The following is a 144,179-nucleotide window of genomic DNA, read 5'->3' on the forward strand; positions in this document are numbered from 1 at the left end:
ATTAGAATAATGGAATGCCCAGGATTCTTTAACCTGATTCCTATAAAGTGTATCTCCTGACACAAAAAGAGTTTGAGCATCCTCCCTGGGCATAGCACTACGCTCTCATTGAGCTCTATGTTTGGAAGTGCTAAAATATTCATTGGTGATAGATTGCAAACCTAAGTGAAGCTCTTTAAGGAAACTAAAAGAAAGAGTTTGACTCAAAATATAGAGCAAATTTGGCACAGACTAGGGCCTCAGCCTTACATGCAACAGGGAGTGTTTCCAATAGACAGAAGTTCAAGTCTCATCTTGCCTCATTGAGCTAATGGGAAAAGACACAGCATCACAGAGACAATATAGCTTGAGGGCTTTTGGAAAGACTGGGTAAGGAGTTCCACAAATCTTCTCCCCCTCAAATAGCAGCAATAAAACTTGCTAACAGTTTGAAAAACATTTAAAATCTCTGATAATTCTCTGGCATACAACAAATAAAGATAATCATTCAAGAAAATCTAACAAATCTGGGTAAAAACAATGGGAGTGTGTGGTTTATAAATCAGAAACTGCATCATAATCCAAATCCCCTGCTATAGAAGTTTTATTCTTGAGATGCAGGGTGGGTCATGAGAACTAGCAGCTCCAGCTCTGTGGCATAGAGATTCCACTCCAGATAGTTGCATAGGAATTTGGGGTCAGCAGCTATGTGATCCTGCCTGAGGATGTTGGCTTGTTAGAAGTAGAGTGTGGGGAAAAAAAACGTACCCAGAAGCACTGTTAAAGATAATAGAGATATTAATGGAAAACAATTAGGGAAGGCAAACATCTCTGTGATAAAGCAAGATAAATTGTCCATCCAAAGAATAGAATAAGCAAAACGAACAGAGTCTCAGAAACCTGTAGGACACAATTAAATATATAACTCATTATTATTCTAATGGTTGCTTCAGTGGTTGTAGTGTTTACCAAAGTCTACTGGGATAGACTGAACAATTTCCCCCAAATTTTCCATGTCCTAATTCCCAGAAGCTGTGAAAGTTACCTTGATTGGTAAAAGGCACTTTGCAGATGTGACTAAGTTAAGGACCTTGAGATGAGGATATAAGCCTCTACTACTGTAGTAACACAGAGCTCAAAGTAATCACAAGGTCTTTATAAAAGGAAGGTAGAAGGTCATGGTCATGTGATGACATGGAGATGTGTGACATAGTCATGTGATGACAAAGGAGAAGACAGAGAGAAACTTAGAGATGTTACACTCAGGCTTTGAAGACAAAAGGAAGGACCTATAGCCAAGGAATGCCTCTAAAATCTGGAAAAGGCAAGGCAATGGAGTCTTCCATAGAGGCTCCAGGAGGAACACTACCCTGGTGACACTTTGAGTATCGCCCAAGAAGAACATTTTGGAATTGTTAGCTCTAGAACTATGAAAAATAAAACCATGTTCATTTATACCACTAAGTTTGTGGTAATTTGTTACAGTAGAGATAGGAAACTAAGACATCATATTCAAATCAGATTGCACTGCTTCTTATATAGTAGGTATTCTTAATGGAATCATTTGTGCCCTAGGGGACAATTGACAGGATCTGGAGACATTTTTCATTGGCACAGATGGAGGAAGGCAAGGAGGGTACAGGAGGATGCTGCTGGCATCAATTGGGTAGAAGGTAGAAGGCCAAGATGCTGCTAGACAGTGCAGAGGATAGATCACAATCAATCAATCTATCAATCGCCCAAGCCAGAATGACAATTACTAAAATTAAATATTTTGATGTGTAGGGGCGCCTGGGTGGCTCAGTCGGTTAAGCGTCCAACTTCGACTCAGGTCACCATCTTGCGGTTTGTGAGTTCAAGCCCCGCGTTGGGCTCTGTGCTGACAGCTCAGAGCCTGGAGCCTGCTTCGGATTCTGTCTCTCTCTCTCTCTCTGTCTCTCTCTCTCTCTCTCTCTCTCTCTGCCCCTCCCCCGCTCATGATCTCTCTTTCTCTCTCTCTCTCTCTCTCTCTCTCTCTCTCTCTCTGTCAAAAATAAATAAATAATTTTTTTAATATATTGATATCTAGTTTAGAAGTATATAATATTTCTAATATATTTCTAATTGCTATATTTCTAATATAAAATATATAATGATAGAACACTTTTATTTTTCTACTCCCATATTCTATGCTTCTGTTGTCATGTATTTTGCTTATACAAGAGTTATTAAGTATAGAATACATTATTTGTATGTAAATAGTCAATGAGAATTTTAACAGCTTTATGGAACTATAATTCATATATCATACATATCAAAGTATACAATTCAATGAATTTTAATATGCTCAGAGTCCTGTAGCCATAACCACAATCAACTTCAAAACATTTTTATCACCCCCTCAAAAGCCCCGTAGCAGCAGACACTCACCAAGGACTTCTTACATCCTTTCATTTCAAGCTCTTGGCAGCCATGCATCTGCATTTCGTCCTATAAAATTACTTATTCTGGCCACTTTATATAAATGGAACTGTCTAATATGTGTTTTTTGTGAGTAGCTTCTTTCACTTAGCGTAACTTTTCAAGGGTCATCCATACTGTTGTAGTACTATTTCCACTTACTAGCGCCAGATAATAACCCATTGAATGGATAAACCAGATTTTTATCATCAATTATTCAGTTGCAGATACTTAAGCTTTTTTCTATTATTTGGCTATAACAGTTATATTGTTAGGAAAACTCAGGTTACAGATACTGTGTGGACATATTGTATACAAAGGAGATTTACTAGCTCATGTGATAACTCTAACATGTTGAGAAACTGCCAAACTATTTTCCAAACTGGCTGCACTATATTACACTCCTACCAACAATATACAAGGGTTCCAATGTCTCCACATCCTAACCAATAATTGGTTATATCTGTCTTTGTGATTATAGTCATTCTAGTGGGTATGAAGTCATAGGTAAGTGTGGTTTCGATTTGCATTTCCCAAATGGCTACTGATTTGAGAATCAGTATATCTTTTCTGGAGAAATGTTTACTCATAGAATTTTCCCATTTTTAAATTGAGTTATATGTCTTCTTATTATTGAGTTGTAAGAGTTCTTTCTTTATTCCGGAAACAAGTCCTTTATCAGATATGTGATTTGCAAATATTTTCTTCCATTCTGTGATTTGTGTTTTCATATTCTTCATGGTTTTCCTTTAAAACACAAAGTTATTAATTTTGATAAAGTCCAAATTATGTTTTTCTTTTGTCACTTTTGCTTTTGTTTCATACCTAAGAAATCATTGTCTGACTCAAGGTCATAAAGATTTACTCTTGGGTTTTCTTTTTAGTATTTTATAGTTTTCATTATTCAAGTTTATGATGATTTTGAGTAAATCTGTATATAATATAAGGTACAAGTCTAACTTCATTGTTTTGACATGTATATTTAGTTGCCTGAAATATCTATTTTTCCCCCTGAAGTTCATACTTGTCTTTGTAATCACCTTTCATAGAGGGAGAAGAATTCCAATCCAATGCTCCTACCCTTCTCACCTTTGATCATGGTTCTTTAAAGGAAGACAAGGGAGTGCTGGATGAAAAGTTCATTTTTTTAAATTATTTCCTTTCTTCAGCTGCCATGCAATAGCACTGCCCCTTCAAACTGCCAATCTTGAGTAAATTAAGAGAGGAAAAATGCAAATTCCCCTGTATCACTAACAAAAAGAGCAAACCAATGATTTATTCAGGTAATTTCCCCTTTCTAAGAGCCATAGGTACCAAGAAACTATCATTTCTGGCTTCTGCAGTGCTGACTTGATACTGAAGTGAAACAGCTACTCAGCCCACTTCACCTTGTATTCAGTACCATTTTCCTAAAGAGTTGATACATAAACCATACACATCAACTCTGAATCCATACTGCAGTGAGCATGCCATATTTACTGGCAAAAATGTGTACCTTGTCTAATATTTACAAGGCAGGCAGTTAAGAGACATAGGGGCAACCTGGATAATGAAAGCAGAAGAGAATTCAAAAGTTTAATAATCAAATATTAACCTCCTTAAACCAAAGTGAATCCCTTTTTATAAGCACTGTACCATCTCAACTATCTCTAACTCTGTGCCTTAGTCTGAATACCCCCAGAAAGAAGACCTTGAGACAAAAGTGCAAGTGCAGGTGATTTGCCTTTTGGGAGGAAATTTCAGGAAACACAAGTAGGGGAATAGGAGAGCCAGACAGAGAAAGGTAGGAAGCCAACAGAGGTAAGTTATTATGAAAGCTATCATTATGGATGACTAGAAAATAATCACAGTAGGAAAGTCTGGGAATAGCAGGGAATGTACGCCTCATAGCTATCACACATGGAGGTGGGGAGGGAACTGGATTTTTTGCAATACTGCCACTCATTGGGTGAAGGCCTTCCCCTCTTTAGGAATGATAATTCCCCAGCACATCTTGCCTGCAGAGTCTATGGGCAGAGCAGGCTCTGGTGGTGGGAGAAAGCCCCAGACAGACACAGGGATGCCAGTTAAGCCACCATGAAATGAAAAGGTAGGGGCAAGAGGATGCAATTAGGGAAACAACAGTGCCTTCTATGATCACATATTTGTCAACTTTCTTTTTTTTTTTTTAAGTTTATTTGTTTATTTTGAGAGAGAAAGAGAGCATGCGCAAGAGACAGTACCAGTGGGGGAGGGGCAGAGAGAGAGAGAGAGAGAGAGGGAGAGAGAGAATCCCAAGCAGGCTCTGGGCTCTCAGTGCACAAGCCTGTTGCAGGACTTGATCCCACCAACCTTGAGATGATGGCCTGAGCCAAAACCAAGAGTCAGATGCTTAGCTGACTTATTTGTCAACTTTTTAAAACAGATCTAGATCAAGGAACTAGCTAAGAAAGGTGTCCTTGAGTACTCAAATCTCCTTTCCTTGTGGAAGATGCCATAACTTCCCTCTTAAAACACATTTGCTCACTCCTAAGAGAGGTTTTGAACCTCTACAAAATTTGAATAACGAAGGGCATCTGGTTCCCTAATTCATTTTAGCTTTCAAATTAAAGGCAGCAGATGCCTCCTATTGGCAGGCATATGCTGAAAACTAAATCAACGGCAGTGGAGTGTTAAGATCTGATAGTGAAAAAGAAAAGTGAAAAATTACACAAAACATATAAAAGAGAACAATGAATGCAGATCTTTAGGATAAGGAATAAATAATCTTATACTTTTCAATACTGTTAAAGGTACATTATATTAAGTCCTAGGATCATAAATAATGATCATAATAGCAGTGTCCGGGTGACCCCATCAGTTAAGTGTCCAGCTCTTGATTTTGGCTCAGGTCATGATCTCACAGTTCATGAGTTCAAGCCCCACATCAGACTCTGTGCTGACAGGGTGGAGCCTGCTTGGGATTCTCTCTCCCTCTGTCTCTGCCCTTCCCCCCACTTGTGTGCACTCTATCTCTCCCAATCTCATAATAAATAAACTTTAAATAATGACCATAATAGGCATTGATTAACCCAATATTGAGCATGTTGATATGTCATTTGCACTGTTGAGCATGCAAAGGATTCATAATTAATATTGCCATCAGTGTCACAGCCATTATAGAGTCACCATTCTGTGGTGAGGGCAGATACTTAAAGAAATAGATATGTAAAATGGTTATGTTCAAAAAGATAGGAAGTAAAATTCATCCTGCAAAAAAATACTCAGAGAAGTTTGTTTTTAATTTTGAGGGAATAAATATGGGCAGGTTGTTCCATAAAGACTGAAAACCTGGTTATTTAGAAATATTCATTTCCCTAGACTGAGCAATTGCCAGACTTTCACTGGGACTGCCCTGCACTTTCTTCCATTTCTGCTTGCCTTCTGCGTGAAAGGTTTTAACAAACTACTATGTGGTAAACACAGGACTACAGAGGAAACGAAACTTATGGAATTAATCCTCAGAAAGGACAACTAACCATGAAGAAATGTGTATAGTAATGCTGAAAGGACACTAGGTTGTGATGCACTGCAGAGAGCTTTGGAGTCAGGAGAGCTCAGCTATCTGGTAACTCATCTTGAACAAGGAACGTTTCCTCCCTGACCCTCCTCAGTTTCTTGGGATATAAAAGGAAGGGTTTTTTTAAGGTTATTTTATTTATTTTAAGAGAGAGAGAGAGAGAGAGAGAGAGAGAGAGAGAGAGAGAGAGAGAGAGAGAGAGAGAGAGAGAGAGAGAGAGAGAGAGAGAGAGAGAGAATCCCCAGCAGGCTCCACGCTGTCAGCACACAACCCAATGAACTCGTGAACCATGAGATCATGACTTGAGTCGATATCAAGAGTTGGACACTTAACTGACTGAGCCACCCAGGATCCCCTGCAGTTTTTAATAATAACTAGCTTTAAGGGTTGGGAAATTGGATTGAAATATAAAATGTAAAGTGCCTAGCTCAGCAATTCTTGTCACAATGATAGCACAAACAGTAAATAGTTCCCTTCTTTTCATGAGAATATTCAGTCACTTGCCAGATTTGTGTTGATCCATCCACATATTTGAGGCCAAGAGTGCCTCAGTGATGGCTGCCCTGGACTAAGTTTACCTGTGTATTTTGTCAAGCAGACATTATCTGGGAGAAGCTATCAACATGAGGATTTCTACCCCACAACTCTAGACTTATTATACATATTAACCATACTCAACTCACCAAACCCGACCGTCCAAACCTTAGTAATTTGCTGGCTTCAGAAATAGGAGTAGCATTTTGCTTAGAGTTTATCTATAATTCATTTTGCTGTGTTCCAAGTGTTCTCTGTAAAGGTGCCAAGCACTCTAATGTTTCAGAACTTGGAAAAATGCACTGAGCTTCCAGAATCACTAGCAATCAGGGGCAAATATGAGGAAGGAGAGACAGATGAAGAACAGAACCCATTCCAGACCCATTCCAGATGTTTAAGGAAAGTCATTTGCTTAGAGCACACATCCTACTTGCTTAACTAGCTGTAATCAGAGCCTTGTAGAGCTTCACAGAGAAATTAGTAGTAACAAATAAATAACCTAAGAAGACTTAACAATTCCATACTAAAGACAGAACAGAATGGCATAAAATAAACAAGATGGCAAGTGAAATTGCAGGTTAATGACCTTGTACTTTATAGTATAATGAAGCACATACAGTACCAGGCTGGAATAAAATGTATTATAGGATATAAACTCATACAATAGCAGTTTATAAATAAATTATTTTACACTAGTTGCAATTAAATTGCCTTATTTTAATATGATCTTGTAATTAAGATATGAACAGCTTGCTGCCTAGTTCTTGCCTGATCAGCACCAAACACAGATATTTTTCTTAGCTACAGTCATTGTGAATAAACACCCAAACATTTTATCTGAACTTTCTTTTTTCCTCACAAACATCCACGTTCAAAAGTAGATTCTCAAAAATTTGGTAAATCTGCAAACATGGTCTATTCTGACTTCCCAGAGATTGTATCTAATTGTTTCCAATGTAAAGAAACTCTTAAGTCCTCCAATTTTCCCTTTCATGTGTCCAGTACTACTGGACTGATGGAGCTCTGGTCAGAAATGTCATAGCAACTTTGAACTTGGCTTCCCCTTCAGTCTGAATCAGGGCCACTCCCCCTGGGGCTCCTGTGTGTAGCTCCCCTACCACTTCCTAGAGGTCAATTCTCAACATCCATTCATAGGCTTGTTTATGTTGATCCTGAGCAAAGAAGCATGAGGTCTTTGATGCCCCAGATCACATGCTCTTTCTGGAATTGGGTTAGAACCCAGATACATACAAAGGAAATGAAAACTCCAACAATCCTTGCCTTTAAGAGCTTCAATTTAGCAGAGAAATAATAACATCTATACTACTTATATAAGGCATCATGACATTAGCTTTCAATAATGTTAAAAGAAACAATTTCTGGAAGATGAATGGAAGGCACAACTAATTGGCTAGAAAGTAATAGGAAAAGGTCATGATAATAGCATTTCTTTGCCCAGGAACTTGAAGGGAAAGACTCCCTTTGCCAAGGAGTTCCTGTGTGTGTCTCTTTTGACATAAATGAAAGGATGTCTTTTCAAAGTACCATTCGATGAAGAAGGAAAACCCATCACACTTGAAGAACAAAGAACTTTACACTAAGGAGAAGCAAACTAAAAATAAATAAATCCTGGATTGAGGAGAGGGAGTATGTGTGAAGAGAAATGTCAGAGGGAGAGGGGATTGCAAGAGAAAAGAGAATTTAGCACCACTGGGGTATTGTGAGTAGAAGAAGTCACTATCAAAATAGTTGAGAGAGTAGGCTGGGTGTAGTGAGATCAAAGGAAGTATGCAGAGATCAGTACATTGCTCTGTACTAACAAGTGATTAACGGGCAAATTTAAGTAAGAAAAGCCTATGTAAAGCATTAGATTCTCATGAGACCCAACAAATAAAGGCTCTCTGTCCCACTCTGGGTTCTGAATAAAAGAGTAAGGCCCAAGGGGTGCAAAATATCACCTTAGTATGATAAAACCAAAGCAGGAAGACATACCTTTAGTATAAAGACAAACAAACAAAACAAAGCATAACAATGAAGTCTGCCATTTGAATCTCAGAATTGGAAAGACCATTGGTGCACTCAGAAGCACTGGTCCAGGGCAGGCCTCCCCACTCAAGAGCAGGAGGCATGGGGGGGTGGGGGTGGAGAGAACCCCACCTACCTGCGGGTACCTAAGAAGAAAAGCAAGCAGGTCCAATACATTGTTTGCAAATTTACCAATCCAATATGTCATTCCAAAAGGGGATCATAAATCTTCATTTTTAACAAGCAGCTGCCATTCCCATCCATTCTCTTCACCCCACCCCCACCTGGGAGTGATTTTCTTGCAGCTAGTGTGTAGGCACTCTCTGAGAGCAGCACAGTATCTCATGTTGCCTACTTCCACAGCTTGATTGGGATGACCTAGCAAGCTAATGAAAGTGAACTATGTCAAGTTTTGTATAGTTCTTTATCACTACTAGTCCTATGTAATTATTCACTGCCTTGTTATTATTTTAATTTTACATTCTCAAATAAATATATATTTTTAAAAGAAATTCTTTTGCCTCTATTGGTCAAAAGTCTAAAGATCATTTTCAAAAAATCAGTTGCCTAATGATTTCTCAAGTGCACTGAAGAGCCCTTCATTAACTAGGCCCCCAAATTGCAGTTGTGAGACATAGCCATCGAACTCTTCTAATGATTTTTTACCAAGAGCTCTCCAACCCATCAGAAATGACATACAAAGGCTTTGGGACCCTGGCATTCACACAAATCTCATCCGTTTTCTTGGCTACGTGCCCATGGAAACAGTTACTTCTACTTTCCAGGTGATTCAAATTTTCTTTCAAATAAAAGACCAACAAGTAATTAAGCACTAATCTTAATTTTCCATGCTGAGCCATGACATTAAATCTACACAAGATTGGAGGATGTGGATTGAGCAAGGAGACACAGGCTTCGGTAGCTGCCCATTTTGCTCTTCAAAAGATTCACCAAGAATATTTTCTTAGTTTGCTTGTGTTTAAGATGTCTAGCTTATTTAACTAAGTATGACACTACACTTGATTTATGATTACATCCTTTAGAATCAATAGACATTTTGGGCGCCACTGTTTTATTAACAAGATATTTCTTTAAATTAGGTGACGGATTTTGGAGATGTACTTACATCTCAATTATAAATGAGATATTACTTAAAGAAAACTAAAAGAGTTATCTCTTGCCAGAGATCATCAGCCAAGTTGCTCTCTTTTGCGGGGATAGGCTTTATGAGTTAAACTATAGTCATATTCTGCTTTAGTGATCCAGGTTTTGAGCTAATGCAATCATGTTCCCCTGGTATCAGCCTGATTTATTGAATAGGGTAGCTCCCCACAGAATAGGCCCTGACTTTCAAGAAGCCCCTGAGAAAACCATCTCTAGTTTAGTCATCCCAGGAAAAACTAAAGCCTAAAGCTGGACAAAGGTCATGAAGAGTTGAATAGAAAATGGGAGCCACCTGAGTGTCCTAAACATACATAGATTTATATCATTTCAGATCAATTTCATGTTTAATAATTGACCAAATAATAATAGCAATGAAATTATAATAGGAATGCCTGGCTGATTCAGTTGGAGGAGAATGCTACTCTTGATCTCAGGGTTGTAAGTTTGGACCCCACATTGGGTGTAGAGATTACATACATACACTAACTAACTAACTTCAAAGTCTGCACAATCTTGCCCAGCCTACTTGGGGTTGGGCAGGTTGGATGTGCCTGCCTGTGGCCACACTGGTGCTATGACACTTCTTGTTTTATCAGAAAAAAAGAAAAAAGAAAAGAAAGGAAAGGAAAGGAAAGGAAAGGAAAGGAAAGGAAAGGAAAGGAAAGGAAAGGAAAGGAAAGGAAAGGAAAAGAAAAGAAAAGAAAAGAAAAGAAAAGAAAAGAAAAGAAAAGAAAAGAAAAGAAAAAAGAAAAGAAAAGAGAAAAAGAAAAGAGAATGGAAGGGAAGGGAAGGGAAGGGAAGGAAAGTAAAGATAACCATGCCTTATGGGGACATACTACATGTCAGACATGATGCTAAGTCTCATATTTCTTTCAACCCTTACAACAATCTAGTCAGATGGATTTTATTACTAACATCTTTTTTTTAAGTGAAAGTGGCTCGATATGTTAAAGCTTTTTGCCCAAAGCTACATGGCTAATGATTGACAGTTTTAGAATTAAAGCCCAGGTTGGTAAGATACTGAAGTCCACGATCTGATCTGCCATGCTATACTCACCAATACTCTTACCAACCAACACAGGTTAATGGGAAGCAGGAAACCCTGATGGCTTGATTTATTTATCTGTCACAAGCACAATGAGCCTCTATTTGTTGGTAAGATTTGAGGGGCATAAAAATTCACTGGTTAAAAAATCCATGTCTGCAATGAGCCAAAGATTCTTTTTAGTCATCAGTGAAGGCTTCTTTTAAATTCAAATTGTTTCATGTATGGAGGAATGGAAGTAGGATGAGAAATTCATCAATATTCTTTGGACTATTTTCAGGCATTCTGTGGAGCCTGAGACAATGGAAATAGGATGAAGAGCAGGATAGAGGGAGAGTCCAGATGTCATATTACTTAAGGACATGTCAAAATAATGATAGAAGGATTTATCTTTTTTTTTCCCTCTGTTTTCTAAGATCCCTTAGAAAAAAGTCAAGATTTGTCCTAATTGACCACAGGAAAAAGTATTTCTGCATTGTTAAGCCATTTGGTAACAAGTATAGTAGATCGAAAAAATTTTGTAATTGTATAGAGTGCTTTAGTGTTTATTTTCCTATCAGATCCTCACAATGGCCATGTCAAAAAATAGGATAGAGATTATTTTACCCCATTTTACAGGTGAGTAAACTATTTTTTTTTAATTTTGAGACCAAAACACTAAATGATTAGCCTAAAGTCACATGGGTGGTAATTAGCAGAGTCAACACCACCCCCCTAATCTTCAGCTCCAAATCTCCCTTCTATTACAGCTCAGAGACTGGCTGAAATAAAATGTAATGATCTAAGGATAAGTTGATGGATAAATCTGTGAACACTGATCCTAGTCTATCTTTACCATTTCCCATTCTCCCCCAAACTTTGTGAATAAGAGGCCTCTAAGAATAAGAGCAATTGCATATGCTTATGCATCTATTGGTTCTAAAAGCCATTTCACAGACATAGTTCACAGTTAATTGAGGGTGGAGAAACATCAGCTAATGGTCTGTGCTATTCTTGTGTTTTTCATGCCATTATCTTGGCAGTCATGGAACTGAGAGATCCAAACATACTCCAGCCCACCTGCTGGGAAGGTAGCAGAGTTGGGAGAACATAAAGAAGAGTATTTCAATGTTTCAACCTGTTAATAATGATAAAAAGATGTTTTAGAGTCTTTAGGTTAGAGAGGTTAGTATCCAGGTGCTAGTTTTTCTCACTATTCAGTGCAACAAGGCCAAATGTGTGCTTTCTTTATTTTGGTTTGGCTGGTTTTAGGTTTTTAATTCTTGTGCAATTTCCTTAAGCTAATTATTACCAGCACAGCTGGACCAGACAAGCACATGTACTGCTTCTATCATTACCAGTTCAGAATAAATACATTAGGCAATGATGGCACCCTATTGCTGAGAACTTTTCATATTCAGGGGTCTAGAGACTCTGAAAAATAACCCTAAATCTTCTTGTCTTTGAAAAGTCAATACTGGAGTTGAGCAGAAGATAAATTTAGCTACGGCTTATTTTTGATGAAACTGAAAGCTGAATAAAAATGTAGGCACAGAGGTTCCTGGGTGGCTAAGTCAGTTAAGCATTGGCTTCGGCTCAGGTCAGGATCTTGCAGTTTGTGAGTTCGAGCCCTGTGTCAGACTCTGTGCTGACAGCTTGGAGCCTGGAGCCTGCTTCAGATTCTATGTCTCCCTCTCTCTCTGCCCTTCCCCTGCTCACACTCTCTTTCAAAAATAAACATTAAAATTTGTTTACATACAGGTACAGACACACAGTAAGTACATTTGAGCTTTATCTGTGCTTCCAACTAGAATGTGTTACAGAAGAGACTAGAGACATGCATTCTATGGTTCCTGCCCATAATAGGTTCAAAGTCTAGTTGAAAAGATAAGACTTGGGTGTATATTTCACATGAAGAAACAGAAAGATTGTTCCTCATGAACAGGACACTCATTAGATATCAACCACCAGTTTTTAGTCATTTACAAGGGCCATGTTGTGCTTATGAGTATAAACCCTAAAGTCTGATGCACCTGGCACACAGTCCGGAAACTGCACTTCCTTGGGTATCATAGTTACTTTCACCAAAACTTCATATTATTATCAGCAAAATGGGACCACTATTAGCTACCACATACTATTTTCATGAAGTTGACTGAGCTGATACATAAAAACAACATAACAGTGTTTGATGTTTTGTAAATTCTCTTACGTGTTAGTAGTAGTAGAAATAGTAGTAATAAGCAAAACCTTACAGGAAAAAGATCAAAACTGGGTATAATTCCATGGGGCTCAGTAATGTGAATGTGAAACAGTAATGTTAAACAGCATCTCAAGGAGTACCACATCAGAGCTTAGAGGATCACTTACAGTGTTATTGCCAATCCAATAAGCTTGCCAGAAAAAGGAATGATGCCCTTGGAATCTGCCACCAAGGGGAACAGATAGAGGAAGATGTTTGAAGCAGAGGGAGGGAACAAGAGCATGAAGTAAGTTCAGAGCTAACGTGCAGGGGCTGAAGCCCTGCCACTATCTAGAATGGCAGCCACTACACCCTGGAGAGTGCGTGCTATACCAGATGACCCTGTTGCTATTCACCCTCTCCTATCATAGCCCAAAGGGAATATCTGAGATTAGAAGTTGCCTGTCTGTGGACTGGCCAGTTTCTGGCTCAAAATCAAGAATGCTTCTATTGGGAATTTGAACACAGGGAAATTCCAATCCCAAATGGTAGAACTCAGAGGTCCATGAAAGTGGAGATTACCAGCCCATGTATACCACATAGTCATAAAGAAGTCCCAGAGGCTGCAGACCAAGAGCAAGTTAATTAGTTCAGAGCAATCACATGTAAGGAAGTAAGCTGAGAGAGCAGCCACATTCTGGGGCTGTGCTGGAGGTTCTGTTGCTGACATTTCTGAGACTCAGCTCTTTCTAGATTCCCATGAAATCTCTCTTTAGTTTTTCCATGGCTCCTCCTCCAATCCTTTCATTTTAACCTATTTTCCTGTCTTTCCAAATAGATCAGAACCCCTATATTAATTGTAAAAGAAAAGATTTGAAGGAGCCAACTTCTAAGCAAAGCTTTTTTTCTAAAGTTTCACTTCATGCTTGATAATGCTTTGGGATTATCCAGGAAAACTATATGCAAAAGTATCTGCTGGAAGCTGAGCTATCCCAGCCTAAGTGGCAGGGCCCGGGCTGTGGATGGATTGGTGACTGCAGGGCGGCCCACGGCAGTGAAGCTTCTTGTAGTATCTACAACAGCTTGGGAGAGTCGCAGATAAACCAACTGGTATCTAATCTGACTAACGAAAAGCCACAGCTCCTTTCCATAGAAAGGCTTCTCTGAGGTGCAGTGCAGACCTTGAAACTGAGGGGAAATAAGCCAGGACTCTGCAGTTTCCCAAGACTTGAAAGGAGTCTTCTGTTGACTGGCCCCCTGACCATGGATGATTTGTATCATTCCTATGGGACTTATTGTGAGTAATAATATTTACCTTATATGAGTTCACATAAATTAAATGTGATAGTGCATTAAATCTCTGCACATGGGCACCCAGTAGCAAGTCTTCCTCAAGCCCATACTACCTTTACGAGAATAAGAAAAATGTGCTTTTCCTTCTGGGCAAAAAACTGGCAAGTAGAGTAAGGTCTCGAAAGAGCAGTACAAGGCAACCCTGCTTAACAGTCACTAAGTGGTGATTATTATGTTGTTGTAGTACATAATGTGTGTCCAAGTTTGCTTATTTTGGAAAAGCAGCATGGCTACATATAGCAACTTATAATTTATATAATTTTTCCTCTGCAAAGGTTCATAACCAAGTAGTTGGAGTGAAAAAAGGCTGTCATCAGATTTCAGGCTGATAGGAAAATCGATGCAGGCCAGAGGGTTGTCAATAGCACCAATTACATCTCATTGGTCATGATGGAAGTTTACATTTAATATGGATCCTTTTTTTTAACTTGATATCTGTTTATGTGTCACCATAAACACTGAATCAGAGCAGGATGACATAAAAATAAAACACATCCTGATCTTCCAGCAGCTCAGTTAGCTGCCTAGGAAGAGTTGATCTATCTATAGTACAGAGTGCATAATTCAATTGACAATAAAGAAAAAAAGAAGCTTGCATAATTTCACACACATGAAGAGTAAAGATTGCTGACAGATTTATGGATTATAACCTGCTGAAGACTCTGTGCGGGAATGTTTCACTCACTCCTCTTTGCAGACAGGCAAATTCTTTCATCTCCAGACCTTTTGGATAAATTTTCCCCAGAACTTTTTGGACATTAAATCTGTCACATAGAGACCTATGAAATCTGACTCAATGCTATAAATAGTAGCAGCTCTAAAGATGACACACACCTCTCCATGTGGCATTTTGTGTAGAGGACAGCAAGGTTGTTAGGATTGTCGTTCTCCAAGACAGAAATGGTATGGAGCATCTGTGATTCCTTCCCCTCGTAGAGGACTCCTCCTTTTAAAGCAACTAACACCAACCCAGGCAGCTGTGGCAACTGCCCAGCTGGACTGTGCTTTGCTCTCACATGTTTCAATGGTCAGGATGGGTGGATAAAAACTCAGAGCCATGTGATTCTCCAGAATTGGTTAATGAATATTACCCAAAAGACTGGGAAGCAGTGATATTTTTGTTCCCAAATTTGGCAGCTGGTGATCAAGCATTCTGAAGGTGTTAGATTTGGGAACATTTTGATCTAACACACTTCACTGTGTGAGTAAGCCAACAAAAATTCAAGGATGCTTAGCCAACTGAGCTCTCTATAGTTTATATTCCATCTGTCTGCTTCCAGAAATCAGTGCTTAGGCACCAGAACCTAATTAAGGAAAAGAGAAATGAGGTCTCCAAATGGTCAGTCACATCATTCCTAGCAATAGGCCTAGTATACAACAGGTGTATCTTAAGAGGGTCCCCCTTTCTTGCTTATCTAGGATATTCTATCCTTCTGACTGAAGAATTTCTTCATAGCATGGGGGAAGGAAGAATATTAATTCTGTCCAGAGGAGAGTTGGGCCTGAGGATTCTCAGGGTCTATTGGAGGTTGGTATTCCAGAAGCAGATGATAAGATGGAGTTTGGCATGCTGTACATCTTCTAGGGATAAACATTTGTGGAAGAGTGTTGAAGGAAGTGAGATTGGTAAGAGAGAAAAGTCTAACTGCAAACCAGGTCATAAAAGACCTTGGCTAACCCCACTGGAAGCGCTGGAATACAGTTTGCTTGTCTGAATTGTTCCTTGTTGGGTCAAAATGGCTGGGCTTTTGGTCATATCTTTAGGGGAGGTGGCTGTCTGCAGTAAGGCACATCCTGAAGAGATGACAACTATATAGTCTGTAGGCTAGAACCTGGGGCAGCCAGATCTTCTTTGAAAGAGTCCCACTCTTTCCCTGTAGTTCTCAGCAAAACAGACCTATCTTGGTTGGGTTTTAATCTCTGTAGCCTAGCCACTCTGATTTAGTACCTGGTTCTCAGCTTTCTGTTCCTCTTGCTACCAGAGGTGAGAGCCTTTACATAAGCTACCAAGGATGCCTTCCTTTCCAGTTTCCACACTTTTATTTCAATTGCTTATTAGTCTCCTTGGACTTTTCTGTCCCTTCCTTAAATCCTGGCCTATAGGCTAATTGTTACCAACTGGCCTCTATTATTTAGTGTTCTCTGATCTCATTGTTATCAGTGAGCCTGGTTCTCTCTTAACCCAACAATAGCTTCCAGACAACTAGCTCTGACCATTGTTAGTACACAGATGTCCTCCCTGAAACTTACAGCTTGTAAAGTCCATTTTAAAACTGATTACCTATTTTGGAGATAAGGAATAGGCTAGAATTATTAATAGTGTGGACTCCAGAGTCACATGGATAAGTTGGATTGTGAGCTCAGCCTATATCAGAGTAACCTTTGTGTAAATTATTTAACATATTTGAGTCTAGGATTCCTTACCTACAAAGGAGGTCTAACAGTATCTAAATTAAACCATTAATAGATAGGGTATTTAGCAAAAGGAAGAAAGGAAGGAAATATGGTAGAAAGAAAAAGAAAGAGAGAAAAATCAAATAAAACTGTTTGAAATCAAGTCATTTATACAAATGATCTGCAGTGGAAGAGACTGGAGATGTCCTTCCCAGGGCATTCCAACCAGAGCCTGTACTTATTCTTAAATTTGACTAATAATTCATATGAATTCATTTAATATGAATTAAAAGGTAGAAGATTATATTAACATGGAAGGAGCATCAGCCCTCTAGGAGTGTGTACCCAGAGGCCATCCAAGTGTCAAGCAAATTTACTGATAGTCATGGTGGAGAGAGAAGATGCCAAGTTTTCCTATGGCCATGTGGCCTAGCAGAGAACATCAGCAGATACATGCCCTTGCCCTTGCCCTGTAATTACAGACACTATTATAAGGGCAAGTGAAAACAAAAGAGTCTGCAGCAGCTTAAATCCCTAATATCAGCTACTCTGCCTGCACATATCCTTAGACCCACTAAAGAGAGACTTGGGCTAGAGCCTTCTCATTATCACTTGGCAGCTTCTTTTAGAAGAAGTATATGGTGGAATTTGGTGACCCCACTTTGTCCCTAGTAAGGTTCTCTGTCCCCAAGATCATAATTACAATAAAACTAAAAGAGCTGATTTTGTGAATATATGCGACAGCATATGGAGGGTGGCTATATAATTTATTACATAAACCAAAACACTACTGGGAGTAAAGAAGTACTAATCTTTAGTATTAATAGATGTATTAATCTTTAGTATTAATAATTCTATAGGCAATAATCTAAACTAGAACTATCCCAGGTAAATTGGCCATACATTCATCTAATTATAGACACACAGCTGATGCAGGGCATGAAATTGGGGCTTCACACTGCATGAATCCATTTAAAAAGCAGGTATGAAATCTTCATTGGTTGCCATTCTCCCTTTGGAAACCACTTATGGTGCACTGAATAATGGTCCCCAAAAACATCATGTACTAATCCCAGAATCTGTAAATATGGCTTCACATGGAAGACTTTTCAGATGTTTTAAGTTAAGGATCTTGAGATCAGAAGGTCATTCTATCTGGCTGGGCCCTAAATGCAATAGCATGTATCATTATAAGAGGTAGACAGAAGAAAATTTGATTACATATAGAAGAAGGAAATGTGAAGGTGGAGCAGAGAAAATTTAAAGATACTGGCCTTGAAGACTGAGGCAATACCAGGAGTCATCATAACTAAGAGAGACAAGGAACAGCTTCTCCACTAAAGCCTCCAGATAAAGAATGGCCCTGTGACACCTTCATTTAGACCCAGTGATACTGATTTCAGACTTTTGGACTCCAGAACTATGAGAAAATAAATCTCAGTTGTTTTAATAGTGGTAGTTTAATAGTGGTAGTTACAGCAGCCACAGGAAACAAATACACAGTTTTTTCTTTAGCAATCATTTCTTTTTTTTTTTATGACATTTATTGACAAATTGGTTTCCATACAACACCCAGTGCTCATCCCAAAAGGTGCCCTCCTCAATACCCATCACCCACCCTCTCCTCCCTCCCACCCCCCATCAACCCTCAGTTTGTTCTCAGTTTTTAACAGTCTCTTATTTTAGCAATCATTTCTTAAAACAAAAGTTTTTTTTAACTTTTAATAAGTATGTAATATAAAAGCATACCAAAAAAATAAAGTTAAAATAAAACCACTGAAAGTTTCACGTCCCAAGGAGGGGAAACCATTTGTTGAACATCATTTATACTGTCTTTCTATTCATTTAGAATAAATCCATACGTGGAAAAATAGCTATATTGAATAAATCTAATTCAACAGAATTTAATTATATTCAATTTTAATCAAAATATTTAAATTTAATTTAGCATGCCAAAGGAAATAGACGTGAAATAAAAGGAAATGTTGAGCTTCAAATAAATGCTTCTTAATAACGAGTAAGTTGAGTCTTGATTTCCAAACTCTCCAGGACTCTACAAGACTACATTTCTTAATCTCTTTCCAATGTAACCCAAGTCTAGCATCAGTTTAATGTGGGTTAAAGAGAAGGTTGGCCTTTAGCAATGCAACAGCCTTTTGGTGAGACTAAAGAAACATCAAAGATATTCTTTGTGCCAAAATATCTTCCTTGTGGCTCTGGGCTCTCTAATCTCCACCTTCAGACACTGGTTTGTAGAAAGGCCTCTGATAAAATGCAGAAGTGCAACATCAATGGTTGTATTGTGCAGCAGGGAAGGGACGAAGGGCAGTGCTTGGTAAAAACAGGACACTAAGGACTTTCATCCTTGTGACTTTTACTTGCTGCTCATTATCATTCAAGGTTTTTTTTTTTAAATTTTTTAATTACCATCATAAGAGCATAAGCAAGGGAGGGGTAGAGAGAGAGGGAGACACAGAATCCGAAGCAGGCTCCAGGCTCTGAGCTGTCAGCACAGAGCCCAACGCAAGGCTCAAACTCACAAACCATGAGATCATGATCTGAGACAAAGTCAGACGCTTAACCAACTGAGCCACCCAGGCCCCCCTCAAGTTTTTTTTTAAATCATGGTTATGTTTCCTTCCTTTGGATGTGGTATTAAGATCAAATGTGAGGCATCATTTGAAATCTTCAAAATGTATAGCCCTACGATATGGTTAGTACAATAGCCCAATCATTAAGCATTTAGGATTTGGATTCAGGAACGAAAAACAAATAGAAGGTCAAAGGAATAAGTTATATTCCTGTGGTCTTAATCTCATTTCTTAAAATTCCTGAGCCTCAGTTTCTACATCTTTAATGGAAATAGTAATAAAACTTGTCTCTTAGGGTTAGTGTGGAATTAAATAATATACCCTATAAAATTATCATAATACAGATTCAGCATAAACGCTTTATAAATGACAGCTAAGAAAATACAACAAAGCAAATTTTCATGAAAAGAATTAGGGAGAAGGCACTTCCTGGGACAGACAGGCTTGAATAGGGTTTGGCAATGGGGAGCCAGCACCACGGACAGCTCTAGAAGAGCATAATGGCACCCCAGAATGCAAATACAGAAAAAAACACTTTGTCCACGTCAGATTTTTACCTTACCCAGCTCTGCTGATCATGGTTCATATTCAATACTTGCAACGTGCAAATTCTCGGAAACACATTGAGTGGGATAGAGAAGTATGGTGGTGAGGAATACGGGCCTTGGATTCAACCACTGGCTCTGCTCTAAACAGGCTGTGTGACCATGGGCAAGTTACTTAATCTCCCTGTTTCTTCATCTGTCATATGGGAATAATGATCAACTTAATAAAAATGTGGGGAGGATTCTGTTTGTGGTGTGTGTCCCACAAGACCTGTTACTAGAAGTAGATATTTTACAAATTGGAGGTACTTTTAGGACTAATTTTACCATAACCTGCCTTTGGAGAGGCTACAGCATAGCTGGAGGGATAAAACTAATCAAAGTGAAATAAATGAGCCACAAACAGAACATGGGAAATTATTAAAAGTTAAATTTAGGGATTGCTTTGCTCAATACTTATTAACTATGTATTGTACTAGTAATTGTATATTATTATGTGCCAGCTGCTGCACAAAGTGTAGTGCATAAAGTAGCAACACTCCCTGCCTAATGGCATATACAATCCTGGGGTGCTGGTGACTCTGCAGGAGTCCATCCCACAGAGATTCCTACTTCCTTCTTCTACTCCCAAGACCAAAAATAAGCATAAAGAAAGGTTTATTTGGTGTTCACCGTCCATTTTCCCTCCTGCTCCTGGCTAATATAATCCAGCACCATTTGCAAAAATTTCTGTTAATATCTAGATATAAATTTGCAGAGTCAAAAGCTATAGCCCTGGAGTCTGATTTGCATTTATGAATATGTAGTAGGATATTCTTTTACAAAAGTGGCAGTATCTAAAACACGATACATATAGAAGAGCCATAGAGTACGTTATTTGGTGTTAGACTTGGCCTGAAAAACGAACTTTGAATCAAAAGAGAAACGGGACAAGAAAGAACACCTTCACTCACTGAGAACTACCCTGAATCAGGCCAGCTGCTTTGAAATATCAGTAATTTGAAAAACTAGTCCTTAGGGTTTGCATTATTATTCCCACTTCACAGATGAAGAGCCTGAGGTTCAGAGATATTAAGTGACTTGCCCAAAGTCACAAACCCAGTGAAGGACAAAGGCAAATTTTGAAGCCTAGTCTGTTTGACTCCCATCCCAAGGTTCATTCCACTCTATTGTGGAGCTTCAGGAGACAGACATCCTGGCACTGGCTCTGTCATCAACTCACTGTGGCCACTATACACAGAATATGCATTGTCTCTTGGGCTCTGTGTTTGTGAATAAATGGGTGGTTTGGACTAGAGGATCTCTGAACTCTCTCCATGATCTCTTCCTTATCTTCTGGCTAGGACTTGACTGAGGACAATAAAGACAGAGCTGTAGACATCAAAAGCAGTGTGTACTACTTGTAGAAGGATTTCTCTGAATGTGGTCTCATTATGAGCCTCTTACCCAAAGTACCTTTAGATGACACTCTCCTTTACCCAAGACATTGTAGATGCCCACTGTCCTGGGAATTAGGGGACAGCCTTTAAAGAAGTCTCTATCAGGGAGCCTGGGTGGCTCAGTCAGTTAAGCATGCAACAGTTGGCTTCAGCTCAGGTCATGATCTCACGGTTCATGGGTTCAAGCCCCACATTGGCCTCTGCACTGACAGCATAGAGCCTGCTTGGGATTCTCTCTCTCCCTCTCTCTCTACCCCTCCCCTGCTCATGATCTCTCTTTCCCTCTCTCTCTCTAAGTAAATAAACCTTAAAAAAGCAACTTAAAATTTTTTTAAATAATAATAGAGGTCTCTATCTAGTAGAGACAATTCTTTTTTTATTATTTAAATTCAATTTAGTTTACATACTGTGTAGTACGGGTTTCAGGAGTAGAACTCAATGTAAAGAGACTATTCTGATTGCAATTTAAGGAAGCATCCTGTGGCATTAACACAGTCACAATTAACAGTTACAAGCCTAATTAACCTAGAAAGACCATCTAACCTTGCTTAGCCTCAATTTCCTCAGCTGTAAAATGGGGAATGATACACATGCTCCTCATTTGGATCTCTTAGATGCCAAATGATTAAATTAAGATGTGAAAATACTTTGAAAAAGATAAAACGGTCTCAGTAGGCAAGTTAGATGTCTATAACTAGAAGAGATCACATAGTTAATATCAGAAAAGGAATAGATATATTTAAATTTGTATATATTAAAATTTATATAAATTTCATCATTTATATCTGCTCATATTAGTATTCTGTCTGTGTATTTTAACACAACTCTAATTTTAAGGACAGAGGCCACATTTTTCTGACAAATTCATCTATATACAACAATATGTCTCATCATGATCCCAAAACAAGTCAGAAACACTGGAGGCATTTACAAAAGCAGATGCTTATGGCACCAACAAGACCAGTTGCTTCAGAATTTCCAGGAGTGGGACCTAGAGATGTACATTTTAACTTAATTTAATTTAATTTCCCAACTGATTCACATCTAAATGACCCACAGGATTCCAGGGGCAGAGAGGGTAAGCTGAAATCTTTTGATGTTGAAGCTAACCCAGTCTGGGGTTAATTAAGGAGATGACAATGGGTAGATGGCAGCAGTAGGTGGCAGATGTGGGTGGACCATCCTTGTATTTCAGGGGATAGGGGTCAGTTTTAATTAAGGTGTTACAAAACCTTCTATTTCTTTTACTCTGTATCTATAAAATCAGGAATAGCCCAAGAGGTTGAGAGCTGACTCACTAACTAAAAAATAATACTAAATGCTCTGAGAACCTTAGACTATCCATCAAGGTATAATAAAAGTAAAGGGTTAGGAATACGGTCTCTGGAATGGATGGCTAGGACTAAATTCCAGCTCTATTAATTGTCAGCTATGTGACTAGAAAAGTTAGCTTCATTCACCTAATTCATCTGTAAAATATGGATAATAATACTTCTGTTGCATAGTTTATGTAAACACTGCATGAAATAAAGTATTCTAAATACAGCACCTGGCATCAAATGAGGGCTCAATAAATGTCAGTCACCTAGGAAAATGGACCATCTAAGTCACATATTTGGATCCCAGTCACATTTAGAAAACTTGTCAAGTAAACAATTATAATTTTTTAGGGGTTACATGTATGCACACGCACATACACACACACACATACACACACACATTTGAACTGAGAAAACATCTGGGAGTGAATGAAGGAGTCGTCAATCCTAAGGGAATCCTTACGGAATCTAAGAGAAAACAAAGACAATCCCAAGAGCCCACTGTGCCCCTGTCTCCCTTTCCTGTAACTGAACCACACATCTTGATCATGGTTGTCCAACTCTTCTCCTATCAAGAGCATGTAAATTATTCCGTATCTCTTGATTCACAATGAGGAGAATGAGAATTTACCATGTTTCAGAACTAAGTGTTTTTTTTATATATATGAAATGTATTGATAAATTGGTTTCCATACAACACCAAGTGCTCATCCCAAAAGGTGCCCTCCTCAATACCCATCACCCACCCTCTCCTCCCTCCCACCCCCCATCAACCCTCAGTTTGTTCTCAGTTTTTAACAGTCTCTTATGCTTTGGCTCTCTCCCACTCTAACCTCTTTTTTTTTCCTTCCCCTCCCCCATGGGTTCCTGTTAAGTTTCTCAGGATCCACATAAGAGTGAAACCATATGGTATCTGTCTTTCTCTGTATGGCTTATGGAACTGGAGAGTGTGATGCTAAGTGTTTTATATTATAAAAGATTACAGTATTTACTTTTTACAAGAATCACTGTCGGACAGATATTATTAGCTCCAGTGGATAGGTGAGGCACTCAAGACTGTTCAATCTCCTTCTAGATTTCAAGATCTCTTAGAAGAGCCATGTCTTACCTTCTTTGACTATGCTCTTGAAGTAAGCAAAATCCTTGAATACAGATAGTGCTTAATAAATAATTGTGCTAATGCCCAGCAAGTGCTCCCAGGAGATTTTAGCTGTGGCTTTCTAGTCCTTACATCAAGCAGCTGGGTAGCAGCTTCCTGCAGTGGATACCTTCAGTGACTATTGTATGAAACCTGCAATGTTTCTCTCCTCACGCAAACCTTCAAAAAGCTATTAGGTCCCCAGAACTTGGACAGATCTAATGTACTTGTTTCCACAGAGCAGCTAGAGCATAGCCCTAGTGAAAACCCAGTAGTAATGGATATTATTTTTTTAATGTTTATTTATTTTTGAGAGAGAGAGATCATGAGTAGGGGAGGGGCAGAAAGAGAGGGGGACAGAGGATCTGAAGTCAGGAAGCCAGCTCTATGCTGACAGCAGCGAGCCTGATGTGGGGCTCCAACTCACTAACCATGAGATCATGACCTGAACTGATGTCAGATGCTCATCCGACTGAGCCACCCAGGCACCCCAGTAATTGATATGATGATGCAACTGGTCTTTGAATTCACATGTGCTCTTCCCACTGTATATCAGATGACTCCTGTCCCCAGGTCAGAGAGATGCTTATGAATCCACTTTGGTTTAAGCTCTTATGCTACAAAAGTCCTTTTTTCCCCTCACTCATAAAGTAGGAGAAAATCACACACATATCACAGTTTCCACAAACTCTGATGACATAATTTGCCACAGACCCAAATATTCCTCAAAATTCTCAATATTATTCTCAGAGAACCTTATGCAAATAAAATCCTAGAAGTTACTTTATTGCACCTATAACTTAATTTGATATGCAAACTAAATTCTGATAGTGACTCTGAGGTTATACAGGATGAGAGTTGGAGGAAGAGTATGGGAAAAGATAAAAACTATGTATTCCTCTTTCAGTATTCTCAAAGTGTGGTCCAAGGACCATCACATTATAAACAAATGGGTTTTTTTTGATAAAGTCTAAGTGAAAAACCACTCAATTAATTATAGGATGTGATTGGCAATTACTTCCCTGCCCCCACAAGAGAAAGAAAAGATATGGCACTCTTGATTTAAAAGTTCCAACCTTCCCAAACAAGCACACAGGATTATTCACAAAGAAAATATAAAATTTGAGTTGATTAATTATACATTGCTCAAAGCCCACAAAACAATCCTCCCAGCTTACCAATGATATACTCCAGGGATCCTCAAGATAAAGCTCATGGATGTACTGAATAATATCTGTAAATCTCACTTGTGTTTAGTCTGGATAACAACCAGTGTTCTTTCTGCTGTAAATGTCAGAAAATCCATCCCAAATTAGCTTAGCCAAAAAAACAAATGTATCAATTTCCTTAACTGACAAATTAGTTTAAAGCTGGATCTAGAGGCTGAAGTGATATTAAAGGGTTTCTGTTATTTTTCACCTTGCAGGTCACCTGCCTCCAGGTGATCGCCCTCAAAATCTTCTGTTTTAGACTTTTCCTGCTTTGAGTTCAGCAGAGGAGAGATTTCTGCTTCCTTAAATCTCCAGGATAGACCAAGTAAAGTAAAGCATTCATTCCTGAACCAATCAGCGTGACTGGAAAAGGAAGTATCCCTTATCCCACACTTCCAAGTCATAAGGGGGAAGGATGTTTTCCCCTACCAAAAAAAAAAAAAAAAAAGTTCACCTGCTTTTACCAAAAGTGTGCATGGATATTATACAAAGCAACAGAATTCATCATCGTTCATAAATGTATTAGCCCCCAACTTGAGAAGAGTGTCCATGGCTTTCATCAGTCTCAATATGATAAAAAAAATCTTTGAAGTTAACAACTGATCAAAACCTATAGTTCTTTCATTACAATTAAGGTAGTTATAAGATGGAAGAAAGGAGTTCTAAACCAGGAAAGAAAAGGTATATGTTTTTGCCCCTATATCTTCCTAACAAATCCTTAGGAATTCCTTTTTCTTCATCTATGTTTACAAAAAGCAAAAATAATAGAATCAAAGAACCTACAAAACTTTCCCTTCCATAACACTCTTTACACTTGTAATTACTTTTTAAATGCCTGACTTCTTATTAGATCAGAATTGTGAAATAAAAATTAAGTGTTAGTCACATGTGTAATTTTAAATTTTCTAATAATCATATTAATAAAAATAAACAGAAGTTGAAATTACTTTTAATTATAAATACTTTTAACCAAATACATTCAAAATATTATCATTTCAAATGAATAAAAAACCATCAGTGAGTTACATTAAAAGCTTTTTTGATAGATAAATTAAATGACGTAAATTTGACCCATATAAAGTATATAATTCAATCACTTTTATTATATTTGCAGAATTATGCAGCCACAATCATAATCTAATTTTGGAACCTGAAAAGAAATCTTATACCCATTAAATTAGTAATCACTCCCTACCTCACCCTTCCAGTTCTAGACAAATTCTAATATATTTTCTACCTCAATGCATTTACCTATTACGGACATTTCACATAATGAAGGGTGAGACTAAATACACACATACATACACACACACACACACACACACACACACACAAATAGATAGGCTATATATAAATATACAGTATAAATATAGAACTCTCAGTCCAAAAAAGTCAACCTGCTACCTAAAGTAACCAGTTGAGGAAGTCAGACAATAAACACCATAACAATAGGCCCAAAATGTCTAGGACATGATTAAAAACTGATACTTTTCTAATTCTTGCTCCCATTTCCAACTTAGATCAACCAGAGAATACCAAATATTTATCCCTAATCAATTACTTAGAATGCCCTACTTCTAGTTAGCCCACCTAAGACTTCTTATATCAACAGCATCCAATCAGAGCTACCTGAAACCATCCTTTTTCTCCATTATAGTTTTCCCACTCTTCTTGCCTTTGACTCTCTGCCAAATGCAAGTGATGGTGGCTGCCTCCCTTGCCTTAGGAAACTGAATAAATAGGCTTTGCTTATTCTCATTTGGGTGGTCTTTCTTTATTTTCCATAGAATCATACAATACGTGACTTTTGTGTCTGGCTTCCTTCCTTAGTATAATTTCAAGATTCATCTATGCCGCAGTACGTATCGGTAATTCACTCCCTAGGATCGCTGAACGATATCCCACTGTATTGTTATACCACATACTGTTTATCCATTCATCAGTTCATAGACATTTAGGTTATTTCTGTTTTTTTTTACTATTATAACTAATGTTTCTATGAACATTTCTGTTCAAATTTTTGTATGGACATATTTTCATTTCTCTTGAGTATATACCAGGAGTAGAATTGCTGGGGTCATATGACAACTTCATATTCAACATTTTAAGGAACTAATAACCTATTTTCCAAAGTGGCTGCACCATTTTATATTTCCACCAGTGGTACATGAGAGTTCCAGTATCTCTACATCCTTGTAAACACTTGTTATTGCCCGTCTTCTTTATTTTAGCCATCCTAGAGGTATGAAGTTGTAGTTTCTGGATTTTGTTTGTATTTTCCTTCTGACTAATAATGTTGAGCATCTTCTCATGTGCTTTTTGGCCATTTGTATATCTTATATGGAGGTATAGCTATTCAAATCCATTGTCCATTTTCACACTGAGTTATTTGTCTTTGATTATTATTTGTATCTTCTCCCAGGCTATTGATATGTGGTACAATACTTCCTTGAGATGCTGGGAAGTGACAAGTGGTTTCCAATAAAGTTGGGAAAAAAGTACATTTTATTTCATTATATTCTATTAATTGGTAGTTGTAGGCTCAAATTATCTGGGAGAAAAAAATCTGTGTATTGAAGGAAATGCCAGAAAAATCTACATTCTAATTCCAGCTCTTCTGTTATCCAAAAGGATAAAATTTTATCAATATTAATTTCTCTGAGCCTTTTTCTCATAATGTAAACTATAGGGATTAAAGTGAATGATCTTCAAAATTCCTTCCAGATGTAAATTATGTGGGTTTGATATATAGTAGAAGAAAGTATGATACCTGAAATATAGCCACTTCATATATCAAAATCCTGATGTCAAATAATTGCTCTATAGTCATATATCATGCATATGAGTTGTGTCTCTGAGCACCATCCATCATATGCTTTCCTCATCTTCACTTCCTTTCCACCCTTTCATGCATTTATTAGTTACTGAACACTTGCTTTGTAAGTGCCAGCTCCAAAGGGAATTAAAAAAATTAACTGAATTTCTCTATATACCTTCCTTCATCACCAGAGTGATGGTGTAGTACAGGTCTTCCACTTCCTTGACTTATAATTGGGTTACTTTCCAATAAACTCATTGTAAATTAAAAATGTCCTCAGCAAAAATGTGTTTAATATGGGGTGCCTGGGTGGCTCAGCTGGTTAAGCATCCAACTTCAACTGAGGTCATGATCTCACGGTTCACGAGTTCGAGACCCAGGGTCGAGCTCTGTGCTGACAGCTCAGAGCCTGAAGGCTGCTTCGGATTCTGTGCACCCCCCCCCGTTCCTCCCCTGTGCTCGCTCTCTCTCTCTCTCTCTCTGTCAAAAATAAATAAAAATAAAAAATTCTCCTACAAAAAAATGCATTTAATACACCTAACCTACCAAATATTGTTGCTTACCCTAGCTTACCTTAACATGCTGAGAAAACTCACATTAGCCTACAGTTGAGGGAACTCATCTAACACATGCCTATATTATAATAAAAGGTTGAATACCTCATAAAATTGATTGAATACTGCATTCAAAGTCAAAGGCAGAATGGTGGTATGAGTACAGAATCGTTGTAAGTGTATCGGTTCTTAACACTTATGATTACAAGACTGACTGGTCACTGTCACTGCCCAGCATCTCAAACAAGTATTGTACCACATATCAATGGCCCAGGAGAAGGTACAAATTCAAAGTCTTAAGTGTGGTTTCTACTAAATTCATACCACTAACCAGGAAAATATCCAAATTCAAAATTAAAAGTATGATTTCTACTGCATGTGTATCACTTGAGCACCATTGTAAAGCTAAAAAAAAAATCTTAAGTTGGAGATCACCTGTATCTGTCTTTTTAGAAGTCTCAAGGCCTACACTCGTACAATTAACAAGATAAGCTATTTCCTGATCTAATGTATAGGCTCTCACATATTATGTAAATTACAGACTATTTCTTTTTTTGTATAACAACCCTTTGAGAATAGAACTTTGGATATAATAAAATAACCAAATATATATTAGAGAAGAACTCTTCTCTCCGGTGAATTTCTTCTTTCAGTATGGATTAATTTGGCTGTGCTTACTTCCCTGAAAAATTTCCTAGCCCTCAACCATATATTAAAGCTACCCATGCTAAATTGACTCCCATGATGTATTACACCTGAATGTAAAAAAAAAAAAAAAGTCATTCTTCCAACGATATACTTTATGCCACAGGTACTACAGCTTTCCCCAGCTTGTTCATTGGTTCAAGTCCATTAATAAAACAATGATCAAATAAAAAGGCCTCAGGCATAAACACAAGAGCAAAAGTCTCGATGATGGTTTGCACTCATTTCTAATATATTTTTCCAGCATGTTATGAGCTTTTTACCTTAAGCAAAAAGAAGTTGATGATTTTATAATAGAGTTTTCTTTCTAAATCCTTTTCTTTCTGCTTAAAAACTGCTGACTTTTACCACAGGCTCTCATACAACTGCTTGCCAACACATGTCTCTAAATTTAAAAGCTACTTCAATAATGCCTGGTTAATTGTATGGGCACTTGGTGGCAAGCAGAAGGCACAAATCATTAATTGCACAAAATGTAACATCTGAATGCCTACTACTCTTCTTTAAAAATCTCATTTTAAATTGTAAATAGAACTTATTTAATTCCAATCTTCTAAAAAATTACTTTATACTAATAGTGTCCTAGCTATTCAAACTATTACTATGAGTCTTCTGGTCTTACAGATACAGATTCAAATCCCATCACTATCATTTTTAAGGGTAAAAGTTTGTATGTTACTTAAATTTTTTAAGCTTCAATGCCCTTACCTTTAAAATGGACTGAAAATAGTACCTACCTCATAGGCTGTGGTGAAATTTTTGAGACATAGCTTGAGGTGCTGTACAGATGAATCTAATAAAAAACGTTACAAATGCTTGTGGAGCACTTAAGAACAGGATTGGTATGAGCCATGTTCTTGTGACACATGGCATGAATTTCTTCATGTCTCCATGTGACACATGGCATGAATGTCACTTCAGTTTTGTCAATCTAGACCTTTGGTTCTAGAAGTGATCCAAATCAAAGACAGCAGGAATCTGTATAATATGATACGATCACTTTACTGCCTAAGCCCTTCCCCAGATCACCCTCACATGTAAGCAGCCTGCATACATTCCTGGAATCCCTTCTCATATCTTCAGGCAACAGGACACTGTGTTTGCTTTCTACTCTGCCTTCCTTCATCCCTATAACTGGGTCTTCCCTGGTCTCCTCTCCTGTGTATGGTCCAATCAATTAAAGCCTATGTCCATCGACTTTAGACATTTTCCTAAATCCAAAACAATATGGCTTTAAAATTTTTTTAACGTTTATTTTTAAGAGACAGAGAGAAACAAAGCATGAGTGGGAGAAGGGCAGAGAGAGAGGGAGACACAGAATCCCAAGCAGGCTCCAGGTTCTGAGCTTTCAGCACAGAGCCTGATGCAGGGCTTGAACCCAGGAACCATGAGACCATGACCTGAGCTGAAGTCGGCTCTTAACCAACTGAGCCACCCATTTACCCCTAAAACAATATGGCTTTAAAATCCCTGATCTCACCAAAACTAAAACTGCTAGACTCCCAAATGACACTTGGGAGCCACCATATCACAAGCTTAGTCTATTTTCCACCTAGGATTACACATGCTTTCTCTGCTTCTGGAGCAATCTTTCCACCATTTTCAGAATCAATGTACAGAACTGGTTTACATGGTCCAGAGAGGAAAATGTGGATCTGGTATACGAGAGCTAGAACTATATTAAATCAGCTGCTGCTTTTGTTAGGTTACTATGGATGGATGGGTTGGATTCAGCCTTCTATTTGTTTGTACGTCTTTATTTATGAAATGTTTCTTCCTTTCTCACTGGCTGAGTAGAGGTGGGAGCCCCAGCTGCATTATTCTAAAGGAAGTGCTAACACCATTTGTTACTTAAAGAGCTTTTCTAACACATGTCTCCATTTTCCCAGGAATGTTATCCTAGTGAAATAATATAAAAAGAAATTAATAGAGATGCCCAGGTGCTATATTAAAATGTCAACTCTGACCTTTGAAGAGCAGAACAGCCAGGTGGTCATGATTAATGATTAATGGGTGAAAAAAACATATTTATAAATTACAACCTGTAGGATGAAGAGAAGGTGTGTGTTACTGGACAGGGTGTGGAAAGCAGTCAGTCCCTGTCTTCCACCCTCTTGTCTATTTCTTAATTATGCCAGTTTAGAGGCCATCGTTTGGTCATTTATTTTTAAGTTTCTGCCATATTCATTTAATTTATTTATTAATTTCGTATGTTTTTCTTAAATGTCTTAGCAGTCATATGTCCTCCAGATTTCGGAAAGAGAAAACTTAGTAATGGATCCAGAAAACTTCAGCACCTACTTCTGTTCACCTGAAAATATGTCAATATCTCTTCCCATCCAATTCCTCAAACAGGTTCAAGGGGACAGTGCAGATGGTTGTGGACATGCCAAGTACCTCTCCTCCAACACTGTACTATGGACAGGCGACATCGTAGTTTGAGGCATGTGTTTATGAGATACAAAAATGAAGTTGAAATAACCTAAGTGACCAATTACTGGTTTTTAAATATTGCAACACTAGCAGATTCCAGTATTTGAGGGAGAAGACTCCAGATTCAATTTCATTAACCACTTATCTTCACGTCTACCACACACATAATGATTTACACACACACATACACACACACATGGCTGGTTTAAATGATTACATAAATACATGCTGACGAGGATCTAGAGAAACATCATACATTGATGGATGAAATACAAATTAGTACAATTTTTAGGTGGAGAAATTTGGTGATATTATATGCTTAATCCTTATAGCCTTTGATCTAGCAATTTCTTTTCAGGTACTTACCTTACAGTTATACTACAACGTGTTAAATGTTAGAAACAATGTAGATGCCCATATTAGTGACTAAGGTAAATAAACTATGGCACATTCATACCTTGGAATGCAATACAGCTGTGAAAAATGAAAAAGCTCTGTCTATGCTGATATGGAATGATATATTGTTAACAATAACAAAAAATCTCAATGCAAATCTATGTGTATTTTAGGAAAAAATAAAGAACATGAGTGTACCCACATGTTCATACATAAAAGGATACACAAAAATTGATAATAGTGTTTATCTCTGGAGAGAAACACTGGATTGCTGGGGTTCAAGAGTGGAAAGGAGAGTTTTTATGTCATTTGATATCTTTTGAATCTTGAACCATGAAAATGTATTACCTATTCAAAAAATTTAATTATCATTAAATATTTTAAGTAAATTTAATATAAACTTGTCATTCTTTACATTCCTCACTAGAAAGATGCTTATTTCAGCAGGACCTCCAAAGATGCCTCAGGTGTAACAGAATCCCAATGAGGCCAGGAAAAGAAGAAAAGACTGAGGGAAGGAGCGCTCAGGGCATTCACCTGGTATGTTCTTAGTAGGACTCATCCTCACCACATTTTGAAATCATCGAAAGTTACTCTTAAGTCATTTTGGTAAGAACTCTCAGCAGAAAGCATTATAAAGAGGAGCTCAGATACAACAGTTGTTCTGGGTTCCTCACATCCTGCATTCCTGCGCCAGAGATGGGCTTAGCTTACATTTGCCTGTTTCCATCATTAATGAATAGAATAAGTAGTTTGTGGGGTTTGAGGTCTTGGACCTTTGTGGAAATGAGAAAGCTGAAGGCCCAATCTGTTTACCTTTGACAGTTTGATGTGAATTTGGAGATATGTCCTTCCATACTTTCTTTTCCCTTAGGGAAATTTTATTCATACCCAAAGCATCCTGGACTCAGGATATCTCAGAGGATCTGATGGGAACAAATGCAAACTTCCAGGGCTTTGGTATCAAGCAAAGGTCAGTAATAAGTCTGAGAGTCAAAAGCAAAACAAAAGAACACAAACAACCTGCATCGAAAACCAAGCAGATCTTACTGTCTCCTCTTTAATCATAAAAACTCATTTCTAAGAAGAGGTAATTAGAATAATGCTAATTTCCAAACCACTTTAAATGATACTTTAAAAAATAAAGAAGACAGTTCTTCATTTGAATTGGCCTCAATAAGCTTTAATTATGCAACGTGAGCAAGTGAGCTAATTAGAAAGTATATCCTTGTGTAGGTACATTCCCATCAATGTGCTTTCCTAAGTAGTTTTCATTTAAGAAGAGACCATTTTTTAAAATTCTACATAGGAACTTTTTCTTTGTGGATAAGGAGTGAACAAAAAGAAGTGTTAAGCAGGATAAAAAAGTGAAAGTAAATGTTGTATGGAGGCTTTAAAAAATACAAATTAAATGCTTGTGTCAATTGAGTCAATTGGCCCTACTCTGAGCTCCCAAACAGTTGAAAGATGATCTCCAGCCTGACTCCAATGGGAGATGTTTACAAGCTCTTCAATTTCCATTTAGCAGGAAGGAATTGATTTATTATTAAAGCCCTAAAAGTTGCAAAGGGCTCATACCAGACCATATTAAATTTTGGATGAATACGTATAGTATTACAAGTTCTCTCTTTTACTGTGTCTAAGTTTAAAGTCAGAGCATGTGTTGAAAGAAAAACTTTATAATCTACACCCTTGTTCTCATTTCTAACATTTGTGGTGATTTTATTATTACATTATCACAAACTCCTCACCTTAGAGATACATCTGGTTTTATTTTCAATCTAAAATACCCAACATTCTGTGTGACCCATGGTGACCCATGGTGATATTCAAATCAGCTAACGAATTACAAAATATAAAAATAATACTTGCTTCCATTTACTGAAGTATATGTTCCTCTCTGTACCTTGGACTTTACACAGATTTACTGAATCATTTCAACTGACCTATGGATATATTTATTTTATTTGTAACAATATCTTTACTTCTGCTGCTCCCCAAACTCCCAAGCCTCTAGGCCATTTTTTCAAGCCAACTGTATCCAAAACACTGAAAAATTTCCAATGGGGAAGATCCCAGGAAAATCCTAGGAATATCAGAACTTGCACTTTTCCTCCTCAATCACACTCACAAATCAACTTACATCACTATTCTTCTGAATTAGCAATACAGCATATATCTGACCAGAGAGTTCTTTCAGTCCTACAGAAGTGGGATGAGGGTCATAGTGATGACTTTTTCTGGGTACTCAACAGTAATCTGTTGGACCAGGTTACTACACTCTGCCCTGGACGCCGGCCTCATACACACAGCTGGCGCCTCTTTGAACAGTACCAAACACTTTCTAGATTATAAAACATATTTCTTGAAATGGCCCTATGCTACTTGCTAACCACATTGGCTGCCATTGCCATCACCTTTTGCTTTTGATTTTTAATCAACTTTTTACTGAGACAATAGTAGATTCATATGCATTTTGTAAGAAAAAAAACACAGATAAATCTTCTGTGCCCTTTACTCAATGTTATGGGTTGAATTTTGTCCCCCAAAAGATACACTGAAGTCCTAGTAACCAATTCCTGTGAATATGACCTTATTGGGAAAGTCATATTGGGGCACCTGGGTGGCTCAATCGATTGAACGTCTAGCTCTTGGTTTTGGTTCAGGTCATGATCTCATGGTTCTTGAGTTCGAGCCTCGCATCAGGCTCTGTGCTGATGGTTCAGAGCCTGCTTGAGATTCTTTCTCTCCCTCTCTCTGCCCCTCTCCCACTCATGTTGTCTCTGTCTCCCTCAAAATAAATGAACTTAAAAAACAAAAAACAAAAAACAAAAAAACAAGATGAGGTCATTGCAGTGGGCCCTAATCCAACATGACTGGTGTCTTCAGAAGAAAAGAGACACAGAAATAGAGACCCACAGAGGGAAGTCAATTATTTAAAAGATGAGTCAGAGATTGAAATGATGCTGCCACAAACCAAGGTGTGTCTGGAGCTACTGGAAGTTACAAAGAGCAAGGAAGTATCCTTCCCCAAAATCTCTGAGGGAAGTATGATCCTGCCACCATGATTGGAGACTTCTAGTCTCCAGAACTGTGAGAGAACAAATTTCTGTTCTTTTAAGCCACTGAGTTGATGGTACTCTGTTCCCACAAGGCTAGGAAACTATTAAACCCACATTCCTTCTAGTAACCTTTTGCAAAACTATAGGATAATATCATAACCACTCTGTTGATCTTGACACAATCTACTTTTCCTATTTATACTTGTCGCAGTTTAATTTGTATGCATTTGTGTGTTCAGTTTACACAATTTTATTATATGTATAGGTTTATGTGCCCATCATCAAGTTAAGATAATGAACTGTTGCATAACCTCAAGCATCTCTCGTGTGGCCTGTTTAGAATCACACCAACCTCCTAGGATTGTACAGGATTATACAGGATTCCATCTTTAACCATTTGGAAGCCCATAATTTGTTCTCTGGCTCTAAAATTTTGTTATTTCAAAAATGTCATATAAATGCAATTATATAGCACATAAGCTTTTAAAATTGCTGTTTGCTGTTTGTTTTTCACTCAACTTAAATCCCTGGTGATTCATCCAAGTTGTTTTATGTCTCTATCTGCAAAAACCTTGCTGAAATTTTGATAGGAATTGTATTAAACCCATACAGTAGTTTGAGGACAATTAGCACCATTACTGTGCTGAGCTTCCAATTCAGGAACATTCTATATCTCTGTTTATTTATGTGTCCTTGATTTTTCCCATCAACATTTTGTAACTTTTACCATACAGATTATGTACATATTTAAAGAATATCTAAATACTTGATTTTCTTTGAAGCCATTGTCAAAATATAAGCCCAGTTTTACATCAAAAAGAGATTCTGACACATGTCTCCAATGAGTTCTTAGATAATAAGGAATGCTTTTGAAGTTTTATCAGTGTGTTATAATGCACCTTAGCTTATTTTGATGACCAATTTGCCATCAAGCAATACATATACCTTTTGTACATTATAAGATAAGGTGAACATGTATACCAAATTAAGTTTGTTGTTATTTATTGTTGAAATTCTGGATCGTGAAAAAAATACAATCAAACTATAACACTTCAGACCCTCATTGCTAGTGAGAGTCTTGAACACAGAGCAAACGGAGGAAAAAAAGAAACCAGTGACATTTAAGAAGGCTTTTTGCCACCCCCACCCCTAACAAAAGCCTGGGTATAAGGATTCCTATATCTACTCTTTATCACCCAAAAACATTTTGATATATAGGAAAGAATTCAAAATCCTTATTAACTCATTTGGTCGTAGTTTCTGGGCATGCTGCAATATAAATCAAAATAAGAACATGATAGAAAGTAAGAGGAAGAAAGTTTAGACTGAGCTGGAAAAACTGACCAGGCTGAAAGGCTAACTCTTCTGTGTAGTTAGCATTCCCCAACAGTGTGCAAAAGGTTGGCAACCTCAGAAAAGTTTCAGACAAGTTTTGATATTTATAAACAGCTAATTCAGGGGCGCCTGGGTGGCTCAGTCAGTTAAGCGGCCGGCTTCGCCTCAGGTCATGATCTCGTAGTCCGTGAGTTCAAGCCCCACGTCGGGCTCTGTGCTGACAGCTCAGAGCCTGGAGCCTGTTTCGGATTCTGTGTCTCCCTCTCTCTGACCCTCCCCTGTTCATGCTCTGTCTCACTCTGTCTCAAAAATAAATAAATGTTAAAAAAAATTAAAAAAAAAAACAGCTAATTCAGTAGTGACATCATAGTGTTCTCATCCAGGTGGGCAGAGTACTATGGCTCTGAATAATTGCTCTCTTTGCATCAGTATGCAAAGCTATGATTAAAGATGAAGGAAAAAGTCACTTCTACCGAATAGGGTTATGACGAGGTCAGGGTGGAGGTGTCAGGGATCCAGGAACATACTTTGTTTTCAACAGGATACCAGGAATAGGGCAAAGAAAATCTAGATAGAGGGAAAAAAGCAAAGACTGAATCAATGGTGGCAAGCTCGGTTTAAAAGGTTGTGTCCTGGGGTGCCTGGGTGGCTCACTTACTTGGTTAAGTTTCCAGCTTTGGCTAGGGTCATGATCTCAGGGCTCCTGGGTTTGAGCCCCAGTTCGGTCTCTATGCTGACAGCTCAGAGCCTGCAGCCGGCTTCAGATTCTGTGTCTCCCTCTTTCTCTGCCCTGCCCACTCACACTCTCTCTCTAGATCTCACAAATAAATAACATTTAAAAAATTGAAAAAAAAAAGGTTGCCTCTTGATGGGTACTTGGGGGTTCAGACCACAAAATAGGTACAATTAATGAGAGATCTATGGCAGGCAGGTAACCCTAAGTCCTGGAGGGCTAAGACTGCTGATGATCTCCATGGCCTGGTCAGGACTGACTCAGGGATTAAATAAAACAGAGCTTGAAGGTAGAAAGCCTCTGTATTTTAGCTGTTTATCTTGACCAAATGTTTTGGGGCAGTGGGATCATAACCACAGTATCTCTCACACCCAGCTCCCCATTAATAAAAGTTCATTGAACTTCAGGCATGTTTATCCTGTGATTCAATCCTCCCAGGAATCCTAAGCAGTAAGCACTCTTATTAATTCTATTTCAAAATGAGGCCCCAGAGGCAAAGGGAAGTTATGGAATGTGTCCATGGTCAGAGAGATAAAAAGCAAAGACTGACTCTGGAGCCTAAGTAATTAACCACTAGGTTATACTGCATTCTTTTTTTTTATTTTCTGGACCACATGAGCAAAACCCAACCCACTGGTCCTAATGCAGAGATACCACTGAAACTATCCACTACATCAAATCAGATTTTTTTTTTGCCCCTGGCTTTTATAGTAGCAGATACTGTTTTCCTTTGAATACTAGAGCATTTCAGAAATATCCTATGAAGATGTAGCAGTTCCTACTATGGTGGAATTCAGTCAGAATCTCAGGAAAAAAGCAAAATCTCTTTCAAATCAACACACATATAAGAGTTTATTTTTTAATTTATCTCACAGGAGCAAAAATACCTATGGGTGAAGGCAATGTGTGTAGCAGTGGAAGTTATCAACCATTCTTTTAAAATATTTTGAGATAATTATAAATTCAGAAGCAACTGTAAGTAATGATACAGAGATTCCACGTGACCTTTTGCCAGTTTTCCCCAGTGGTTCAACCATTTTCAAAACTTACATTTGTAAAAAAAATGTTATTAAATGTATCATGCCATTGTAAAATATGGCAGCAACCAGTGGGCATTTGGGAAAACCGTAATAGTTTTATGATATGGCAATGAGCTATAATTATATTTCCTCCAATGCATTAGTCCTAGATTCGGATACTTTTATTTAATCTAACTCTGTGTTGTTTGTGAATTATATTTCAAACAAATGAGTGTGTGATAAATTATTAGCAACCTCTAGCTAATAAATCCAGCACACTCTTCACAAAAAGCTAATTTATTTAAGGATATGTATGTTTGACAAACAACTCTTGCTTGCATGATTTATCAACTTACTGAAATGGCATTACAAAAGCCAGCTAGTAGTCCTATTTTGCGTTTGGATTTTCCATTCAAGGCTGAGAGAAGGATGGCAGAAAGTATAATTCTATTTCAAGAGATAAATATTAAAAGGAAAAATTTGTATGAAGTACATGTTAAGTACATGTTAGAAATGAGTATATGTTAAGAGAATGTAGCTCAAAAAAATAGAAAAATTATTTTAAAAACGATAAAATACACAAACCATTTAAATCAGAAATCATAAAAATTATATATGGTCACTGAAGAGAGAAAAAGTATCATTAATACTAAGTATCATTAACACTATATAAACCTATTATGAAATTATAAACCTCAAAATTACTAGTTACTAATAATAAATTAATTAATAGTTACCAGGGTTGTTACCAAAAAAAGAAAAAGACGAATTGTTGCAGCCACTCATAAACAATTAAATGTATAGGCCTAGGTCTTGAAGAGTGATTTATTTATTTATTTTAATAACTATAAGTGATTTTAATGTAGAGCCAAATTTGAGAAACACTGATAGCTGATTACGTTCTTTGAGAATTTCAATGTATTCATTCATTCTGCAGCATTAACATGTAATTGTGGTAATACTAATTTATAGCAATTGATATATAGATCAATATTGCCATATCTATATCTATATATCATATATCTATATCTATATGTATCACACACACACACACACACACATATATATATATATACACATGCACATATATACACATACTATAGCATAATTCATTGTCCTATGGGTTCTATTTCCAGCGTCTATTTAATCCAGTTAAAGTGATTTAATTTTCATGCCTCCATTTCTTAATTTGTAAAATGAATGGTTAATCTAAATGACTTCTAAAATCCCTCTGGCTCTAAAACCCTAATCTAAGATTAGTGCTTAATCTTCAGGGAAGATGGCAGAAAACTATCATTTTTACCTGGGGGATTTTGCTCAGTGCCAGTTATCCATACCCCAAGAGATTTTGACATACTATGTCTCCGTCTTCACCACCAATAATACACACTAACAACAGGCAGAGAAAATAAGATTCTCGGAGTCAGAAATGATCTTTCATTTCATATCATTGGCTGCATAAGAAATTATCCTCAAACTTAATGGCTTAAAGCAACAACCATATCATAGTATCTCATGAATTTGTGAAGTGTTAAAATAGATGGTTCTTCTATACTCTATGAAGCACTGAGGTCATTCAATGATATTCTGTGAGCTACTGGACTGGTCTGGGGTCCAAATTGTTCTACTTAAATGGCTGGTGCCTTAGCTCTTTGTGAGGCAGGGCTCAGCTGGGAACTTCTAACTCTTGGGGTTTAGTCTTAGTATGGCTAAGGGCTTCTTATAGTCTTAAGGCTTCTCCAGGTCATCTCTCCAACAAGACATCAGACTTCTTACATGGTGGCTGAGGACGCCAAGATAATATATATTAAGGGACAAGAAGAATAAAGTTTCTTAAGACTTGGACCCATAAACTGACATAGTGTCAATTCCATTGTGTTCTATCAGTCAAAGCAGTCAGAGTCCACCCAAATTGGAGGGAAGGAGACATAAAATGCAACATCAAAATGGAAGAAATTCAAAGAAATTACATCAACCCTGAATCAGCGACACAGTCTACCAACCCATTCATCCAACATAGGGAGGTTATTTAATTGTACTGCATTCAGAGTTTTAATCCTAGCTCTACTACTCTCTGGTTCAGTGATTTGAGGCACGTTAATCTCTGAACCGAGCCTGAGAGTCTGGATCTGTAAAATGAGGTTAGTGATAATACTGCATACATCATAGGATAATTGTGAGAATTAAATAAGAGAATTTGTGAAGTGGAAAGTGCATAGTGTCTGGCACATAGATGATAGCCGTAATGTGATTATTAGGTTTAAGAAATTCTGCTCAATATTTCAGGATGCTACAAAGATGTTTCAGATGAGGGGTCTATGAGCAAAATTTTTACATTCAATGAAGATGAGTGCTCTAGAGTTGAGAGGAAGAAAAAATTGCTTTCTGACTTAGGTGCTCAGAGAAAGCTTCATGAAGCAAAATCCTGAAGGCTGGCGAGGGTTTGGCAAAGGGTGATGGAGGAGATGAACACATCTGTACCCTCCTTTTGAAACACATTGATTCCCACAATAATAAAGGGAAATGCTTAAGACTGGTTCACAAATTTATTTCTTCCTCTATTGTTAACAAACAAATAGAACTTTTCTATGTGCCACTTGTAGCCGTATAAGTGACTCCCAGTTTCACTCACCTTCTCTCTCATCCACATCCCTGGAATAGTCATTCCCCTTCTTAAAAGAGTCTGTTCAACAACCTGTCCTTTGTAAAGATTTCTCTGATTCTCTCAGGCCGAATGAGTTCCCTCATCCCAGGGTCCCACAGCACTTTCTGTGATTTTTCAGTCACAGATATGTGTCCATATCCCATAATATTGTAATTATTTGTCTAGGTACAGGATTTATGTGTATCTCTCTACTCTTCACCACCCCATGAATGCTTTGAGTGCACAAAGGAAGCACTAAGCACCTGCACCTGGTTTGGTAATAAGACTATACCAAAAGGGAGCCATGGAGATGAACATGTCCTATGTCCTTGCTGTTCAAGTACTGTCCTTAGACAAGAAGCCTCAGCTTCACCTGGGTACTTGTTACAAATGCAGTGTCTGAGGACCCACCCAACATCTACTGAGTCAGAATCTGCATTTCAGTAAGATCCACAGGATAACCCTGTGTACATTCATATTTGAAAAGCATTGCCCAGGCATAAGCTGCAGAGTGGATGCTGTTCATTAAAATGTACCCCATGTTTCCTGACAGAAAATAAATGAAGACATTTTTCAAACCCTTCTCCCAATTTTTGAAGTTAAATAATTAATTTAGTATAGTTTGGTTAAAATTCAGAGGTGTTTTTTTTGACATTTACACATTTTTTTTTCACTCATGGACAAATCTATGATTTGTCCCCTTGTTCTGGGGGTGACACTAACATTATTCTCAATACTTGTGAAATTTCACACATTACTCAGAGAATGGAAAAGGAAGAGAAAATTCTACTTTAAGAAAGCATGCCTTCTTTTTCGCATTTCATCTTATTTCTTTGAAACTTCTCTCCTGATTGGTTGTTCACATCCCCTGCATTACTTGGAGAAAGTGATGGCGGATGGAGTGGAGAACAGATTGATCAGGAGAAATGGATCTCTGTGGGGAAAAACATCAGCATTTTCTTAAAATGCAAAGTAAGAAAAAATATGTCCTGTAACCTGAATCTGGTCTACAGCAAAAGGTGTGGCAGAAGCAATAAATGAGAGTCAGAGACCCCTCCATCTGGGAGTCAGACGGTATTGCCCATGGATTGGGATTCAGAAAAGTGTCCTGGATTGGAGCAATAATCTGCCACCTTGGAAATGCTCCCCTGTGTCCTCGCTGGTGGCCTTTAGGAAGACAAGTCTTATTCAAAACCCAGCATGAATGACAATAATGTGATTTCCTTTCATTTATTGAGAAAATTACTATGTAACAGACATTATCCTAAATGTTTTACCTACATTAACTCATTTCACCTTCACAACAACTGTGAAAGGTTGGAATAATTATCCCCATTTTATAGAGAAGGAGATTGAGAATCACATTCACTAAGTGATTTTTCTCCAGGTTTTGTGAAAGAAATATAGTTTTTGATCATCAAAGTTTATTACTTTGATTCTTATGTCTAAAATAAATTGATGAAACTAATGTTTTAGAAGATGTGGTAATGGGCACCAGAAAAACCTTAATAGGGGTGTTGTCAAGAGACACATCAGGAACTACAATGTCCAGTGGATGTGGACTGATCTATAACAAAGTCAGTTAGATGTTAACACCAATTTCTGATAGACCACAAGATATCAATCTCCATAGGGGTTTCAATTTGTAACCAATGGCCTCCATAGTACTTAGTGGGAAACAGACCAATCAGAAAGCTTCATGGATAAACATCCCAGGATCTCACAAGCCTGTGCCAGCAGATTCTCCTATTGATGGTCCAAGTGAAATTCAGATCCTTTTGCTGAGAGCAACCCCTCAAGCAATAGATTGTGTGTACTGAGTAAGTAGGTCCACAAACCCCCATTAGATCACCACTATGGAAGCTGAGCTCTTGCTTTTATTTTGGCTTCCAGGTGAAGATGATCAGGGAATATGTGGAATGTGACAAATTCTTGTCAGTCACTCCAGGGGTGGGAGGTAGGGAGAGAAGAGGCTTTGAATCCCACTCAGAGAACCCTGTATACCTCTGAACAGATACCATTGAAATGGCCAGTACATCAGGATCCTAGTTCAAAATGGATGCCATGTTATCAGTATTACACATCCCAATTATAGTGTCATTTTTATCACTACAAGATAATGTGTCATCTTTCATGACACTCTGACATGACAATCATATTGTAATTTCCTCACCTTTGCAAATTTCTTCCTTTTCTTCTCTCTGGTTAACAGTTTTTGCTTTGTTTGCTTGTTTTATAAGTGCTACTATGTGAATTTTCATGTATGGGGTCAAGGATTTTTGTTGGTGTGACCTAAAGCATTATGCACAACACAGCTACATCACACACTCCTAAGTGTGAATGTCTGTCCTCAACTTCATTCCGTGTTGGGATTTTGCTGTGAAGGAGAGAAACAAGATAAAAAGCAACTTGAGAAATCAACAAGTTAATTTTTGTTCTGAGAATGAACAAGTAGTGAAATCTACTTTACAAGGAAAATCAGAAGGGGCTGGAAAGGGCAAATGGGGGGAGCAGTGTAACAGGGTACAGGCTCTCCCGTCAGACAGGAGTAAGCCTGAATCCTGAGTCCATCATTTGCCGGCTTTGTGACCTGGAGCAAATCAGTCTTCAAGTCTCAATTTCTTATTTGTCAGCGGGGCATACCTTACCTAACTTAAAGGGACTTTGCAGAGAGTAAAGAGAAAAAGAAGGAAATGGACTGTAGCATCTGTGTCTAGGCACTCAAAATTATAAACTGAATTTGTAAAAGTATTAAATCCCCTTCTCAGGTGGGGTTCTCTGGAAGCAGACTGTGGAATAAAGGTTTTCTTGAAGGAGGTTTATGGAGGAGTACATTTAGGGTCAACACATATAGGGAAGTGAGCTTATGAGAGTGAGTAAGTTCAACACATGGAACAGTAAGTTCCATGTTCTAGTCCCATGGAAATCTTTGGAGCTTCTTAGGTAGTTCATCAGAGTTGTCTAAGTTGAGTCAAGGGAACTAACTCAATCTGTTACCCATCATCCCTATTACTGGAGTCCTTGGGGAGAATTGTAACTTTGGGCAGGGCAGTTCCCTTCAGCAGTGTACAATTCTGGAAAGAAACACAAAAGTCAACCACAGGAGTTAACACTTCTGGCAAGTGGAGGAATCAATGTCTCTGTTCTGAAGCAGGAGTCTGTACAGAGTACTGTATTACCACTACAGACCTCCAAGTGCCAAAGACAAAATTCTGGTTCCAGACCTTTGGACTCATGTCTAAATCCAATGAGACAGCAATAGCAGTGTTTGCCTTTGCACTTCTGAACAAAACCTCGGGGCTAGCCTCTACCGTATACCCCATCACGATGCAGAATATCAGCTTTGTACATGCTAAAGTGAAAGCACTGGGTGCATAGGAATTGGATCATTTTGTCATTAATAGATGCACAGTACCTACCACAGGCCTGCACATAATAGGGGTTCGATAATTATTGAATAAGTGAATGAATGGGTATACATAATGGGCTGAATTTACCCTAAAGACAGATGCAGAAGAAGCCTGTACAAAGGAATCCCAGAGGTCTTTTCACCAAATACCAGATAGGTTCTTAGAAGTTGCTCAAGTTGCTTCAGAGTTTATTACATATGCTCTAAACAAACAAACAAACAAACAAAAAAGGCACTAAAAGGGTTATAATATAGAATAATGAAGAATCTCAGGGAAAATGTAATTTTAGCATTCAGTTCGTTTATATCCCATAATGAGTGTAGCAGCAAACATGCTTTTTACAATAGTCTTTAAAGCTCTACAGGGTTGGAGGGGAAAAAATTGTCAGAAATCCGTTTCCCCAGATGGCAGCTACCAATTTTCTAGCAATCCTAAAGGAGATACAGAGTTAGCTTCATAATATCTGTTATTAAACAATGTCAGCCAATATTACTAAGAATACATATACAAGGCACAGGGGACAGGTGGTTATCCAATGTATTTCATGGATACATTGGCCTGGCTAATGCTTTTCTCATTAGACCATAGGGTGAGATGACACCTACCTAGAGCTCGAGAGCAAATAAATATTTTATGTAGCTGAAAATTACATGTAACCTTTCCAGTGAAAACCCATTTTTCACATTTCAAATTTAACACGATTTACATGATGAAAAACACATTTATGAGAGCCAGCTAGCACTTTCATGCCTTTGATTTTGGGTAATTATTTTTACGCTGAAAGATTTTTACTGTCTTCCTATATTACTTTTGTCCATAAGCATGCCAAGTTATTCTTTTCTTTTCTCTCTCTGATTAAAAAACATAAATAGAAATTTCTCTGAAAACTATTTTCAGAGGCAACTGATCGCCCAAAGTTGATCAGGAAAGGGAGTGTTCTGTTCTTGCAGCCTGGGTAGCATACGCCAATCTGACAGAACCTGGCTCAGTGACAGGCAGGCAGAATCACACGGCTGTCTGAGTTCTATTTAAATCACCTTCCAGTGTGTTCACTGGAAACTTTCACCAAGACCACTGCTACAGTTCCAACTGGACTCCCTGCTTCTCCTCTTGGCTCTCTTTAACCCACTCGCTAAAGAGTTATACTTAATAATTAAGTATTGGGGCGCCTGGGTGGCGCGGTCGGTTAAGCGTCCGACTTCAGCCAGGTCACGATCTCGCGGTCCGTGAGTTCGAGCCCCGCGTCAGGCTCTGGGCTGATGGCTCAGAGCCTGGAGCTTCTTTCCGATTCTGTGTCTCCCTCTCTCTCTGCCCCTCCCCCGTTCATGCTCTGTCTCTCTCTGTCCCAAAAATAAATAAATGTTGAAATAATTAAGTATAAATCAGATGTTGTCACTTCTCTGCTTTAACCATTTCAGCGGCTTCCCTTGACTCTTAAAATGAAACCAAAAGCTCATGCCATATCCTAGTGGTACTCATGATCTGGCTCTAATTCCTCAACCAGGATTACTTTATGAGAGTTTTGAAAGCTAGTTAAATTGGCATTTCCTACATGGTCATGGTCTAAGAGATTTGTCCTAGAACATTACTAGCAGGTCCCCAAGCATCCCGCCTCCCATTTCCAAAGCCACTCCTCTCTCTGCTCATATGCTCCTACTCTATATTTCAATAAACTTGTTTGTTTGTTTGTTTGTTTGTTTCTAAACTTGCCTTCGGTGCTGAAACAGAAATAGAGACTATGGAACTTAGATCTCAGACTTTGGGGAAAAGTATAATTTTTCCCCTGATGATCCTTGCATTTGGTCCTTTTCTAGCTTTTAATTTAGCATCAAAGATTGATGGCCTATGCCAACGTTCTAAACCAGCCTAGCCCATTAGAGGCACATAATAGGAAGCAGAAGAAAAAACCTTTATGTTCTTAAGCAATGAGTTTGGTGTATACAAAACAGTTCATTTGCACAAGCCCCACAAGTTTTTTTTTTTTTTTTTTTTTTTTTACTCTTATGTTGTTCATCTGTAAATGTCTACTTCACTGCTGAGGCCCAGATATGTTTTGATGTTTGGTGAGTAGGTAGGACCCGTAAACTTTTTACCTCCCAAGTCCTGTGATAACCAACAGAGCAACAAATTTAGAAACCCTCCATGACTACCATGGTTACATTAGGAACTGGGAGATAAGAAAATTTATGTTAACTGTTTGAGTTCCACAGAGATTCAGGAAGGAGAAGACGCTGGCCAAAACCAGTAGGAGTGGCCACCCTAGAAGCTGTACAAAAAAGAAAAATGCAATGAGCAAAGATGAAGCCAATGACAAGAACCTCTCAGACCCCTGTGGAAGCCTCCTCCCTTCCTTATTTATTTATTCAATAAATATTCAAGAATATGGTCAGGTTTAGTGATTGATTTAGCTACAGCACACAAGGCACTCTAGTTCTGTTATGTAGATATATTTATAATTATTAATGGTATATGTTATCAGTTATTAATTAATATATGAGAACTTGAATTCTTCTCCTTCTTATACTTGTGAGAACAAGTCATGTGCCAATCAACCAAAATTTTCAGTGTTAGCATGAGGAGAGAAACTTCTCCATTTTTATCAGATTTATTGAATGGCACCATTATAGCTATATCTCACACTGACATGCAATCTATAATAATGTGAAGGAATTAAATTTATAGTTGGGTGATTAGTCCTAGCTATGAAATAAGAAGTGACAGAGATTGTGATTTCAGAAGTTTTGCAAATACATGTTGGAGGAACCTATCACCTGAAGGGAGCTATTTCTCAAATGTGTCTCCTCTGTGGTTTCAGAAGAATAAAAATTTTGAAGTTAAAAAAAAACCCTATAACTTCTCAAAAATACATATGCAGTGTCATCAAAATGAGCAATATGCAGGGCTGTGCAAGGAAGTGGGGAAAAGTTCTTACACACTTTGCCTGCAGAAGTGAGAAATAGATAACACTTTTATTTAGAGAAGAGAAATCCCAAACTCATCATCCTTATAGTTAAGTTAGTGGTTATTATAGTCTGACTTTGAGATATTTCGTTTTCAGTGAATGGTGAAAGCCACTCAGCAAAAGCTCAGAAGCTAGAGAGCTTTAGAACCATAGCCTTCAGCTCTGGGATTCATGCCAACTCCCTCTCCCTGCAGAATGTAATCCTTTCTTGGATTCACAATAGTGTGCCTACTAAAAAGGGTACCTGGGGAAGTTCTGAAGTACTTTTGGGAAAAAACATCAAAGAAATTATCAGGGCCCATTGATCCTATTCACTACAGCTACAGCACTCTTAGAACTAGGCTTCTGATTACAGTACTATTTTGCCTTCCTCGATACTTACTAAATTTGAAGACTCAGGCAACCTATTTAAACTGTTCTCATTTTCCATGTCTATCATATTGGTTTGATACATTCTCAGTAGACTACTTTTGAATTACATGAGTAAATAAGATAAAACACTCAAGGCAGAGCCACCTGTCTTAAAGAGAAATTTTAGTGGTAAACATCACACTAACATCGCCCCCACCACCATCATCATTATCACCATCATCATCATCACCATCATTACCATTATTACCACTGTAATGATCAATTGTCAAAAATAAATTCTGAGCCATTCAGTATTGATTTCATGGTGGAGGAAGTCTTGTGGCCTTGGGAAAGTAACACTAACTCTATTTCCTGAATATTTTCTATGTTATATGCTTCATGTTCTGAGTAAATAAAATGACCTCTACCACTTGGATCACATATGTTTGGACCAGGGCTTCATCATGAGCTGAGAGCACCCATACATTGGCAAGCTATGAAGATGGAAAACCACCTCTGAGATTACATGTATGAAGTTCTTCCCAACAGGAGTGCTCCAAATTAGATGGTCGCAGGCACACCAGTCAAAACCTCCCTTTTTCGGGGCACCTGGGTGGCTAAGTCAGTTAAGCTTCTGACTTCGACTCAGGTTATGATCTCACAGTTCATGAGTTCAAGCACTGCATCGGGCCTTGTGCTGGCTGACAGCTCAGAGCCTGGAGCCTGCTTCAGATTCTGTATCTTCCTGTCACTCTGCCCCTCCCCTGCTTGTGCTCTCTCTCAAAAAAAAAAAAATTAAAAAAATTAAAACAAATAAATAACCTCCCATTTTAGAATGTAAATACAGTGAAGTTAGTAATGAGCAGCATGGTCATTAAGCTTGAGTATAACACAAATGAACCTTTGAGATTGCTATGGTTCTACCCGAGGACCTGGAAATCCCAGTCTTAGTGCTGATAGTCAATGTTTTAGAAGGAAATCACCTGCTGCCCTATGGGGTGTGTGTGTGTGTGTGTGTGTGTGTGTGTGTGTGTGTGTGTCTATGTTTGTCTGTCTATCTATCTATCTATCTATCTATCTATCTATCTAGAATACCTCCCATTGGTGAGGCACAATTATATATATCTCTTCATTTAAAAGCCTAAGTGGTATTATATGTCACTCACATGTGTATGTCTCTTACTTCCTGTCTTGGCACACAACTTCAGCATCTCCTAACTTGTGTATTTCAATGAGAAGACTTGATTTTTTGTCTCTCTCCTTATATTTTCATTTTTCTATACACTTCCCTATTCTTCCATTACTGTGGCTCTCTAGAATCAATCTTAATGAAGAATATCATTACAGTGAGAAGAATTAGTTCAAAAATGATTACTTTTTACAGAATGTTTGGAAAATTTTTCTCTTCTAATCTTTGTAATTCTTTTGGGATTGTCAATCATATGATCCCTATTTTTCTAGCTTCTGGGGTAAGCACCCGACTAAGCCTATCCAATGAGTGCCACGTGCCCCTTATATGCTATATAGTGATTGGTCTGTGGTTGGGCAGTACTCATTTTCTAGGGCTGCCATAACAAAATACAACAGACTAGGTGGCTTAAACAACAGAAAATTATTGTCTCACAGTTTTGTAGGCTGGAAGTCCAAGACCAAGATGTTAGAAGGTTTTGTTTCTTCTAAGGTCTCTTGGCTTGCAGATGGCCATTTTTTGACTATGTCCTTACACAGGACACACTCTTTCCTCTGTGCATGTACATCTCTGGTATCTCCTTGTATATTCAAATTTACTCTTCTTATAAGAACAACATTCAGATATGATTAGCCCCCTGTGATGGTTAATTATATGTGTCAATTTGGCTGGGTCACAGTGCCCATATATTTGGTCAGATATTACCCTTAAGTTTTCTGTGAGGATATTTTTGAATGAGATTTACATTTAAATCTATAACTTCAAGTAAAGTAGATTGACCCTCTCTCATGTGGGTGGGCCTCAACCAATCAGTTGAAAGCCTACACAGAACAAAAGGCTGACCTTGCCCAAGCAAGAGGGAATTCAGCCAGCAGACTGCCTTCACACTTCATCTGTAACCCTGGCTCATCCTGGTTTGCCAGCATTCTGCCTTTGAACCTAAACTGCTACTCTTACTCAAGCCTGCCAGTCTTCCCCACTAGATTTTGTGCTTCCAAGAATTCATAATCACATGAGCCAACTCCTTAAGATAAGTCTTTCTGCATACACACACACACACACACACACACACACACACACACACACACAATCTTATTGGTTCCGTTTCTCTAGAGAACCCTAACACAGGCCCACGCATATGACCTCATTTAACCTTAATTACCTCTTTAACAAACTGTTATTCTGAGGTACTGAGGGTTAGGGCTTCAACATATGAATTTTGAAGGGAAACAATTCAGTCCATAAAACGAAGGCCAATCATAATCCTTTGTTTGAACTGATATGGATACTAAGGGAGAAATATTTGAATTCTTACACTGGACTGATGAGTTTTAAGGATCTTGTAAGCCCAGGTTGACTTGATGCCATCTTGCTGCCTGATAGACAGCATACTGAGCATACTGAGAAGGAAATCAGCTCAAAGGAAATCAAGCCAAGATACACATAGAGAAATCCCTGTACAACATCATACGAAAAATGGAATCTAGCTACATCTAAGGTCAAATATTGGACTTTCAAATATGAAAGCTACAGCTATACATGATCTTTCTTTGATGCTCCTAAATCTAATCAATCATATATAAAAAGTATTTCAATTATACCACTAAAACACTTCTTATATTATCTCTATTTCATCTCAGGTTAGCTCCTCTTGGTCTAGTCTCTCATTACCCCTTGAATAGACAAGTGTAACAGCCACTTGTCTCTAGTCCCTCTCTGTCCCCAAGACCTATCTTCCATACCCAACTTCTGATAACATGTCCCATTCTCATTTGGGAAACTGTCCCTTCCCCTACTCTTCCGATTTATGTGTCTCAATGGTATAAACTCCATTTCAGCAACCTGGGTGCTGTATAATCTATACCTAGTCATTTAAAGTCTCATGTTACCATGGCAAAAGTAATCGACACAGGAATGAGCATGTGACCCAATCAAACCAATCAGAGATGATAATGTTTAATTCTAGGACTTTTTCAGCACTATTAAGGGAGTAGGTACACATTTCAGTCTCAAATAAACCAGAGAAAATGTAGCCCAGGAACGACTAGCAGCCAAATGTGACCAAGAGGAAAATCCTGACTAACAATGGAGTTAACACAAAAATGATGTTAATAGTGCTGACACTGAGCAACCCTGAGGGAGAGAAACCAGACCCTGAAGATGTCTTTTAAGCCCTTATAACCAGTTATGCTTGTCCCTACTGCCAAAGAGTGTGATTCATAGGTCTGTGAAGGAGCCCTAAAGCTTAAGTTTTAAAGTGCTCAGAAAATGTCTATAAAGACCTTATATAAAGTGTCTTTTGAAAAACCATGACATAGACTCTTTTCCTCTTACTTCACTCCTGACTCAAATTTCTGACAAACTCAGCTTTTCGGCCCACCCTAAAGACTGAGCCATCCCATCTGGTTCCTTGAGCCTAGTGAATCTGACTCTGTGGCCTTGTGAGACGGAATTTCTTCATCCTTCATATTACCTTTATTTTCTGAATCCATGCTAGATGATTTCTATATTATTTCTTTTTTTTTTTAATTTTTTTTTCAACGTTTATTTATTTTTGGGACAGAGAGAGACAGAGCATGAACGGGGGAGGGGCAGAGAGAAAGGGAGACACAGAATCGGAAACAGACTCCAGGCTCTGAGCCATCAGCCCAGAGCCTGACGCGGGGCTCGAACTCCCGGACCACGAGATCGTGACCTGGCTGAAGTCGGACGCTTAACCGACTGCGCCACCCGGGCACCCCTATTATTTCTTAAATGTATCCATTGAAGATGGATTCTGCAAGAAATATATGACATGCATACAAATTTGAATCTCTCTTTATTCAGTAGTTTTATTTTAACACTAAAATTTATTATGACAATACATTTAAATAAAGTTGTGCTGATGATCTGGGTTCTTTCCTTGGTGATTCTAATAGCAAAGTATATATTCATACTCAGAAATACTCTCTTTGAATTGGTCTACAGATTACCCTGTATTTACAAGTTTGTCTTGTATATTTTACAATAGCCTTTGACCAAAGGTATGCAACCTGACACAACATTCTTAATTTCAGGAAGATAGGTAAAGTGTAAATGTCACTAAAAGAAAAAAAAAAGCAAATGTCACTAAGAAATAAAGGGAAATGCAGCTAAAAGGTGTGTATTGGAATAGCAGGTATAGGCTTGACGTTTGAAACTGAGAAGAGAGAGATCATGTTACAGATGCAACATTCTCTAAACCTAGTGAGAGCTCTCACATAACGGACAAAGTGAGGGAAGTAGAAAGAGAGTGAAGTGAGTGAGAGGCAGAGCTACTTGGGAGCAAAATCTGTATCTCACAGGTCTTTGGGGCTTCTAACATTAAGAATCCTAGGTTCAAAATTCTGAGTTTACTCACCTCCTTTTCAAAGCTTTATTCCTTTACCTCTCACCCCAAATCACAAAATAAATTTGGAATGAAGAAGTAACTTGCAGCCAGGGCAGTATCTCCCTTCCATAATTAAGCATATTCTTAACAACATTTTCTTTGATGAACCCTTTTATTTCTATGACTCGTCTTTTTCCCCAAGACCAATCCCCCAAAACTGCAAAAAGGTGGTTTTATCACACTGTATGCAAGACATTTATTCAGCCTGTGGTGAGTGAAGGTTTCTAGTCTGAGCCAACCCCATCCTCAGGCTTTGATGCTCCATACACCACTCAGCGGTGAAAAATATTTCAAACCATAATAAATTCAGATCAAGAAGAAATCATATCGTGGAAATTGAAATGATGCACACAATGGTAAAGGGTTGAATTTTATTGGAACGTCTATTCCTTCTGAATTCCCTGAGTGTATACGCTGACAAGTACATATTTTTTCCTATCCACATGAAGGGTTGTGTACACATCAATATTGGTCCTAGTACGTAGTACAAAATACATTTTTGTTGTATGTTGAATGAATGAAATGAATGCTTGAATGAATGAAAGAGTAACTGGGAGGTCAAATCTACATGTGGAACAATCTCTAAAGTGTCTTCATTATCTGTGTTCAATCATTATATCATATTGCCTTTCATCAAAGTTGACTCATTTATGGGGCACCTGAGTGACTCAGTCGGTTAGGCGTCCGACTTCAGTTCAGGTCATGATCTCCCAGTTAAAAAGTCCGAGCCCCGCATCAGACTCTGTGCCAACAGCTCAGAGCCTGGAGCCTGCTTCAGATTCTGTGTCTTCCTTTCTCTACCTCTCCCCCTCTCACTGTCTGTCTGACTGTTGATCTGTCTCTCTCTCTCAAAAATAAATAAACATTATTTTTTTTAAGTTGGCTCATTTGTGGAGTCAAGTTTAGAATGGGGCATAATTGTCTTGGTTCAGACATCCCCCGCCACCACCCCCAGGAAGCAGGCAGGAAGACAGGATTTGCAAGTGATTTATTAAGGGGTGTTCCCAGGAGAAAGGGAGGAAGTGACAGACACAGGGAAAGAGAGGGAAGAAGCCAAGCAGGATACAATTTCAGGTATCATACTCCTCTTCAGCCTGATGCAGCAGGGGCTCTGCAGCACAATTACATCACAGAGTTTGTCTCATATCAAGGCAAGGGGACGGGGCTTACATACTCCCTCCCAAGTACCCCCACAAGTCTCCAACTGGAATAAAACTCCAGGCATCTTTGACTTCTGGTTTGATCAAAGTAGTGCCAGAAGCCCAATGGTAGGTCTCTATAAACAGCTAGCAGGTTCAAACCCTTAGGAGAAGCTCACAGAAATCAGGACTTACCCACAGAACTAGTGGAGGAAATCTGGGGGACATAAACAATATTTTCTATAATATTTAAAACAAAAAGAAAAGATAAAAGCACCTACTCTATTATCAAACAGAATGGAGCTTAAATCTTACCTGAACACTTAATTGCCTGCATCACATTAGGCAAGTTACTACATCTCCTTGATCTTTAGTTTCGTCATATGTAAAATGCATATGCTAGTAACAGCTACCCCATGAGACTAAATTAGAAAATATGTATGAAGCAATGTAAAACTGTGCCTTCTATGATAATCACTCAATAAATGTTAATTATCATCAACATCCTCCTCCTCATTTTCACCATTGCTAGTGACAGAACATTCTTTGGTAAATCTCAATACTTTGGCATTTCCCTAATGCTTAAATTCCAGGCTGTCTTGGTTTTTTGTTATTGTTGGTTTTTTTTGTTTGGTTTGGTTTTCTTTCTCCCTGGCCTAGAATATGTCATTCTCCACCTCAGTTTTTCAACCTTAGGAAATATTTGAGCTCTCCTCCTCATCATCCTTCTCTTGCACATCTGTCTAATCCTCATGTCTGTGTCAATGCCGGTGTTACTCTTGACCTTGATTTTGGAGCCAGCCAATTTATTCTTTAGCCAACACTGGCCAGTCCAGAGAGGGATGTAGATCCAAAACTAATGGATATACTTAGTAATCCATATTCTGATATTAATGGAATTGTTGCCAGCAACTTGGAAGACCTGCCAGAAAGAAAAAGTAACAGACTTCTGGCAAGGACAAAGCTGAGATGAGCAAGCTTTCTTAAAATGCAGCAGGACAGAGACTGCAACACAAAAATATTGAGGCTCAGCACTGCTGAGGGTCTTGGAAAGTCTCACAACATTTATGGCATCATTTCAAGTGCCTTAGCTCGTAAATTAATTTCTGAGGCAAATAAGGAAGGATAAGAAGAGCAGTGTGTTTTCCAGGGAACATTTTCCTGGGAACTTCCAGTACTTAGCAAACTGGAAGCTGACACAGCTTCAACTTTTAAGGCTTCCACGCAACTTGTCAGGCTTGTCAATGGTTCCACCTGCTCAGAGCAGGACAACAACCAAACTTTTTGTTGTTTTGAATGTTAAGTATGTTCCCATATAACACCTTAAATGATTCCTTGGATTTTCTGGTCCTTGACCCTAATCATGGAAGGGTCTGACATTTAATTATGAATACTATGCCCTTAATTATGGAAGTACCTGATAAATACAATAGATTCTCAGAGGTTGGTCCCAGCACTCAAGACAAGAACTCTAGCAAGGTACCAGAGTGGCTTAGCAAGGAAAACATTGCCCTTCAACATTTGTTACTGGTTTTACCAAGATGCCTAATGACACAATAATTTGAAGATAATAGAAATGAAAACCAAATTACTCACATTCTTAGATTATGTTTCACATTAGAAAATATAATTTAGTTTGTTCTATTTTTCTCCCATTCAATTGATCTATAACAAAATCATCAGTTAACTTAAGATGCAAGTTTAACACGGACTAGAGATTCTTTGTTGAGAGATGCTTCTTGGAGGCACACCAATTGGATATGTATTGGATTTTATGTGACATGTTATTGTTATTTCTTTGCTCATCTAAGATTCCAAGTTGGCAAAGGAGATGTCAGGAAATAATCACCGTTGCACCAAATTATCTTAAGTCCTGAAAGTGAGAGCACTAGAGTTTGACGCCAGTCGAAGGCACATACAAGCACATATGGCCCCAATCTGTAAACATGGTAGAACATTAAATGAATAATGTATTGGAACATAGAGTATTCAACATTCTGTGGATTACTTGTGGCTGTATGAAAAGGCAGGTTGGAAGGCATCCATCGTTTCATAAAATTCATCTCTGCCTCTCACCTCACAAGACAAGGAAACATAGCTTCATGACAATAACTACTATAACCTAGCCTCTTTCTCCCTCGCTGACTAGCTGCAAAGAGGAAAAAGATTTGAAGATTTAAATTCATGATACTGGTGTTTTTTTGTTCTTGTGTAAAAATATAGGAAACAAAATTAAAGGAAAAAAATTATCACGCCAGATATTTTCCAAGACCCAATGAATCAAGGAACCAAAATGTCTTAGTTTTTTACAACTATTATACCTCCCATACTGTGCTTAGTGTGGAGGGATGAGAATATCTGTTTTCAAAGTTAAGAATCTAGTGGAGAAAGCAAGATTATCATATATGCAAAATAGACTGAAAGAACACAAGACATGCTGAAATTGTCAGAAAATATCTTGGGTGGAGGGAGATAGATGATAAAATGCTCATAAATCAGATTAGTAAACTCGCTTCTTTGAAGCAACGCCAAACAAAAGATAATTATATTCCTGATGAGAAAAAAATGATTAAGCTGGCCCCTAGGTACAGTAGAGGCAACCCCAACTTCCAACTTCCAATTTCTAAACTTAGTTTTCATTCTAAAGGGTCCTCTGGAAAATAAGGGATACATAAAACAATTGCTATACAGTAGCGATGCTCCTGTTCTGCTCTTTGTGTAGGTATATCAGTAATGAGAAAGGTCTCCAGGACCAATGTTTTCCCCAATCTCTCCACCTATTCAATATTACCCTCATCCAGCAGGGCACAGCTGAAAAACTGCTTTCTCCATGAAATCTTCTCAAATGGTTCAATCATTGGTTCATTAATGTTTCAAATGACAATCTTATTTCTCCCAAATGGATTGCATTATACTTTTTAAAAATAGAGTCTATACAAAACAAAATAATGTTATATATTTATCAAACTGTATTATTTCCCTAATGGAAAAAATAAAAGACTAAATTTTCTTGCCTCTAGGTAAGGTCATTTGATCACTTTTATCAAATAGAATATTAGAGAAAGTGATACTCACTTTTCCCAAGCCTGACCCCTAAAAATCCACCCATTTAGAATTTTCCTGTATATCCCTTTACTACACAGAACCATATGTTAAGGATAGCCACGCCCAAAGATGGAAGGAGCCTGGATCTTTGAGTCAGTGCTTAGAGAAGACCTACTTAGCAGTACTACCTGAAAGCAACAATCTCAGAAATATGACTAGGAAATAAAACGTGGGGAGCCTGGGTGGCTCAGTCTGTTAAGCAGCCGACTTCAGCTCAGGTCATGATCTCAGATCAGAGTTCATAGGTTCAAGCCCCACGTTGGGCTCTGTGCTGACAGCTCAGAGCCTGGAGCCTGCTTCAGATTGTCTGAGTGTCTCCCACTCTCTCTGCCCCTCCCCCCATTTGCACTCTCTGTCTCTCAAAAATAAACGTTAAAAATTTTTTTAAAAAGAAATAAAATGTTATTATACTAAGCCATTGAGACTGTATGATCACTTATATAGTAACTAATATTCATAACTTTAATATAGATGTTTTTATTTGTATTTAACCTTTCATTCAAGTATGATACACTTCAGTCTGTGTTAGTTTAATATGAAGTATAACATACACACTTTTGTATATGCATACAAAAAAGCCAAAATCAGTGTGCAATTTGATGAATTGTCACAAACTAAATACATCCATGCAGCTGGCCCCAGGATCAAGAAAAAGATTATCTGCCTCCTTCCATGTCATCCCAAAATGATATCCTGGAAGAGTTACCAGCATAATGGCTTCCAACAGCACAGATTAGTGTTGCTCCTTTATAGAAATGGAATCATGAGACTATAGTTGAATGGGTTGCCAGTAGAGGCAAGAACACAAATCCCCTCACATTGGACTTGCCTCCCAACTGCAATCCCCTGAGCACTTCATCCACTATAATAAAGCCAGTGGTTTCTCATGTTAAGGAATGCAGGGGAAAAGAGAGACATGATGAAGCACCAGAACTTCTAAGTGGCCGGGTCCACAGTTCAAAGGCCCCCAAGGAGACAGGAGGGGGAAAAAGTGGGTGCAGAATCATCATGTAGGGCTTTGTTGTCAAATCTCACTGCAATGTGCCAGTGAGCAAGTGTTGCCCAAATGAACAAAGAGAAACTACCTCTTCCCAGGAAAATGCCCTGCTATCTCTTAGTAATTTATTCTAATCTCAAACCCTAAATTCAGCTCACTATCTCTTACTATAAAGAGATAAGTGAAGGCCAGGAAGAACATAAAGTGAAAAAAAAAAAAATAAGAAGAAAAATAAAAAACAAAATAGCACACAGAGATTAAGTATGCAGGTATTGGAGTCATTCAAAGAAAGGTTGAAACACTGTCATTTATTCGATTTGTAAACTAATATTCTGATTCATTATTTTTTAGTATCTGCATAATATTCCAAAGTGCAGCTGTTCTGTAATTGAGTAAGCCATTGTGCCACTGGGATACGTAGGTGACTATAAAGGGAGTATCACAAGGGAGTGTTTCTGGAGTTCTCCATTTATAGACACTCTGTACTCAGTTGATCACTACTAAGTACAATGCTGTCATAAACACTTGTACATATACCTTTAAAAACCTGGAGCTCTTATTTTTATGGGAAAGATTCAAATAGCGAGCCTTCTGTGACAAAGGGTTTATGTAGTTTCAAGTTTTAACAGCTGTTACAAGATTGCTTTCAAAAAAACTTCTGTTGCAATCTACATGTTCATCAGTAATGTATGAGCATCCTTTTACCCAAATTCCTGCCAGCCGTGTTAACCTTCTTGAATTTGTTTGCCTTTTACTTTTCAAACATGTACAAAATAGAGAAAGTAGCATAATAAACTCCCAAACACCCATCGCCCAGTTTCATCGACACACCACCTCTGAACCCTTATATTTTAATTTTCTGAGGCATCATTTATATCTAGGAAAAAATATCCTCTTTAGTGTGTAATTCTATGAGACTTAATGAATGCATACCACTGTAAAACCTTCCAGACAGTCATGACACAGCCTTCCATCACACCATAAAGTTCCCTTGGGCCCCTTTATAATCAAACATTCCCTTCACACCCTAGTCCCTGGCAAGCTCTGGTATGGGTTTTTCCCCCCTCTATTTTTGTTTTTTCCAGAATGTCATAGAAACATAATCATACAGAATGTAGCCCTTTACATCTGGTTTCTGCAATTTAGCATAATGCATCTGAGAATCATCCATATCATCACGCTATCGGTAGCATGTTCCTTTTTATAGCTGAATGGTATCCAATTGTAAGGGTGTGCCAAAGTTCATTTTTCCATTCACCAGCTGAAATTTGGGGTGATAATGAATATAGCTGCAATAAACATTGATGCCCAAGTGTTTGTGTGAACATAACTTTTTATTTTTCAGATAAAAACCCAGCAATGGAAGTGTTGGGTCATATTGGTTAATATATATTTGACTTTATAAAAAATTGCACACCTGTTTTCCAGAGTGGCTATAACATTTTACATCCCGTCAGCAATGTATGAGAAGTCTAGATTCTCCATATCTTCACAAGTATGTGGTACTGTCAGCTTTGTTTTTAAGTCACTTACTTGTTATTATGATTAAATGTGCATTTTCTTAATAACGAATGATGCTGAGTACTTTTTCTTGTGCATAGTTGTGTTCTCTGTTGAAACATTCTTCATTCTTATTTTTTAAATTAGATTGAATGGTTTCATATTATAAAATTTTGAGAGGTCTTAATGTATTACAGACACATGTATTTTATTAAACGTGTTTTGAAACTGTTTTCTGTCTTGTCTTTTCATTTACTTAACAATGTCTTTATTTTTTAAATTTATACAAGAAAGTTGATCTGTTGGTAACACAGTTCTATGAATTTCAACCCTGTAAAGGCCCATGTTAATACCACAATAATACAATAATCAGTGCATAGAAAGCTCAATTTCCAAAAAATAAAAATAAAATCAACCTCAGAAATCACTGACATATTTTCCATATTTGAAGTTTTATCTTTTGGGGGGATATTATGTACATGTAATCAGACAGTAGTAATGCATATACATGCAAGTTATGTGTACAACAATTCTGTTCCATTCTATTCCTATATCTGAGCTGTATTATACTGTGCGGATGTACCTTTGTTTACTTATCCCTTCACTTATCAGACATTTGGTTTGTTTCCAGTTTGTGTCAATTATTAATAGAGCTGCTATAAATATCCACGTAGAAATTTTTGTATGAACATATATGTCCATTTTTTAAGATATATTCCCAAGAGTGGGATCACTGGGTCCACAGTATAGTAGGGTTAACTTCATAAGAAAATGCCAAACCATTTTCTAGAGTGACTGTACTCACCTGCAATCCATGAAGAGTTCTAGTGACTATGACTCTTGCAATCCATGAAGAGTTCTAGTGACACAACGTAGTGATTTGATAAGTTTATACGTTATGCCATTCACCGCAAGTACAGCTACCATCTGTCCCATCACATCACTATTACAATATCATTGGCTGTACTCCTTATGTGCTGCTTTTTAATCCTGTGACTTACTCACTCCATAATTAGAAGCCTGTAGTTCCCTCTCCCCTTCACTCATTTTGCCCAACCCTCCACTCACCTCTCCTTTAGCAACCATCAGTTTGGTCCTCTGCACTTATAGTTCTGAGTCTGTTTTCCATGTGTTCATTTTTTTTTCAGATTTCATTGATGAATCATAGGATATTTATCTTTCTCAGTCTAACTTATTTCACTTAGCTTAATATGCTCTAGGTTCATCCATGTTGTCTCAAAGGCACAATTTCATCCTTTTATGACTGTGTAATAGTCCATTTTATTTATATTTATAGATACCATATATAGTATATATTATACATACACATTATGTTTGCCTTATCCATTCACTTACAGTGTACCCTTAGGTTTCTTGCATAATTTGGCTGTTGTAAATAATGCTGCAATAAACATCGTGGTGCGTGTATCTTTTCAAATTAGTGTTTTCATTTTCCCTGGGTAAATACCCAATAGTGGAATTATTGGATCATATGGTATTTCTATTTTTAATTTTTTGAGGAACTTCCATACTGGTTTCCATAGTGACTGTACCAAGTTTGTATTTCCACCAACAGTGTACAAGATTTCCTTTTTATTCACATCCTCCCGAACACTTGTTGTTTCTTGTCTTCTTGATTTTAGTCACTTTAACAGGTGTGAAGTGATATCTCATTTTGGTTTTGATTTGAATTTTCCTAATGATGATTGATGTTGAGCATCTTTTCATGTGTCTGCTGGCCATATGTATGTCTTCTTTGGAAAAATGTGTATTTAGGTCCTCTGCCCATTTTTAAATCAGATTGTTTGGCAGGGGGGAGGGGGGGGTGGCTGGTGTTGACTTGTATAGTTCTTTATATATTTTGGATACTAATCCCTTAGTAGATATATAATTTGAAAATATCTTCTCCAATTCAGTATGTTTTTAGTTTTGTTGAATGTTTCTTTTGCTGTGCAGAAGTTTTTTATTTTGATGTAGTCCCAATAGTTCATTTTTGCTTTTGTTCCCCTTGCCTTAGGAGATATATCTAGAAAAATGTTGCTACGGCTAATGTCAGAGAAATTACTGCCTGTACCCTCTACTAGTATTTTTATGGTTTAAGGTCTTGCATTGAGGTCTTTAATGCATTTTGAATTTACTTTTGTGTATGGTGTTAGAAAGTAGTCCAGTTTCATTCTTTTTCATGTCCAGCACCATTTATTGAAAAGACTGTCTTTTTCTCACTGTATATTCTTTCCTTCTTTCTCATAGATTAAGTGACCACATAAATATGAATTTATTTCTAGGGTCTGTATTCTGTTCATTGATCTATATGTCTATTTTTGTGCCAGTACCATATTTTCTTATTTTTGAGTTTTGAGAGTCATTTATAAATTCTAGTTATGATCTATTGTAAAATATATGGTTTGCAAATATTTCTCTTAGTATATAATTTACAGTCTATTCATTCCCTTAATTGTATCTTTTGCAAAATTAACATTTTAAATTTTAATGCAATGAATTTATCAATTTTCTTTTATGAATCATGCTTTGGGTCATGTATATAAATTCATGATCAAAGTCACATAAATTGTTCTCCTGTGTTTACTTCTAAAAGTTTTACAGTTTTACATCTTACATTTAAACCAATGACCCATTTTGAGTTTATTTTTCAATGTATAAGATTTAGGTCAAAATTTTTTTCTTGGTTTTGTTTATTGCCTATGTATATCTAATTGACTAACCACATTTGTTGAGAAGGCTCTTTATTGGATTGCTTTTTGTATTCTTTTTTAATATTAGTAAAAAATAAATTATCTGTAATTATGTGGGTCTATTTCAGGATTCTATTCTTTTTTTTTTTTTTTTTAGCTATATGTCTCTCTTTTTGCCAATACCTCAATCTTGATTGACATAACTTCATGGAAAATCTTGAAATTGAGTAACATTATTCTTTTTTTCAAAATTCTTTAACTATTCTAACTTTTTGGTTTGCATATAAAATTTAGAATCAGCTCATCTATATCCACACAAATAAAATCCTACTGAAATTTTATTGGTATAAAGTTAAATCTATAAATAATTTGGGGAATATTCAACATCTTTCCTATGATGATTTGATAATCCATGAATATGGTCTGTCTTTTATTTAGCTCTTTTAAATACTTTTATCAGTGTTCCATAGTTTTCAACATACAGATCCAGTGTATTTTTGTAATATTTATACATAAATATTTCATTGTTTTTTGGTTTACTGAAAATAGTATAATTTTAATTTTGGCCTCCAAATAAACATTGCTAGTATAAAAATATCCAGTTGACTTTTATAATTTGATTTTATCCTGTGATTTTACTAAACTCTCTTATTAATTGTAGGTTTTTAAAAAATAGTTTCCTTGGGGTGCCTGGGTGTCTCAGTCAGTTAAAGGCCAACTTTTGATCTCAGTTCAGGTCATGATCTCAAAGTTCATGAGATTGAGCCCTGCATTGGGCTATGTGCTTACAGCTTGGAGCCTGCTTGGGATTCTCTTTCTCCCTCCCTCTCTCTCTGCTCCTCCCTTATGTACTCTCTGTCTCTCTCTCAAATAAATAAACTAAAAAAAATAGGTTCCTTGTAAATTTATGTTATCAATAAATAGGGATTGTTTTATTTCTTCCTTTCCAATTTATCCATCTTTTATTTCTTTTTCTTGTCTTATTATACAGGCTAGGGCTTCCAATTTTATTTTGACTGCAATTGGAATAGGTGTCTGTCTATCTTTCCCTACATTTGAAATTTAAAGGAAAGAAAGTAGAGATCAATTGGATTTATCTGTTGGCACTGAGAAGCAACAGTCTTAAAAGCACTCAGACACACAGTTGTGACTACCCTCAAAGGACTATATGATTTGTGTTACAGAACCTGAAGGGAATATTGTGGAACACCCTGGGTGGCAATTATGGAAGACACACAGAGTAAAGGACTGTTCTCACCACGGCCACACTCGGATCATGTTGACCAGAGGTAGCACATATTCTAAGCACAGTCAAGCAAGACCACTAGTGTCTCATACCCAATGGTTAGTTGTAGACTATCTATAAACCAGAGCCCTGAATTCTTCTCATGTTCAACATCAGTAAGTGACACCCAAAATCAGGGTGTTACCACTATTCTGGAAGTAAATCTTATGTAATCGGTGAAAGAAATATTGTAATGGTCAGCAGGAGCATTCCACTTACCGAGTTGCTTTCCTGAATCAGACCCTGGCTATGAACCCCTGGGACAATCTCACAGTTACAGTCCCTGAGCTCCCTGGGGTATGTAGTCAATTCCTTGTATGAGGTGGATGGTTACAGTGTGATTCCAAATAGGAAAGACCAGAGACCATGTGGATCTTGGTCAAGACTGGGTCACCATACCTGAATGGCACTGCCATATTGGTTGGCCCTAAGCACCATAGAGGACTCCAAAATTTAGGGGCTCCTAAGGCATGGATCTAAAGTCCTGGGATCCCTCTTGCCTGAGCCTATGGGTGGTACTTCCACAATGCTTGAAAGTCCAAACTAGACTATATACGGTGTGGAATGGTTCCCACAGAAAATTTAAGAGTTCATTCCCAAGCAAAGAGAAAGGAATGCTTCGCTGTCATAAACAACAGACATCAATTACAGATGAATATGGTATTACAATAATTATAGTTAATATTTATTATTCCTTATTATTCCTGGAAGACTGTTCCAAGCACTATTTTAGAAACTTTTCATATTTTAACTCATTTCACCTTCAAAACAACACTATGAGGAAAATAATATTATTATATATTTTTTACAACTAAAACTCCAGAAGAACAGAGAATAAATAACATATCCAAGATCATAGAGCAAACAAAGGGTAAAGCTAGAATTTGAACTCAGGCCACCTAGAACCAGGGTCTACACCTTTAAACTCTACTTTATGCTTTTCAAATGTGTCATTCATGCTCAATGGAGAAGTACACCAAATAGTTTAAAGCAGAGAGAAGAAAAGGCCTCGAGGCATTCAGTTTTTCCATTTTCTGTTTTGTTTTAGTGTATTGTTTTATTCTATGTACTGTTTTATCCCATTTACTGAAAGGGTTTTCCAACCATCATTTGATAGATATGAAGCAAATTCACAGTCTCACTTTCACTGAAGGCTAGAAGATTAACACACATACATGCACACCCACAGAAACATAATCATTTGTAATGATTTAACACGTGAAATCAGGATTTTTATCTTCTCCAAAATTCTAAGGCTTTAGTGCTGCTGTTACCAAAAGATTTCTCCCCTTTTTTATTAAAAAATGAGACCTTCTTCTTGAAAGCAGCTATGATCACTAATGCCTTGTCAGTTGAAGTCCCTCATGGAAATATTGAATAGAGTCACATAATTGAAGACTTGGCAAAGCAGAGTAGGTGTTAGACAGTGATAGTAAAATCAGATACTGCTTTTATCTCAGAGCCTGCAAACCTAGGCATTTCACACTAGAAATGATTTACCAGTCTCAGGAGGGACAAAGAAAAAGAAGCCTTAGATAGCATGTTTATAATAGTCAGCATATCAGCATTCTTGAGATGTTGCTGCAATAATCAGTCCACCTAAAGCATATGCCAAGGACATACAAAAAAATAATGTCAAATAAGAAACTTCTGTGGGATTGGGCTCTAAAACAGGCAGATGTCCAACAGCAGAGCTGTTACTATTATCAACTAGTTTTCCTAACAGTGAGCATCCATTATGATTGTGACCTTAATTTTGTACATGCTACTCCAATTGAAAATTATATTTACATGGGGGCAGCACTGATACTCTTACCCCAATCCCAAAGCTTAATATTGATTTAAAATGACTTTGTTCCTTTAAAAAAAGTTCATCTTCATGGACTTTTAAGTCATTAGATAATGTGTCATTATATGATCTATTATTATATGCAGGTTATTCTATTATAATTGCCATCATAATAGAAAACAAAGCAGAATCTCCAAAGACTTCTAGTAAATCTGCTTTCCAAGATAAAATATTTTTAAGAAAACTTTAGGGTTAAAATATCTTCTCAAAGTCATTTTCATATCTGTGTAAATATCATTTGCACCCACCCACATGTGTCTTGGAGCTCAGGGTCAACAAATGTTCAAAAAATAAATGTTAGAGAATTTCAATACAGATGGGGTGAAATGATGGAGGGAGGGGGGTATTAGATTTAAAACTGCATTTTAATACAAGATTATAGAAAATTTATCTGGCACAAAAAGAGAAGAAAGATTGCAAAGTAATCTTGACTTTAATTTCTCTAATATTATTTCACACATAAGAAAGACTTCTCCAGGATGGGGAATAAGAAAAGAACTCATTTTTGAAGGAGAGAGCAGACAGTTTGTGCAGGATGTATATTCTATTGGTCTGATGGAATACAAGGAAATTACACTCTCAGGTTACATTTTTATTGTTTGGAGGTTCTCATCTCATCAAAGTAACTCAAATGGCATAACTCTATTCTCTAGAAGAAAGGACCAAAGGAAGGAAGGAAGGAAGGAAGGAAGGGAAGAAGGGAAGAAGGGGTAGAGAGGGGGAAAGAGGGGGTATGGGAAAAAGGAAGAGGAAAGAGGGGGAGGGAGGGGGAAGAAGGAAGAAAGGGAAGAAGAGAGAGGAGGGAAGGAAGGGGGAAGGGAGGGGGAAAGGAAGGAGGAAGGAAGGGAGAGGACTCAATGACTCTCCAATCTTAAGTCAGAAAAACAGAAGTGCAAAAATTTTACAATAAATTGTATTTATAGAAAATACCCATTAAAAGAAATTGTGATACAACAAAAGTTACAAGGAGGTCAGGAAGAAAGGTGAGACACATAAGAGAAAAGCAGAAATCCATGAATAACGTAGATAATAAATATTGGAAATGTCAGGTTGGAGATATTAAATGAATTCTCGGCATTAATTAGTAAACATTAGAAAAAAGAGAATAAGAAAGCTTTCATATCATCCAGTGTTGGAGCACTATCTTGAAAATTAAGGAGAAAAGCAATAATAAGCCATGATCTTGAGTATCAAGACTCCTGGAAGAGGAGAAATGCCCAATCATTCAGGTTACATTAAACAAATATTTAGTGTCTTCTATGTGATATGCATCATACTAGACACTGAAAATTAAAGACTACAGAAGGCAATCCCTATTCAAGAACTTTTAGTCCAGACTTTGAGTCCTTGTAATATTCAAAAGAACTGCCTGATTCTAGATGGTTCAGCTAAATATAAAAAGATGTAGGGAAAGGCAATGGGCGAGAAAAGGCTACAAAATGGAGTTCATCCTGAGCACAGTTGCCCAGCAGATCGTACAAAGGGTATGTCAAATCATGTCACTTCTCTGCTCCAAAACCTTCAGTGGGCTCCACATTTCCCTTAAAGTAAAATGTCCTTATGGTCCTTAAAAAGGGCAACATGCCCTAAAAAATCTAACCCTCTGTTTTCTGTGTGTAGTTCTTTCTAATCTCCCTTTCGCCCCTTCAGTCCCAACCATGCTGGACAAAATACACACTGCTGCCCCTTCTTCCCTTTCTCTAGAATGTTCTTCCCACAGACATCCCCATAGTTCACTTCCTCACCTTCACCTTCCTCAAGTCTTGTCTTAAACGCCACATCTCAATATGGCATTACTTGAACAACCCATTATAAATGTGACACCTCCATAGACCAGATCCCTATTTTATTTTTAGGTATCTCCTAACACATTATATAATGCACATATTTATTGTGTTCTCACCATGCATTATCTGCCTGTCACTGGAATATAAGCTGAAGGAGGGCAGAAGGATTTTTGGTTTTATTTTGTTTTCTTTTTCTTTTAAATCACTTCTACCTGCAGCACTTAGAACAAATACTAAAATAGATTACACATTTAATAAATATTTGTTGAAACAATGAATGAAAGTTGAAAGAATCAATACATACAAAAATTCCTTTTGGGGTGCTTCATGTTGAGAAACCAATTTTAGTTTTGCATACTAAGTAAACATCATTTATAAGAATTAAGCGAAATTTTATCCCTAGAGACCTGTCGGGATAAGAAAACTGGCTGTTCTGAGTACTGTAGACAAGCCTCCGTGTATAAGAAAATGTGTACAACCAGAGAATCATCAGGATACTTTCACTGTTCTGTCCTCAGACAATGGGTAGTAGGAAAAGAAGTGGATATTGGGTACTTCAATGACCATACTTTTTGAAGAGTGTATCTTTGTGCATTAGCATAGCTACATGTAAAGAGCTGCCATTACAGACTGTTTTGTTTAAATATGTCCAATCCTTACAATGCTGCATTGTTTTCTCATATTACTTAAACTCTTCACCTATATTGATGTCATATTCTATTTAGAAAACAAGCATAATTGGAGTTATTATAATACAAACTGATTTACTTGTATTAAATGCAGCATGGCATGGTAAAAACCAAACAACAACAACAACAAACAGGATTTGGAGGCAAGCAGACTAGAAATGTAGTTCCAGTTCTCCTGATTACTAAGCAACCGGTCTTGAACAAGTTACTGAACTTCAAGTCTTCCATTTTCCATTCTACAAACTGGAGGGAGTTGGTAATAACACCTACTTTATGTCATGGGAATTAAGTAAGATTATGTAAAGCACTGTTTTAGCATTTGGAATATAATGTCATTAAAGCATTAATGATAATAGCTGCAACTAAAGATTCTCTATAACCCCAGCACTTGGGCTCCAAGTGACTTCCAAGCATTATTTCCTTCCATCACAATCTTGTAAGGTAGAAAATATTATAATCCCCATTTCACAGATGAAACAAATAAGATTCATTGTGATTGACTTTTTCACTGATTGCACAAGCATAAAGCAGCAGAGCTAAACTATCAGTCCAGTCTTCCTGAGTTCAGAAGTAGAAAATACAAACACATATCTATACTGTGTTCCCACATGTTAATATGCTAACTCCCTTACCCTTAGATTTAAGAAAAACTTACACGGTCTTGCATGTTACTCCAAAATAGATTGTATTATAGCAAAACTCAAATATTTTACCTATCCCCTAACTTGCCACAATGTTTTTAACTTCCTCCTGGTTATTCTCACTAAACAATCACTCTCCACCCATTAGCACCTTTTCTTTAAGGAGAGAGGGAGGATTCAGAGAGTTTTTTCTCATTTCAACTTTCCTTCATCATTTTTTTTCCCAAACCATCAATATTTAACTTTTACCCAGAACCCCTCCTGACTGGTTCATCATTTTGCTTCCTTCTTTCTCCATTTGTTGACAACTTCCAGGTATAGAGATATTCTGAGATAAAGCCATGTTCCAAAGGGAGGCTTGCAGATCCCTCATTTTTACCCAACAAGATTCACTTTTGATTTCTAAATTCAACCTCCCAGTGCTTCCCAAAACAGGAACAAAATATTCTAAAACTCAGTTTGGTAGTTATAGTGATGAGCACAGATGTAACTTCGTTTGAATTCCAAACAAAAAGGGTTAAGAAGAAGGCCGAAGGCATTATTCAGATGAGAAGCCAAGAACAGACAAACCAAAGAGCTGGAAGTACCTAATACTGCCATTCCACTTATCTTCATAAGACAAATATTTGAATAATGATTGCTGGATGAAAGTACACACACATACCCTGACATAAGTCAAGAAAATTGAAAATACCCAGTAAGTTCTGCTGAGCAGTTAAAAGGAGACACCAGATAAAAAAGAAAACAGGGAGACTGCCCTTGTACATGGTGTAAACACAAGCCTTTTCAAAGACCTCCATATATTCTTTGAAGCTACACACAGCAAAGAAATTCTATGGACAGCCCAGGCATAGCCAAAACCAAAAAGAAAAGGGAAAAGTAAAGAAAAAGGACAGGGGTGACACAGGGTTGCAGGCCCAAACTGAAGAATGGTCTTAAATACACAACTCATTAAGCTCTTACTAGATGTCAGATATATTTGATATTCTCTGATCATTATCTCAAAACAGCTCCATGAGAGAGGAATCTACTTCATACAAATTAGGAAACTGAGGTGAGATTACTCATAAATCATTTCTAGTCGCAGGATTCAAACTCAGATCTACATTATTTCAAAGCCCTTTCTCTTAAGAACTCTGCTTTCCTCCTAAGAAATGTTTGTAGACCCTACTTCTTCGTTGGAATTATCTCATGAGGAGAAATGAGGGTTTCCAAATCAGGGAGAGTTGGCTACATTTAGCAACGTGGAAAGCGTGAATGGTCCAAAGTGTTGTTTTCAGCCACTTTGATCTTTATAGCCATATAATGTTTAGCTACCATGATCTGTTAAAGTCTTTCCGCCAGAAGTGGGAATCCATTTAAATATGCAATTGAGCCTTTTTAAAATTTTATTTCTGCCTGCCCCATCAACACACCCTGCACTGAAAAGCAGTAAGGCAAATATCACAGTGAGTAGGCTTCTGAGTATGTGAAAATGTCTGTGTTGGCAGCAAAGTCTAACTACAGCCAAGCAGGAAAAGACATACTTTCTGTTATGACTCCAAATATCTTCCTATAATATATTGGAGAGCAATGATTGTTTAGAACTTCTTGGAATTCTTGGGGAATATGCGGAAAAAAAAAAGATCTGGTGATTGATTATAATTCATCTAAACTGAAACACTACTGAAAGAGAAAGGGGATGCTAACTGAATAGGGTATTTGGTTAGAAAGACATAAAGTACGAATTTCCTAGATAAACTGGGAATTTTGGTCATGCTGGTTATCTGTAATTTTGCCTCTAAGGAAAGGTGAAGAGTTTTCAGACAAATGAGGAATGTTAGATCCCACCTGAACAAGATTATTTGCAACACACAAAGATACCGGGTTTGCTCAAAAGATGATAGTTTGCTCAATTCTGAAGTAAAATCAATTCTGGGTGTCTGTGTATTATTTGAATAAAAAGAAACAAATACCCATTGTAGCTGACTCTAATTCTATCAACCCTGTATATGTGACAACATATGTAAAATTGTTTTCTCTACTTGTTACCTGTTCTGAAATGCCAGATATTTAACAAGGTTTTCTAAAATTAAAATAGTATTATCCTTTCTACCCAACACCATCCCTGCTATGTGTGGGAGCTTTGTGTTCTCACTCTAACCCAATCACTTTAATACGATTCAAAATTTATTAGTCACAAATACAGGTAATTCACCCCTTAATTCCATTTAAAAAATTTTTTTAACATTTATTTATTATTGAGAGACAGAGAGAGACAGAGCATGAGCATGGGAGGGGCAGAAACAGGAGGAGACACAGAATCCTAAGCAGGTTCCAGGCTCTGAGCTGTCAGCACAGAGCCCTATGCGGGGCTGGAACTCACAACCGCGAGATCATGACCTGAGCCGAAGTCGGATGCTGAACTGACTGAGCCACCCAGGCACCCCGCCCCTTAATTCCATTTTGTTCCCACATGTGCATTTCTGGAAATAATTTATTCCCTAGTATGAAAAACATAAGCCAAAAATTATCTAAAATGGTTAATAGCACTCAAATTCTATAATCCTATATGTCTAATATGGTGTGCATTCTTAAAGACAAGAAAACTTGTTTTAATGATATTATCTATCTTCTTAGCACCCAGCACGGTGATTAACACGTGATAAGTAATGCACATACATTACATGGAATAATGAATCGATGATTGAGAATGGCATTGGCAAACTGAGAGAGTCTTAAACAGGCACATATTTTCTGCAAAAATAACATGTAGCAAAAGTTCACAGACAGATTCCTCTTATCACACTTTAACTTAACTCCCATTGTTTTTTCAAATGGCTGAAAAATTTTAGGTATAAAATGCCTAAATTATAGCACATTGCTGAAAGACTCAACCAGATAGACCCACTAAGTCTTCTGGGACCCTGCTAGGTAGACTAATTTATTTGATGTCAACAATTGCAGTAATTTCCAGTGACCACACCTCATTCTCCTTCATGACTTCTCTACTCCGGCACAGTGGGCCCATCTATGACAACGGCAGGGAGCCCACAAGCAGGCTGTCAGCAGTGTGGCATAGGTAGGATGAGAAGGGACTGGCAAGGAAAGCTGGCACAATGACTGCTACAGGCTGCCAACCCAGGCCATGTCACTCCAGAGCATTAGCCTGAGCCCTCACAGTCCTGAACCTCTTTGCTTCCATGTGTGGCCACTAACACTCAGGAACTAATAAAAACCGGCAAAGGAAAATCAATGGAATCCAGGAAATAGAAGCAAATAAGGAAAATCATTGAGCTGTTCAGTTGGAAGAAGAAAGTGAAAAAAGACATAAAATATGCAGGAGTTTCCTGGTTAAAGAATGGTAGGACTGGAAGGTACAGGACTGCAAACTCCTGGTTCTATATTTGAGGATACAAGTCCAGATAGAGATCTGTTCATTTCTTGAACTGAATTCACAGAATGGCTTGGTGCTGGCACACTAATGACCTTGCATGTCCTCATATAGATGATGTAGCCAAAGCTCAACTACACGCTGACCTAGGACTTGGTGGAGCATCCTGTGGCCCTCCCAGTCTAGAGGAAAATAGCTAGTCTTGTAAGGAACTGCCACCAGGCTATTTCCCACCTGCCTCTCACTATGAGGGAGGCTGTCATGAGGCAGTTTCTCATCTGCCTCCTTCATTCTGGTGAGGAATGGGGCTCTCCACCATGCCCACCTTAATGTGGGCTAAGCGCTTGGCTGCAGCATGGAAATGGTTCCTCAGCAACAGTGACTCAGCACTTATGCTGACTTTTGTTTCCACGTCATCCTGTTGGACAGGGACATGAGGAACTAACATTATTGCTGATCTTGCTTTTTCTGTCTGCGTAAGTAATAAGCTGCCTGCATTTATCTGGGCTCATTGTTTTCTTCGCAACTGAATCTGTTAGCCTGTTTGACACTTCTGACTTTATACACCTAAGAGATTAAGCAATTTCGCCACCAAATTCATAAGAATCTTTAATTCTTTATCTTCCCTAGAGGGCAAGTTCCATTAAGGCAGAGTGAACTCTCTCCAATATTTGAAATCCCTGGTGGACAGAAGGCACTCCACCAGTGTCCTGCTGTTGGAAGTCAGTACAACATAGTTAAGAGTTTTGAGCCAGACAGAAACAGAGTAACAGCTAATACACTGTATGTGCTGCCTTAGGTGAGTTATGGAACATCTCTAAGCCTTACATGAGATATCAAGTGAAATAATGTAGGTAAAGCATGTTACACCACTTGGCATATAGTTAACATAGAAGTTAACTGAAAATATTCCTCCTCATCTTTGTAAACTACCTCTCTGTTGCAGACCATGCCTAAGTGTTTTAGACTTTCCCATGTGAAACCAAGTCTTATTAGCCCCATTTGATGAATGGCAAAAGCAAAGTTCAGGTAGGATAAGTGATCTGTCCATCATTCAAAAAGTTTGGGAGGGAAAAATAGTTCACCAAGTTAGTCAAGAAACAAATATTAACTTTTGAGATATATTTGCCAAGATCATACGGCACAAAATTTTACATAAAAAATAGGGTTTTTTGCATGTTATAATGGGGAATTTTAAGTAGCTAAGAGAGATGAAGTGAGAATGTAAAAATTAAATAACACTTATATATTGATTCTGGATTTCTCTAGAATCAAATTGAGGGCCAAGCAAGCCAAGTATTTCCAAGTGTTCATCTACAGAGTGGTGACTGTCTCCAGGCCTCAAAGGAAGAAGAAATAGTCTCTACCAGAGGGACAAAATGGTTAAAATCGGAAGCCTAGTTTAAGGAAAAAAAAAAAAAGAGGCAAAACCCCAAGCTTTTCTCAGGCATAGATCCATTCCTAGACCATGACGCACCACAATGGAGGCACAGATGGTTTGTGAGCTTTAAAAAAATGAAAAACGACAGAAGGCCAATGACTACATAACAGCACAAACTAAAAAGGCAAGGAAATCAGAAGAGACCCTCCAAACAACCCATCAAAGGTGGCTCAATTTGGCAAGAGAGCTGATGAATCAGCAATTCTCTGATCATGTGCTTTGCATCACCATTACTTGAGTTAATGGCCTCTTTTTCACACTAACCATTTCTATGTTTAATTTTAAGATACCAGGAAAATCTCATGTGCTTTAGGAAGGAAGGAATGAACGAATAGAAAAAGACTCAAATTATAAACCATGGCCCTGACTTTTTCAAGAATATCAATCAAAATGGTACAAGGATGATCTCTCAGAAGTTCCACATAATTAAATGAACAGATCTGCCAGGTTTCCCCCACACCTTCTACCCGACATACCTCAGGTTCCAGAAAACTTGTGATATTTCTGCTCCCAGTGACCAATAAGCTAATGACAGGAAAACAAAATAATAGTCTAGTCCAATTCAGATGTTTTGAAGAATGCTTTGTTATGCAAGAGAATCCGGATGTTCAGGATATGAGTGCCCAGTTGAGTGAGTGTTAGAAAATAACTTATCCTGCTCAGAAATGGCAGATTTATTCATGAAAAAAGATATCCCATTGTCTGCCTCCCTGTCTTTTTGATTATTATAACAAATAATTCTAATAAAGCTGTCTTTGTGTAAAACAAAAGAAGTTAGCTACCCGAAGACACTTTAGACACCTGGACAAAACCTACTGAGCCAAAGTTCATCACTTGTCCTTCTCCTGCATCTAAAACATCTATGGGGCACCTGGGTGGCTCAGTCAGTTAACTATCCAACTCTTGATTCCAGCTCAGGTCATTATCTTGTGGTTTGTGAGATTGAGCCCTGCATCAAACTGGATGCTGGCAGCGTGGAGCCTGCTTGAGATTCTCTCTTCTCTGATGCTCCCCTGCTCATGCTCTCTGTCTCTCTCTAAATAAATAAACAGTAAAACACAAAATATCTAAACCATAAATTTACTTCATTCAACTATAAGAAGACTTAAAATTAATATCTCTAAGAAGAGAAAATTTTATCATTGGGTATATATATTTGAGACAATGTTTTTTTTGAAAGTAAATTTTAATTCTAGGTCGGCTGTGACTTTGAGCAAGTTATTAACCTTCTATAACCATCAGTGAAATGCCTTTAAAAAGCAAAATAATAACAACAGACTGTGAGGATCAAGTTATATAATGAAAGTAAATAACTTAACACACTACCAGGAACATAGTATGAACTCAGTTAAAATGAGTTGCTATCATTTTTATTAACATGTTGGTGGGTTAGAGGTTGAAGAGAATGAATATGAATGAAAGATACTTATCCAGTAGCCCAGACTAGAACAACAGCAATAACAACAATATTTTTAAATTTCTCGGTTTTACTCATCTTGTCTCTGTTAAAGAAAAGTTAAGCCATTTCTATACCTAGTCATTCTTCAGGATCTTTTTAAAGCAAATATTTAAATACCTCGGTTCTTCCCACTAACTTTGAAAAATAAGGTGGATTCTGATTTCAGTTCTTATAGGTAAAGATCTCAGAAGCTATCACCATCACCCTTTACAACTAGGTGAATAAACTGAAAAACAACTACTTTTTGCAGATCCATCAGAAAAGTGAGGTCAGGGGCACCACGGAGGATCAGTTTGGTTGAGTATCTGACTCTTGATCTCGGTCATGATCTCAAGGTTTGTGAGCTCGAGTCCCACATCGGGCTCTTCACTGACAGCACAAAGCCTGCCTGGGATTCTGTCTATCCCTCTTTCTGTCCCATCCTCTCTCTCTCTCTCTCTCTCTCTCTCTCTCTCTCTCTGTCTCTCTGTCTCTCAAAACAAATAAACTTAAAAAAATTTAAAAAAGAAAAGAAAATTGAGATCACAAGGCAAACAGCCACCATAAAACATGAAGAGTCAGAGAAATACAGTATGTGGGATCTACTTAACCTGGAGCAGGAGTTTCTGGAGCTATAAACTGGTAGGAACATTTACACAGTAATTTTGACAAATTCCTTTGACCTAAGCATGGATTAGGTCAAAAATTAGCAACTACTGGTAGACTCAGTCTTAGGACAGTCCGCATACTTTTATAGACTTTTCCACCAGGAACATAACAGAGTTATCACAGTGAGGATCCAAGAAATATTCCTTCCTGGCTATGGGCAGGAAAGAGAGAAGAGTAACCATTATGCAATACATATGAAGGCTTCTCCATAAGAAAAATGTTCTCTCCAGAAAAAAAGATTTTCCCGCAGTGCAATTCTAAAGCTAATCTCAGCTGGGGAAGGGATTCCCTCCTCCTTTCAGTACTCTCCAGACTTCTTAACTTAGCTAAAATGGCAAAAGTGATATTCAACAGGGAAAATATATTCAAATAAATATGAGGATATCTGCAGGCAGAGAAACAAGAGAGGAATAGGGAGCTACACCACTAAAACCAGTGTAGAAACATTTGTGAAGGTCACAGCTCTGAGACATAAGCCCACTAAAAGAATAAGAATTAACCCAAGGCTATAGAATGTACCCCTCTGAGATACCTTACCATCACATCAAGAATAATAACAGTGGACTATAGCTGAAAGAACTGTAATAATAAGATCTCTCTCTCTCTCCCTCCTCCTGCTCTCTCTCTCTCTCTCTCTCTGACTAGAACACACAGGGAACTCCAAACAGGGGATACAAAACCAAAGACACTATAGAAACATGAAGCCTCTGGCACCTATGCTATAACAAGCATTGAACACAACTAACTCCCAGCCAGATTAATATACATTCTCACAGACAAGGCCTATTTATATCATATGGTATGATCCAAAATATTCAGATAACAACAAAAATTACTAGCCATGTCAAAGAGTAAGAAAAAACACACTCTGAAGTGCTTATCATCAAAATATTCAACATAGCCAAGGCAAGGATCAATGAGTTTGAAGAAAGATCAGTAGAAATTTGCCAATCTGAAATGCCAAGAAAAAAGAACTTTGGACAATACTGAAAGATGTAACATATGTGTAAGTGATTCCATGGACACCATTGAAACAAGGCTCCTTGGAGAAATGATGGCTGATTCTACAGCTGTAACAGGAAATGTATAAGATGAGCTTGGATCATTGTGTAATGCCAAAAAGTAAGGAACATGCATGACGAGGGCATTTCCAAGAGACACAGAGCCACCTTACAAGAGCTCGCAATGGTCAAAGTTGAAATAATCGGAGAACAAAATTAAGTAGCTTTGAATTATAACCCAAAGGATAAAATAATATTTATAAGTACATACTTATATAAACGAATAATTGAATAAATAATTAATGGGTAGAATAGATAAACCTCTCATCAGTAAGTTTCCAAGTAATATTTGTGGATACTTTGCCTTCAAGGAGTTAGAACATAATTCCCCTTTCCTTAAGTGTTGTCAGCACAAAGTGACTTCCTTCTAAAGGGTACAGTATAGAAAGGGAAGAGGAAAAAAGTACTTTGACAATGGAGAAATTTGACAAACACTACTTCACCACGTGGCCATGATAAATATCAAGAGTGATTAGATATATTGTAGAACATATCCTAGATATGATACAATGAGAATGGCATTTTACCTCTGTTGCTTCTTCCCAAAATCCATATCCATAAACAAGGCTGCTTGGGTGACTCAGTCAGTTAAACACTGGACTCTTGGATTTGGTTCAGGTCATGATCTCATGGTTCATGACTTCAAGCCCTGCATCAGGCTCTGTGTTAACCTCAAGGAGACTGCTTGGGATTCTCTCTCTCCTTCTTTCTCTGCCCCTCCCCTGCTCCTGCTCACTTTCTCACTTGCTCTCTCCCAAAATAAATAAACTTAAAAAAATTCATATCCATAAGAAAACAAGAAAAACATCAAACAAATCTCCAATGAGGGACATTCTACAAAATATCTCACCAGTACTCCTCAAAGCTTTCATTAAAAAAAAAAAAAAAGAAAGAAAGAAAACTGTGAACAACTGTCATAGTCTTGAAGAACATCAGGACACACAATGACTAAATGTAATTTGGTATCCCAGATGGGATCCTGAAAAAGAATAGGAACATTAATTAAAAATGAAAAAAACTCTAAGATATGGAAATTAGTTAATAATAATGTAAAACCATTAGTGCGTTAGTTATGATAAATTCACCATACTAATATGTGAGTAACATGGGAATCTAGGTATAGTGTATATGAGAAGTCGGTACTATCTTTGCAAATTTTTTGTAAATCTAAAACTATTTTAAAATTAAAAGTTTTAAAATATATATAAAGATTCCTAATGCTGACATTTTATTCCTAAAAATATACACAGTGGAAATTAACATTCACATTAAGACCTCATTTCACTGAGTAGCCTGTCAATTGTGGTTGTTTCTTGAGAAGTATGATGACTCCCCAGTCGTTCATACATTTAAATAGGCAATCAGTGTCATTAACTCAGAGAGCAGCTCAGTAAAGAATATAAAATTTAAATTTATCTAAAGAGAAGAAACTGCCAAATTTGATTCCTTGTTGTATAACTGGTATGCTATGAAATTAAGACAATATCCTCTAACCTTATGTTCATTAACTGCAATAACAGATAAAAAAAACTCCAGGGTTCCACTTGCTTAGAAACCAAGACAAGATGCAGAACTAACAATAAGGAAAAGAATCCCAGACCAGGAATGCCAGAAACACATATGGAGGGAAAAAGAAAAAGGCCAGATGGAGTATTCTACAAAAAATAAGTTTATATAGTCAAATAAGACACATAGAATATATATCAGAATATATATCTCTTAAGACATATTACCTATTTTTTATAATATTATATACATAATTTTAAGGAATTCAAACCACCCCACCCCAGAATTCAAAGAAACATGTTAAACATCATACTTAATCCCACCTCTCAGTGATAATTACTATTAATTTGAATTTCCTTAGACATTTCTCTGTACTTAGAAGTACATATGATGCATTATAAATATGTTACTTTTTCTATCTGCATAGATACCAAGCAACAATGACCCCATGAGCATCTTTTCAGATCAATAAATACAATTTTATTATTATTTTTATTGGGTTGATATTTCATAAGTTTATACATACCAATTTATTTATGAAATCGTATGCTAAGAAATTTAGTTTGTTTTGACATTAAAATCTACACTAGCATATAAATATTTTGTAATTTTATAATCTCTTTCACATAAATATTTAGCCTTTGTCATGAGTAGCAAAATGGTATAGGAGAAAAGCACTAGATTAAGAATCAAGAGGCCTAAATTCTAATATTCGACAGATATATACAGGAAAGAATATTCTTCTGGATAATCTTCTAATGCATAAGCATGAAATGTCCCTGATTTTTAATGTGTTCTTTAATTTCTCTAGGCAAAATTCTGTAGTATTCAGTATTCTTTTGTTGCCTTAACTTAATTTTAAATGGTTCATTGTTAATACTGCATTTTGATCTTGTATCCTGATTTATTGAACTTGTTATTATAATAGAGTTTCAGGTGGGTTATTTGGATAGACTCAGTAGAATTTTCTACATTAAGGATAATGTCTGAAGGAGAGGCCAACTTGACAGAGAAGTAGGGAGATCTGTACTTCCCATGTCTCTCAAACAAAGAAGCGCTAAAGCCAAAGGACTTTGAACCCCAAGAGTGTGGGAGGAAAAGAGACTGAGTCTACCAGGGAGACACTGGGACAACCTGATGGGCCATAGGTGGGTGATTACGAACTGGAGGAGATAAAACAGGCTGCGTAGGCATGGAGGGGAGGGATCCCCTTCTGCAAAGAGACAAAGAGAAGAGAAAGAGTGGCTGGGGAAGCATACGACTGTATTTCAACAAGAGAAAAACCTTGGACCATAACAGAGAAAGATTCCCTATCTAGCGGCGTTTTCTTCAAACCGGGGCCAGCTGCCCTATTTGTGCACCTGGGGAGGAGGGGAACCACCCCAGAGTTTGGTGGTAGGTCAGGGGTGCAGTCTGCAGGAGAAATTGGTCCCCTACCTGGAGTGCTGCAGCACAGGACAAAACCAGCTGGGACAAAATACCGGGCAGCACAGAGAGGCACTTCCGCAGGACCGGGGCTCATGGAGTTTAGGCCACAGCCAAGTGCTGCGGCACAGGAGTTGGTGGACTGAGATGGACTGCCTCATCTGCACCCACAGCACACAGAGGACAGCTCAAACAGAGTGATTTGGGACACGAGGTCCTTGGAGAAGAGACTGGAGGTCGCCATTTTTCTCCCCACCACCACCAAGGTGGGACCCACAGTGGAGGCTGAACAGGCCCACACCAAACCACGTCCCTCTACACTAGGTAACTGTGTATCTACTGGAGGGGGATAGACACTGAGGAACCAGACAGCCCCCTCCTCCAGACCAGTTCTGCTGCATTACCTGGATTAATTCTAGGCAGCTCTTGTTATATAGATACATTCTACCTTCCTTTTCTCCTTATCTCTTCCCTCCTCTAGGCTGGTTACTCTGTTGGTTTGATTAAGCACACATATTTAATCCATTCTCTTGACATTTCTACACCTCCTTTATTCTCCTTTCTCTCTCTCTCTCTCTCTCTCTCTCTCTGGAATAAGCAAGCTGTATAGTTCCTCTGGGTAACTTTCTCTTCATTTCTTTTTCCTCTCGCCTCCTTTGTTATTTTCCTTTCTCTCTGGATTAAGCCATTGAGTCTCTCTGCCAGGTCAATGTTTATTTTTTCTTTTTTCCCTCCCATGTCATTTCTCTCTTTCTATGTGCTCTTCCATCAGCACCGCTTCCACCCTGTTTTTTACTTGTAGTTGGTGTTTACATTTTTTTGCTTTTGATTTGTTTTTTGTTGTTTTTCCATTTTTGTTTTTTGTTTGTTTGTTTCTGTTTGTTTGCTTGTTTTATTTGTTGGTGTGTTTGCGTGTTTTTGTTTCCTGTTTGTTTCTTTTTCATTATAGGGCTACTTCAAGGAACAAATCAAAGCACATCTGGTGGAGGATCCAAAAAATCAATAAGAGTAGGGAAATAAAATAACCAAAGTCACAACAGAGAGCAAGTAACACTCTCCAAAACACCCCTCCTGAAGGGCCAGGCCCTGGATAGTGTATGACCCTCCATTAATATAGCAGTTCTTGCAGATGCAGAGCACATAACAAGATTTTAAAACTCATAAGGGATGGAAAACTAGCCAAAATGACAAAACGGAAGAATTCTTCTCAAAATAAATTCCAGGAAGAAGTGACAGCTAAAGAATTTATCAAAACAGATATAAGCAATATAACTGAACAAGAATTTAGAATAACACTCATAAGATTAATCGCTGGGCTTGAAAAAAGCATAGAAGACAGCAGAGCATCTTATTGCAGAGATCAAAGAATGAAAAATTGTCATGATGAATTGAAAAATGCTATAAATGAGGTGCAAAATAAAATAGAGGCAACCACAGCATGGAATGAAGAGGCAGAGGGGAGAATAGGTGAATTAGAAGATAAAATTATGGAAAAAGAGGAAGTAAGAAAAAGAGAGAATAAAAAATCCAGGATCACGAGGGAAGAATTAGAGAACTAAGCGACTCAATCAAATGGAACTGTATCATAGGAATTCCAGAAGAAGAAGACAGAGAGAAAGGGGCTGAAAGTGTATTTAAACAAATCATAACTGAGAACTTCGCCAATCTGGGGAAGGAAACAGACACTGAAATCCAAGAGACACAGAGAACTCCCTTCAAGCATAACTTGAATCAATCTTCTGCATGACATATCATAGTGAAACTAGCAAAATAAAAGAATAAAGAGAGTATTCTGAAAGAAGCTAGGGATAAATGGGCCTTAACATACAAAGGTAGACACAAAAAGGGTAGTAGCAGACCTATCTACTGAAACGTGGCAGGCCAGAAAGAAATGGCAGGAAATCTTTAATGTGATGAACAGGAAAAATACGCAGCCAAGAATCCTTTATCCAGCAAGCCTGTCATTCAGAATAGAAGGAGAGACAAAAGTTTTCCCAAACAAAAACTGAAGGAATTCATCACCACTAAACCAGCCCTAAAAGAGATCCTAAGGGGAACTCTGTGAGTGAAATGTTGCAAGGACCACAAAGTACCAGAGACATCAGTACAACCATGAAACCTACAGATAACACAATGACTCTAAACCCATATCTTTCAATAATAACACTTAATGTAAATGGACTTAATGCTCCAATCAAAAGACATAGGTTATCAGAATGGACAAAAAACACAAGACCCATCTATTTGCTACCTACAAGAAACCCATTTTAGACCTGGGGACACCTTCAGATTGACAGTGAGTGGATGGAGAACTATCTATCATGCTATTAGAAGTTAAAAGAAAGTATGGCTGGAATAGCCATACTTATATCAGACAAACTAGACTTTATTTTTTTAATATGAAATTTATTTTCAAACTGGTTTCCACACAACCCAGTGCTCATCCCAACAGGTGCCCTCCTCAATACCCATCACCCACCCTCCTCTCCCTCCCACCCCCCTTCAACCCTCAGTTTGTTCTCAGTTTTTAAGAGTCTTTTATGGTTTGGCTCCCTCCCTCTCTTTTTTTTTCTCCTTCCCCTCCCCCATGGTCTTCTGTTAAGTTTCTCAGGATCCACATAAGAGTGAAAATTAAAGGTTGCAACAAGAGATGAAGAAGGGCATTATATAATAATTACAGTGTCTATCGATCAGGAAGAGCTAACAATTATAAATGTCTAAGCACTGAATTCAGAAGCACCCAAATATATAAAATGATTAATTACAAACATAAACAATCTTATTGGAAAGAATATGGTAATTGCAGGGGATGTTAATACTCCACTTAACAATGGACAGATCATCTTGACAGAAAACCAGTAAAGAAACAATGGCCCTGAATGATACACTGGACCAGATGGACTTGACAGATATATTTAGAACTCTACATCCTAAAGCAGCAGAACAACTTTCTCCTCAAGTGCACATGGAACATTCTCCAAGATAGATCACATACTGGGTCACAAAACAGCCCTCAAAATATTAAAAAATTGAGATCATACCATGCACACTTTCAGATCACAATGTTATGAAACTTGAAATCAACCACAGGAAAAAGTCTGGAAAACCTCCAAAAGCATGGAGGAAAAAGAACATCCAACTAAAGAACGAATGGGTCAAACAGGCAATTAGAGAAGAAATTTAAAAATATATGGAAACAAATGAAAATGAAAACACAACAATCCAAACCCTTTGGGATGCAGCAAAGGCAGTTCTAAGAGGAAAATACACTGCAATCCAGGCCTATCTCATGAAACAAGAAAAATCCCCAATACAGAATCTAACAGCATACCTAAAAGAACTAGAAGCAGAACAGCAAAGACACCCCAGACCCAGCAAAGAAGAGAAATAATAAAGGTCAGAGCAGAAATAAACAATATAGAATCCAAAAAAAAACCCAGTAGAACAGATCAATGAAACTAAGAGTTGTTTTTTTGAAAAAAATAAACAAAACTGATAAACCTCTAGCCAGGCTTCTCAAAAAGAAAAAAGAGAGGACCGAAATAGATAAAATCATGAATGAAAATGGATTACAACTGATCCTTCAGACATATAAGCAATTATCAGGGAATACTATGAAAAATTATATGCCAAGAAACTGGACAACCTGGAAGAAATGGACAAATTCCTAAACACCCACACATCAACACTCAAACGGTTAGAAATAGAAAATTTGGACACATAACTAGTAAAGAAATTAAATCAGTTATCAAAAAAATTCCAACAAATATGAGTTCTAGACCAGATGGCTTCCCTGGGGAATTCTACCAGACAATTAAAGCAAAGTTAATACCTAGCCTTCTCAAGCTGTTCCAAAAAATAGAAATGGAAGGAAAACTTCTGGACTCATTGCATGAAGCCAGCATTACTTTTATTCCCAAACCAGACAGAGACCCCACAAAAAAAAAAAAGAAGAACTACAGGCCAATATCCCTGATGAATATGGATGCAAAAATTCTCACAAGATACTATCAAATAGAATTCAACAACATATAAAAAGAATTATTCACCATGATCAAGTGGGATTCACTTCTGAGCTGCAGGGCTGGTTCAAAATTTGCAAATCTATCCATGTGATACATCACATTAATAAAAGAAAGGATAAGAACCATATGATCCTGTCAATAGATGCAGAAAAAGCATTTGACAAAATACAGCATCCTTTCTTAATAAAAACACTCAAGAAAGTCGTGATAGAAGGAACATACTTAAACATCATAAATGTCATATATGAAAAACCCACAGCTAATATCATCCTCAATGGGGAAAAAATGAGAGCTTTCTCCCTGAAATCAGGAACACGACAGGGATGTCCACTCTGCCCCCTGTTGTTTAACAGTGTTGGAAGTCCTAGCATCAACACTCAGACAACAAAATGAAATCAAAGGCATCAAAATTGGCAAAGAATAAGTCAAACTTTCACCTTTCACAGACGACATGATACTCTACATGCAAAACCCGAAAGACTCCACCAAACGACTGCTAGAACTGATACATGAATTCAGCAAAGGTTCAGGGTACAAAATCAATGTACAGAAATTGGTTGCATTTTTATGCACCAGTAATGAAGCAACAGAAAGAGAAATTAAGAAACTGATCCTATTCACAATTGCACCAAGAACCATAAAACACCTATGAATAAAGCTAACCAAAAATGTAAATCTGTATGCTGAAAACTAGAGAAAACTTATGAAGGAAATTGAAGAAGACACAAAGAAATGGAAAAACATTCCATGCTCATGGATTGGAAGAATAAATATTGTTAAAATGTCAATACTACCCAAAGCAATCTACACATTCAATGCAATCCCAATCAACACGGCACGAGCATTCTTCCAAGAGCTAGAACAAACAACCCTAAAATTTGTATGGAACCACAAAAGACCCTGAATAGCCAAAGTAATACTGAAGAAGAAAACCAAAGCAGGAGGCATCACAATCCCAGACTTTAGCTTCTACTACAAAGCTGTAATCATCAAGACAGTATGGTATTGGCACAAAAACAGACACATAGGCCAATAAAATAGAATAAACAACTCAGAATTGGACCCACAAATGTATGGCCAACTAATCTTTGACAAAGCAGGAAAGAGTATCCAATGGAAAAAAGACAGTCTCTTTTACTGGACAGCAACATGCAGAAGAATGAAACTAGACCATTTTCTTACACCATACACAAAAATAAACTCAAAATGGATGAAGGACCTGAATGTGAGACAGGAAACCATCAAAACCTAGAGGAGAAAGCAGGCAACAACCTCTTTGACCTCAGCCACAGCAATTTCTTACTTGACACATCTCCAAAGGCAAGGGAATTAAAAGCAAAAATGAACTATTGGGATCTCATCAAGATAAAAACTTATGCACTGCAAAGGAAACAATCAACAAAACTAAAAGTCACCCAATGGAATGGGAAAAGATATTTGAAATGACATATCGGATAAAGGGCTGGTATCTGAAATCATTAAAGAACTCACCAAACACCACACCCAAAAATCAATCCAGTGAAGAAATAGTCAGAAGACATGAATACACTTTTCCAAAACAGACATCCAGATGGCCAACAGACCCATGAAATGATACTCAACGTCACTCATCATCAGGGAAATACAAATCAAAACCACACTGAGATACAACCTCACGCCGGTCAGAGTGGCTAAAATGAACAAATCAGGAGACTATAGACGCTGGCAAGAATGTGGAGAAATGGGAACCCTCTTGCACTGTTGGTGGGAATGCAAGTACAGCCGCTCTGGAAAACAGTGTGGAGTTTCCCTAAAAAAATTAAAAATAGATCTTCCCTATGACCCAGCAATAGCACTGCTAGCAGTTTACCCAAGGGATACAGGAGTGCTGATGCATAGGGGCACACGTACCCCAATGTTTATAGCAGCACTTTCAACAATAGCCAAATTATGGAAAGAGCGTAAATGTCCATCAACTGATGAATGGATAAAGAAGATGTGGTTTATACATACAACAGAATACTACTTGGCAATGAGAAAGAACGAAATATAGCCATTTGCAGCAACGTGAATGGAACTGGAGGGTATTATGCTAAGTGAAATAAGTTAGTCAGTGAAAGACAGATACCATATGTTTCATTCATATGAAACTTGAGAAACTTAAGACCATGGGAGAGGAGAAGGGGGGGAAAAAGTTACCAACAGAGAGGGAAGCAGGCAACCATAAGAGACTCTTAAATACTGAGAACAATTTGAGGGTTGATGGGGGGGGGTGAGAGAGAGGGGAAAATGGGTGATGGGCATTGAAGAGGGCACATACTGGGATGAGCACTGGGTGTTGTATGGAAACCAATCTGACAATAAATTGTATTAAAAAAATAAAATAAGGGGCTCCTGGGTGGCTCAGTTGGTTAAGCATCTGACTTTGGCACAGGTCATGATCTCATAGAGCCCATGTTGGGCTCTGTGCTGAAAGCCCAGAGCCTGAAGCCTGCTTCAAATTCTCTCTCTCCCTCTCTCTCTGCCCCTCCCCTACTCTCACTGTGTCTCTCAAAAATAAATGAACATTTAAAAAAATTAAATATAAAATAAAAATTAATAAAAATAAATAAATAAAAGTAGTTTGCTGAGAAAAAAAGGATCATGTCATCTGCAAATACAGTTTTACTTCTTCCTTTGCTAATCGGACATCTTTATCTATCTATCTATCTATCTACCTATCTATCTATCTATCTATCATCTATTATCTATCGACTTTTCATGTATTTCCCTTACTGTGCTAACTACCTGTTCCAATAAAATCTTGAGCAGATATTGCAAGAGTGGGTATTCTGCCTTATTCTCAATTTTAGTGAGAAACTATTCAGTCTAATATCATTAAGTATGATATTGGCTGTAAATTTGTAATATATACCCTTTATCAGTCTGAGGACTTTTATATCAAGCTTGTTGAGACTTTTCATCATTAATGTGTTTTTATTTTTGTTATATGCCTACTCCACATCTATTGAGCTAATCATGATTTTTTTGTCATTTTCACTCTATTAATATGGTATATTGTATAAATTTGTCATTCAAATGTTAAACTAACCTTGCATTCTTGATATAAATTCAGGTGTATTAGTCTTTTTGTATTTTATTGGACTTGATTTGCTAATACTTACTTGGCTTAGGATTTTTGCAACTATGTTCAAAAAGATTAGCATTCCATAATTTTTAATTCCTGTAATGTCTTTATCAGGCTTTAGTATAAGGGTAATACTGGCTACATAGAATGAATTTAAACATGTTCTCTCCTTATTTTCTGACAGAGCTTATAAAGCATTCATATTATTTTTTCTTTAAATACTTGACAGAGTTCAGTCAGGGGAAGTCCTCTAGGCCTGGGCTTTGCTTTATGGAAAGATTTATAACTCTTTTGTAAGTCAACTCAGATCCCTTTTCTTATTTTTGTAATATGTTTCTGCTCATATTTGTCCATTTCATTTATGTTGTCTAATTTTTGGTAGAAATATGTTTATAAAATTTCCTTTTACACCTTTTAATTTTTGTAGGATTGGTAATGATATCTCCTCTTTTGTTATTGATTTTGATATTTTTTATGTTGTATTTTTTTGTCTGTCTAGGTAAAGGTTATCAATTTTGTTGGGTCTTTTCAAAGACCACCTCTTCTGGATTTCTTTCTAGACATCTCCCAATGTGGAGTTAGCTAGACTAAGAGTTATACTAGTCCATAAAATGTTTTTGATGTTTGCACATGGCTTTGCATATTTGCATGTGAGGGTCACTGAGAGTAAATGAGTGAGACATTCATAGTTTACCATAAATCAGGTCTTCAAGTTATTTGGTTGGGTTCCAACTGAGCTCTGTTTGTTCCATTCTGATAGTAAGAAGAAGGGTTAATAATGAAGTCTTCCCTTTATTTTGTCAATTTCTTATACTATCAATTTCTTATATGATCACAATACAGTTTATATAGTTTTTCCCTATTCATAAAATGAAAAATATTTCAGTGAAAAGTTGAATGCCCCCCTACTTCCTTCCCTGAAGTTTAAGAGTGTGGGATCTACCTCCTACTAGAGATAGAATATCTATCCTATGGTACTTAATTAGGACTCCTGAATACCAGAGACATAATATGGTAATAGTGAAAAGCAAAGAGGACTAGCTCAAGAGCCAGAAATCCTGAATTACTCTACCACTGGAAAGCTTAATAACCTTGAGTACTCATATCATATCTCTGGACTTCAGTTGTCCCTCAGGAATATGGGAATAATAACAATAGCAATAATTAAATCTGATGTTCTTTTAAAGATTACTGCCAAAATACTCTTAAAATTACAAAATGAGATTTTGAAATATAAGACATTGTGATTATACAACTTTTCCAGAGGCAGTTCAAGGGGAAATACTTAATCCTACTAAATTCATTTGTGTGGACCCAGTCTTCCAAGAACCAACAAGCACACCCTCCTATACCAAATGATAAATCTGCAGTTCCAAAAACCTCATAAATGCTGAGCTTATGAAACACAATGCCTCAGCTGATACACAGATTATATTTGTTTCCAAACAGAATAATCAATGGGAAAAGGACATGTTCACTAGCTGCTGCAATCCATTGTTGGCTTATTTTCTAAATTTCTCTATAACATCTGCAAAAGTAATAAAGCAATTATAGAAGCCATCTGGAACAGAGCAGAGAGGAAGATTTATCTTAAAAGATTCTATTCTGAATAACTGGCACCGTTATAGGTAACACATCAGAAAAAGAAACATATTAAGAGGCCCATTATCATTAAGGGAGGGAGCAAAGAGATTTGCATAAAGAAAATCATGATTGTTCATCACCAAATATGATGGGGTCACATGACAGCCCACTGCTAAAGGAGGCTGAACATCCATCTCCATTTCTGCCTGAGTCATAAACCAAGGCTCTCAGTTCATTCATCATGGGATACTGGTCACGCTAATGGATTGAGTAAAGGCAGATAGCTTGGAGACTCATTCAGCCACCCTGGGCAAATTACTCGTGCCCTCCAGATACTGGAATCATTAATAAAAATATGGATTTCTTTTTACCATCAACTCATACCACAGAGCCACAGATTATTGAAGGAACACAGCAAGAGGATGTTCATGAACAGTCCCTGCTAACACAGGGACTCTGTGGAAGATAATCCTATCTCTGTCCCCAGCGATCCTGAAAGGGACCTATACATGGCTCCATCTTCCTCATAGCCACATGTGACAGCAGTCCTGAGAGTCCCGGCTTCCTTAAGGAGACACTCCATGGACACCTCCAGACACTTGAGTGAGAACTTATTCTCAACCCCAGCCCCCTCACAGAAGTATTCATGGGTTGGAAGGATTGATATTGTTAAAATGTCCATTTGCTTAAAGTCTTCTATAAATTCAATGCAATCTTTGTCAAAATTCCAATGACATTTTTCAAAGAAATAGAAAAAAACAATCCTAAAATTCACATGGAACCACAAAAGATTCTGAATAGCCAGATCAATCTTATAAAAGATGGGCAAAGCTGGAGACACCCTTCTTTTTTTTCTTCTCCTCCTTCTCCTGATAAACTAACATTAGTATCATCATTTTGTAGCTTTGTCCCATTGTTATGATGTTAAATACACTGAAATAAAAATGCAAATCATACCTCCTTAACAAGTTATCTTTCTCTGATACAAGAAAATAAATACTAAATTGATATAAAATATAAAGTGATCAATAAAAAATGAAGAACAAAAAATATAAAAACAGAAATAATCTCCTTCTTTTCCCTAGATCAATGGGAAAATCTCTAGGCCAACAGATGGTTCTAGGCCTGACTCTGCTTCTTGCTTTCCATGCAGTCTTGAATAACCATTGAATTGTGTTAGAGTCAGTTTTCTGCCCATAAATTGGAAGATATAATTTGTGTTTGCTCAACTCTGGACATTTTGAGTGTTCAACTCTAAAATGTATGAGAACGTTCTTTATCAATATATCAAGCTTTTAGTATTTATCATCTTTAATGCAGAAATCCTTTTCCTGAGAATTTACCCTAAAAATATATTTTTTTTAAAGCATAGGGCCATGAATGCAAAGATATAGTGTATTTTTTTAATATATGAAATTTATTGTCAAATTGGTTTCCATACAACACCCAGTGCTCATCCCAAAAGGTGCCCCCTTCAATACCCATCACCTACCCTCCCTTTGAGAAGCTAAGAGAAAAATTACCAGGTGTACTCACAACTGCAAAGAAAAGATCCCCCCCCCCCCCCCCCCCCCCCCCCCCCCCCCCCCGCCATTCCGAATCCAGCCAGGGCACGCCCGGTTGTAGTCTGACATAAAGGCGGGAACCAATCAAGTTCTGCTGAGTGTTCAAATTTAAATGTCAACCAATAACAGCTCTGTAACCTCAAAAAATCCCTAACTTGTTTGTGCCTGTCTATAAAAGAAGCTGTAAGATCCTTGCTTGGGGCCTCTTAGCGTTACCAGCAACGAGTGCGCGGAGGACCGGGTTTGAACCTGCAATAAACGACCCTTGTCGCTTGGCTTTGACTCTGGACTCTGGTGGTTTGTTTTCGGGGGGTCTTTCGAATCGGGGCATATCACCCTCCCTCCCACCCCCCATCAACCCTCAGTTTGTTCTCAGTTTTTAAGAGTCTCTTATGCTTTGGCTCTCTCCCACTCTAACCTCTTTTTTTTTTCCTTCCCCTCCCCCATGGGTTTCTGTTAAGTTTCTCAGGATCCACATAAGAGTGAAACCATATGGTATCTGTCTTTCTCTGTATGGCTTATTTCACTTAGCATCACACTCTCCAGTGCCATCCACATTGCTACAAAGGGCCATATTTCTTAAAGTATCAAATAATTGTAATCAAACAAAATGTCTAATGATTTACTTAATCTTGTAAATAAAGCTGTGTTTCCACATACATTGCCTCCTTTTAGAATCACAACAACCTGGAGGGAGACAAAGATAAGCATTTGATTTATCAATGAGAAAACTAAGTCTCAGACTCACTTGCTTATGGAAGGTCACACAGCTTTTGGTGCCTCAGTCCAACACTCACTTCACTGCACTGCTCTGGTTGGGCTGCCTCAGCACCACCACAAGTTTGTGGCACCTCTGTAAATTACAATGGAACATCAACAATCCACAGAGCAACTAATTATGCAGGACACGGAAATGGACACGTTGAAACCAATCACTTCCTTAGAAAGCACTCCTAAGACAGATGCACCCCAACTGGCATCATCATAGTCATCCCTGCAAATGAAATACTTAGATTTGCAACGCATGTCCATTAGCTTCTTGTAAAATACAGATAAACGCATTTCTTCCCAAGCTACTTGCTAAGCACATTAATATGCATTTTCCCCAAGTGTAATGAATGACATACTTAGACCATCAGTAGGTAAAGCCATCAGTAAAAGCCATTCAAGCACAAGAAAGCAATGAATTAGCTAGGAGCTTGTGACAAATCTGTCTATTTAATGTAGACTTCCAGCATGTACTTTCAGAATAAACAACATCAGGGAGGCAACTACACAGGAGATTATAAAGCAGAAGGAAGAATCAAAATGAGTGCCTGGCAGTGCTATCAAGGAACAGCAGATGTTTGCTGGTGAGCTGGGGTCCTTGGCTTTAATTCACAGAGGGAAATGAACTTTTGAAATAAGAGAAGCTGCTATTATCAGTCACTCTCATGGAATCTCTGCAAACCAGGAAACCTACTGGGTGTGAAGGTCAGCTCCATTCAGTGTGAGGTGACAGGGAGGCACCAGTCATTCTTCTTGGTCTGTTTTTGGGAACTTGATCTTGCTAAAAAAAAAATCCTCTGGAAAAATAGAATCCAGGGATACTCAAGAAAGTCTTTTAAACTATGGGCCATTCAAGGTAATTAAGGAGTAATTAATTAAGGAGTGGGGAAGAAGAGAAGAAAGTGTTCCTAAATTCTTAAGATGGCTTTTTAACATTACAGAAGCTAGATTGTAGGGGCACCTGGGTGGTTCAGTCAGTTAAGTGTCCGACTTTGGCTCAGGTCATGATCTCACAGTTCACGGGTTCAAGCCCCATGTCAGGCTCCCTGCTGTCAGCGCGGAGCCTGCTTCAGATTCTCTGTCTCCCTCCCTCTCTGCATCTCTCTCTTAAAAATAAATAAACATTAATAAAAATTAAAAAACAAGATTGTGAAATGAAAAATATTTAATCTTCTAAAAAATCAATCTTCTAAAAAATCATCTCTCAAAAATAAACATTAAAAAATAAAAAAACAAGATTGTGAAATGAAAAATATTTAATCTTCTAAAAAATTAATGAGATAAATGGCATTTTACTCTTTAAAACAAGTATGTATATGTTCTATTCTTCAAAAGAATTATTTACAGAGAATATAGAGATAGAAGTTCAAATCTCTATAGCTACCTAATAATTTTGTATATATAGATACATACGTATCTATCGATTTGAGGTACATATGTGTATATATGTGCCTATCTATGGAATTGGCAATGCGTGTCTATGTAATAATGTATACATATGTGTGCACATACATGTATATTTTAAATTAGGTCTTTTGTTCACAAGTAACAGTAAATACCGTAAGCAAATAGGAAAGGATAATACAATATCTTACCAACTGAATTCTATGGCATCAAGGTATCTCAGTATTTACTGATGGGCCCCATGGAGTTTATGTAGAGGACACGCCCACATGCTCAACTCCCTAAGAACAGTCTTGTTGAATTGATGTGCTAAGGTGAGCTTTGGTATATTTACCACTCAAAGCTCACACACTCAGAAGTGCTACATGAAGCACGACAATTTCAGGACCTTGGGACATGATCGGTTCCATGGATTTGCAGGACACTCGGGCTGCAATGAATGTGTCGGTATCTCCTCTGTTCGCATATTCTTCCAGTGATAACTTTTTACTTCAGGTAATATAGATGAGCTCAATCATTTGCATTCACTCTAACAGCTCAGACAAGCACCTGTCCATAACCACTGCCAACTTGCAATCGCTGAATTTTTGACTCAAATTACAAAGTCCCCAAGAGAAACAATATGACTGGCCTGAGAACTAATATCCACTTCTATTCCCGTCCATAGCAACCAAGTATGAAATGCAGAATACAAAGATACATAGAATAGATAGATAACACTGCTATCCTGTCCTTCTTTGAATGTTCTAGAAAACAAAAGAGATCATTAGGAGCTAGGCAGATGCCTTTCAAAAATGACTATAATTAATAACTTTCTCTCTTTGTGCCAGTTTCTCTATAGAAATGAGAAAAATCACACCTGTCACCCACCACATCTGCCTTATTTTTTCATAGCCTCAGACTCTGCTGTATATTTTATTCATTAATAAATATAAAAACGCTTTGTTTTTCTCCAGTGAAATGTTAGCTTTGTGAGAGAACAGCTTTTTTTTTTTTGATGGTTTCACTAATGAATTTCTAGGACCTTAAGGAACACCTGTCACAAAGTAGGTGATCAATAAGTATTTGAAAGGTAATGAAATGATTGAGTTATGAGGATGAAATTAGATAACCAATGTATCTGCCATTACATAGGATGAGCAATAGTGGTTGCTTACTTTTCTTATTAACATTTCCAAAATAATTTGCACCCTTACAAAATAACAGAAATAGTTAGTTTGTTATAGTAAGTTATAAGATAATAGATCTTATTGAATAATTCTTGAATAACTCAATAAAAATAGTATCGATTATATATCATGCACTGTTCAAAATGTGTTATGTGAATTAAGTAATTTCATGTCCACCACAGCCTTGTTTGGCAAGCAAAATGTTATCTTCTTCTCCTGAGGGAGGAAACTTCGGCTATGTAATTTACACAAGGTCATTGAACTAGTAAGAAGCTGTGCTGGACCAGAACCTGGAGTCTGAATCAGGGTCCATGCTGCTTTCCCAAGACCCCAATTGCAGGAAATACATGGGGAAAAGATAGATCAAACAGAATGGGTAAAAATTTTAAGGTTAGAAAAAGTAGAGGCACCTGGGTGGCTCAGTTGGTTGAGCGTCTGACTTTGGCTCAGGTCACGATCTTATGGCTCATGAGTTTGAGCCCTGTGCGAGGCTCTGTGCTGACAGCTCAGAGCCTGGAGCCTGCTTCAGATTCTGTGTCTCCCTCTTTCTCTCTGCCCCTCCCCCGCTCATGATCTGTCTGTCAAAAATAAACAAACATTAAAAAAAAAAAAGAATACTGTACCCAAAATAACAACAATAAGAAAGGCAATGGTGAAACGTATTAGAAGAAACACCGGAGTAATTCACAGAAGAAGAAAGATTGGAAGAACATTACATGTTGTTACTGTTTATTGTTAAATAAAGAAACCAAGATTCAGAAGATTATGTGTAATGTGATCCCACTTAAATGTCAGACTTTTAAAAGGCTCATTAACATCATTTGATTTGAAAGACCTACAAGTCAATGAGTCTGGGTCAGTTTTATTTTTTCCTTCTTGTTATCACTGACCTCCTCTAAACCAATATACTGAAACCTCATGTCCTCACAGACAGTGAATAAGAACATCATATGATTTCACTCATATGTGGAATTTAAGAAACACAATAGGTGAACACAGGAGAAGGGAAAGAAAAATAAGATAAAAACACTGAGGGAGGCAAACCGGTTGTAAGAGACTCTTAAATACAGAGAACAAACTGAGGGTTGATGGAGGGGAGGTGGCTGAGGGTATGAGCTAAATGGTGATGGGTATTAAGGAGGGAACTTATAGGGATGAGCCCTGGGTGTTGTATGTAAGAGATGAATCACTGGATTCTACTCCTGAAACCAAGACTACACTGTATGTTAACTAACTTGAATTTAAATAAAACAAATAAAATATAAAAACAAAATATGCAACAAAATAATTTAAATTAAATTTAAATTAAAAAAAAAAAAAAAACAAAAACGAATGAGGTAGGCTGAGCATATATACAATGGGAACTGGTAGGAACTGTGGAAAATTGAAGAGTTCACACCCTCAACGGCTGTTCAGCTCCAGATGATCTCCAGAAGAATTCAAGCCCAATAGTGCCAGATCTCCTTCTTTTCAAGATATGAGAGTAATCTTCATTTCAAATAAAATTTTTAAAGTAAGAGTAACTAATTAATGTAACATAAACACTGCACTGGCAAAAAAAGGTACCAAATTTACCCGAGTTCTGTCAGTGTCTCCATCAACAAGCCACAGACTCAAGAACAAGAGACTTGTGCTTCTTTCTTCTTTCCTCCAGTCCCTACCACCACATGGGGCGCACTGTGGGCCCCCAATAAAACTACCTGACCTGACAAACTCCGCAATTGGCTGCCCCCATTCTAGAACAGGGCAAAGCCATTATAGCCACCAATGAGAACAAACCATCGTTCTGCCTCCTTGCATTCTGCCCTGGCAGGGGACCAGTTTGCATTTGATATTGTGCCCCACCTTATGATCTGACCACGGTGCAGAAAATTGTTTTGCCCTCATTCTCCACTCACCAACTGGCTGTGCATATGTTTACCTGCTTGACCAGGCTCAAACTACTAACAACCCTAGAAAACATTACTTTCCCATAGGTGGTAGTGTTTTCAAAGTGACAGACATTAAACTGGGGGAAAAAATAAAAGAACCATTTAAAAGGTCTATGTATTAATGAAAACAATGGGAAACAAATTAGCTCATAAACACTGGTGAGAACATTATTGGGAATGCTGTAGAGGAGTGCAGTCCGGTAGTACATATTAAAATGTAAAATACACCTACCATCTAATGCAGGAAAGTTTAAAAAAAAAAAAAAACAGGAACAAAATGCTCTGAAAACAACTAACATTTTAGACATGCAGTAAAGGAATGATTCTGGTCTTTTACATGAATACGTTTAAATAGGGAAATTAGAAAAGAAAAAGTGGCCATTGAGAGTTGAAGTGGCTTTCGTGAAGTAAACTGGGATGAGGAAGAGCCTGGAACAACCAATGGCTCCAGAAAGTGAGTACTAGATTCAGGGCATTGTGAATGGTCCTCACAACCACATGGAGATGTTCATTCCATAGATTAGAAAACAGGGCTCAGAAGGTTTCTAGTTCTCAACTTTTTTTCTGGCATAAATATGATTACATAATTGAAAATGCATGGATCTGAAGGGGTGAACTCCTGGCAGTGATTTTCCACGGGGGTGGAAGGCATTAAACAAACTGCCCTTACAGCGATTTCATGAGGATTACAAGGATGCAGGGGAACCAAATTTGGAAAAGAGCTCCAGGCATTCTGATTAGTACCCCTCTCTTCCTTGTATGAGAACACCTAAATTTTAGCTGTCTTTAACCTTAATCATTCTGTCTGATGCCAGTGTTATTTGTATCACTAGCAGTAAACATAAAAGCCAGAAAATCAATTCATTTTATTTGTGAAAACTCAGCATTTAACTTAATAATGCAGATGTTTACCCATCTTCATTAGTACGTCCCATAACCATGAGCCAGAAAGAGTAACACAAGTATAATTTGTCACCTTATCAAGTTCAACAAACACCATATTGATGTGCTAACAGTTTATTTGTTTTTCTAAGTTTAGTTTTACTTATTTTGAGAGAGAGATAGAGAGCAAGCAGGGGAGTGACAGAGAGAGGGAGACAGAATCGCAAGCAGGCTCCATACTGCCAGCACAGAGCCCAATGTGGGGCTAGAACTCATGAACTGCAAGATCATGACCTGAGCTGAAGTCAAGAGTTGAATGCTTAACCGACTGAGCCACCCAAGAGCCCTAATGTGCTAACAGTTTCTAATGAAGATATAAAATATCATAAACTATTAGATTCACGAATGCATACTGAAGGGTTCAGAACACATTTATGGGCTCATTTGTTGTTATGTTTCTTATCCAGTGCAAAATCGAAAGTCTATAATGTAGCATTGATCAATGGGACTCCTGTAGTGAAAGAGAATTGGGTTAAAATGTATATAAGAGTAGGAAAAATAAACAAGTACTTCAATCATTACTAGTGGCTTGGAACTAATAAGGAAATTATATTATTAGCCCAAGGAAAGATTTTATTTCACAATTGCTTTATGGAGTTGGAGCTATTCCAGGGGCTATATGCAGAGTTGGCTACTTATTTGTGAGTCTCCCAACTGCCCTTGATTTGAGGGTTGGAAGCCTATGGCTCAATTTAAAGTGCCTTTGTTGTTGCCCTTTTTCAAATGTTTATTCGTAAGTTATTTTCTGCCTGCTTGCTAAGAAGGATCTGAAATGGTTGAAAGTACATTTGCTTCTGAGCCAAGGCTGTGTTCTACCAGTGAGCCAAGCAGGGGAAAGCCCAAGCTGGTCTATTCATTCCATCCCAGTGCAGCTATGGGGTTGGGGTGTTGGGGTGGGGAGGGTAGGTAGACAGCAGGGATGGAAAACTGTTTTGTTTCAAAACTAAAAGTTCATTACAAGTAATCGTTGAGTCTTTTGCTTATTATCAGTCTTCTCAAATTTACTCTGAAACTGGACATATTCTCAACCAAGAATAGCAACTTTCAAGGCTATTAAAATAAAAATCCCAGGGCCTACCTCCACAAATGAGTCAATGGGCCTGGATGAGGCTTGGGAGTCTAAGGAGAGTCTAGTAGACTGGATCCAGTATAACGGATGATATTTTTGAAACAGTATAATGAATAGTATAATGTATATTTTTGAGAAATGGTATAATGAACAATATTCCCAATTGATTAATTCTTTCCATAAAGTGTTGGTCAATCAGTTTCACTCATTCCTTTTTTTCCACTGACATCTATTGCCACCCCACACCCAATTTTAATCACCTCCTGCTGACCCCATTGGTGAAGGAGGGATTCTCACGCTACAGTTTAGAGGATGGCCAAATATACAACACCTGACAATGGACAGACACAATCAATAGCAATTTATTCATCACATGTAGTCACAGCCCAGAGAAGGAGGTCACCGCATGCCAGCTAGGGACATAGGGAAACAGAGTGAACAACCAGAGTACGTTCAGGAGGCTGGGGTAATACCAAGAGATAATACCAAGAGGGTGGGGTGATTCCTGGTTCCTGAAGGATGTTGTAATTGATTTGCTTATATAATTCTGCAGACTGTCAAGGAACTAGAAAAAGCTATGCAGACCAGTTGTGCCTGGTCCCATGATAAGGGGGTGGTTTTGTTAGGGGACCTTATTTGCAGGAGCAAAGTGGGGAGGCAACCTGAAATCGGCCCACTCAAGACCCTCCCAGTTCTACCATATGTCAAGGCAGCACAAATTATCTATCCATAATTTTAGGCCTTACTCCACACTCACCTTCCTAAAATCTGACCTTAGTCAAGTGTGCAAATTAAAGTGGCTCCTTTTACCAAGGTTATCCTATGTACTAGTCAGGGTTCTCCAGAGAAATAGACCAATTGGATATACATATTAATATACAGAAGGAGATTATGGAGGCTTCCAAGTCCCAATACCTGCAGATTAAGTCATCATGATGGAGGGAGAGCCAGGAGAACCAATGGTGTATCTCTATTCTGAAGGCTAGCAGACTTGACACCCAGGAAGGGCCAATGTTTCAGTTCATGTCAGAAGGCAGGAAAAAGCTGATGTCCCAGTTCAAAGGCATCCAGGCAGGTGGATTTCCTTCATACTCAGCCTTTTGTTCTGTCTAGGCCTGTAACTGATTGGATGAGGTCTGCCCACATTAGGAAGAATAATCTGCTTTACTCAGTTTACTGGCTCAAATGTTAATCTCCTCCAGAAACACCCTTTCAGGAACATCCAGAATAATATTTGTCCAAGTGTCTGAGAACCCCATGGCCCAGCCAAGTTGACACATAATATTAATCATCACATTCTTTAAAACTAAAACATCCATTTCTGGTATTCCAAGAAATCATCTGATAGAATAGAAGACAATGCAGACTCAGAGAATACAAAGAGATGATAATCTCATTAATTATCACATTTATCTGAACATTGATAATACAACCCATTTTTTAACAGCTGAGAAAACTGAAGTTCTGAAAGTTCAAGTGACTGAGCCAAGATCACACAGTTATGAGCAAAAGGGGGAGGGAGAACCAGAGCAGTAGGAGAGGCCAGAAGAGCAAAAAGAGGGAGGGGAGTTTCCTGTGAAGTAGCAGCTTGTCAATTGCTGCTAAATGCTCTGTTTATGGATTATAATGGGTCATTGCTCCTTGAGGGAGCAATGTATGTCAACAAGCTGAGTCTGCTATCAAACATGGCCTAGAAAAAATAAAGAAGCAAAGAAGTTTGGTTTTATCACCAAAGTCATAGTAAAATATATGACAATCCAAAGTAATAGGTCAGAAGCTTTAGCATGTATCAGAATTAAATGTGCTAATTGAACGTTAAATGTGTAAAACACTAATTGTTGGGCCTAACCCCTGAGTTCTTGATTTAGTAGATATGGATGGCACTGATATTAACCTTCTAACAAGTTCCCAGGTGATGTTAATGCTACCGGTCCATGGTCCTTATAAATCTTTGCTTTAAAGAGGCAAAGAAAGAATACAAAGGCTTAGCCTCAAATCTACACAGTCAGGCTATGTGAGAGAGCCCAGTCTAAGGGTGTATGTGCACAATTAACCTCCAGGAAAGTAAATTATTATCTTTCTAAATCAAAGAACAAGGTGAGGTCATGTTAGTCAAAGGTCGGTACCATATAGGAGGACTTGATAACTAACTGCCCCCAACCCCATCTATAAACTTTTCTTTTTGAGGGGAGATAGTGAACAGGGTTAGCATGAGTTTCTCAAGTCACATAATTCAAGTCCATCTCATTCTGATTTACACACCTCAATTTCTCTCCAACACACTGTTTCCCTGCCTCCTTGGAAACAATTTGCAAATGTACCCTGTGAGGTTTCCCCTGGACTAGAGCTCTTTTAGGTGCAGATAGATGGAAAGACTTGGGGAACTTAATCCAGGGACTATAACCATTAAAAATGAGTAGTGTTAAGCCATCAGGATGAAAGAAAATCATATTTCATACATTTCAAATGTAATCTATATGTAAATTTAGCCAGCCTGCATTTAAAATGAATAATTTGTGAATATTTATATTTACACCATTAATCTGTGAGAGATTCATGCTTTTAATTAATGCTTTAGGAGAGGCATTCTTTTATTTTATAAAACCAGGTATTGTCTGAGGAGATACAGACAAAAAGACCCACCTCTTGTTTAAAAGTAAACAGAATCACTAAACTGCATCTCAGCTAATAAGGAAAAGGGTGAGGTTGATCTGAAAGCTGCTTATTTTCAGTAATTCATATTCAAACGGTATTTGGGAATCTTAAGAAATATCTTCCAAATGCACAATTTTCTAATACTAAGTACTCAATCAACATAGAATATAAAAGATAAGTCACAACTGAAATGCATGTTACAGGAACCAAATAATAGACACTTTCATTCTGTTTCATCAGGGTCTAGCACATTGATGATGGTGTGATATATTTCCTCATAGGGCTTCTTAGACTATTTCCTTAGAGGAGAATTCACGTAGAAGAGCAGTTAGGGTAACACTAGATGCTAAAGAACCCCCACAGTTCTGTGACTTAACACATTAGAAGTTTACTTCCTGTTCATGTAATAGAACAGTTTTTTCATGCATTTCATGAAATCCTAAATTCCCTCCATCCTGTGACCATGCCATCCTCTAGAGCCTAATATGGTCCACTCCCAGGGGACTAAGGGGGGACTCAATGTGTGTAAGGGGCAGGACCACCTCTAAATTCTTTGTCTCCACCCACATTCCATTATCCAAAACCAGTCACATGTGCATCTGACCAGAAATGTGATCACAAGACAGAACCAATTCCAAGCTTAGAAGCCATACTTTGAAAGGGGAGCACACACTTTGGTAGATAAATAGTTATCTCTGACATAAAAAGAATTGTAACACATCATCCAATGTAGTGTTCCTAGGCCTGGCTGGGGATAAGCGCTACCAGACTCTGGAAAGTTTGCTTAAAAAAGAAAATAGAGATTCCTTGGGCTCTGGGTCCGGAGATTCTGATACTAAATTCTACATTAAGGTCCAAGGATAAATGTTTTTAAGGTGCTTGCCAGGTGACACTGATGCTGCCTGACCAGAACCATGGGGCTCCATGCCATTTGTCATCTCCAGACAGATACTCAGCACCCAAACCCACATACAAATGCTTATCCATCCATGTAATGTGATGTGCATATGAATTTTGGATCAGAATCCAGGAACTTATATTTTAATATTAGTCATCATTATTAATAATGTTAGCTAACATTTGCTAAGTGTTTACCATAGTGAGTGTTAGTAGAGCTTAAAATACAAATAGACTTAGTTAACCTTCATACAATCCTACTAAGTTGGTACCATTAATCTTATTTCACAGAGGAAGAAACTGAAGCACAGAAGGGTTAAACAAATTGCCTACATTTACAATCATAAATTCAAGAGGTGAGATTCAACCACAAGCTGAGCCTGCGTCCTCTCCTAGACTATACTCAGGGGAATCTGACACAAAAGAAGATATAGGGATGGACCACTGAGTTACAGGAGAGACAGGCAGAGACCTCTGCTGAAAATGACCCTGAGCCACTTGAGAAACTGACAGTAAATAAGTGCTTCTTACTGTTTCTCTCAAGTTGGAATACCCAGCACAGGTGTTTCCTCTGAGTTCCATGGACACGGACCACCTATGCTGGATATACCACACACCCACACAAATGGATTCACAATTTGTCCCTGACACTTGCTCCTCCCCTTGTGCTCCCATTGGAAGGAACAGTGGCACTTTCTACTCAGTTATGCAAGCCCAAAATCTGGGAATCCTGTTTCACACCTTCATCACACTCCAGTTAATGATGAGTCCTCTAGACATTGCCCACCTAATACCTCTCAAACTCTCTACTGTCCACCTCCCTGTCACACCCCAGTGAGCAGTGCTTCCAGCGTCTCCTCAGAACTGTTGTGATAGCCCCTGCAACTCATGCCTCATGCTGCAGTGAGGGTGCTCTTTCCCAAACTGATGCATGAAACCCAGGATCCTCAGCATTTCCAAGATAGCCCTGCAGGTGCCGGCTCTTCCTGCCTCCTGGGCTTAGCTCAGACCACTCTGCCCCCGTACCCACGCTCCAGCCACAGGTCCTTCTTTTAGTCCTTGCCATGATCCTTGGCCTCACTCATTCATATATCCTGCAATGCTCTACTTAGCCTGCCTTGAAAAAGTTATTTGATCAGTCTAAGCTTCAGGTCCTTTATGTATAAAATGGGAATAAAAGATACCAACTAATTGTTAAAAGATGGAATAAATTATCTGTATTAGTGCCTATTACACTTTATATGTGTAATGTACACATTACACATATAAGTGTTCAAAAATTTTTATTCCCTGAATATAACCCAGAATTTTAATTTCTCCTATTAAGCATCATATCAAAATGATGGATCCATTCCTATCATTTTTCTAGTTATTTTTTTCAAAAAATCTAAAATGTAAAAGAACCTCTGAAAGAATCATCTCACTTTACAAATTACCAAAAATCATAATATATCTATTTCACTGTGAACTAGTTTTTAATTACTGTTTAGTTAGCAATGTCCCTTAATGATAGCATCTTACAGGTATTGGACTGTTATAATTGTCCAAATTGCTGCTTTTTTCTATAAACCATTTAATAAATGAGTAAAAATAACAAAATTTATACATGTTCATAAAATACGCAAAATAAAGAATCCAAATAAATATTAATTAGTACCTAATTTGTGGGAGCAGCACAAGATGCAGAGTAACTTGACCAAGAAATGAACCTATATGTACTTGATAAGGGGGAAGCATAGTGTGTCTGATATATACAAGATGAGTGTCTCCCTAATAAAAATATTATTAAGGAAACTGATTTGTTGAAAGAGCAAAGGTTTATTGCATGAAAGAACATTAAAGGCAGATTATCTGCCCAGCACTGTAAGAAGAAAAGATAGAGCTAACTCATCACCTGGGTAAGAAAAATTCAGAAGTAGACTGAAATTCTGGAGAAAAAACTTTAACGCTATTTTCAAAGCAACAATGTTATTTAAGTGTCAAATCATTCAAAACTTCCATTTGTGTGTCCTCTTGAAAATATTTTAAAAATAAAAAACTACTTGATATTGAAGACTGGACACTCTGGGTATACAATGGCTTGCTTAGCAAAAGTTTTAACAAATTTTTATATTGACAGGATGCTTGGGTGGCTCAGTGGGTTAAGCGTACAACTATTGACTCTGGGTCAGGCTCTGCACTACAAGTGCAGAGCCTGCTTGGGATTCTGTCTCTCCCTCTTTCTCTTTCTCTTTCTCCCTCTCCCGTTTGCGTGTGCTGTGGTGTCTCTCTCTATCTCAAAATAAATTTTAGAAAAAAAAAAAGAAAAAAAATTTCATATTAACTAGTTGAACTCAACATTTGACAGTGTTCTCTAATTCCCTTGTGCAAGTCCCTATAATTCTTAGTTATGCTCACTGTGAAAAGATGGGACAGGAAGCATTAGTTTTTAGCAGTAGTTATGATACTCAGAGGAGTGAATATGAGGTACCAGGTATGAGTGCCTGTGCAGCTCTGGGACTGAGCACCTGGGCTTGGGACTCAGGCAGCCTCAGTCAATCTCACTACTGCCCCTTACTGACTAGAGGTTTGGGGGGAAGTTACTTCAACTTTCTAAGTCTCAGTTTCCTCATCCCTCATGTGGAAGCAATACCTGGATCACAACATGATGAGATGATTAAATAAGGTGGAGAAGAGGAGCCAGGATTCAAACTTGAGAAGCCTGACTCCAGAGCCTTTGCTTTCAATCAACATTTTTAACATTTGACCAAAATTGGCCAACCAAGATGAATGACAACATTTAAGCCCAATATGTCCTATTCACACCTTGGGACTGCTAGTGAGGCTCAGCAGGAAGCCAGGTGGGACAGTGCTGGAGGGGTGGGGTGTGAAGCATCAGCCAGGAATCCATTTCCTGAAAGGACCGGCAAAGCCCAAACAGGGCATCAAACCTGCACGTTGCTATTTCCCATGTCCACCTCCATTTCTACTTTCGTTGATTGCTACATCCATCACCAGTGAAGGGGAGCCTCTCAAACTAGCACTGGTATAGAAAGTCCTGGGAACTCAACTCCAACAGAGTGATCCTGATCCCTGTGATGGGGCCAGTTTTTGTCTCTCACAGTTTTGGGGGCAAACCAAGAGTTTACAAGTTGACCTTTTTTACCCACACTAAATGCTAAAATGTTTGCATCTACAAGTTTTGGTCCAAGAAAGGAAAATCTTAATTTAGATACGCTGGAGGAGACTACTAATTTCAAAGGCCCTCTGATAAAAAAGCAGCAAAGTGTTTATTTTAAAATGCTTAAGTACTCTCTAGGATATCGAAAACTGGAAAATCTGACTTCTTATCCCAAGCTTTTATGATGTTTATTCAACAATCATTAGTTAAGCACCTACTGTGCGCCAAACTCTAGAGGTATTACAATCTGATCAAACTCTGTCATGAGGAAGCCTGAGGGCCAGGACCCAGAGAATAGAGAGGGAGGGTAGGAGTGTTTGCTCTTACCTGGAGCGGAGTAAGAAACGGTCATGAAACCAGCTTACCCACAGAGGCGGTGATTGACTTGAAACTGGAAACAGTATGTGCTCCCCAGCCAAGTGGAAAAGAATGGCCCTTCAAGCTGAGTCAAGTGCAAAGGCATGAAGCAGTCACACAATGCTTATGATTCCTCTAATCCTCTGTGTTCAGTCTTGGATGGGGCTGTATAGCAGTTTTCATATTAGATAGACAGGCTTCCCCACTTACCAGCTATGTGTGCGGGAATCAGTAAATTCACCCCTTTGAAGTCTTGATCTTCTTTTAATATCATAAAAGGACCTCACAGCCCATCCTAACCCTCCTCCACTGTTTTTTTCTGTCACTTCTAATGTATTATCTGCTTTACTTATTTGTTTACTCATCTGGTTTCATCTGCCAGAGGTCAGCTCTAGGAGGGCAGAAGTCTGTGATTCTTGTTCTCTGTTGTATCACTATCACCTGGAACAACTGCTTTTTGTTGAAAGAGTGACTGAATAAATGAATTAAGTGTAAAGTGGGAAGAATAATACTAACTATTTCATGATTTGGTATGAAAGATACACAATGTGCAAAGCACTGAGGACAATAGCAAGCACATATGTGCTGAGGAAAATTAGTTATTATTAGGTAGATCAGTGTGGTAAGTGTTCACAGTGTGAAGTGGTAAGAGGTGAGGCTAGGGAGGCACAAATACCAAGAACATGGGGTTCTCAAGGGTCATGCTAAGGAGTCTGTATTAAGTCCTAAGTTTTAAGTAAACATGGAACAATAAGATTGGTATTGAATGAATCTCAAACCAGCAGCAGTGAGGAGGATGGTTCAAGAGAGTGCAAGTCATTTAACTCCTGAGACACAGCTTTCATCTTGAAGATGGGAAGAGAGAATAAAACGTGCCCAGTATGCTCACAAAGAGAAAATTGTGTGTGTGTGTGTGTGTGTGTGTGTGTGTGTGTGTGTGTGTGCATGCGTTAATAATGAAATGATGTAAGAATAAGTCATGACATGGTCATCACATCCAGAGGCACATCAGATTTGGTGTAGTCGGGCTTGCCAGAATATTTTTCACAAACAAGCAGTTTGAATCCTGAGGAAAATACTCTAGTACAAACTATCCACCTTGTTTTGGAGAAATTTTCCTTCCAAGACCTAATTTTCATTTGCCCATTGCACCCATGAATCAAACATGCCGTGGGGTGGGGGGGAAAAGATACGGCTGCAGACACATGGGCATTTTTCCTAAAATATAAGCAGTATTTTAAAATGAGAGGAAAAACAACTACCCTGAGAGATCTCTGGCAGTGGGTGTAAGAGCCATCTTATCATCCTGCAGAGCTGAGCTGCAGTATTGAAAGGCTCCATGATGGAAGGGGACTCACCCCAGTGAGAGAGCCAGGATCCAGATGACCCAAGTGTTAAAAAACTCAGCAGTCAAGATAACAGATAAATAACATTTTATTTCAAGATAAAGAACATTTTATTTCAATATTTTAAAAAATCAAAATAATGCAGAAAAAATCTGTGGTAAGCCAAATATCAAAATTTTACATTTTTTTAAATGTTTATTTTTGAGAGAGAGACAGAGCGTGAAAGGAGAGGGGAAGAGAGAGAGGAAGACACAGAATCTGAAGCAGTCTCCAGACTCAGAGCCTGATGCAGGGCTCGAATCCATGAATGGTGAGATCATGGACTGAGCTGAAGCTGGACACTTAACCAAATGAGCCACCCAGGCACCCCGCAAATATCAAAATTTTAAATAAAGATCAGTGTTATGCTGAATCATATTGGAGACTGAGGCAAAAGGAAAATATGCACCTTTATATACATGTTTTTATGTAATTTTTAGTGTTTACTTTTTGCAGAAAAGTAGTTGAAAAAATATTTACAAATGGAAAAAAAGGCATATAGAATTAACTTCATTAAAATACATTTTATTCATTTAATTTTTTAATCAGGTAATTTATATAATTAAATTTGTTAAAGTTTTTTAAGATCATTACTCGGTCAAGAGAAATTGTCAAACATGGCAATTCTCTCAATGAAACATGACATAAGCAATGAAGTAGATTTTGAAAACATTGATGAATTTACTTGCATTAAAGCCAAGAAAGTAAAAGTATAATATATTCTGTTATTAACATAAATAAAGTATTTAAATTTAAAATCATTAAAATCATAATGTTTTTACATGTTAGCATCGGTTTGATATTTTTAAAGCATTTTGAGGGCCAAATTAAACATACCTTTTTTCTGGCCAGAGAGCGCTATTTATTCTTAAATCTGTCGCCTCTGATCTATTTGTTTCTAAAGATGCAATGATTTTTATTGCTATTTATCTTCTCAATTAAAACATGAGTAAGTCTATGGGCACCTGGGTGGCTCAGTCAGTTGCACATCCGACTTTGGCTCAGGTAATGATCTCACAGCTCATGAGTTCAAGCCTCGCGTTGGGCTCTGTGCTGATAGCACGGAGTCTTGAGCCTGCTTCAGATTCTGTGTCTCCCTCTCTCTCTGCCCCTCCCCAACTCGTGGTCTGTCTCTCTCTCTCTCTCTCTCAAAAAAAAAATAAAATGTTTAAAAAAAAAAAACATAAGTCTCTTGAGTATAGTAGCACACCATAACCTATCACAGAGAGAAATGCTTAGAAAACTCTTCATTAATTTCTGACTACCAGACTACTTTGTAATCATGCCCTTTGCCCTTGCACACACAATTTGATCTACACTCATATCTAAGAAGAGATTTAAAAAGACATTCCATATCTATAGTCAATAGTATTGTAATAGTGTTGTATGGTGACTGATGGTAGCCACACTTCTGGTGAGCATAGCATAAGGTATGGGCTTGTTGGGGCACCTGGCTGGCTTGGTTGGTGGAGTATGTGACTCTTGATCTCAGTTTATAAATTCAAGCCCTACGTTGGGTGTAGAGATTACTTAAAACAAAATTGTAGGAAAAAAAAAAAAAGACATTCTGTGTCAAGTCATTCTAACCAAGATGGTGTCCTTAATCTTGAGCCACACTCATCCCACAGAAAATGACAAACACATTTTCACAAAGGCAAGGCTCTACCTTATTAGTCCAAGCAGTGCTCCAAGAGTTACTCAGATGGTATCAATCTGCAAGTTAGAAAGAACAGTTCACAGTTCTCTAGCAGGGGGGTAAAGATAAGAGATGATCATAAGCCCATTTCTTCTAGGAATCCCATCTCTATTTTGGAATACTTGAGAATAGTTTAGTCAGAAAACTTATGGAATAGTTTTAGAATTACTGTTCTGTTTCCAACCTTGTTTGTTGAGCCTCAAAGTCAGACTTGTCTTTGTCCCATGCTGTAATTCAGGACCTGAGTTTGACCCTGTGGAGGCTTGCCCAATGTTGCTAATTTCTCTGATTTTATTGTCATCTTTGAAGTATGAAGGACATCAATAACAATCTCATTTCACTGGTCCAGATTCAGTGTCATATAGAGGTAAAGAGCACAGATTCTGAAGTCAAATATAAATGTGGGTCTCAGACATGCTGAAACCTAGAGAAAGTTACTTAACTTAGCTGAAACTTAGTTTCCACTCCTATAAATATTGGATGCAATAATAACTCATATTTCATAGATTCTTCTGAGAATTCTCAGAAGATGAGCTCACACCTGTAAAATAGTGAGGTAGTAAAAATCCTACCAACAAAGAGAAATCTCTCCATATTGATACAGAAATAAAGAAACCTGATGTATTTAGAGTGCATGTATATATGTGGCCCACAAGAGACCACAAAGTCAGAATAAAATTTCACACAATTTAAACAGCAAAGCAGGTCCAAAGTTCACTTGGGATTTGAGATAGCTATTTGTTTAGTTAATTGACCTCCTCTGTAAGAATAATAAAGCTTCTCTTATCTCTTGGTAAAAATACAAATGGTTACACCTCAAAATAGACTCCCAGAGGTGTATTCTCACTTTATAAGGGGGAATGAGGCTCATGACCTTGAACACAACTCTGCATTGCAAAACTGAAGATGGGGCTTTTCTAGTCCCTGGAGAGATTATCCTACATTGCAAAGGTTAGAGAAAGGACTCAGCCCAGGCCCACAATGGCTTCTGAAAAGACATTCTACGAAGGGGAAGGGAGGAAAATGGTCTCTTTCCCCTTTACTCATCTTTGTCACCCTTGCAAAAGTCCCCTTCCCTTACATTATAAATATAAGAAGTTATTTAGGAGGTATGAAAACAGTCAGTAAACTCTAAAATATGTTTATATTTTTAAATATTTGTATTTGACTATTTTATTCTGCCATCCATTTTGTTTTTCCTCCAAGGTTGCAGGATCACATAAAGAAAATTTCCCAATAAGATCTATTTTCCTCTGGGACTATTACTGCCACCCTGCCTCCCACACTGTCCACCAAGAAAATGAGTCTAGGCAAAATCACATCTATGGAGACACACACCGAAGCAAATAATCCCACTACATTGCACTAAACTCTATAGACAGCTAAGACCTATTTTTTAAAAAAAAGTCCTATGTGTAAATAAATGTTATATCTGTGTATATGTGTATGGTACTAAATATATGTAACATATATATGGTTATATATATTGGTATGTACATTATAGGATTGTGTCTAATTTAAAAAAAGATGTAGCTGACTTAATTTCCATATAAACTTTCCACATCTACTGCAGGTGTTTAAAAAAATGGAGGATTTATTGGTCTAATAAACTAAGCACTTCATAAAAATTTTTATGTATGTTTTTGAACATTTGGAAACAGGGAAGAGGGGAAGGGAGAGTGTCACAATGGTACACATTGTTCACCTGGAGTGGGGGACAGTGGTATCTAAAGAAAGAAGAGAAAGAGATTCTGAGTGAGAGGGAGAGAAATAAAACCTCAGATTCTTAATTCCTGGAAGGCAGAGTTTTGCCTAATCCATAAGGCCACTTTGGGTGGACTTAAAAAATTCTCCTTATGGGGCACCTGGGTGGCGCAGTTGGTTAAGCGTCCAACTTCAGCCAGGTCATGATCTCGCGGTCTGTGAGTTCGAGCCCCGCGTTGGGCTCTGTGCTGAGAGCTCAGAGCCTGGAGCCTGTTTCAGATTCTGTGTCTCCCTTTCTCTCTGCCCCTCCCCTGTTCATGCTCTGTCTCTCTCTGTCTCAAAAATAAATAAAACGTTAAAAAAAAAATTCTCCTTTTCTCCAGAATGCAGCTCCCGCTTACTTCTGAGATGGGTGCCACATAACAGGTGTTATCCGGCTGAGAGGATTTTATGGAAGGTTAGGCAGTCTGAGTGTCCATGTGACTCTTCCTTAACCCTCCTCCCACAATCAAAAATTCTGTCTCTAGAGAACTCTCCATGGTTTTGAGAATTTGAAGTCTGCAATTCATGAAGATTCACTCAGGTTAATAGATCAACTCTCAGACAAGGCAAAAGGTAAATCTCCAAATATAACAGTTCTCAGTACTGCACCTAGCTGTGTAACTGGAACACAGTAGGTACTCATCAAGAATCTGCCGGAAAAAAAATTGATGAATTATTAACTGACTAAATTGCTTTTAAGAACTGGAATATCCCAAATAGGCAACTAAATGGGCTATTTTTTTTTTTTTTTTGGTACTTAAAAGAAGCACAAAGCCAATAGTGAAGCTTTTCTAGGTCAATATCTTTCTCCTCTAGGAGATATTCTTGAGGAACAAAGTAAGATAGAGGTAGGAAACATGAGCCCTTGTATGTATTAGCCAGATTTGATGATACCCCTTCTGGTCAAAAGAAATATAAAGAAAAAAATTCCTGAATACCTCCATTCCTCCAGATACTTCCATAAATGCAACTCCTTAAGGGTTTTTTTTTTTTTTTAATGGGTAGCTGTAATGGCTACAATTCATTGCATTCTCACTGTTCATTAAATATGTGGCTTGTCTTATTTGATTTTCTAAACTTCTTGATGAGGTTGATATTACCATTATCTCTATTTTATGATGAAGAGAAAACAAGTGTCAAGAGGTTAAATAACTCACCTCAAATCATTTAATTAACAAGTTGGGAAAACAGAATTTCACCCCAGATCATATGACTCAGAATCCATGTGCCTAACCATTATAATATGTAGATACTAACTTTTATTGTTAGCAACCTGAGCTGCTTGGGTACAACACAGACATATCCAGACCCAACAAGTTTGAGGAAAGACTTAATGGAGAAAGTATGGGGTTACTATGCCTAGAAAATTTAAGACGTGGAAACAGGTCTGCCTTGCAAATTTTAGAAGAGTCATTGGTCCTAGAGACATTCCATCACTCTTAGAGTTAAAAAAACTCTTATATAGTTGAGAAAACTAATGCCTGGACACAAAGAGAAGTAAGTATAATCACTCAGCAAGTCACAGTAAATCCAGAATAGGAACTCAGATATATTAATACTCTTCATCCGCTGTTCCTCTCATCATATTGAAGCTACTTGATTTCTCTTTAGAGTGGTTTGACCAAAGCCTGTTTGGAGGAGGAAACCCTTGCTAGTTGTGCTGATTACTGGCTACACATGTGCAGCCACAAAGATTCTGTTTCCCTGATGTACTAAAATTTTTTAATAGAAAGATCGAAATCTCTTTTCCTATGAAGACTAAGAAGCATGTGTTCTCAATTACCTCCAACCCATACCTGATCACATGGGACAACAATGAGCAGCATTATGCAACCTAACCTTTACTATGAAGGACTTTAGATTGAATCCCATTATTAATTTGGCATCTGGTTCAGAGTGACAGTTTCCTGAAAATAAACAAGTAACAAAAAACATACTAAGTGCCTTTCTTGTCTAATGCCACCTAATCTGTATATGAAAATTGAACAAAACATTTTTTTTCTTTTTGTGGTAACCCAAATAGTCCCCAGAAATTGTAAACATTAGGATTCCCTTGGAGCGTTTTTTTAAAATCAGGTCCTCATAAGCTGTCAGTCAAGTAAACTGCTAAGCTCATCTTACTTTCCAGTAGATTCCAGTGCCTTTATCTGCCTTATAGTTCTTATTATCTCTTGCACATGTTTCCCACATACTCCATTCGTGCCACCAGTCTCCAAAAGAAACAGACTTCCACTTACTGATTACGATTCAGTTCTTAGAGCTACAATGTTGGGCCTTGTGACTCTGGAGATGAAGGAAAGCAAACGCCAGGTTAAAGGTTGGCAGTTCTTAAAAAGTGGTAATCAAAAAGTGACCATTACAGAAATATCAAGATTGAATCTTTTGGGGAGAAAAAAAAAGGACTTAAAATTTTGAATAAATTAGGGGAAACGTCTAAAAGGAAAATAAAGGATCATTGTTTATTCTTCCATTCTGAATTTAGCACTTGCATATACAACATGTCTCTTCAACTAGTCTTAGAAATCCCAGAACTGAAAAACAGTAAGGATATGGACTCCAACTAACCATCTTAAAATCCATCTATCAAGTCACCATGTGGTTACTCAGCCAGATGAATAACTCCAGAAAGGCGTTATGTGTGTGTATGTGTGTATTATTTTTGAGGGGTAGAAGAATTGATGAATTTGTCACCCCCAAATATGCCTCTTTGGCATAAGAATTATTTTAGGCTGATCATTTTTTTAAACCAGCAGATATGAAAAAAACTCTGAAAACCAAGTGGAAGTTACCCTTTTATATGAGCAATTTACATTTATAAGGGAGATCTCTATTTGTAAGGGTAACTCTGTGTACTAGGGAGAGGAGGAGGACTAAATCTGAGCTTAAGCCTGCATAACAACCATACACTTGTTTACTGTGCTTTGCCTGAAAACCTGGCTGTCTCCCACCCTATCTTCTGTCAACCACTGGAGTTGGTATTTAAGGTGATGGCTTGGTCCATTTTGGAGAGTTACTCAGTTTTTCTGGGTATCTCCCATATCTACAGGAGGTATCCATGTTATTAAACTTGTTTGTTTTTCTGTATACTATTAATCTCTCTATTAATCTGTCCTTCATCACAGGGGGTCTCAACTGAGAAGCTAGAAGGGTGGAGAGAAATTATTTTTCCTCCCTTTATATTTTTCACATAGAAAATTTAAAAAATTATTTTTCATTGATGATACCGAAAACACATAAGAAAACAATAAAATTGTCACTCTTATACATTGCTTCATCACATAAGAAATTGCTATCAACTTTCAAAAAAACACTGTGTTAAGGAATATAATATGTGATCATTTTTGTCCCAGTTGAAGTAAGGAAATTGAAGGCACTCCATTTTTAGAAAGGCTTCTTTCTGCTGTTTTTCTGCTGGGCCCTATTTACTCATGTTCTATATTTTACTTTGCATCTGAATAAACCAAAGAAGCTATGTTCCCACTCCAAGGAGGAAACAAGAAAGTTAATCATTCTCTGAGTTTCATCCTAGGCCCCCACACACCTGCTAATATCTAAAAAGAACCAGATCCCAAACATGTTCCAAGACACTAGCTTCAAAAAAACCTCAGCCGACACTGGCATCAATACACTCTACCTTCAGTGATTTATGAAATAACACCTACTCTTCACCTGTCACTCACCTTTAATCAGATTCACCTCTGGACTCCTGAAATAACATGTATCCTGGACCTCTTTCTAATATAAACCCCTAACGCCAAGTGATGACAAGACTCTCTCCTTTCCTTCCCGAGTCTCCCAGATACTCCATCTGCTATACTTGGTCAGTTACACTATTCAGTAACCTCTGTTTTCATTTCCTCCTGCCTTGTGTTTGATTTCTATCCCGTGGGAAGCCAAGCACTCTCTTGGCTGGTCCTTCCCGTGGGACCCCTCTGGGTCCTTGGACCCAGCCTGCTTATACCATGATAAATACATTTCTTGTAAATATCATAAATTTTGAAATGTTATAAACACAAAAATAGCAACATGCCTGTTTTTAAGTGAGTTACTTTTCTAACAATATAATATTGAATATCATGCATTACTTTTAAACTATGATCAGGAAAATACAGCATCATGGAGTTTGGTTTTAATATGACGTTAATTTAAAAGAGCAGCATACTATATCAGCCAGGGTGTTAGCTGCAATCAATAGTACAAACTCTGGCTAACATATTCATGCAAGACATTTATTTAAACATTAGTCACTAGGCCTGGGAATATAAGACTGGAAGCCACACAGCTAGGAATGTGACAGACGTGGTCCAAGGAAGATGGTACATTGCTGTCTCTGGCACAAACATCTCACCTGCAGTACCAATACTAGGGTCCTTATACAAGCCTAAAATCACCTCTGTTGCTTCTTAGGAAATTAGCTGTAGCTATCCGACACCTCTGCTGCCACCATCCCCCTCAGTAGGATGTGACCTCAAGTCACCAGATTCTGATTCACTCTGGAGCCAGTGTCTGATTGCTCTTGGCCAGCACCTTGGGCTCAGAGGATGTTGTAAAAGCAAGAATATAACACTTTCAACTGCTATAGTGGGAGAAAGACCCGATCCAGTAAAGAATTCTCCAAAGATAAGGCCAAGGTTGGGTTCTATGTGTTTAGAAACAATGACAAATATCCACCAGAGGCACAAAATTATATTACACTATGGTTACAACAAGTTAAGCTATTGCCATTGGAAGGAGACTGGAAGGAACTCCTTCCAGTTTATACAGTGAATAGCACTCAGGTTGATACACTGAAGCTTGGGTGACTTTTTTCTATATACCAATATAATTTTCTGCACCTTATTAAAACACAAAAAAAAAATTGGAAGAGGGCATTCTTTCTTCTGTTGAGCTTAGCATCAAACTTCTATCGTGAGGATATATACTTCTTTATAATCTAAATATGCTTTCTCTTATAGCACTTTGAGTAGGGTTTAGCATATATATTTAACAAGTGTTACAGAAAGAGAAAAGAGGAGGGATGAGGGAAGGAAATTGCACAAGAGGGGGAAAAAATATATATGTAAATGATTCTACATGGAGTTTATAGAAAATCTGACACAAGCTCAGAGATCGTTTCTTCTTCCAGCTCCTCCTCATCTGCTTCCTCCTCCGCCTCTCCTCATCCTCATCATCACCATCATCATGTTTACTGTCATGTTATTATCTATTTCATAAAGAATCTGATACAATCAAGTCTGCCCAGGCCTCTCAATTAAGTTTTAGCTATAAATCTTAGCAAATGTTTCCAGACTCAAGGTCAAAGTAATGTTAATCAAAACCTTAAAATCTGCAAAAAAAAAAAAGGAATTTGGAATTTCATTAATAAACAATCTTAATATTTTGAAAAGTTGGTAGATAGGTAGATATGGAAAATAGGTAAACAAAAAGTTCAGAACAGATACGTTTTTCTATTATCAGTAAAAAGATATGTTCAGATGCTGTTCAAAACATTAGAGAGAACCTTTCTTCCCTTGAGGCATGTACAATCTGAAGTGCAATTTAGGAGAAAGAGAGCAAGGTGAAGTGTCACATATCAGAAAGAAAATAACTTAAAATATGTATCAGTTAGTGTTTATAAGTGCTGTGGTGTGTACATTTATGGCCCCCTAAGGATGTTCACAACCTAATTCAAAGATCATGTGAATATATTACCTTATGTGACAAAAGGAAATTTTTAGATAAAATTACGTAAAAATCTTGAGAATAGAAGACTTTCCTGGAATATTCATGTAGACCAACGTAATCACAAAGGTCCTCATAAGAGGGAGGATAGAGGGTTGAAGTCAGAGAGAGAAATGTAGGGATGGAAGCAGAGGTTAGAGAGGAGAAAAGATGCTAGGCCTTTGTCTTTAAGGACCACTGAATATAAAGGTAACCTCTACAAGTTGGAAAAGACAAGTAAACACATTCTTCCTCGGAGACTCCAGAAGTAACACAGCTTTGTAGACTTTTTTTTGTGTGTGTGTGTGTGTGTGAGAAAGAGAGCGAACATGAGCAGGGGAGGGGTAGAGTGAGGGAGACAGAGAACTTTAACCGTATTCCATGCCCAGCACAGAGCCAGACACAGGGCACGAGATCACAACCTGAGCTAAAATCAAGAGTTGGATAGTTAACCAACTGAGCCACCAAGGTGCCCCAACATTTTCATTTTAGCCCCTTGAGATACTTTTAAGACTTTTGACTTCCAGAGCTATAAGATAATAAGCTTGTGTTGTTTCAAGCCACTAAATGTACAGTAATTTGTTATAGCAGTGATATGAAACTGCCTAACATATAGGAAGGTATATTAGTGATAAATCATAACAACATCCATTGTTTACCTAACAAGAAATCTGGAAGTTGGCAGTTCAGCATCAGGGCAGTGGCTAAACAGTGTTTTTAGAAAATGAAGTTCTTTGTGTCTTTCTGTTCTTCCATCTTTAAAGTATTGATTTTCATTTGTGCCCTCTCAACAAAAGATGACTGCCACAGCCCCCAACACGTTCAAGGCTAAAGATTTCTTCCTAAATAGAAATATAAACTACAATCATTACAACAACAAATCTATGAACAAATACCAAAGCAAATACCTTTGGTATTAACATCAAAATAAAATTAAGTAAATAAATATCCCTTCATTTCTTTCCTCATTAGGAAACTCCAGAATCCCACCCCTTCACCCCACCTGATATCTTTTTTTTCTTTCATTGTCCAAAACTGGGTTACTAAGCCACCTCCAGGAGCAAGGGAAGTTGAGAACGTGAGTATCTAGTAAAGTTCATAAGAGTTTTATTGCTCCTCTATTACCCCCACACACACAAAGTGTGGTTTATTAGCAAGAAAGAATAAATCACATCAAAGGATGCCCATGGGAGGGCAACTAACTGTATCTGCTGGAAGATACTTATCTTGGGTCAGTCCCTTGACAATATCCAGAAGCAAGTATTATAATTAGGTGATGGCCCTCCATGATGTCAGTGTCTAAAGGAGAGGATCACGTTCCCAAGTGGTTCATTAATTTGTAGACAATATGAAAATGAGCTGTTTAAATCAGCTTTTCCCAAATGGACACTTCAAAAGACTGGCTGTCAGTGATAGTCTGGGGGGCAGGGGGGAAGGTTTCTGTTATATGTATGTATATATGTATGTATGTATATATGAATAATTTAAATGAATGAATATATAAATAAATAAATTTTCATTACACATAAGCACATTAAAAGCTTTGATAGCTAAATATCTCCCAAACAAATCAATAAAAAAATACCCCAAAATAATATATCATCCTATACAACACTAATACCCCATTGACTGCACTTTCAGAAAGTTTAGGAAATGATGTCTCTTCTCTCTGTTCCCTCAGAAGGCAGACAAGATTCTGGACATGTTTTTAATATGTAACTAAGAAGAGATCTGAAGGTACTACTGATAGCCCAGCTCACTGCTAATTGTATGGCATATCAACATAGCTGGTGTTTATTCTTCCCTCTTTGATCAGACCCAGCAAGGTATAAATTAGGCCAGAATGAGTAAATAGTGTTATAATCTGTCAGTTAAGGAGGCTCTGACAGAAACTGATGGGTTTAACCAAGCAGAGGCAACACTGAAAATTAAGTGGCTGGCCTCTTGAATTGTAATGAGAAAAAAATGTTGGTTAAGATTTAGAGAGATTATGAAAAGCGGATACAGCCTATTCGAGTTGTGCTTATTGCATGGATGCTTTCATTTAAGTGATTTAGTGACAGATCTATTTCCAGTTCTCAGCTCTGTAAACAGCCCATAAGAAAAGAAGGAGTCACAGAGGTAGAAGAGCTCTGAAATCACATCCTGTCATTGATGCCCCTTTTCAGAACTCTGGTGCCCTCTTCTTCCCTTTCACCATTCATTTTCCTAAAACACTCAACCTTTCGCCCAGCCAGGATCTAGAAGCCAAGAGAGTCTGTCATACTTTTTTGGAGCTCAGTGCTATCCACCCCGACCTCATGGCCTACAAATGCTGATGCACAGAAAATAACGTTCTTTGAACGTTCTAACTGCACTTTTGAAAGGTGTTCCTCACTGCTATCATTAACAGATACAGGGAGACATAAAAATCAGAACAGAACCATCAGGCAGACACTGGACTTACATTATTGGAATTCCAGGGCCCTGTGTGCTTCCCAAAGAAAGTCTGCTGATGCTTCCTCAAGCCACCAGCCACTGTTGTGTGGAAAAGAAACACTTTAATCTTTTGAACAGAGACAGTTCAGTGCACACTGAACCAGCATTAACTTTTCTCCAAGGCTCATGAGGTTTCTCAACCACTAAACTCCTCTATCATCAAGAAAACCCATGTCTCCAAGCCTTGGAGGATTGTCCTGGGGATGCCAAGACCGAACAGCCCGGTGGACCAGAGTTTCAGATGTCAGACTCCACATATGGAAATATTCACATATCTACTTAATTCCTCCAGAGACTTGGAGTTCCAAGGACGTGCCAAAAATGTTTTTCCTCCCTCCTGAACCACTCAACTGACTTTGGGCTCTGTGGTTTTATTGAAAACACTCTATGGCTTGAAGAGCCTACAGGAGGTCCCAGTGGGTAGATGTTGGAAGGGTAAATACAAGAAATATAAGAATTTGGTTCTTACAGCCAAAGTGACCATCTTTACCACATGATATCCACTTTTTCAGAATACCAACCAACCAACTCATCTACGCACTGAGCTGGGCATTGAACACAACCCTATGTGCCTGACTCCAAAGCCCATTTATCTCAATCACTGCCTCAAATAACGGTAACTATGTAGCTCACTCTAGTAAGAGATGACTTGGGATTCTTAAACTAGGAAACCTGAGCTCAGAGTCTCACTGATACTGGTCAGGAACTGGTAAGAGACATCACATCCACTAAAACACAATCTTTCTTTTTAGACTTAAAGCACTAAGATGTTTGTGAGGTGAATGAAGGAAGGGTCACTAGAGAAGAGATGAGAATAAATAACACAATCGGGACACCAACAGGTAGCATCTCCACCAAAGAAAAGGCCCACCAGTGGCTTCATTGGCAGCTCCAAATCTGTATTTCAGACATTCCCCAGGCAAAGGTTCATTATCAAAGTAAATTCAAAGCAATGAGTCAAAGGTACTATCCTCTTCAGAGTATCATCAGATTTCCTTACTTTGCACACTGGAAAATTACAGATTCTTACAGGAGCTGGTTGTTTTCTATCTGTTTGCAGATAATTCAAACACCGTTCCCAAGAGAAACCTGGGTGCTTTCCTGTGTGGGGTGTCAAAGGCATGTGGCAACCAACCTGGGTTGGGGCCGTATTCAAATCACACACTACAGAGGCCATTTTCCTCTCTGTGCACTGTCTAGAGAGGCTAAAATCTGTATCTATGTATTAAACATAGCTAACAGGAAGATTTAAACATCTACTTCAAAAATGTCATCAGGGATTTGGATCTGCCACAGCTATTTAATTCAGCCATCCCCTGGGACGCTGAGGTAGCATGGTACTTTACAATGTATTCAATTTCTTGTCATCTCTCCAGAACGAGCTCATTTCATCTTACAGCCATTTTAACTACCATGCACCTATAAATTAAATTTTATAAGCTACCCTGAGTTCATTTTCAATGACAATCTTATGGATCAAACCCAATTTCTAAACATTCTATTGAAGATTCTTCATGGAGTCTCAGTTTCATGGTTACACTGTTACCTTCATTTCTGCCGATCTTATGCACTGTAAAAGCACAGTTAAAAGGTTTTCCTCCAACACCTGAAAGAATTCTTCCCTCTTCTGGACTCCCATAGTCTTTGTTTATCCTTGGTCTATGTCATGTATAACCTGCCTCTTTTTAGAATTACTTATTTATATCTCATGTACTCTTCAAAATGCAAACCCCTTAAAAACATCCAGGTGCATTTATCTTTTTGAACTCCCCTGTGTCTGCACCAGTCCGGTACATTCACCTAATTCAATCCATTCTTGCTAAATAAGAATATGATATTTTAACTCAATAAATTTAGTAATAAACATGATACAGAGAATCGGAGAAAAGTGATGTGGTGTGGGTATTAAAAGCATGAACTTTATCATCAGACAGATTTGCAACTTATTAATTGTGAAAATGTGGTAAGTACATTTAAATATTGTAAGTCTTGGTTTCTTCAACGTTTATTTATTTTTTTTGGGACAGAGAGAGACAGAGCATGAACGGGGGAGGGGCAGAGAGAGAGAGGGAGACACAGAATCTGAAACAGGCTCCAGGCTCTGAGCCATCAGCCCAGAGCCTGACGCGGGGCTCGAACTCACGGACCTGAGATCGTGACCTGGCTGAAGTCGGACGCTTAGCCAACTGCGCCACCCAGGGGCCCCAGTCTTGGTTTCTCAAGACCTGTGAGTTGGAGATATCTATGGGACATGCTTCATAGAGTTTTTGTCAGAATTTATGGGATGATGCCCTTTCAGTAGCTCAGTATAGTAAATGCCCAGTAAATGTTGCTATAATTTTTCAGTAGAAAAACAAAGTACCAAGACATATAAAACATGTCCATTCCCTCTCTCTCATTATCCCTCTCTCTCTTTCTACGTTTCTCAATCTCTTTCTCTCAAAACACAAACACACACACACTCTCTCACTCACTCACTCACTCACTCACTCACACATCCCGGTTATTTTATATGTGGTCACATCAGTAAAAATAAGGCAGCACCACAAAAGGATTAATTATCATTTACATTTTATCATTCCTCAACACAAAACCTCTGCCAAACAAAAAAAAAAACAAATCCAGACTTAACTGAGGTCAGACTTTTTCAAGATGACTATTGCAATAGAGCATTCTCTACTCCAATCTCCAGACCTGTAAGTGTCTCAAAACTAAGCAGAAAAGGGCTTTTCTTTTACAAGGAGAGTTGGGAAGGGCTGGCAAGAATACTGTTGAGGAAGGCAGCAATCAGTGGGGACCAGCAAACAGCATGACTGTGGTGGTTCAATATGAAATGTTCTTCCCTGTAGTGGGCTGATTCTCGAAATAAGGGGTGGAAGGGTGGAAAGCTATATTCTGCACTTGAGTTGTTGCTTAACCTTGGGGGCAAGCCACAGTTTAGGGTTCTATGGGGAAGAGAGGATACTGACGAAAGTTTGGTCAATCTAACTCAATAGGTAAATCATAGGCAATTATGAACACTTGGTCATTACATATCACGTATATTTCACTGGCCAAAGAAGGTCACAAAGCTATACCCATTTTGGAGGAGGAAGGGAAGTACCATCTGGCCACATGTCAAATAGGATAAGAATATAATATTTATGAATAGACCAAGTGACAACCGCAGTAGTTAACCTTTCCTTCCTTTTCATGTGGCAGATCTCCTGCCACAGGTAATGTCTACCAGTATGCCCTTGCCTTACACCAAGAAGTTTCAAAATGCTATTCACACAGGAGCTTGACCAAGATATTTTACTGTTAAAATTGAGAAAATAATGTGTTTTTCCCAATGTTCATTAAAAAACTAAGACAACAGATTGAATTATTTGCAGTTATGTATTTTTCCTTCATAAAAGTTTCACATTAATGACTACTATAATCTATAACCTATTAATGTTACAAAGATAATTTATTTAGCCTCAAGGTATTCTATAGAGACCATCACATTTACAGATACTTTGCCCCATGAATAGATTTGAGTAGTTCGACTACATCTTATAGGCCTTGGGGAATCTCTATCTTTTCTACCCAGCAGATCAAAAGCTTCAGAGGGTAAATCTAGATATATCATTCATTTTATTTATAAGCCACATGAGCAAGTGGAGATAATAATATCTGCCCAGCTGAAGGGGTGGTTATGAGGATGGAATGATGTGATGTAAATGTGTTTTACAAATGTCAAAGAGTAAATAAGTGGAGGGGATTATTATTTATATGTTAGATTCTGTTCATTAATCAGAGTTTGGCTATGTGCCAAGAACAGTTTATATTCTTTTTCCACTTACTTTTTCCTAAAAAATAATGAGTTACTATTTTCATGCTACAGATGAGTGAACTGAAGCTCAAAACATTAAGTCTACTTATACTCTTTTAACTGATAAAATGGTAAGACCAAGTTTCACTCAGCCCTCTTCTAATCCAAAAGCCTACAGTCAATAATTCATTTATTTCCTGTCCTCTGATTCATACATAGCAGATAAATAAAAACCCTTAAAAGCATTACTTAATTTTAAGGAAATTTTAAAAATTCAGCACCAACCTGCTATAATTCTCATCCCAGGCCATGAAATGGTGGTGTGCTAATGAATCATTCATCCGGACCTTGCAAACAATGAGCCCTCTGCCTTGATTAGATGGACGAGTCAGGAACCATGAAAGGAGCAGGTATGTAAGTAAAACGATGTCACCTAATTTTAATAGCCCCTTCTTTGATTGTAACTACATTCCCCTTAACAGTCTCTCCTCTCACTTTCAGAGGTATGATCTTGAGGAAAGAATACCTTATGATAAGCCATCAACCTTGCCCACTATTAGAACACTCTTAATAAACTTCAGGCTAGGGATATGTTTTCCTATTAAAGATTGAAATGAGAGGCTATTTCTTCCCTGGTAAGGGCCAAAGGACAGATCTTGAAAAGGAAATTCAATTTATGGTCGGAAGCTAAATTCCTTAGGGTGAGATCACCTCTTCTTTATTCTAAGATACCCATGCATGTTTGCATATGGATACACACACACACTTACTTTAGAAACAGGGACTCCATTGATAGAATAATAGACTCCATCCCCAAAACACAGATGGAAAGGATTCAGTCTTTATAGTACAGTGGGTTCTGTATTTTAAATTCTATAATAACTTGGGCAGATTATTTCTTCACTTTAAGCTACAGTTTCCACATCTATAAAGATAAAAAGTATCTTTCCAGGGGGTATTTGTATAGATACAATTCAATAAATAAGATAATGCATATAAAAACATTTAGCACAGTGCCTTTCACAAAATGAGCACTCAATTAATGTTTAGTAAAGTATGTAAATTCTTGGGACCCAAGCTTACCAACAGACCTACAAAAAATTGGAAGTGGAAAAGGCTAAAATCTACATTCAAGAAACAAACATGCTGACAGGTTCCAGGTTACAAGTCTTGGACCTGAAACAGAGGACACTGAAATATGCATTTGGACACTGCTTGCGCTAGAAGAGCAGGAAGAAACAAATGTTGCCAAGGAAACCTGGGACCTTCCTCCAAATGCTTCTGAGTTTCTGAAGATGAAAAGATAAAGGGATAGGACTAGAAAGAACATTTTCCTCACCTGTGTCCATCTGGGTCCAATCAGGAGAGAGAAACCACAAAATAATTTGAACAGGTAAAGTTTAATAGAAAGAATTGTTGGGGTGCCTGAGTGGCTCAGTCGGTTAACTGTCTAACATCAGCTCAGGTCATGATCTCACAGTTAATGAGTTTGAGCCCCACGTCAGGCTCTGAGCTCAGAGCCTGGAGCCTACTTCAGATTCTGAGTTTTCCTCTCTCTCTTTTCCTCCCCCACTTGTGTTTTTTCTCAAAAGTAAATAAACAAACACTAAAAAGAAAGAATTGTTAACAATAACAAGGAATTTGAGTTATGTGGTCTTGACTAATAAGAGGTAAATAAAACTGTGAGGAACACAGGTAGTTATAGGAAACTGCCACTACCCTCAAAGACAGAGGTAGAAGTCCCAAAGAAGAATACCCCCCCACCCCTAGACCTAACCCAGGGATGAGATTTGGACCTTACTGACAGGGCCCTGCAATGGTCCACAGAATAGTAGAGAAGTCACTGTGGTGCTCCACCAATAAAACTTGCTGGGAATGTGCCCATTACAGTGCTAGGGAAAACTGCTCCTGGGGAGATGCCTCACTGGAAGCAGTCTCTAATAAAACAGCCTGAGGGGATGTCAGTTAACTGCTAGTACCTGGGTGCTGTTTGCTGCCATGCAATGCAGCAGCCTGTTGCTAGAAATCATGAATTCTGCAGAATTCTGCCAAGCAGGCACACTGGAACCAGGACGCAAAACATCTTCCCTCCAGAAGTGTCTCAGTGCCTTCTACAGAAAAAGCTTCAGTGATAGCTGTCAAAGGGACAACATTTAGAGGGCTCAAATGCATTCTCATAGAGCATTCAAAAAGAATGAATTTCAATAACTGGCCCACAGCCTTCAATGAAATTTTCTAAATAGATCAACAGCAATGTAGAAACACAGCATTGACCTTTGTTTTCCACTTACTTTCCACAATCCAGTGACTACCCATCTAGCTTTTGGTTGTCACCAGGAAGAAAGGTTGATCTAGGCCTTCTCTAACCCCCTTTGTTCCACCTCCTCCCAGTGAAACTTCCATACTCCAAGTGCACCCAGGGAAAGCTATAACTACCTAACTACCAGTCATTCATTTCTCCATGTAATCAGGTAATAGTGCAGTGGTTCTCACAGTATAGTATTTTTTTTCAGCAGTGTCTGCGAATTCTTTAGAAATGCATATTTTCAGGGTTCAGGTGAGACCTATTGAACTGGACACTCTGAGAGCACCCAACTGCAAGGAGATGCTGATGCTTGTTAATGTTTGAGAACCACAGCTATAGAGGAAAGCAATTTGACTAGACTGACTTAGTTGGAAGTGTGAATAACAAGGTTAGAACTTATTGAGCTGTTTACTTTAAAAGGGGGGGAGGGACTTCAAAACAAGTTTGGTAGCTTCCACATCTAATAAGGCTATATGTGTTTCTATGAGACTCAATGGCAGACAGCATTTCTTCCCAAGAGTATGGAAGTTAGCAGACCTGCCAGAATGAGACCAATCTGCACTGGCCAGGAACTGTAGTATTCAGCCAGTTCCTGGGAGGTAGAGGTGGGGGAGGGAGAGATAAAAGAACTAAGCTGCTGAGCTAATTGATTGGTACATGAAGCTTATCTACAACAATTCAATCGGGGCCCACCAGGGAAATGGTTTGAATGTAATTATAAATGGGTCATCCTTCATGACCTAGGCCCTGGCCTAGTTTGCACAGACTCAGATTTTATCAAAAGGGTCTGTCTCCCTCACTTCTGAAATTGAGGGCAGGACAGAAATTGAGGGAAGGGAAGATAAATGGTTACATAATCAGGTTACAAAAAACAATCTACCACAGCTTCCAGGAGATCATAAAGGGCAGAAAAAGTAAAGATGTGCTATATTATCTGAATTCCATACCTCATGTAAGTGTTTTTGTTTCAAATGCATTTTATATTATTATATGACCTGTTGCAATCTGATAGTGTGGCTTGTAATCAAGAATAATAAACATGATTTGTTTTAAGTACCCATTTGGAAACTTGGAAACTGGCCAAGCACCATTCCATTTCAAGAAACTTACACTGGTGAATTAGGAAGAGCCTGTGCACTTGCAATTGGGAAAAAGATGCTGCGGAAAGAAAACTGACCTCCATCCTAAGCTCTGCTGCTGAAGCAATTTCAGAACCTTGGACAAGTCATAGTCCTTCTATGACTTCAGTAAAGGCACAATTCCACAAACTACTTAATGCTGCCAGGTCTTTGCACATGCTATTCCTCCCTGGTGACAAATGGTTTTTTTTCTCTCACACTCGGGGTCTATTCTGTAAACTCTCTTACTTCAAGGTTCACCTCAAGGACTATCTCAGTAGATAGTCACTGATCTCTCTTCAGATAGAGGGAGCAGTAAAATCTCCTCAATAATCATAAGGAATATTTACTAGTATCATGCGTGTAAAATGCTATTCGATAATGAGTTTCATTTATCAAAAACTATTGTAATGATTTGTCTACTGGTCTTTCGTGTTTATCAGATAGATAAAAATAATGACCACAAAAGAAAAGTTTTTAATTGTACTTAGTGGGAGAAATAGAAGTGCATTCACTCCATCTTAGAAGCAGAAGTCTTCCCAAGAACATTTCATACAGAAGAAATTGCATAGTTATACAGAAATATAAGGTATAAATCTTGTTGCCAAAGAGTGTATTTGCTTGATTGATCGATTTGGGGCAGAGAAACAGGCTCTATCCCCTAATATCTAACAAGGTGTATTGTGAACTCCAGTTCTAAGACTGCAAGACTGCACTGTTCAGCACAGGAGCCACTAGCCACAGGGAGCTCTTTACATTTGAATTTAAAGTACAGTAAAGTACAAATTTATTTCCTCAGTTTCACTAATCATACTTCAGCTGTTCAATGATCACATGCAACTCATGGCTACCATATTGGACAGTGCAGACATTCAATATTTCTAGCAATCCCAAAAAGTTCTATTGGAAGTGCTTTTCTATAACCATTAATAATTTGATACAAAGAAACTCAAATTTAAAATAACAATGAGGAAAGAACCCCGGAGAAATTTCCAAGGTCAATCCCTTGACTACGTGGTGACCACCTGATCATTGCTTGTGCTCATAACTGGGGAAAAGACATCTTGGCAGGAGGTACTTTAAGAAGAGCATACTCATTATAAACCAGGGGCAGTGTGGTCTGTTACAGGAGGTTCAAGTCTCTCTTATCTTAGACACAGTGGTTGCAGTGATTGGCTTTTTGCAGGAATAAATAATATTTAAATGCTATGAGACTTAACACCTAGAGGACTGTAAGATGCTTTTGGTTTACCTGTAAGTTAGGGTCTATGTATGAAATAACAGAAGTCACATCTATCCAAATGAGACCTAATCAGGATGTTAACACCTAATAGAGAATCATCTGGCAATATGCATGAGATATAGACTCTTGCCAGAAATATATTTAAATTAGTAAAATTAATAACAGCTAACTAAAAGTATCAATATTTATCAAAAGCTCAAATTCTATTCTGCTCCCCCTACACACACACACACACACACACACACACACACACACACACACAGCTTATTGCTTAATAATAATGTATGAGTGGGGAATAGGTATACCCATTACTGCTTTTCTCTCTTATGTTTCTTTGAGATTTCTGGAGTAGAAGATTCAAAGGGCTATTTGGCATAAGCTTGGAATACAAGGACACTACATGAAAATCTGATAATTACTGACATTTTGAGTGTAGCTAACTTCAAAATCCAAAAGAAAGAAGCAGAAAATACTAGGTTTCGGTATATACATTCATGGTTTATACATATTATCTTATGTAATTTTAACAGCCACCCTATAAAATGATTATTATTTACTTCTTTTATAGATGCTGAATCTTAGGTATAGAAAAATAATGTCATTTAACAGGTATTCAATTCATAATAAAATTTATCCAGAACATGAAAATAAAACCCAAAGACAGCAGTGTCCTTTCAATATTCAATCATTATCAACCAAGCCCACACAACTATTATCTTCCTAGAAAACAACTTTAACTAAATTATTGTTGATTGATAGTGATTGACACTGAGTTACATGCTAACTTCTAGATATTTGTCTGATAGGAATGCAAGTGATTCTTGTCCAATAGAAAAGATAACCCCAAATGTTATGGTTTTATTTCTCTGCAGAAAACTAGCATTTGTGTCTAACTTGCAAACTTATTTTATCTTGTCTTTACTGACAGACAAGTCTCTGTTCCTCAAGTATTCTTTGAACCAGCTTTACCATATTGCTGGTTTCCTCATTAATGAGTTGGATAATCTTTGACACATACGGATTTCTATATATTATATGACAGTCATGTTTTTAACTTTTTGAAAGTTATTATACTGTGACACAGGTGTTTCTTGGTAAAACCTAGGTTTGATCCACTGTTGCTCTGACATCAAACAAACAAACAAACAAACAAAAACCTATTACCTATTAGGTGAAGCCTTAGTTTTCCTTGGTTTATTTTTTCAAGTTGATTCAGGATATATTAAAAGAAAACTACTCATATTGATTTCATACGGCAATCAGTGTGGCATTGAGCCAGACCTAACTTATCCTTAAGAGAAGTCTGAGACTATATAATACCAATCTCTTGTTCATATAGCTTTTGTTTAAGGAAAATAAATGACTGAAAAGAAACACAGAAACACAATTCCGTAGCAGACAAGAATCTTAGCGATCTCACTCAATCCCTGCATTTAAGGTAAGGAAATTGTTATCTAGGAGGTAAAGTATCTTGCCCAAGGTCACACCACAAACTGGAAGATAAGAGGTCAAGATGACCAAACCCAAAGTCCTACCCCATTTCTGCTATTTCACACTGCTTCTTACAAGGGAGGTAAAAAATCTACAGATGTTGTAAACAGTTTAGTGAACTAGAGGACAAATAGCACTGGCTAGTATTTCTGGCTTTCCCTACCTACACCTGCAAAGGACAGAAGAGATATAATGCATCAACCACAATGCAACAGGGCATGAGGTATGGAGGAAGTGAGAGTAACAAGATAAATACCATCAACATTGAGCACTGGATACACAGCTCATTGATATCCCTTTCACCTTGGTCATGAATCGCACTGTGAAGAGTGGTATAGATCACGAGATCTTGACAAAGCCTCAGTTTTCTCATCTAAACAATGGAGAACCAGGATCTGCCTGAAGGACTTTTTATGAGTTTTCAGTGAGACAATATGTTACTACATTTATTATAGTGTTTAGCAGTAAAAAGTGGCTATCATTATTATTAGAATTATTTTCACTCAACTGCTACCAGTACGACTACTACCATAGGTCCAGCCTTACTGTACCAGCTACAAACTCTCTATCTCCTAGCTTCTTCTGGAGAAACCCATGGCATTGCCTGCTGATTAACTCTGCTCTGGCCTCTGGGTTTCCAGATATGTTGGTGAGGCTGATTTCTAGAAAGTCAGCCTTTTTCTCAGAGAATCACAACAGTAGGGAAACTGCAAGACAAACAATGGAAGAAGCATTCTTTTTTTTTATTTATTTAGTTTCCTGAACTAAAGATTTAATAGCAGGGACTTGCAACTCAGAAAGTGAGGGCCAACAAGACAGAAACTAATACATGGCTAAAGAGATATGACTATATTAATATATTAATTCAGGGATGGTGATGCGACACACAAATAACTTCTACGGGTGATGAAGAGAAACCCATGCTTTTCAGGGCAACATGAGAAGTGAACACAGAGCAATTCATCTTTGAAAGGCATTCAGTGAAAGGCATATTAAGTTCTGTATTTGACACACCCTTTTTTCTCCTGTGCTATATCCATAATACTCAGAGATTTATTTTGGGTTCATCAGTTTACTTATTCTACTCCTTATTATCCTTATAGTCAGAATTTTGAGTTTTGGTGTCCCTTAGAATTGGCCAAGAAGCTTAATAAAGCTGTAGACGACAACAGGCCCTTTCCCACAAAAAAGTGAGTGTGTAGGTTGCTTGATTTTCCCATTAAACCTAATCAAGAGTAAGTTGTTACTCCAAAAAGCTGCTTTCTCAAAGCCGAGTCAAACACCATTAGATGTTCTGGCCTGCTGAGGTAGATGAGGTTGAGTTAGGATGCCAGGGTAAGAGGGACCTAAAAAAAAAAAAATAGTAGGCAGAATGGATCCAATTCTTGGCTATTCAGGTAGAGGATTAATTTGTTCAAGTTAGAGGCATAAACTCCAAAAGAATTTGCATTTGCTTCCCTTTGAATGAAACATTACATGTAGACGAGGAGCTTTGGAAACTGACTAAAACAGCATGTGGAGTTTTTGATCAGACATATATAGAGGATAGGGGGTATTCGGCCTATAAAGCTCATCACTGTATGTTCCTAGGCTAAGGTCCCAAAAAGGCTTGAGAAGGGCAGGGTGGTGTAATGAGAAAACTACGGAGCTTTGGGTGTTATCTGAGGATGGCAGCGTAGGAGGACGCTGGGCCCACCGCGCGTCCTGCTGATCACTTAGATTCCACCTACACCTGCCTAAATAACCCAGAAAACCGCCAGAGGATTAGCAGAAAGGAGTCTCCAGAGCCAAGCACAGACGAGAGGCCCACGGAAGAGGGTAGGAAGGGTGGTGAGGCGGTGCGCGCTCCACGGACTGGCGGGAGGGAGCCGGGCGGAGGGGCAGCCTGCCGGCCAAGCAGAGCCCCTGAGTCTGGCTTGCAAAAGCAGAGGGGCCGGATGGAGTGTGTTCCGACAGCAAGCGCGACTTAGCGTCTGGGAGGTCATAAGTTAACAGCTCTGCTCTGAAAGCGGGAAGGCTGGAGGACAAAGGGAGGGAGAGTTGCTGAGCCCCCAGACGACAGAGCTCAGCTTGGGGGGGAACAAAGGCGCTCGCCAGCACCATCTCCCTCACCCATCCCCCAGCCAAAATCCCAAAGGGAACCAGTTCCTGCCAGGGAACTTGCTCGCTCCCCACAAACACCCAACTCTGTGCTTCTGCGGAGCCAAACCTCCGGCAGCGGATCTGACTCCCTCCCACTGTCACAGGGCCCCTCCTGAAGAGGATCACCTAAGGAGAAGCGATCTAAGCCTGCCCCTCCTGCCCCCGTGCACCTTGCCTACCCACCCCAGCTAATATGCCAGATCCCCAGCATCACAAGCCTGGCAGTGTGCAAGTAGCCCAGACGGGCCACGCCACCCCACAGTGAATCCCGCCCCTAGGAGAGGGGAAGAGAAGGCACACACCAGTCTGACTGTGGCCCCAGCGGTGGGCTGGAGGCAGACATCAGGTCTGACTGCGGCCCCGCCCACCAACTCCAGTTATACACCACAGGACAGGGGAAGTGCCCTGCAGGTCCTCACCACGCCAGGGACTATCCAAAATGACCAAGCGGAAGAATTCCCCTCAGAAGAATCTCCAGGAAATAACAACAGCCAATGAGCTGATCAAAAAGGATTTAAATAATATAACAGAAAGTGAATTTAGAATAATAGTCATAAAATTAATCACTGGGCTTGAAAACAGTATAGAAAACAGCAGAGAATCTCTTGCTACAGAGATCAAGGGACTCAGGAACAGTCATGAGGAACTGAAAAACTCTTTAAACGAAATGCAAAACAAAATGGAAACCACGACGGCTCAGATTGAAGAGGCAGAGGAGAGAATAGGTGAACTAGAAGATAAAGTTATGGAAAAAGAGGAAGCTGAGAGAAAGAGAGATAAAAAAATCCAGGAGTATGAGGGGAAAATTAGAGAACTAAGTGATACACTAAAAAGAAATAATATACGCATAATTGGTATCCCAGAGGAGGAAGAGAGAGGGAAAGGTGCTGAAGGGGTACTTGAAGAAATTATAGCTGAGAACTTCCCTGAACTGGGGAAGGAAAAAGGCATTGAAATCCAAGAGGCACAGAAAACTACGGAGCTTTGGAGACAGAGCCAGGACTGTGTTTCAGCCCTACGATTTGCTATGCCAGTGTCAGTAAGCAAATTATTTTCCCTTTCAACTCCAAAACCTTCTTCAATAAAATAAAGTTAATAATACCCAAATTAAAGAGATCAACTAAGAGGATACTTGTAAAAAAGATTCTTAAAATTTGCATCACATGAGGAGGTCCTATTGGTTTATGGAATCAAAATAAGTTTTTATCTAAGTTTCAGGAAGATCAAGGAATAACATAGGAAATAGCAACACCTTTCCAGTAGCCCTACCCTCAATGCTAGGCAATAAGGCCACTAAACTGCCCCAGTATAGCAATGTTTTTATTTCCTACTTTGTGCTAAAAGATTTAGGCAATGATCTACAGGGCTAGTATATAAAAAATAATAAGTAGACCTCAGTGAAATTGCCATAAACTTGCATTAGGAAAACTGATGTTTTGGGGGGAAAAACTTTACTGCTTTACTCACTATGGAAAAAAATATATATACATACCCAGACACTCCAGGAAGTGATATATAACCAGGAAATTTTGTCCTGAAGCGTCAGAAGTATTATATCTCCTGATCATGAAATCAGGAACAGGCCTAGATTAAAAACTGAGGTACCTCAATACCAGGTTCAATTTTTTACCCACAAGAACAGGTTTCTTTACAAGAACAATTTTCTTCTTGAGAGGAGCATTCTGAATTTTTTATTGTTGTTATTTTAGTTTCTGATGAATTTGGCCAACAGGAAAGCAATGATCTTTCTAAGGGTAGACACAGCTCATTTCAGTAGAAGTTACAACTCACCCTAGAAAAAAAACTGAGCTGAAGAGGAAAAAAAAATCCTGTTAGGCTCATTTTCTTCATTCCAGTATGGCTGAGGCTAGGGCCTTCCTAGTCGCATATCCTTGGTTATTTTGTTGAGTCGAGTTTTAAATAACTGAACTGATTGGCCTTTTATTCCTCCTGGGAGACTCGTTTCACCACATAAAGGAGATGACTCTTAGGAAGTTTTTCTTGACATAAAATTATCATATACAATACCTTCATACATTTTCATGTATTCAATTCACCTCCATAAAGCAATCAATAGAATTTTAGAAAGAAAGCGATCAATAGAATTTTAGAAAGAAAGAATGAATTTTAGAAAGAAATGAAGGAAGGAAAGAAGGAGGGAGGGAGGGATAAAGGGAGTAAGGGAGGGGAAGAGAGAGAGAGGAAAGTGGTTGGGGTAGATGAGATGGAATAAGGATGAAGTGAGGTTGTTGGCTAATGGGAGAAGGGAGAAGAGTCAGACAGTGACAAACACACTAAAGAAAAAGAATAGTTATGCGTGTAGGGGTGAGGGGTTGGCAAAAACACTAAAAGAAAGTTCTGTTGGGAAAGGGAGATGTGGAGATTCCTCAGAGTGTGTTTAAGGTGGTGGCAGCAGCCTAGAAACAACAGTAAATTCCTACATTAATTTCTAATTCTTTATGTGCCTCAAGAATCTCTATGGATTTGGCCAATTCTCTAATTGCTGCCATTAAAGTAAATTGATATTTAATCCAGTTAAAAATCTCTCCATAGCTACCCATGTTAACCTGCAGAACTTGAAGAGTCCTGAGGAAAGACAGAGAGGGAAGGTGAAGGCAGCTTAACTTTCTCCGAATTCATAGCTGTTGCTTTTCCACAGAACCCTGCCAGCCTCCAGACTCCAAGTTCACCCCTCCCAGGTCCATCTGTTTTTGCAGTTTGGGTTCTCAAAGAAGTGAATATCTGAGGGAAGTAACAAGAGGATACAGAAGCAGCTCACAAGGGGATTCTACAGTCTTCACAGCCAAAACACAGCCAAACTCTTCCCAACTTTACCTGTCAAGGTCATCAAGAGTAGAGTTTCTAGATGGGTGCCATAAAAATATAATAATGTCTCAGGGTTTTGTTTGGAAAAAAAATCCATAACTAGGATTTCCATTCATATAAGTGTTATTCATTTTGCTAAAGGTGGATATGCATTCATCATAATCAAGCTCTGCGCTATTTAAGCAGATTTAATGTCATGGTTTCCAGATCCTCATGGACACCTCTTATCATGTCACTCCCCTGCTTGACCTCACACTCCCTCAAAATGACTATCCTTGTTCTTGGGACAAAATTCAAAATCCTCAACACTGTTCACCCGATCCTGCTGGATCTGACCCTTGTTTGTCTTTCAGATTTAGGGTTTTTCTAAGTATATATGAAAAAAAGGGCACCATTGATTGAAGAGGAAGCAAAAATGTATTCTCTTTATAGATTTAAGCAGCCTTCTAAAAACTACAGTATGAGAAAAGGTGAGAGGAATGACTTTACAGAGGAAAAACCTGGCAAATATTACCTGAGCCAGGTGATCAAGGTCAACATCCACAATGGTCATCATGTTGATAATAGGTACCCCTGATATGATGTAATTAACATGGCACCTCATCTCTGTGATCTTCTTCCCAAACCCCACACACATTCATGAGACATTCATGAGAAAAACATCAGATAAATCCAAATAGAAGTACATTCTACAAATACAAACCAGTACACTTCATAATTCTCAAGGTCACCACAACAAGGAAAATCTAATAAATTCTAATAACCAAGGGGAACCTATGGAGACATAACCACTAAAATGCAATGTAGTATCCTGTATGAGATCCTGAAACAGAAAGAGGACATTAGGTAAAAACTAAGGAACTCTGAATGAAGTATGATTGCTTACTTGTCAGGACCATAGGAGGGAGGTGGGACTATATACTGTCACAGATTTCAGATTACACAGTTTCAGAATCAAGCTTAGAGAATCAAGCTGAAGCTGGATTTCTCCTGAAACATGTCTACCCAGCTTCTTCTGCACTTTTTTTTTCTTGGTTTTTTGTTTTTACTTTTGAGTTTTGCTCTTTTACTGGTTTCACCTGAAAGCACTTCCTCACTACATCATTTACACAATGATCCCTGTAGAATAAATACTCTCTGTATTTAGGAAATGAGACTTGAAACATAACAAACTCAAAGTTCCCATGGCTAAACCCAGAGACAATGACACATCTGAAAAGAATTGCCAATGTCAGTTTTGACACAATTGCGTAAATATAAAATAATTGATTTAAAATTTTTTACACAGAGCTAGAAAATGATTATAGAAATCATTCAGTATCTCAGAACTGTAGTTTGTCAGTGAGCTATAGGTGGGTGCCAAAACACCCCCTTTACCTGTGTCATTCAACTCTTTGATCTATATAGATTTTATTCATGACATGTTTGTCCCTGGAAACCTAACAGAATTACATTTGCAGTCTTTGGAAGTCCTGCACAGCCAGCATCTATAACTTGCGTGTTGCTTACCTCTTATATGCCTGAATAGGTGATCATTGAGAAAGGTAGAGAAAAGCAGAGGTACAGCGGTACCAAGAAGTAGATATCTCTACGACACATGGGATGCAATGTTTTACCATTTTATTATATTCATAAAAGTTGTTGGAAGATATAGGGATACATTTATAATAATAATGGGCTCTGGTCATCAAATTGCAAAGCAAAGGAAATGTGTCCATTTTTTTAATACATGTAATGAATAAACTGAGTTGCATCAGTGAAGAGTCTCACTGATTCAAAAAAAAAAAAGAAAAGAAAAGAATCTCATTGATTCTAGAGGTTTCCAAATCAATTCTCTGCACTTGAAAATACCCCAGGTTTCCAGCCTTGGGAACCATAGGGCAGTGGAGCACAGAGAACAGCCCAGAAAGATATTGTAACAGCTTTGTGGTAGTGTTCTGCTATTTGGGAAGAAGCTACCATGAAAAAGAGGGGTTCAAGCACTTTTTTGAAGTTCACAGAAAAGTGCTATAGATTAGACAAACCAAGTAACCATTGGAAGCAACTTTTATAGAAGTTGGTATCTATATCAACTTGCAGTTGGAAGCAACTTGATGTAGCCCATAGATCATACACTGGATTTGGGGATAAAAGATGTGTCTGGTGTATGGATATATTTAGCTACAGTCATAAGTCCTCAGTTTTGTTGTTGTTTTCTCCCATCTATAAAATAGGGAATAACAGCAGGTAAAACAAAATGAATTAAGATTTATGCAAGTCAATTTGTCTCCCTTTCCCCACTTCTCGTCACTTCATTATCTACCACTGTCTGATAGTTGATGCTAGCTATGAAATCTCCTTTGTAGCCAATGCTTGGCCTGTGTTAATGTCCATGTGGATATAAAATAAGACACCTTCCGAGCATTAGCGAGCACCTGATCCTATAGTGAAGTTGTTACAGAAGAGATGAGAGTGCTTTGGAGAGAGGTGGTTTGGTTTACACTGCATATTCCTCAGCAAAGCTATTGACCCTATAGCTACTCTGTTTCACTAAGGACCTTTTTCTTTTCTTATGCAAAAAAAGCAGTTCTAAAAGAACAGCTAGCAAAATGTCAAAACCACCAGAAACTCCAAGGGAGAAATTTGAAAGCAAAGCTAATCTATTTTAAGTGACAGAATGAGATAAGGGAAGAATGGCTTTCTGGTGTCTGGTGAGATGTTGTGATTATTAATGTTGGGAGCGGATCCTTTTCACAATGTTTCATCCTATTTAAGCTTTCTATAGACACGCCTGAATTCAAAACAAGTATCTATTGCAAACCAGATGTTGACCCTTTGATCCACGATTGTCTACTACCCAAGTCTACCCTACCCTGTCCCTTTATTAACCACTTGGCAGAAGGCAGGTACTTGTTTCCCAAGGTGTAAATTATACAATTCCACAAAAGCTGAAGAACTGTAGTCTACATCCTGACCTTGCCCAGAAAACAAATGCACCCCCTCACATTTTCATGTTTCTCCATAAGTACTCTAGGACATTTTCTGGGTTTGTACTTGCTTTGTTAATATAATGGAAAGATATATAAGGAAATTGACTAAGCATTCTATTTTTTAACAAACCTTAACAATTCAATTTAACAAGTATTTGTGATTACTTATTTGTTGTTCTATTTATCTTTTATGTGTATTTCATAATGTTATTTAATTTTAGCATGTATGTATACTTTATCTTCACAGCAAGGACACTCTTTTACAACGCATATTTATTAAGGGCTTCTGAAGTCCAGGCACTTCTAGAGATGGAGAGATTAGAAGAATCCATCAATTTCTTTGCTGGGTTTTTAGTAAAGACCATACCATAATCGCACATATGTTAATAACACATACAAAGTTACTTGTATTTCACCCACTTTCAAAAGCAGATTTGAGGCTACCTACAAAATGCTCACATAGATGTGTGAGACATTAAGTGCAGGAATTGAGTCTTCAGCATCTTTCTATTTCCAAATCAAGGATGGCCCCCTGGCATAGACACTGAGGCTCTCAGTAAGGTATGTCCATGGACTGTCATTGGGCTTAGTCTATATCTGCACAGTACACAATAATGAGTCCCAAAATGTACCAACACAACCTCTGTCCTTATGGAGGCGATGCAAAAATTAGTAAAAATACAAGATTCTGTTCACATCAGGTTATTAGTAAATACTGAGCTATATACCTGCCTTACATCATCCAACTCTCAATCATTCAAACCTATGAATAGAAAGCAGAGCTTACAATGGAAGGAGGCTAAAGCTATTTTAGAAGGTAGACGGTGATATGGAATCATGATTTTTAATTTATTTTTTTAAGCTTATTTATTTTTCAAAAAGAGACAGAGAGGGCAGGTGGGGAAGAGGCAGAAGGAGAGGGAGAGAGAGAATCCCAAGCAGCTTCTGCACTGTCAGCACAGAGCCCGATGTGGGGCTTAAACTCACGAACCCTGAGATCATGACCTGAGCCAAAACCAAGAGTCAGACACTTAACCAACTGAGCTACCCAGGCACCCCAATTTTGATTTATTCTTAAAATGCCCTCTTTTAAATCCCTTTCAACAGTTCCATATGCACATACTCAGCTTTACTTTATGTGACATGTATAAAAACAATATAAAACTCATAGATATCACCCTTTCCTCCATTTCTCTTAATATATTTGCTACAGTTTGAATAAGAATTGGAGAAGTGCCAAATATTACATTGTACTAAAGACTCATCAGGAAGCCAGCTCACAGAGCCTCAGCCACTGGCATAAAAAGTAACAGATACGAATATCAAGGAAGTGGAGTAATTACTGCCCCCCACTCATGCATCTTCTTCTGACTCAGGACCCTAAAAATGTTAAAAATGATTTAGGATCCTGAAACATGTGTCTTTGCATCTATCTAAACACTAGTTCTCCTCAGTTTCTGATTATGCTGCATGACTCCATGGCAACACATGGTGAAAAGTAAGGAAAAGAAAGTCATTTGTCTCACTGCTCCCAAGCATGCCCTGTGCAAGGATTCTATAAAGCCTTTCTCATTATATGCCCCACAGGTTTACCTCTCTTGCTTAATTTCCTTCATTCCCATTCCTCCCTGCCCTGGTTACCTTTATTCCAGTCATAGTAACCTTCCCACTACTTCCCGTACTATTCCATTCCTTCACTGCCACTGTTGGCCAAGTAATTCCCCAAAGGTAAAGTGTCCTAAAGAATGACTTGTTCTCTATTCTTAGATCTCATGAATTTGTGCATACATATTAAAACACTTTAATGATTACTATTCCATATATAATAAAATCCAAAGCCCTGACAATGATCCACAATGTTCACTGAGAATCACCTACTCCTGCCTCCTCTTTGTTCCTCACCTCGTGACTCTCACCCTCACCCTTTTACTCAGCTAGATTCTATGATTCCTTATGTTCACTCATTTATAAATACCACTGATGTCAAGTGCCTTTGTGTTCTAGTGCCAACCCCAACTCTGCTTAAGCTTACCTATATTTTGCCAACAAATGTCCAATAATCACTTGGCTGTGAGCCTGAATGTGATGCATATGGAAGTTGAGAGCTGTTAAGGGAGAAATGAGATATGAGTAGCTGTCTCTTGGAGGCCAGAACTAATGGTAGGAGATGCTATTATAGAACTATTCTCACTTATAGCAATGAAAATGATAAGGTTCTGAAACAGCAGAGGTCAGATGATGGCATTTAGCTATTAAAACAGAGTGTAAATAAGTAGCAAGTTAGGAATAGCAGCCAATGTGGTCTTGACCTACAGAGAGTTTTATGGATGGTTCATATAACATAGAATCTGTAGTGCTAAGTTAAATCTATATGCTCCAAAGAAATCAAAGACAAATAACCAGGAGGCTGGGGGAAATTTTCTCAACAAAGTCATAATCTTTGTTGTCAGTTTCCAGATGAAAGCCAGTTCTCAAACCCAAAACAAACTGATTGAAGGAGAAGACTAGTTGCCGGAAGAAAGGAGCCACAATATGACATTAAGCATATATAATCATAATACTCCTTCTTCTGCCCCAAAGGAAACTAAAACCATACAGTTAGGGAATCATACCACTAGGGGAAGGGGTACATCCAAGCATTTCAAAAACCACTGAATACAAGGCTCTCATTGACATCAATATCTGGGGACCCAAGTGTATCATCATGCTTCGCCCAAAAAGAGTAAGCTGCAGTATATAAATGCAGTTGTGACCCAGGCCCAGCTCACAGATAATCTGCTGAGTCCAAAGATATACAGGGGTCATTTCCATAGTATCAGAATTTATAATTAGATTATACATACTTGTAATTGGCAGAACCCCCACACTGATTCCTTGGCTTATGGGGTAAGAGCTATCACAGAGGAAAAAAACAAATGAAAGCAACAGAAACTTTCCTATTAGGGAGGTTGAAATCAATAGCACTGATAAAGACCTAAATGATGGAAGAGGTGGTAGTTTCCATTATATCCATTTAGTTCACCAGTCTAGCCACTAAAAAATCAATGGGAACCCAAAAGATGACAGTGAACTAATGCAAACTCAACCCAGGAGCAGTCCCAAAGGCAGCTGATTAGTCAAATGGGGTATCTTTGCTACAACAAATTTCCAAAAGCAAGTCAACATGAGTTTTAGATACATAGTACTGACCATTGATTTGGAAAATTCATTATTTTCCATGAGGAAAAGAAGATTTTGCATTCACTTGGGATAGACAAGAATACACTTCCACAGTCTTCATCTTCTTTGTTAGGATCACTTACTTAGAAGACCTATAAAACCCCCTATTTATATGACACTGTATAATTTTAAATATCAGTGTAAGATGTTGAGGGAAAATTTTACACAAGAGTAGATTTGATCTTAAGCTTGCAGTAGGAAAAAAAATTTCTACTTCTATCCCAGATTGGTCAACTCCAACTGATGGTACTCTTGTATTTTGAAAGGCAAGAATCAAGTACCTAATACACTAGGTATACAAGAAAAAGGACTTCAAAGGTATTTAAAGATGACTGTATGCTAAGAATCAAAATATCTTTTCATTTGTTTTAATTTTATGATTTAATGGGTTTTTTCTTTTTTGTCTCTATACCTGATACTTCTTTTGGTCATTTTGCCAGCCTGTCTGCTGTCTGCATTAGATACAGGAACCAAAAAGATCTCACAACCTGAAAAATTACTTTATGTATTTCCTCTGGGAAAACATATTAGAGTTTTCGGAAGTAAACTTCAGAGATGTTGGGCATAAATGATGTGGGAAATGCCCATCAATCAAACCTCAACTGCTGATTTCTCGAAGAATTTGAAACAATATAGTTGGAATTTTCTCTTTCTGCCAAAGTCTATATCACTAGCCATCTTGAAAAAGACTTTACGAGCAGTTTCCCTGTAGATATATTGTTTGCATGCAAGAACATCAATCTCTTTAAATGTTGGGCAGAGAGAACATAGGCTGTGAATTAGCTGTGCCTCTTGTCCAGAAACGTGGCAAAGATAAAGAATCAAATGCCAAACGTGCTGTTCTGTGGAAACTCATTTTGTAATGCTATATTTTACATCAGCATGTGAACTTTGAGTTTTCAAGCTGTAAATAGATATTTTAGAAAAAAATAGCTTTGTCTCTTTCCTGTCACTTCTAAAATAATTACACAGAAAAAAGATCATCTTTAAGCAAACTAGAAAATAAACAATAACTGTAATAAATTTTGAAAGAATTAAGAGAAGAAACAGTTATATTAGCCTCAAAACATAAATAATTCCTACATATCAATAAGACAAATTGAACACTGGACTAGATATAAGTTCAAGATATGTTCAAAGTACATGTACATACAAATCACAGATGAATAAATGCCAAACTCGTAAATAATCTCATATATATATATATATATATAGAGAGAGAGAGAGAGAGACAGAGAGAGAGAGAGACAGAGAGAGAGAGAGACAGAGAGACAGAGAGAGAGAGAGAGAGAGAGAGAAGGGAGGGAGGGAGGGAGGGGGAGAGAAAGACTAAAATTTATTTACCTATTTTATTATCAAAATTAACATTTAAAAAAATTTTTTTGTAATGATAATATAGTGTGATAGGGCTGCAGGTGGGTGCAATCTTTCTTGAAAGCAGTTTGTTTGATATGTACCAAGTGTCTTAAAAATGCATATATAATTTGACCTAGCAATCCCTCTTCTAGGAATCTGAGGACATTGCCATAAATATACTCAAGGTTTATCCTATTAAGATGGGCACTGAATAATTACTTATATTTTTTAGGGAAATAGCCTAAATGTTGATAGACTGACTATGCAAACAATGGTACATTCTTACTATGCACTTGTAAACAACTATTAATATTATTTATATGAATATTTAAAGTAGAGGAGTAAGTGCCCAATATATCATAGTGGAAAAGTCTACACAGAATTACAAAACTAAAATAACTCCTTTTGTTGTTAAAAATTCAGTTAGCTAATAGAAAATTTATATATTATTTGTTATTACATATCATTATCTATTTTATCTATTTTTATATATACATATGTGAAGAATCAGAAAGATTTATAAGAGAATGTGCTTATCCTTTTCTGATGGGATTTTTATCTGAGTGCTTTGTTTTCTGTATTTTGCAAATATTGTGCACTAAATATCTATTACCTTAATGATTATATGCTAATAATAAACATTATTTTAAAATAAAAGTAGAGTTCCCTCCAGGTCATATTTCCCAATCTATAGTTCCCATGCTTTCTTTCTTCAAGGCAAAAGGCAAATAGAATACCACCACAATTTGGTGTTGGATAGAGGCATCTGCCATAACCCAAATTATTGTAACCCATGATCTCTAAGTTCTTAAACATGTTGTGGGCCTATCAATCAAAAGCATTTCAACTCTGGAGTCATAAGGGCTTTTAGGAATAGCCGAATATTCTGATGAGAGTCTGATGTCTTAGTCTATCTTTTAAGAAATGAATAAATCTGGCTCTCCTTCCCGCAAAGCTCACCAGCCAACCTCTTCATCAGAATCCCACAGTATTCACCTCATTTGGACAGAAAAATGAAGAGCATCTCAAGGAAATACAGAATCTCAATGTACAGGGAACCATACTGTGCTTTCTCATCCAAAGGCAAAGTTTCTTAGACAAGCAGTGGGAAAACCAGACGGACTTGGACTCTGATACAGGACTCATATTCATCTATGGTGATGGATAACCTGTAAGAGCATAGTTGCTATAACAGTTTGGACCTGAGCTGCCAGGTACCCTAGATATTTCTAATACCATTACTATCTCTGACATTAATCTTGTCCCAGATCACATAAAACGTTACTCTCACTTTTTTAGGAGAGAAGGAGCATCCACCTCTATGGTGCATATTGACAAAATCTACCCTTGAGAATAGTATTAGAAGTACAAGAACCAGCACCTCCAGGGAAAGCGTCACTTTCGACAACTGAGTATATATGCGCTAGAATATTCCCCTAATCAACTGAAATCTTCCAGGCTTCCAGTTGGAAAGCTGCTTCAGGATATTAAATATAATAGGATAATGCTGGCCAAGTATGTGAAGGCACAGAGTTAAAGGAGCTAGCAGGTATCTAGTCATTAGCAATGTCTCTATGGAAAGAAAAGTAAAGAAAAGAAATAGGAAAGGACCTAGCTCTAGAGAAACAAGATGAACCAGAGGAAGGTGCAGACTATTCCTGGTCATCTAGACAGAAGGACCTAAAGCCTGGGGATCAGTGCCTGAGAAAAAGAAGCCCTGCCCAGTCAACACAAGACACTTCAGGCAAATGGGGGCCACAATCAGAGGCTGTGGATTCAGCCCCATGATTACTACCTGCTGACTAAAATGAAGTGCTTTTAGAGACAGGCAGTCAAATATTTGTGAGGGAAAACATCTCGACTGGAACAAGGCAGAAATGCCGGGCCCTCATGAGTGCTTCACACGGAGAAGAACTTGGGTGTAATATGCAGGGAGTGGGCATTTCTATGACTGGGTGGGGTTTCCTTCTTTCCAGAAAGTCAGACACACCAGGTCTATTCAGATGTCAGCAACAGTCCTCAGACCTAAAAGGTCTCAATGGAAGGATACAGGACCTGCTTCCAATGAGAGCGAGGATTGATCTCAAAGCATTCATGATGATGCCAAGCATGCTTGGAGACACAGGTCCAAGCATGTGGAGGAGCAAACTCATATCTCACTTTCTTTTAAATTGAAAAAAAAAAAAAGAATAACAGGTGCACCTAGGTGGCTCAGTCAGTTAAGCATCCAACTCTTGATTTTGGCTCAGGTCATGATCTCAGGGTCATGGGATCAAGCCCCACCTAGGGCTCCACACTGAGTGTGGAGCCTGCTCAAGATTCTTTCTCTCCCTCTGCCCCTCTCCCATACTCTGTCTAAATTTTTTTTTAAATGAATATTAGTGTTTGCCTCTACTGTGCATTACAAAGGGCTGTTGCTATTTTGTTCTGAGCTAGACAGCCTTTATGTTCACTTACACTCTTATTTATGCTTTGTAGCACAGATGGTATGTATATATGAGAAGGAAGAGCTATCTCTCCCCCTTGAAAATAAATGGACATGAAATATCTCTTAACGAGGGCACTTGTGACTAATAAATCCTACATTTGACAAATAGTTACTTCTCGACCCTCACACTGCCTGCAGGCTAAGTAACCGTCTTCATTCTCTGGCTTAAGTGAACAAGAGATCTAGTCACCCAGGAATGACAAATTATTTATTTCAGAATCATACTTTACCCTGCAAAAACAAATGAAAATTTGAATGAGAATAAAACATAGCAGTGCATAAGCAGTCTCTAATAATTTGCCACTACAGCAACACTTACACAGAATTGGAAACACCACGGAATGAGAACAGGGAAAACCAGATTCTCATCCCAGATCTTTCACAAACAAATTGTGTGACTTCAATTGTTTAATCCATTTGGGCTTCAGTTTCCCCATTTAAAAAAAGTAAGGGTTAAATTTAACAAACTTGAAGGTCCATTCTCCTTTAACCAACTATTAGCCAATGAAAACAGAAATTAGTAAATGTGTGTGTACACATTATTTAGATGTGTGGATAATGCTGTTAGTAGTGTTCAGCTGCCTACCCTTGTTACCCCAGATGCTATACTAAGTAACGCAGGAGTATTCTTTCTGCTGTAAACTATTTCTGGTATGCATTTAATAATAAGGGGCATCTTTGGTAATATAGACTCAGTAATGTGTATGGTACATCACTCCCTGTTAAATTCAAAAGCAAGTCCATTTCTGACATTAGCATTACATAGACTGTAAATGTGTGCTGCATGCCATGCATAACCTGTTTGGGAAAATATTACTCTGAGCCCTCCCCTCTCCCCCTGCTCAGTTTCAGCACTGGCTGGTTGTAAGATGTTGGTAATTATTCTAATATCTCTATGCCTTAATTTTTTTCTTGGATGAAATAATAAAGTCGGGTTAGATCTTTGTTTCCCCAAATACTTTTCATAAGTAGCAGCATATGAACAACAGCAACCGAAAAAAAATGTGTGAACAGCAAGGATCAGAAAATGCTGCAAACTCCATCTCCCCTCAGAGACTTCCCATCATAGAGGCTCCAAAGGGTCCTACAGAAGCAAAGCCTGATTAACTTTAATTCACCCAGCTTATCCCAGAAATACCCACCATGGGATCCTTTATTTCTGAGTTAAAGCAATTTATAATTGTACCTCAATGGTGACAATCCCTGGACTGACTCTGGGAAACCCCAAACATGATACTTCCCAAGATGTCTACTGAGCTTAAATATTTAATGAAATCTTGACAGCCAGATATTCACATGGATTAGAAGAAATATGGTGAAGATGCAGTGTAAGACTTCCTAACTTATGACTCAGAATTTATAAATCCTGATTGATTTTCCCCCCAATTCCTCTGCCATAATGTATCACAGGATAATACTGAGGGGGCATAGCATATAACCTAATACCCTTAATATTCCCATATAAAGCCACATGCATACACAAGAATAGAATTTGTCCTGTTTACTTTTCAAGGATATTACAAAATTTGAAAAATAAGACACTATAAGGAAAATATGGAAGAAAGTTAATAGCTTCTCATTCTAGGAAAGGAAAAATGGACTAAAGAACTAGGTATAAAGGCTGTAAACAGCATGGAAAGTATAGATGAAGCAAACTTAATTTGGTTCACTATTTACAAAATACAAGGTATTTGAAGTCCCCTTCAAATCCCAAAAAGGTTAGTTCCAGGAGACATGAAAATAAGCCATCCATGAAAATAATTTTATGGAGCTTGTTATTGTTGAAACCATCTAGTACAGTAAAAGAAATAGAAGGTCAAAGGGGGGTTGGAGGTATCATGGGGCTCAAAGGTCCATTACGTTTGGAAGTTGAAACAGAAAATATCACAGCTGATAAGGATCTTCCAGATGATCTAGCCTTTCCTACAACATCCCTCACTCAGTCCCAAATGGTTGTCAACAGGACAACTGAGTTCTCCTGTATGACATCTTTTGGCTCTCTTATGACAGAGGTAAAGCAGTTTCTGTCCAACACTATATGTTCTATGTTCATTAGGTAAAACAGAGTCACAAAAAGGTCTATTGACACAAGGCATCAGAATGATTAGTGGATGTAGCCCTGCCATTGTCACACCTCATGAGGAGAGTTATTACACTTACACTGAAAAAAAAAAAAAAAAAAACACACACAACATGGAAGGAAAATCACCAGTTGTGCATAGTTTCAGCAATTTTTTAACGTTTATTTATTTTTGAGAGACAGAGCACAGTGAGGGAGGGGCAGAGAGAGGGTGAGACACAGAATCTGAAGCAGGCTCCAGGCTCTGGGCTGTGAGCATAGAGTCTGACACGGGGCTCGAACCCATGAACCGTGAAATCATGACTTGAGCAAAAGTTCGATGCTTCACCAACTGAGCCACCCAGGCACCCCTAGTTTCCGCAATTTTAAGAAGGGTTTGAAATAACCCAGGCCTGAGTGGGAGCACTTGCCAAGTTAATAGATTCTACTGCATCCTGGAAGGAAGAGCCAGGACTCCGATGAGTGGATTTATGTATGAATTGCTTTTGTCTCATGTCCGTGATATCCCTTACCTTTCACCACACTCCTGGGAATAAGGCTTTGTGTGCACCACTGCTTCAAGTTGTGCATTTCTTTTAGATTTCTTCTTTATCATAGTATTGCCTAAATTTCCCTGTCTTGTCTTCCCAACTAGACTATCACCCTTTTGGCAGCACAGATTATGTCTTTTACTTCTGTAGTTTCTCTCAGAGCTCCTAGAAGAGCACCTACATAAAGCAGGAGCTCAGTAAATATTTACTGGATGAAAAATGGATTGATCCATAAATGAATAGATAAATTCTAACTGTATTTTCATATTAATTTTTGAAAGTTGTCTTATAAATCATTTTAGCCATTTGGAAAGCAGATGGTTAACATAAGGAATAACTGGGAAGCCACCAGGAAGACCCCACATTGAATTCCTGCCCTGTGATGACTTCTTATTCACATCCCCCTCATTTCTCAGAGACAATCACTATACTCAACTCAGGGTTCATCATTCCTGCACATCTCTTAACACCATTACTATGTTTGGG

The sequence above is a fragment of the Felis catus genome, chromosome D2 (assembly GCF_018350175.1).
Source record: "Felis catus isolate Fca126 chromosome D2, F.catus_Fca126_mat1.0, whole genome shotgun sequence".
Classification (NCBI taxonomy): domain Eukaryota; kingdom Metazoa; phylum Chordata; class Mammalia; order Carnivora; family Felidae; genus Felis; species Felis catus.